Source organism: Trifolium pratense, linkage group LG4, assembly GCF_020283565.1.
Source record: "Trifolium pratense cultivar HEN17-A07 linkage group LG4, ARS_RC_1.1, whole genome shotgun sequence".
NCBI classification, from domain to species: domain Eukaryota; kingdom Viridiplantae; phylum Streptophyta; class Magnoliopsida; order Fabales; family Fabaceae; genus Trifolium; species Trifolium pratense.
In genome coordinates, this window is record NC_060062.1 from 44,954,497 (window position 1) to 45,067,464 (window position 112,968).

The 112,968-nt window shown below is 32.9% G+C and overlaps 9 protein-coding genes, 13 non-coding genes and 2 pseudogenes across 36 annotated transcripts; 9 read left to right on the forward strand and 15 right to left on the reverse strand.

The window, feature by feature from the left end:
- Window positions 1–2,387: 2,387 nt before the first annotated feature.
- LOC123923938 (inositol transporter 1-like) lies at window positions 2,388–3,887 on the forward strand. The gene has a single exon (XM_045976681.1). The coding sequence runs from the start codon at window positions 2,388–2,390 to the stop codon at window positions 3,885–3,887; it is 1,500 nt and encodes a 499-aa protein (XP_045832637.1).
- Window positions 3,888–5,152: 1,265 nt separating this feature from the next.
- LOC123923939 (pentatricopeptide repeat-containing protein At3g29230-like) lies at window positions 5,153–8,627 on the forward strand. Its single transcript, XM_045976682.1, has one exon. The coding sequence runs from the start codon at window positions 5,308–5,310 to the stop codon at window positions 7,012–7,014; it is 1,707 nt and encodes a 568-aa protein (XP_045832638.1). The 5' UTR covers window positions 5,153–5,307; the 3' UTR covers window positions 7,015–8,627.
- LOC123923940 (expansin-like B1) lies at window positions 8,117–10,279 on the reverse strand. The gene is made up of 5 exons (XM_045976683.1): window positions 10,009–10,279; window positions 9,803–9,909; window positions 9,461–9,642; window positions 9,033–9,165; window positions 8,117–8,673 (listed from the first exon to the last, which is right to left on the reverse strand). The coding sequence occupies exons 1-5, from the start codon at window positions 10,145–10,147 to the stop codon at window positions 8,470–8,472; spliced, it is 765 nt and encodes a 254-aa protein (XP_045832639.1). The 5' UTR covers window positions 10,148–10,279; the 3' UTR covers window positions 8,117–8,469.
- A 2,068-nt stretch (window positions 10,280–12,347) lies between these two features.
- On the reverse strand, window positions 12,348–18,694 carry LOC123923941 (phragmoplastin DRP1E-like). The gene is made up of 15 exons (XM_045976684.1): window positions 18,282–18,694; window positions 18,108–18,171; window positions 17,480–17,587; window positions 16,737–16,838; window positions 16,113–16,163; window positions 15,946–16,007; window positions 14,896–14,986; window positions 14,712–14,776; window positions 14,338–14,532; window positions 14,104–14,223; window positions 13,941–14,011; window positions 13,531–13,756; window positions 13,356–13,406; window positions 12,915–13,274; window positions 12,348–12,719 (listed from the first exon to the last, which is right to left on the reverse strand). The coding sequence occupies exons 1-15, from the start codon at window positions 18,417–18,419 to the stop codon at window positions 12,591–12,593; spliced, it is 1,833 nt and encodes a 610-aa protein (XP_045832640.1). The 5' UTR covers window positions 18,420–18,694; the 3' UTR covers window positions 12,348–12,590.
- A 3,993-nt stretch (window positions 18,695–22,687) lies between these two features.
- LOC123923942 (probable purine permease 11) lies at window positions 22,688–25,544 on the reverse strand. Of its 3 annotated transcripts, none has more exons than XM_045976685.1 (2): window positions 25,137–25,544; window positions 22,688–24,062 (listed from the first exon to the last, which is right to left on the reverse strand). In XM_045976685.1, the coding sequence occupies exons 1-2, from the start codon at window positions 25,195–25,197 to the stop codon at window positions 22,972–22,974; spliced, it is 1,152 nt and encodes a 383-aa protein (XP_045832641.1). In that variant the 5' UTR covers window positions 25,198–25,544; the 3' UTR covers window positions 22,688–22,971. The 3 variants fall into 3 exon arrangements, with proteins under 3 accessions (XP_045832641.1, XP_045832642.1, XP_045832643.1); XM_045976686.1 differs by having other exon boundaries at window positions 22,688–24,065; window positions 25,143–25,441; XM_045976687.1 differs by lacking the exon at window positions 25,137–25,544 and adding an exon at window positions 24,781–25,130.
- An 8,846-nt stretch (window positions 25,545–34,390) lies between these two features.
- On the forward strand, window positions 34,391–39,209 carry LOC123923944 (probable methyltransferase PMT14). Of its 2 annotated transcripts, none has more exons than XM_045976688.1 (7): window positions 34,391–34,813; window positions 35,741–36,417; window positions 36,648–36,858; window positions 37,026–37,308; window positions 37,479–37,865; window positions 38,027–38,104; window positions 38,583–39,209. In XM_045976688.1, the coding sequence occupies exons 2-7, from the start codon at window positions 35,773–35,775 to the stop codon at window positions 38,812–38,814; spliced, it is 1,836 nt and encodes a 611-aa protein (XP_045832644.1). In that variant the 5' UTR covers window positions 34,391–34,813; window positions 35,741–35,772; the 3' UTR covers window positions 38,815–39,209. The 2 variants fall into 2 exon arrangements, with proteins under 2 accessions (XP_045832644.1, XP_045832645.1); XM_045976689.1 differs by having other exon boundaries at window positions 34,796–34,879.
- A 4,980-nt stretch (window positions 39,210–44,189) lies between these two features.
- On the forward strand, window positions 44,190–44,262 carry TRNAK-CUU. Its single transcript has one exon. It is a non-coding gene; the product is annotated as a tRNA-Lys (tRNA).
- An 8,707-nt stretch (window positions 44,263–52,969) lies between these two features.
- Window positions 52,970–59,734, forward strand: LOC123923945 (two-component response regulator-like APRR2). 8 transcript variants are annotated; one of them, XM_045976695.1, is made up of 12 exons: window positions 52,970–53,356; window positions 54,093–54,275; window positions 55,062–55,141; window positions 55,329–55,395; window positions 55,856–55,902; window positions 56,119–56,196; window positions 56,286–56,816; window positions 57,102–57,242; window positions 57,391–57,663; window positions 57,791–57,859; window positions 58,005–58,082; window positions 58,798–59,734. In XM_045976695.1, exons 2-12 carry the CDS (start codon window positions 54,146–54,148, stop codon window positions 58,960–58,962), a joined length of 1,659 nt encoding a protein of 552 aa, XP_045832651.1. In that variant the 5' UTR covers window positions 52,970–53,356; window positions 54,093–54,145; the 3' UTR covers window positions 58,963–59,734. The 8 variants fall into 8 exon arrangements, with proteins under 8 accessions (XP_045832651.1, XP_045832653.1, XP_045832649.1 ...); XM_045976697.1 differs by having other exon boundaries at window positions 52,992–53,304; XM_045976693.1 differs by having other exon boundaries at window positions 52,998–53,304; window positions 57,999–58,082.
- A 2,448-nt stretch (window positions 59,735–62,182) lies between these two features.
- LOC123921944 (tobamovirus multiplication protein 2A) lies at window positions 62,183–67,748 on the forward strand. 4 transcript variants are annotated; one of them, XM_045974687.1, is made up of 7 exons: window positions 62,183–62,478; window positions 63,023–63,326; window positions 63,898–63,997; window positions 64,193–64,273; window positions 64,349–64,453; window positions 65,390–65,602; window positions 67,170–67,748. In XM_045974687.1, exons 2-7 carry the CDS (start codon window positions 63,088–63,090, stop codon window positions 67,275–67,277), a joined length of 846 nt encoding a protein of 281 aa, XP_045830643.1. In that variant the 5' UTR covers window positions 62,183–62,478; window positions 63,023–63,087; the 3' UTR covers window positions 67,278–67,748. The 4 variants fall into 4 exon arrangements, with proteins under 4 accessions (XP_045830643.1, XP_045830640.1, XP_045830641.1 ...); XM_045974684.1 differs by having other exon boundaries at window positions 62,325–62,478; window positions 63,006–63,326; XM_045974685.1 differs by having other exon boundaries at window positions 62,351–62,478; window positions 63,010–63,326.
- A 1,544-nt stretch (window positions 67,749–69,292) lies between these two features.
- LOC123922748 lies at window positions 69,293–83,246 on the forward strand (annotated as a pseudogene).
- Window positions 70,564–70,714, forward strand: LOC123882628. Its single transcript, XR_006799942.1, has one exon. It is a non-coding gene; the product is annotated as a U4 spliceosomal RNA (small nuclear RNA).
- LOC123882550 lies at window positions 73,590–73,684 on the reverse strand. Its single transcript, XR_006799876.1, has one exon. It is a non-coding gene; the product is annotated as a small nucleolar RNA Z101 (small nucleolar RNA).
- Window positions 73,780–73,875, reverse strand: LOC123882549. Its single transcript, XR_006799875.1, has one exon. It is a non-coding gene; the product is annotated as a small nucleolar RNA Z101 (small nucleolar RNA).
- Window positions 73,977–74,063, reverse strand: LOC123882571. The gene has a single exon (XR_006799895.1). It is a non-coding gene; the product is annotated as a small nucleolar RNA snoR14 (small nucleolar RNA).
- LOC123882630 lies at window positions 80,512–80,662 on the forward strand. The gene has a single exon (XR_006799943.1). It is a non-coding gene; the product is annotated as a U4 spliceosomal RNA (small nuclear RNA).
- A 358-nt stretch (window positions 83,247–83,604) lies between the features above and the next one.
- Window positions 83,605–83,698, reverse strand: LOC123882551. Its single transcript, XR_006799877.1, has one exon. It is a non-coding gene; the product is annotated as a small nucleolar RNA Z101 (small nucleolar RNA).
- Window positions 83,699–83,789: 91 nt separating this feature from the next.
- LOC123882572 lies at window positions 83,790–83,876 on the reverse strand. The gene has a single exon (XR_006799896.1). It is a non-coding gene; the product is annotated as a small nucleolar RNA snoR14 (small nucleolar RNA).
- An 84-nt stretch (window positions 83,877–83,960) lies between these two features.
- Window positions 83,961–84,030, reverse strand: LOC123882561. The gene has a single exon (XR_006799885.1). It is a non-coding gene; the product is annotated as a small nucleolar RNA U61 (small nucleolar RNA).
- Window positions 84,031–89,707: 5,677 nt separating this feature from the next.
- On the reverse strand, window positions 89,708–89,802 carry LOC123882554. The gene has a single exon (XR_006799879.1). It is a non-coding gene; the product is annotated as a small nucleolar RNA Z101 (small nucleolar RNA).
- A 61-nt stretch (window positions 89,803–89,863) lies between these two features.
- Window positions 89,864–89,957, reverse strand: LOC123882553. The gene has a single exon (XR_006799878.1). It is a non-coding gene; the product is annotated as a small nucleolar RNA Z101 (small nucleolar RNA).
- A 97-nt stretch (window positions 89,958–90,054) lies between these two features.
- LOC123882573 lies at window positions 90,055–90,141 on the reverse strand. The gene has a single exon (XR_006799897.1). It is a non-coding gene; the product is annotated as a small nucleolar RNA snoR14 (small nucleolar RNA).
- Window positions 90,142–90,222: 81 nt separating this feature from the next.
- Window positions 90,223–90,292, reverse strand: LOC123882562. The gene has a single exon (XR_006799886.1). It is a non-coding gene; the product is annotated as a small nucleolar RNA U61 (small nucleolar RNA).
- Window positions 90,293–94,481: 4,189 nt separating this feature from the next.
- Window positions 94,482–98,558, reverse strand: LOC123924521 (ribose-phosphate pyrophosphokinase 1). 2 transcript variants are annotated; one of them, XM_045977449.1, is made up of 8 exons: window positions 98,168–98,558; window positions 97,908–98,081; window positions 96,764–97,012; window positions 96,461–96,604; window positions 96,201–96,368; window positions 95,808–95,877; window positions 95,055–95,136; window positions 94,482–94,769 (listed from the first exon to the last, which is right to left on the reverse strand). In XM_045977449.1, exons 1-8 carry the CDS (start codon window positions 98,333–98,335, stop codon window positions 94,589–94,591), a joined length of 1,236 nt encoding a protein of 411 aa, XP_045833405.1. In that variant the 5' UTR covers window positions 98,336–98,558; the 3' UTR covers window positions 94,482–94,588. The 2 variants fall into 2 exon arrangements, with proteins under 2 accessions (XP_045833405.1, XP_045833406.1); XM_045977450.1 differs by having other exon boundaries at window positions 98,171–98,531.
- Window positions 98,559–100,431: 1,873 nt separating this feature from the next.
- On the reverse strand, window positions 100,432–106,761 carry LOC123921467 (annotated as a pseudogene).
- Between the last annotated feature and the right edge of the window lie 6,207 nt (window positions 106,762–112,968).

Genomic DNA, 112,968 nt, shown 5'->3' on the forward strand with positions numbered 1-112,968 from the left:
TTGACCTAAGATCAACAATTACCAAAGCTCCTAGAGATTTACACTTTCCTAGTCACCTTGACCAAAAACACTCAATCAATAGTCACGTATTGACTTAAGTTATTACAATGTGATTGATTTGGTTCTAAGCTATTTTCAGACTCAATACAAAATGAGAGGTTAGATGAAAGCACTCTAAAAGAGATCAATACTCAGAATATGAAACAAATAGAGTGATATAAAAAGAGTTTGAGCTTGAGAGATTGAATGTGATTATAAGACTTAGATTGCTTGAAAACTCTTGCTCTTTCTCTTGGATCTGATTGCCTTTTATATATGCTTGCTTGAGGTTGAAGCTTGGCCTTCAAGTATATCAGTTAGAGACCAAAATAGAGCCGTTACTCAGTGCCAAACAAGCGGCAGACAGCTTCTGCATAAATGCCAGATTCTCTGCTCATTCTTTAAGCAGTCTTGAACTGAATTTAGCTTTGATCCACAAGAGCCAAAGAAGTGTGAGTTGTTGGCAAATACAAATGAGTTGTTTCCTGCTTCCTTCCAATGTCAGAGGTCAGATATAGTCGTTTGGAACCTTAGAAAAAAGAATCATGACAGTTGGAGGTGGTTTTGCAAAACTGTGTGCAGGAACATTCTTGAACCATTCTTTGGATATATCAGCAACTGTGATGAAGCTTCATCCTTCTTTCCTTGTGATATGCAGCTGTTCAGTAGGCTCAAGGACACTTCAAAAATAGGTTTAGCTTGGGAATAAACCAGCTGGAAAAGTATCAAAGCATGTAGGACAAAATAGTACTTGTTATGACATTTGTATTAAAGAATGTTTCTTCTCAAGTACAATACAACTCATAGTTCAAAATGTGTTGTTGCAATTTAATTGGCCTATGTTATATGATGAGATATTTTCATTGGTTGATCAATACCATAAAGGATCATGAAGGATCAAACTTATAATCCATTGCATGACTTATGACTAGGAAAGACATATACTTAAATTCCATCAAATGTTGTTGATCCCAAGAGAGGTTATCTTCTGTAGAGATTTGATCCATTATTCCATTGTAAAGTGTTTATTTGTTTTGTCCTTAGTTGACTTGAAAAAGTGTTTATATTCAAAACTGTAGTCTGTGTCTGAAGAATGTTCTTAGATTGATCTTAAAACAACTTTGCAGGATTTTAACTTTGCAAGTAGATTGTTAGAATCTGTTTAAACTTATACCACTTAAAAGCACTTGTTAGATAACAAAATAATCAGAATCATTTAAAATATAATTAAAGATGTTTGTAATCTTTAAAACATCAAAAGTGGATTTTGCCTCAACAGTTATAAGTTCAAAATTTGACATTATAAAACAAAGATATATAAATATGTATTATAAAAAAAAGAAAAAGAAAAAAGAAAAAAAAAAGAGATATATGAAGATCTACCGAACCATGATCACAACTTAAAATCAACTTTAACAACTAGTAAAACTGGTCAATGTAGGAAATATTAGAACAATAATAGATATAAAAAAAAAATATTGGAATAATAAAATTGTCGTAGTATAAAAAATTAAAACAATCGTCTATAAGTTCTAGCTTATCCGATAAAAACAATGTTAAAATTATTAGGCTAAACATTATGACCGGGGTTTGAACTTCATCTCTGTCACTTATATGTGTGAGTTTATAATAATATTGTCATATCGTCTATATACTAAAAAAAATTAAAACATTCTTCACCTAGTTAAACTTAAAATATAAAGAAGAGAAACAGTGCAAAATAATATAATTGTAACAAGAAATAAACGAAAATATCAAACTAAAAAAAACGAAATAAACAAAAATAAAAAATAGAGCTTAGTTGGAACGAGAAAAATATGAGGATTGGAAAAAAAGTTATATAATGCACATGTTTTTCTTTTTCCTTATTTTTAGAGATTCGATTTTAATGACTACTTCATTAATTACCGGTAATTATTTAATAACTGAATTATTTATAATTATATGATTGGTTGTGTCTAATCATTAATGATCAGGTGTGGACTCACTCACAAATTTCTCATATAGGAATACAACAATGAATGAATGCAACAATTAGTTAGTTACTTGCTGGCTAATTAACAACTAACAACGCCATCTTTCCCTTTTAGTTTATTGAATTTGAAACCTCAAATGGTTGAGAATTACTTGAAAAATTCATTCGAACTCTCTAGACATGACTTGTCTCAACTCCATCCATCCATATTTAGCATTGTCCACACACTATATATATCATCTCTAAACACCTTTCTCTCCCATTCTCATTCCATCATCACTACCTATTCCTAATTTTCATCCCCTAATTGTATCTCTAGTACTTCATTTTGTCTAACTTCAATTTCAAACACGGTTCCGTTGCGACTGTCACAATGGTTGTCGGAATGCCAGTGAATATGGCCGGAAGCTCCGGCTACCTTGAGATGCATCCTGAACGCAAAATCTCCATGTTCCAAAACCCATACATTCTTGGAACCACATTTGCCGCGGGCATTGGTGGTCTCCTCTTTGGCTATGACACCGGTGTCATTTCCGGTGCGCTTCTATACATAAAAGAGGATTTTGATATGGTCAAGAAAAGCAACTTCATTCAGGAATTAATCGTAGGAATGGCGTTGTTGGGTGCAATCTTCGGCGCTGCCATTGGAGGTGTTATAAACGATGCTTTGGGGCGTAAAATAGCCACTATTACCGCAGACATTAACTTCATTGCTGGTTCTCTTATAATGGCTGCTGCCCCAAATCCATATGTTATAATAGCGGGTAGGTTGCTTGTTGGTTTTGGTGTGGGTATGGCATCTGTAACTGCTCCCGTTTATATCGCGGAAGCATCTCCCACGGAAATTAGAGGTGGATTGGTGAGTGCAAATAATCTTATGATTACTGGAGGACAGTTTCTTTCATTTGTTGTGAATTATGGTTTGACAAGAGTTCCCGGTACATGGCGATGGATGCTTGGTATTGCTAGCACACCTGCTGTTGTTCAACTTATTCTCATGACTATTCTCCCTGAATCACCAAGATGGCTTTACATGAAGAGTAGGAAAGAAGAAGCAACCCGTGTTCTTTCCAAGATATACGAGTCTCCTCGATTGGAAGATGAGATTCAACTTTTGGAAGATAGTTTGGAGAAAGAACGTAAAAGTATGACTAAAGTTCAGTACAGTGATGTTTTCAAGCAAAAGGAAATTAGAATGGCGTTTATTTGTGGTGCTGGACTTCAAGCTTTCCAACAATTTGCTGGAATTAGCATTGTTATGTATTACAGTCCTACCATTATTCAGATGGCTGGATTCAAATCAAACCAAGCGGCTCTTTTCCTTTCCCTTATTGTATCTGGCATGAATGCTGCAGGATCTGTTCTTGGAATTTACCTTATTGACCAATTGGGTAGGAAAAAGCTTGCTCTTGGTAGTTTAGCTGGTGTTATTGGAGCATTGATAGTTCTGTCGGTATCATGCTATATTATAGGACACGGAAATACAAATAAACTATATGGTGGACTTGCTGTTTTTGGTTTGGCTTTGTATATTGCTTTCTTTGCACCTGGAATGGGACCTGTACCTTGGACTGTCAACTCTGAGATTTATCCTGAAGAGTATAGAGGTATGTGTGGTGGTATGTCTGCAACTGTTAACTGGGTTTGCAGTGTCATTATGTCTACCAGCTTCCTTTCTGTTGTCGATGCTATTGGGCTTGGTCAGAGTTTCATGGTTCTATTGGGTGTGTCTATTGTTGCTCTTGGTTTTATAATATTCTACATGCCAGAGACCAAAGGATTGACGTTCGAAGAAGTCAATTTATTATGGAAGGAGAGAGCCCATGGGAAGAACTACAACAAAGAAAGTCATGCGGAGGAAGCAAGTGAATGAATGAATGTTTAAGTCTTCTATATCCTTCTTCATATATATGCAACATAAATGTATTTATGTATGAAATGGATCATTCACTAAGCTCACTAGAGACTGATCGATCCATGCTCCAAGTCTTTCATATTTTTCTATTAAGCTTGGATATTACCTGGATTGAATTTTGTTACGAATGAATAAATACATTTATATGTTTGCAGACTTCAACTTTTGTGTCATATTTACTTGGATTGACTCTAAATTATTACTAAATGCCAAGAAATGGTTAAATCAATAACTTCCAAATCTCCTTTAAACTTTGTTTTGTATCCGAAAAGTAAATGCATGACTACAACAACATTCAAATGATAATGTAATAAAAGTAATTAAACTGTTATCAAATAATTATCAAAATAACTGTTAGAACATCCATATGCACTTGCTCTGCCTAAAACTTGACTTAATGGTTTTAATTAACAATTAACCAATAGATATCAACCTATCCATCCACTAACTATTCAACCGTGAATCTTAAAAACCAATGAAATTGCCTTCAATATATTTTGTTTTTTTTTTATTAGAATAAAAGATGTAAAGACCTCGAGAAAGCTATCATATTCAAACTATAAAAGAAAAAAAGGAACCCAACTCATTGACACTTGTTGTATTGTATCCCTTAAAATTATATATAACAAGTCAAATCATGGAAACTTTGACATCCCCGCAGCTATTAGCTTTCTCTTATGTATGCATTCATGGTCTGACCACAATATGCATCGTGTCAAAGAAATATATGTGATAAAAAGAACGAAGAAAAAAATAAAAGATAGAAGAGAATAGTAAAGATTATATGTAATTATAGGTAAGAATAGTTTATCTTTGGTGTTTTTTTTTTATCTTTCTTATCCTTTAAAATTATGTACCATATAGCGTAATTATTGCTTACTCTTACTCTGTTATAGCGTACTGTTGGTTAAAAATATCCGCCAACATTTGAGCTACATTTATTGTTCAAATATCTTTGATGTCAAGCTCACATCCATTCATTCTTAGGGGTAAGAATTTACTGCTGTAATAAAGTCACACCGTTACACACAGTAGTAGATCTGAGCCGTCCATTTCAAATAGGACGCTCATATTGAATCTTTACAAAATCAGTACAAAACAATCTCAACCCTTAATTATAAATCGGACGGTCTTGATGAAAGACTGTGTTATCACTACGGGATTTTTGACAACATGAAATTCAATTCGCATTCTTAAGTTACACACTTCTTTCCACTACACCTAACTAATTTTATTTTCTCCACTTCTTTAAACTTGTGTCAAAGATTAATAATGATGGTAGTTTAGTATAAAATCATAATTTATCATTATCATCATTATTTCTTTAACTTGTGTAGTTGTGTTAAATAGTGAGTATAATGTTAGCGCCAAAAACAAGATGGCAGTTAGAATGAAACATGCATGGACATGCAGCAACACACGATGGATCAAATCCGAGGAACAACTATTGTCGGCGCTTGAATCATGCGACGGAATCAAACAATTCAACCAAGTACACACTCAAATCATCGTCCACGGTCTCTTTCAACACTCTCTTGTCGCAAGTAGAGCCATTAAGAAACTCTGTTCTCATCCACGCACCACCCCACGCGCCACTCTCCTCTTCGACCATCTTCACCACCCTGATGCTTTTCTCTGCAACACCATCATACGATCCTATCTACGCAGTTCTAATTTCTCCGCCGCTTTCAGTTTCTACTACTACAAAATGATTGCAAGGTGGGTCCCACCGAATCACTACACTTTCCCTCTCATTCTCAAGCTCTGTACCGATAATGGGTGCCGACGAGAAGGCGAAAAGGGTCATGCTCGGGTTATGAAATTCGGGTTTGAGTCTGATTTGTTTGTTCGAAACTCGTTGATCCGAATGTACTCTGTTTTTGGGAGAATTGATGATGCAAGGTTGCTGTTTGATGCGAGTTATGTATTGGATTTGGTGAGTTATAGTACGATGATTGATGGGTACGTGAAGAATGGTGAAATTGGTGTTGCGCGGAAACTGTTTGATGAAATGTCGGTGAGAGATGTTTTTAGTTGGAATTGCATGATTGCTGGATATGTGGCTGTTGGTGATTTGGAAGCTGCAAATGAACTGTTTGAAATAATGCCTGATAGAGATGTTGTGTCTTGGAACTGCATGATTGATGGGTGTGTGAGAGTTGGGAATGTTTCTCTTGCTCTTGAGTTTTTTAATCGAATGGGTGGGGTTATTAGGAATGTGGTTTCGTGGAATTCGTTGTTGGCATTGCACGTGCGGGTGAAGAATTTTGGGGAGTGTTTGAGGATGTTTGAGAGGATGATGGAAAGTGGTGAAGCTTTGCCTAATGAGGCTACTTTGGTGAGTGTTCTCACTGCTTGTGCAAATTTAGGGAAGCTTAGTTTGGGTTTGTGGGTTCATTCTTATATTAAAAGTAACAATATTAAACTGGATGTCTTGCTTGAAACTTGTCTTCTTACAATGTATGCAAAATGTGGGGCTATGGATTTGGCAGGAGATGTTTTTGTTGAGATGCCGGTGAAAAGCATTGTGTCGTGGAATTCTATGATCATGGGGTATGGTTTGCATGGAAATGGGGACAAAGCTCTTGAAATGTTCGCAGAGATGGAGAAGGCGGGTCAGAAACCAAATGTCACTACTTTTGTTTGTGTTTTGTCTGCTTGTACGCATGCCGGAATGGTCATGGAGGGTTGGTGGTACTTTGATCTCATGCGTCGTGTTTACAAGATAGAACCGAAGGTTGAACACTATGGCTGCATGGTTGACCTCCTTGCTCGAGCCGGTTTAGTTAAGAATTCAGAAGAGCTTATAGAAAAGGTTTCTGTGAAAGGTGGATCAGCTTTGTGGGGTGCTGTCCTTTCTGGTTGTAGGACTCACTTGGACTCGGAGCTTGGGGAGAATATAGCTAAGAGACTTGTTGAGTTGGAGCCACTGGATATTGGTCCTTATATATTGCTGTCAGATATATATGCTGCTCAAGGGAGATGGGATGATGTTGAACATGTGAGGTTGATGATGAAAGAAAAGGGGTTACAAAAAGAACCAGCATCCAGCTTGGTTCATCTTGAAGATTTCAAATCTAAATGAACTCTAAAGGAAAATATAGTAAACTCAATGTTGGATGAATCAGGAGCACTGATGAAAATGTCCATTGGAGATTCAATTGAGACAAAATGTCATACCTCGATAAATGCTAGATTCTCTATATTGCAGGTTGTTGGTAAAGAAGCAGAATGCATGTTAAGGAGTGAGATATTGAGGTGGTAATTATGGATACGGGGGAAAATATGCCAGGATAAAGACTGCCACTGATAAATGGTCGGTTGCAGATTAATGGAGATGCAATGCTGATGAATTTGTGAGGATGTGAAGAAACAAAAAGATCTAGTTGATTGTGGAGTCCAGATTTGTTCTCCCAAAGATTTTGGTTCCAGATTTACTTATGAATTGTTTGAAGAAGCACGACTTGCTCAATGTCTTGCATACATAAGCATCTAACATCAAATCAATCAGTGATAATTCCTTTTATCAACTTTGTTTCTCAGGTGACAATTCTTGGAACACAAGACTGTCGAATCTTACAGGGCATAAATCAATTTGAATTTCAGGGAAAGCGAGTAGCTGGTAATAAGTATTGAGAAATCCAGTTAATGCTATTTTTTTTTATATATATGATATCAGATTTCAGACCCTACGACACAACCATACCTTGGTAAAATAATATCAGATAACTACATATATATTCACATCTGTGCTGTATCTCTATATTCAAATGTTCATAATTTAAAAATTTCTTTTATCATATTAACAGCTTTGTAAAAGTTAATTTGTTGTACACTTACACATGTAACGACGAATAAAACTTTAGGCCTTTCATCAATATCTTCATAGTATTTATTTATATGCATATATATAGCTTCTCTTTGCTTGCAGTGGTATAATGGCGTCTTTCTTTAATACCAAGTGACAACTTTCAGCATTTGATATTGTTCCACTATTATGTCTGTTGTCTAAATTGTGATCAATGATATAATAAGTTCAGGCAGTGGCTTAATTATTTCCTAAAGCCACCTGGGAAACCTAGTTATATTTGTTTGTATATGATTGAAATTGAAAAGAGTATTTGTGATCAATGGTATGATAAATTCAGTGGACTTATTTATTGATAGAAAATGGTACCAACAATATATAATTGAATAAATGAACTTATATTGAATTGACATGATAACATAAATGTTACAAAAGACTACAGGTTGTCCAAGAGCCTGCCGTCTCCCATAACCACCAAACTAAAACAACTAACCCAATACCCAAATTTCTATTTCCCGACTTTATTTAAATAGACACACCATGTGAAGTTACGACAGACCGACGGAAACAGTTACAGTCTTACAGACATAAACATTCAGAAATCTAGGCAGTTACAGATCTATCAGATTAGGCCAGCATTAATCTTAATTAGAGGCCTGTTACTAACATTTATTTCTTTCATAACAGGGCAATAATATTAGCATATAAATAAACAATTTCTTTGGTGCTTCTCTACTGGTCTACTTGTACTCCTGAGTCATATGTTTCTCCAGCCTTCCAGTCTTCTGGTATGTTATTAACTGGAACGATCCATGTATCGTCTCCATCTTCAGTACTAAACAACATCCTTAAAGACAAAGGTCCACTTGGCGGAGATGTAGTAGTCCAGACAGCGCCATGATCCCGATCCAGTAATTTGCAGACAAAATTCTGAGTCTGCACTCAGCAAACGAGGTAAGTCATTACAATACTTTTTACCAAGCCAACAAATCCTTTCTTAGTTTTCTCTATTTATTTTGTGCACTTGTTTCTTTAAGAATGTTGTTTCAGTTGAATGAAGAGTTAAACATTTAAAGGTGTCTTTTCACATGTGGTGATGTGATGTCTCTTCTAAAGTTAAATATTTGGCCAAATATAATCATTTTCAATATGGGAAATTGATTATATGATCTTAAATACTCAAATTTTCACCACGTTCTTCTTCACCAAATTATCTGTTTGAAAATTTTAGTTTATTCTGCTTAAAGATTTGACAAAAATTATAACATATCACAGGATAAGGAAGTGGATAATACCTCACAGAGCTGCACAGCAGTTATGTCTCTCCTTCCTTGTTGAAACCATAAGACAAAAGCCAAGTAATGAGGGTTGCTGCTGCTTTCATCGATCTTAATTGTAATGTTTTTATTTGGGTAGTTACATGAAACACTGCAGATAACGAGGAGAGGCCTTGATTAAGTTTACATATAACAAAAACAGAGAAAATTGGTGCATGAAAAAACAATACAACATACTGCTATAATGCTCCACCATAGTAAGATCTAGGGAAGAGTTAAACTCATTGCAGATGTATTATCGGCAATCTTTTCTTACATTTACAAGTGCCCAATTCTACGACTCAAATTTGTGACTTTTTAATCATGCGATAATAGCTATTGCATCAAGTCTCTCCTTCACAGAAAAAGTTGATGCATGCATGAAATTGTAAGGAAGAATATCTTACCGTCTGTATTCAATATCAGCTACACCAAGAGCTAATAGAGAAGCAGCTGCATCCTTGTTCTGAGCCATCCTACTAAAGGCTCGTTGGCTAAGAATGAAATCAGTATTATCACCTGAGCCTTGATCAGTTAAAACTATAGTGACACCGTCGCCTGAGCAATAAACACTGTTGGTACACCTCACCTGGCAAAGGATAATAAGAAATATCACTTTCGAAGCTAGAATGCATAATGTTAAGTTGCAGACTGTTTTTTATGTTACATTTGTGAATGTCAAAGGACCAACCGACAGAACTAGTGAAAAATGTTGTTTCTGTGTGAAATATGTATAGGCGTCTTATCACCTGGTAACAAGCGCCACAGCCAACTCCATCTCGATAAAGACTAGATGCAGCCGATACATCTCCGCCATTAATGGTAGCACCAAAGGACCCAAATCCACATGCACCAGCTGCAATGAATTCAAAAGGAGCATATATATATGAGAGAACATTTTTACAAATATCACTTCATGTTTGCATTTTTGTTATCCTGTTATTAGTTTTCTTACCATCCGTGCCTTTTTCGTCAGAGTTTGGGTAAAATGATGCACGAGATTGAACAAAGCAATCGCTGCATGAAGTATCTGCCATAGTTTGCATGAAAAGAAAGGTGGTAAGGACAACAGTACACAAAAGAGAGAGTGCCATGTAGGACAGAATGGATAAAGCAGACAGAATTCAGGATGGTAAAGAGAGCTTGTGATGCATGAAGGGAAGTGGATTTCTCCTATTTATAGAGAATCTGGTCAATGTTACCAACTTTGACATTCCAAAGATGAAAATAAAAACTATTCACATTTGAATAATTGTAACTTTGATACCATTGTTTTTGGACTACTTGATTAGTCTACATTTGACATTGAATCCCACGTTCTGCCCTCAAAATTTGTACAACTCTCTCTTTTAGATATGTTTTATTCTGTTTATATGCAAATGATATTTCCACAACATTTCTTGTACATAGATTTAATTCTGAGTTAGACCCACACAAATGGATATATATATGGTCCCCATTCACCAAATTTAGTCAGCCTGGCCATTCCAATTATTTATGTTTTAGTCAGAAATATCATTCTCTTGTTCTATTTTTTTACAAGGTTGAAAGATAAACTCATTTTCATTTCTCAATATCATGCCTTTATCTCTATGACGCACAAGTGAGATAAGTCTTGTATCATGCACAAGTTAGTTTCCACCACCGGATAAATAAATCTCGCTATTTGATTGAACGAGATATGATGAGACTTATTTATCGATTCAATGGTGAAAAACACACATACACGGTACAAGACTATTTTACTTGTGCACATTAGATAAAACTTATTTTTATTATGTATTTCAAACATAAAGTGAATATGAAGTATATAGTAAATAGTCTAGTCTTTTAATATCATTAGCCAACATACACATGCAAAGACATTTAATTATCAGAGCCATTTGACCTTTGCTAACCTAACAGGTTGGTTAAATCAAATTTTGAGTTGTACTTAATTGAAAATATAAAGTAAGAACATGGCTTGGAACACAAGAAATTAGTAGAGTTAGGCCCTTAAGCACTTTGATGATCCTATCTATGTTGGGCATATTTTTAGAGTTCCCACTTGGTCAAATATCACATAAGGACCTTGTTCTCTATGTTTTTGTGGTGGTAGATAGGTGCTTATGAAATGTCTATCTAATATCTAATTTAGATAATGTGTTTTTCATAGTGCATTACACTAGGTCACAAATTTAAATCCCAAATATAACGAGAAAATGACCTTATTCCTTAGGATATTCCTCTCCATATAGCAAATTTGCTATGCCATTTCAAGGTAATGTCATACATCGTGGGATTTCTTATCATTATAGGGATTTTAGACGCTCAAAATGATATGAGTTGGGACACCGAAGAAGTATTAACCAAATCTTTCTCTCCCTAGCAAATTAATCAATGAGATGTGTTTATTAAAATATAAATTAGAAAAATACTGACAAGAATCTTTAGGACATTGATTAAGAACACAAACATATAAATATTTTTGACATTGGTAAGTAATGTATTCAATTTTATTTTTGACAAATGTATTCAATTTTTTAGAAATTTAAAAGTTGTTATTTTCAATACAAAACTTTTACTTTTTGGCTAGGAAAATGCTTTAGCATGACCCTATATAAGTTAGTGATTTTAGAAGCCAACATTTCTTTGAATTCATTGTAACAACCACCTAGTGGTGGCTGCCATACCAAGTTTATAGTAGTATTAACTGTACCAAAGAAGAGATATTCTTAACAAAGGTTGACAAAGACTGCCATGAAGGATGAATTGAACCACCTCAGCTATGACGTGGAAACCATTTAGGGACTCTGCTAGAGTCTGGACCCGGCGTGCCAATTTGTAATCAATTCTTATCGTTTGAGGCAACCCCAGCAATTTCATTTTCTACACCAAGTTGATGCGTAAGATATTTGTTCCCTGATTAAAGAATAAACAAAACTTAGTAGTAAATTAGCAATGTAAGACAATCCTAGTCCTAGCAATATAAATCGGCAAATTTTCCACTTTTCCATATTTATATGTAAATCGGCATATTGATTTTTTTGGATGGTATGAATGTGGATACTCTAAGGGTCTGTTTGGTTCAGGATATTTAGAAAAGAGGGTAGGAAATATTTTAAATTTTGTGTTTGTTTCAAACCTCCACAGCATGAACGATCTTTCTTATTGTGATCGACGGTTCATGCGGACTATTCTGTCATATATAAATTAATTTGAATATTATTTTTAATACGATGTAAATTTTATGTGTCGAATCGGGGCTCTGCCCCCCTTTATGTACCAAAAAAAAAAATTATGGGTCGAATCTACCTAAGGTAAAACAAATTTACTTGAAAACTCGACAACCGATAAGTTGATCAGTTTTCCTTTTGGGCATTTGATGAAACAGTAAAAAAACCAAGATTTTCCAATATGCATTTTTCACGTTGGCCGTTAATAAGCATGAAAAATCAATTAACATAACAGTCACGGCCAATAGTCTCAAGCTCAGCTACATAGCCTACATTATATCACAGTCATTTTTATCCTCCCAAAATTTTCTTCGTATTCATCTCATCCAGACCAACAAACTGCATCAATCTCATCTCTTGCAGACTTATACAACTCTAGTCTCTTGGCACATTGCTGTCTCCTTTCCAACAACACAGAATCTTCATCTAGCAACCGCGTGAGTTGCATTGCCTAAAAAATAAACAGCAAAAATTAGTCTGAGAATGCATTTTGATATGTATTATACCTCTTTTTTGCCGAGTAGTGCGTAAAAGTGATCTAGCAAAGATCGCTTTGTTTCCCTAACTTGACAATGAACAACAGCCTTTGGAATGGTATTCCTCAATGTTGCAGATGAATGAAAATGCATTTTGATATGTATTATACCTCTTTTTTGCCGAGTAGTGCGTAAAAGTGATCTAGCAAAGATCGCTTTGCTTCCCTAACTTGACAATGAACAACAGCCTTTGGAATGGTATTCCTCAATGTTTCAGATACCATCCCAACATAAGATAAAACGTTTGAACCAATCCTTTGGAAGTGTCCCTCAGCAGAGGCGGGAGCTTGATTCCCTCCCTTGTCGACGACTTCTAGTGGTAGTTTACGGAAGAAATCAACGGTGATATAAGAAGATTCCATTTCCACTAGTCTTAATGTTGTCTTCTTGCCATCTTCACGGAATCTCTCTAACGCCTCGTTAGCTGCTACTGCTATTTCAGATCGAAGAGTTGGAAAGCGCTTCAATTCCTGCAACCATTGTCAAAACTCACTAACAAGGCCAAAATCACATTTCATTTCATTTCTTATAGAGACTATTCCAATTCAAACCTCTGTTTCGGCAATTGACTTTCTCACAAGTTCCTTCAAGATAAAATGAACCTATGCCACAGATAGCATATATAGGAATTAATAAACATCTCAATAGCATAAAACAAGATCAATCATCATGAAGAAAATGAAGACAGAATCAGTGAACTATTTAAAGCATAAATGACTCCCTTACAGCATCTACAGAAGCTTGCGCGGGACCTTTGAAATAATTGAGTGAGCTCTCTAGGAGGCGTCGATAACCTTGCTCGGGAGCGATCAGATGAGGTTGGTATCCATCTGCCTCAGAAATAACATTTTTCACATTTTGCAACGATAAATGACGGTCTAGTGGAATCTTTCTCAATGCAGCAGGAAGCTGGTAATCGAAAACTATGTAAATTTTGTCACCACCTGGTCGCCTAGGAGAGTAACAAACAACACAATAAAACTAGAAATGTCAAGGCTTTGTCCCTCTCACAAGTATTTAAAAAAAAGTTGTATTTTCAAGAGTTTCTTAAAGAATCAAGTATCAACTTGTGCCCCAATTTAAACAAACTAAAACTAATAATCTCTACATTTAAGACCAAAAATAAAATTTCTTACCCTCCATCTAAATGCTCCTTAAACACCCGATCAAAAGCACGGCATAATTCTAGAATAGTGTACAGTTGGGCCTGACAAAAGCAGAAGTTTGATAAATAAATATCCTAATAAGAATTATTTTAACTTCTTATATAGATAGCAGATAGCACAAAATACTCCTCACCCCAGCATCTATAGAAACTGGTCTACCAAGGTGACACAACTCTGCTTCAAGGTCATTAATGCTTCTATTAATGAAAGATGCAATCCCTGGAATCCGAGCTCTTATCACAGACTCTAAATGCTGGAACCAAATGAGTTTTATAAGTAACCAAATAAATATGGAAAGTTACAAGAAAAGAATAGCCAAAAAACCTGTCCATCCAACACTATCAATAATACAGGGACAGGTAGAAACCTTTGAGAGAAGCCTTGCTAGATATTCCGAGCCCATTTTGCTGGCCAAGTGTGCGTAATCGGGATTGGTGGCAAAAAATTCACGCTCTCTTTTCCGAGCTGCAATCATATCTACATTCCTATTAATATCTTCCTGAGAACGGTTTACAATTCCCACCCAAGGAATACGAAGTCGATATGCTCTTCCCTCAAGGACCTACAGCACGACAGAATGGGAACATTAGCTACTCCAATATGCCAAAGTCATTGAGTACCCGTGTTGATTAACATTTGTGGAAAATCCACATTAAATTTCATCATGGAGCCAATCAGCCAAATATATAAATAATATTGGGAGTTTACTGCTCAGTGCACCAGAAATGCTAAGATTCTTACATCCAAAGCATTTGTGCCTTTGTCCATCAAATCAATCTTTGTCAACACACCAAATGTTCGTTCACCTAAGTGGAAAATATTTTGAATGAATAGTCAAGAAATAACACAATAGTATTATAAGAAAATAAATACAGACTGCTTGTATAGTTCAAACATATTTGTAAGCAAAAAGCAGCAAGCGTACCTGCGGGGTCAACTTGTCTGGAAACTTTGATGGCATCAGATGTCGCTACATCTTGATTTGCTGGAGTGATGGCCAAAATTAAGCAATTAGGCTGCATTTCAAAGAAAACGAATCATCAATGGATAAATAAACGGATTAAAAGTGCAGTCCTACGTGCAAACTTCAAAATTCAAATTATTATTATTTTGACACAGGTTCAATAGCATTATATCAGAAAGGAAAAGGTTGAAAATCTGCACATTTAGAATTCAGAATATGACCAACTGTTTCCTGTCATCACTCACTAGTACTAGGGAAGTGATTCAAATAAAGATAGTGAATTTATTATATCATCCTCCAATATTATTTCTTCAACGCAGGGCTAGCAACTACTTTCGAAGACCATCAGATAGAAAATAAATGCAATATAAGAAAAATGAAAGACATTTAAGTAGAAAGCTATATGATAAAAGGATAAACGTGTATTATTTATTTTTCTACTCTGTTTTGATTTTCATGAAAAGGAAACCAAAGTTGTATAGGCTATAGACTCTAGTATTTGTGTCAAATTGTCAACTACCATCATCATTTTTGTTTAAGCTTCAAAAACTTGCAAACAATCCTCTCCAACCTTGCTCTGATCTCACTTCTTGGATCGTATCTAGCTTCAAAATTAGCAGGTAAATCCCTAGGAGTGTAATTTTATTTCCCCAAGGTTTTTAGAGCCAAAGATAGTTTTTAAGGAGCTGCATCATTACAGATTTACGGGCTTCATAGATTGGGATATTATGCTCATGAATCCCAGGGTAAAGCTGAATAAATAAAGCCAACAAAACTGTCATGACAAAATGTTTATTGTGTAACTTACATTACATGTATTACTGTTTTTTTAAAAAATTGATGAAAGTAAAAAATAAGGGTTAGAGATCAACTCCAGCCATACAATAATAAACACAAATCAACAGATTTTCAATCATAACAAAACAAATCAACAGATTTTTCCAAAAATGAACACAGGAAATTCTGTTTTGTAGCATGTAGATAAAAGTACGTCTGTCAAGTTTTATTTACCTTATCAACATATGAGTGGATCAAGCTTTCAATGTCTTGAACAATACTTTCGGGCTGACCCTCTGACAATGTTAAAAAAAATTATTAACTTAAAAAAATAGGAAAAAAGAAATTGATAATGTGATATACAAGATTATTTGTGAAAAGATAATGAAAAGAAAGTGTACCTACAGCGACCTTTGTCAAACCAGGCAGATCTACCAGTGTTAAATTGACAACTAACAACAGAAAATAATAACAACAACAACATTAATCAGATGAGTATCACAAAACAAAATAGAAATTCCAGTTACACAATCCACATACAGACTGAAACCATTACCACAGGCAAAGGGCAGATCACACATATGCAATAATATTAGAGGATGTTCAACTCCCTTAAAACATCAGAATGGGTCAAATTTCTTATGACTTAGACAGATATGAGTGCTTGAATAACTTAACAAAGCATAATGCAATTTAAATAGAAACAGTGTACAAGTGGAAAAACAGAATCACCCATAAACCCACAATTGATAAGCAAGGCACTCAGCATGTAACTAAAAATAAAAAATACAACATCGAATACAGCAATAAAATAGCACAAATAGTTAAAGGCGGTTAATGTTATCAAGTTTTCGGGGTATGGAGAAATGGCAAGGACTGATTACATATTATTTCCAACCAACAAATATCTATGGAAATATCTCTGACAACAATAACAGGAGCCAGTTTGTAATCGTTACAAAAAAGAACATAAAAACCAAGGGATGCATGGAACTTGAATGAAATGTAAAATATAAGCTCTTTACCATTTGGTGAGTAGATGCTGAGATGAATAGGAACAGGAGATATCTGATTTGATTTCCCAGTCATTCTATTAGTTTCATCTTCAATTTCCTTTCGAACCATAGCTACAAAAGATAATTAGAAGTCAAACAAGTTGAAAATAGTTTTCCAAAATATATATATCCTCAATTCCTCATCAATTGCTGTGGAAAATTCCAAAGAAATAGTGGATGTAATAAGAAAATATTTTCACCAGTGCCGATTTGCACAACAATTACCAAAGAAAACAAAGAAATAACACTAGCTAGCAGCTAATACCAGTCAAGACAACCTAAGAAACGAGTCCACTTCAGTCAAAGTTGTACAAAATATCCTACACTGTCAAAAAAGGAAACATGATTTCCCATGTCATCACAATACTCCTAAAAAACATTTGGGGCAAGATTTAAATTTTTAAATTACCAGACAACACAATGGGAAATGTTGAATGCCCAATAGAGGCTAACTGGCTAAGACACTGAGTTTAAGTTAAGCATGCAGACACTAACAATACCATGCAATGCAGAAAAATAATTAATTCTTGTGAGAATGACATAATGGTAAATCAAATTACACACTTTGAAAGCTCTACTTTTCTTAAAAAATAAAAAAGAAATGCATGCAGGAGCAGGACATGTAATGTGGACTGCTGTCAAACTACACTAATTTCCACAATCTTCCAATGGATATCCGAAATCAAACATGCATTACATAAAAAAACACATACAGAAATTAGTAAACCGTTTCTTTGGCAAATGCAGAAACTCTGCATGCTCTTGTAAACCTTCCTCTATTCTGTGCAGTTGCAGTACCAAAGGCCTCCGCGTCACAATCCCTAAACATCACTTAAAATGTAAGACATAAAAAACATAACCAAACACAAGAAATTGCAATTTGCATAAATTTCACCACTTTTTTTTTTCTCGATCTGATTATTCAAAACATCATTCAAATTCAATATATATTTTTATTCTACCAATTTCACAGCACACAAAAAAAAAAATCAATAATTAAAAAAAAAAATTCCATAAATATTTTCATTTCCATAAATATTTCCATTTCCATTTTTTTATAAGCAATGTCACTTGTTAATATTATGTTAGTTTTTTCTCCTTTGCCAGAACTTGAACTCTGGACCTCCTGCTCCTTAACTCTTTCTCAATTCTCACCAACAAAACTCCTTTGATAGAAGGTGTGTCAGGACACCGACACATGTGATTATATTCAATTCATTCATTCTCCCAAATTATAACCGGTGTCGACGTATCAGTGTCAGGTGTCGTCTCTGTGTGTCAGGCTTCATGAATATTCAAAATTAAAAAATAAAAATAAATCAACCGATGACGGTAATGTACCTGATCCACGGGGAAGAAAATCACGTCCGACGATACTCTCTAACACCGATGATTTTCCAGAACTCTGCATTATTTATAAAAATGATAAACAAAAACAGCAAAATGTGAAAACAGCGCAGAACTAGTACTAGTAAAATTGGCGAATCTCGAATTTGAAAGAGAACCGAACCGAACCTGACCGCCGACGACGGCGACGGAGGGAAGAGACTCCCAAAGAGAGCGAGAAGTTTGGTCGGCGCCGTGGTCGCCGAGGAGCGTGCATGCTCGTTGAATTCGGTTAATGAGTGAGATCAATAAGTCCATTGTAGCCATTGGTTCACGTTGTGGTTCGGATTTTGGTTTGGATTCAGGTTCGGAAGAGGTTTTGAAAGTGTGGATGAAGAAGAGTAGTAAAGGAAGGAAGAGAATGAGAAGAGGAGAAGCTATTTTTTTTTTTTTTGTTACTTCTTTCTGCGTGTGTTGTGTTTTTTTCAGTTACGTTATTACGTTTTTTTTTTTTTGGTGAGGATTTTGAAATTGGTTTTGTTGTGTTTGAGAGAACGGAGAAAGAGGGGCACGTAAGTGAGTGAGAGTATGGTGGACTTCAGGAGCTGAACTGCTTTTCAGTTTCGAATGAGTCAAATCTTTATTTATTATTATTAAGTGAAAGTATTTACTTCCTTTTTTTACTCAAGGTTCCAATTTTTATTGTCCTCATAAACATTGATAATGAACTTGTCTAAATCTTTTAAATAGATAGTTAAATGTTTGATTTTTTATTTCTACTTATAAAAAATTTAGTTGAAAGATATCACAAATTGTCCGACAAAGATTAGTCATCGTTAACTATGGTATCGTATCCATAAAATTAACATCATCATTTTTTTTTGTTACGGATCATTCATTCGTTCTTTTGATTCAATGGCTATTAGTTCTTTAATTTTTTTTTATAAAGACCTTTAAATTATTATTATATTATTATTAAGGATTTAATGTATTTGTTATCTTCTTATTTTAATTAAGGAAAATGTTTGTTGTTGGTTTATATATCAAAGACACAAATAATAGTATTTACTTATGTGTTATTTGTCAATTGTCATGTTAAATAAAAATGATATATGTGTTGGATATGGATACTATTACATCTATGTTTATATATCCAATAACTAGTGATAGTTGAAATAACAATTTATTTCATCTTCGGAACCCTTTAAATCTACGTACCCTCTAAGTATCTGTTGTGAATTTTATCCACAAATATGTGCATAGGTAGAAATTTATTGTCATCTCTAGTTGTCGCAACAAATATTTTTACAAAATAAGATGGCGATATGTGATTGGTTGCTTATTATATTCACTCATTTATTTTATAATTTCTATCTTGTTTCAATGTTATTTTTTTTAGCCTTATAAAAAAAGCATCGATAGTTTAAAAATTTATATTTGATTAATCCATTTTTAAAAGATCCTAAACTTTTTAAGAGATTTTATAATGTCATAAATACCGATACAAAGAACTATTCTAAAGTTTAAAAGTTACACATGATTTGACTTAAAGTTTGAATAAAAAATGTTGACCCATTTTTTTTATATTTTTTACAATATTGAGTAAAAAAATTGAAGAAACTATTGTTTAAAGAAAATTTAAAAAAAAATAAAAAAGCAAGACAAGATATGTTGTTATATTTACCGTTATGCTGTTGATTTTTAACGCTTTGAAATCTTTTGAACCTGCTTCTGGCGGGATTCTATATCTCACTAAACTTAGTCATGTGTGGTCCATGCACCATGCTCTGTCACCTCAATTTGGCTCATCTCTGTCTTTTTTTTTTGGGTAAATGATCATTTACCCCTGTAAAATAAGTAAATTTTCGTTTACCCCTCTATGCAGATTTTTTTTCTGTTTACCCCCTGCAAAAAATAGATTCACTCATTTTGCCCCCCGTGTGTACAGCAGGACATGTGAATGTGCAAATCTGCTGACATGGCTTGTACACGTGGAAAAAATAATTAATATTTATTTTTTAAATTTCACGTCAGATAATATATTTTTTTTAAAAAAAAAATTCCTACAAAATAAAAAAATGGATTTTCTTTTTTTTTTCCCAAAAAAATCCTACAAATAAATTTTTTTTCCTACAAAGTTTTTTAAAACATTTTCTGCAAAAAAAGTAATTTTTTTCCTACAAAGAATTTTAAAAAATTTCCAACAAAAAAAAAATGAATTTTCTTATTTTGCTCCCAAAATAAATATTTACTCCAAAATAAAGTTTATTTTCAAAATAAAAATTTTAAAGATTTATTTTCAAATCTTTTTGAATTAAAAAAACATTAAACAAAACATTATTTTTTTGTTAATCTCTTTGAATTAAAAAAAATAGAAAAAGAAGTTTTATTCGTATTTACCTCTTATACCAAAATCATTTGTCCTAGAACTAGAAAAATAGAAGGAAGCAGAAGACAATAACGAAGTAGAAGACGATTCCGGTGATTGAAGAAGAAGACGATGAATTTGATCACGACGGTGGAAGCAAACCGGCGAAGATTCTGTTTTTTTTAAATCAAAAAGATTTGAAAATAATTTTTTAATATCTTTATTTTGAAAATAAACTTTATTTGGGAGAAAAATATGAAAATTCGTTTTTTTATTTTAGGAAAAAAATAATAATTTTGTACGAAAAAAACTATTTGTAGGAATTTTTTAAAATTTTGTAGGGAAAAAAAATTTATTTGTAGGATTTTCTTTTTATTTTGGAAAAAAATTCGTTTTATTAATTTTGTAGGAAAAAAAATTAAAAATTTTTTTTTGAAAAAAATATTATCTGACGTGGAAGTTAAAAATAAATATAAATGTTTTTTTCCACGTGTACAAGCCACGTCAGCAAATTTGCACAATCACATGTCCTGCTGTACACACAGGGGGCAAAATGAATGAATCTATTTTTTGCAGGGGGGTAAACAGAAAAAAAATCTGCATAGGGGGGTAAACGAAAATTTGCTTATTTTGCAGGGGGGTAAATGATCATTTACCCTTTTTTTTTTTTGTAGTAACTCAATCTTAGACTAGATACAATGGTTTTCAACACCAAAAAATATTCAACACCCACTTTTTCACTCCACATCATTTTCTCTTTCTTCCACCTAATCATTCAACACACATTCAACTTTTACCCTCTCCAATGGTTTTTATATTCAACACCATACCCCACCACTTTCTCTACCCCACCACTTTCTATTTCATATTCTTATTTAAATTTTAATTTTTGTTTTTATGATTAAATAACATTATAATTATCGATTAAAATTAAATTAAAATAATACACTTAACAAAATTTATTTAAATATTTTTTTTTATTTTCTTAATTTAAAATGCAATACATCACACAAATAACGTAATTAGTAATACAATTTTTGTGAATTGTTGGGATTTTGAGAATTGTTGGGATAATTAGAAGAATTGTTGGGATCCATTTCACTAAAAAAAAGATTAAAACTTCAAAAGAAAGACTAATTAGAAAGTTAATAATAGATTAAGATAGTGAAAAATTTGGTTTTTTTTTTCTGTGTCCAAATGAAATGAAAAAAAATCACGAATTTTGGTATAAAAATTAAAAATTAAAAAATTAATTTTCAATGAAATAATTGAGTTCAAAGTTTTGATAAGATAAAAATCGAAGCAACCAATCACAATCTGCCACTTGTCCCATTCATCCTTCTCTCTCCGCGTGATTCAATGGCAATTCTCACCTGTCGGCGTGTGTGATGCACGCGCTACGCTGGACCAACCGCAAGCCTGCACGTGTCCCTCCTGCGTCAGATTTTTTCAGGCTTCAACATGTTGAACTTGTTCAACATCTCTTTCTTCCACATAGGTTTCAACAAGGCACATGCAATGGTTTAAACACTTGTTTTGCTGTTGAATCTCATATTCAACACCCCATTGTATGTAGTCTTAGGAGTTGCGAGAATAATAAACTATACAAAATATTTATTATAATAATATATGAAATTAATCATTTTATTTTAGTTTTTTTCAAGTGATTTAATGGTTGAATTCATACATCTTAAATGTGGAAAAATGAAATTCAAACTCAAATTTCTGCAAATCAAGCTTCTGTACTTACAAAACAAAGATTTTATTTATATGCTAGTAAATGTTTTTGAAAGAAGAACAAAAATATATACAAAAATTGGGAGACATAAACTTAATCCAATGAATCCACCATAAAAGTGTAGGAAAGATATAAGAAGGTATTAGGTTAAAAAAATTGTGATCGAAATATAAATTGATGCTCTAACTAGAGTATGAACAAACAAAATTTGCTTGGTACTTAACAAAATTTATCTTAAAGTTTGAATAATTGGTAAAAAGTATATTATACAATCACTCAAGATATTGCCAAATTCAATTAGTGACTGAATTGGAAAAAAAATAAAAGAAAAAATTCAAGTGTTACAAATAAATATGACAAAACACTTTAAAATAAGTTTGCCGGTTTTTTGTGTGTTCACGTCACATGATTCAAAGTTTTACCATTCTTATTTTTGGTCTATGATATCATATGCAAAATCATTTGCCTATGAATGTAGTGAAAGCAAGCTAATACCAAATCCACAGCAATATATGATAAGTTGTTGTTCTTTGTGTCCTCTGTCTTTGACATCAGTATGATGCTCTTACCCTAGTAATTCTCTATTCAAAGGCAGCTTGTCATAATATACAAAGGTGTTTTCTAAAAGAAAAAATTCAAAGCTGTAATTGGACAAAAAAAATATATACAATTCTCAAATCTGAAGCAGCAACATAACCATTGTCCTAGCTTTTGTCTCAAACTCAATTCCAAACCAAATTACTATAGCTTCATAAAAATTTGGTCTATTTCCATCAGCAAATTTCTACCTCACCCCTTGAAACTTCAGGATGATGAGCTTTATTTGCTTTGCCTTTTTTGTCATCGATATAATGTTGATAAATATAGGAAAGAAATCCCCATATTGCTAACATCAATGCTATAAACTTTACTCCATTGATCTTGTCATGGAAGAAAATAACAGCAAGGATAGGAACTACAGGCAGTACCACTGTACCTATTACATTTGAGAACAATGAAGATACATTTAAAACTAACCCTATCATACCAATGGAAGATATTTGCCAAGTCACAGCAATCCAAAACAAAGTCATTATATATGACATTTTTCCCTTTTCATATTCCTTCATCTCCTTATTCAAACTTTTCCATTCTCCACTTACAAACAACCCAACAACACAAACACAAGTAGCGACAAAAGAAGGGTAAAATTGCATGTTCAAGATAGCAGAAAAGGTTTCGCTTTTTATAACTTTGTCAAAAGAAAGCTGCACAAGGGAAAGATATAAAGAAAATGTAGCAGATGCACCAAGAGTGCAGAGGAATCCAAGTATTTGTTTATGCCTAGGAAGATCCGTTGAGCCGTCAGAATCGGAATTGACTGCGAGCAGCGAAGCTGACATCGTAAGGAGGACTACAGAATTGAATATGAATGCTGTGAACTTTTGGGAATTTAGGAAGTAAGAAAATACTGCATTGAAGGCTAATTGTGTTGCACATAGTAAAGAATAAGTGGAAAGTGAAAGATATAGAAGTCCATAGGAATACATCAAATTGTCCCCTGCTAAAAGCAAGCCAAAAAATATGTAAAGGGGAACAAGGGTGGAAAATTTTGGTTTGGTTTTTTTGGAGGAATCATTGATGTTTATGTTAGTAGATTTGGCATGTGGTGTGAAGTTAAAAAAAAGTGGAAGTAGTATAGGGAATCCAGCAGATTGAACAAATGTTGCCATCCATTTACTATTACCACCTTTGTCGTAGTATAGTCTTCCCAAAAGAGTGGCTGCAGATTGACCTACCAAAAGAAATACTATGTAGAGAGATACACGAATCCACCATTTGTAATCTCTGAATCTTTGATGTTGAGGGTGCTCTTTTACTTCCTCTGAGAAATTCACAACAAGAAATTGGGATTATAATTATGATTTGTATGTTTATATGATTTGTTAGAACAACAATCCAGTTCAAAAGAGTAAAGAAACAATGAATACACAATATTTGGTAACGAAGTTCAGTCAAATTTTCTACATCTCGATTCTCGACTGCTATGCATTGCGGTCGCAGTTCTTTTGTATTATCATTAAAATATTAGTGTTTCCAGATCTTTACATACTACAGTCCACAGATTACACCATTACCACTAAACTATAAGTCATACTCAACATGATTTATGTCCTATATAGATAAACAACTTAATTTGCAATTTAGATAGCACAAGACTCCATCCTTACCAAAATATAAGTCGCTTTGAGAAAGAAAAAAATGTAACAAATTATAAGTCGCTTTACAATACAAATGAAGCATTTAATGATATTTTTCCTATTATATCCTTAACTATCTATTACTCTGTCTTCTTTCAATTCTTCAATTTATGTTTCTCATTAATGAAGAACAATTTTGTAAACTAACTCATAATTTCTCTTTTCCATACAACATTGATTACATTTCTTAATTTGTGTAATACGGTCAAAACGACTTATATTTTTCTACAGATGGAGTATAAGTTATTTTCATAAGCTATCTTGGAAAACTTATCAAAATAAGTTGAAAACAACTTATGAAACAGTGTATGGAGAAAATTCGGTTGGGAGGGGAGAACCCACCTTGTGTGCCCTACAGGTTCCCCGACGGAGATTAATCATCGCTAACGGCGGTGGAAACTTCATACCAATATCATGGTAACCAAAAAAAAAACAACTTACGAAACAGTCTCAGAAGTGCTTTTTGCCAATAGAACTAATTCAAACTTGGCATAGACTTAGAATTCAGCTGAATTAAATCCTAACTCCTTAGCTTTATGTGTATGACATTAAATTGAATCAGACACTACCTAACTTTCTATAATTAAAATGGTAACTTGTTTTAGACATTTCAGCAACCACCTTATGTGCATGATGAGCATAGTGATTGTTTTGCATGTAAATGAAATAAAGGAATCAAAGAGAATTATGTTCCTGACCTGTAGTAGTAGTAGTAGTAGTAGCAGTAGTTTGTGGATGCAGATCCTGAACTATCTCCATTAAAAAAAGTGTAAAACTAAAAGGTATGAAATGAAACTAGATGATAACATTATCAGTTTATACAAAGTATCATGTGCAGCCAAATTTGAAATATGTATTGTAGACTAGACAATAGAAGGCAAATGAAACACGACAAAGTAAAAAGTTTGACTATGTTGTGTTGTGATTGAATTCATCGTTGCAGATAATTTTGGAGTCGTAGTATGAGTGAAATTCATAAGCAAGCAAGTTTGATCAGCTAAAAAATAAGGACCGGACTGACTGGACAATAAGGTAAGGGGTGCAGTTGCACCCCATGAGATGGATGTGATAGGAAGAGATATATAGAAATAATAAAATGAGGTGTTGAATGAATGTAAGAGAAAAATATCATAGTTATAAATTTTAGACAAGTTACAACTTTAATCTCCGATAAGTGTCAAAAGTAGTAAAAGTTTATTAATTTATTTTGCAAGTAATTCATAATAAATTCTCCATTATGATGTAAATAGTTGTTTTATTAGTAAAATGATCAATTTTTGTCTATTATAGTCTATTATACACAATCCCAACCATTTTTGTAGGTTTGCACACCAAGAGATGAATTTTGAGACAAAGAAGACATTTTGGAATTTTAGGCGCTCGCTAAGCGACCAAGCGCGAGAGACAGCGAGACAAAACAGAAAGTTTTTGGGTTCCAAGCGACTGGTAGCGAGAGGAAGCGAGCATGAGCAAAAACTAGCGGTTAGTGGCCACGTGTTAGCAAACCCGCATGTGAAGCTAGGCATGCTCGCTAAGCGAAACCTTCCTCGCTCAGCGAGCGTGTAATTTCAGATACACTATAAATAGCCATCAAATGCAGAAAAACAGGGATTATTCACTTTTTACATAACAGATAGAAACTTCAAACTTAGGTTTTCTAAAGAGACTTTGAAGGTGGATTCATCCGGTCTTGAAACATCACGTGTGATGTTCATTCACTTGTTTTCTCTTCATCTTTGTAAGCTCACCATGACTATGGGTGGCTAATTTCTCTTGTTGTTGGGATTAGATGCAGCTCATTTATGAGTATGTATTGATCTTAATCACGTTATATATGTTTTAGATTATTTATCAATATTAGTGTTATTGATGATAGTCAATTATAAGCTATTTTTAGTACCATTTTAGGGTAGTTTTAGTAACAATTGAAGACCAAAAGCAAGCAAACACCTAGAAAAGTGAAGATACTTTGCCAAGAAGCAAGAAAAGTGGGAAAAAAACATCAAAAAAGGGCAAAAATGTCAAAAATAGTGTGAGTCATCGTACCCACGATGAAATCCAGCATGGCACGATGAAGGCGATTGAAGAAAAACAGAAAATCTTGAGTAAATCTTCATCGTACCACGATATGACCCATCGTGGCCACGATGAGACGAATTTGAACAGTATCGTGGTCACGATGGATACGATGGAACATAGAAAAAGCCCAAAACCAGCTGAAAAACTATAAATAGAGTCGTTCTCCTTCACAATTATTCATTCATAAATATTGAGAGCTATTCAATATTCAAGTAGAGTTACGAGAACTATAAGGAGGAGGCAAAGAGGGCTAAAGAACTCTAAGGCCAACAATGTTATTTTCTTTTATTGTCTTTGTAATTTATTTTTCTAGGTTAGGTCGAGTAGATGAACTCCGTTATGAATGCATGAGACATGTAATTACGGTTCGAAAAAATTTATGCTAGATTGTTATTCAGTTATTGCCATATTTATCTTGTTTTAATTCTTCGTTCTTAATCTTGATCACATTAGAATGAACCCATAAGTAATTAGCTGATCTCGTGACAACAGACTAATAAGCTCGAAAATAAAGACAAATCAACCGACCTATATGAAACCATTAAATTCAGTATCTACGGAAGGGGGTAGGATTAAGAATCACACTTAGCTAAATTATGCATGTTTAGGGTTAGGAATCACGTGACAACTTGTTAAACATTGAACTTGGTAAGTGTAAGAACGTCTTTTTAAAGGTTGAACCATTAGAGGTGAGGATATTATACAAACATGGGTGAAACCTACCAAGCGGTTGACTAAGCTCTATTCACATTGCAATAGAAATAAGAGATGGTAACTCTAAACTTATTTTAATAGAAATTAATCCGACAGACTATAACTAATAGTGAAGAAAAGTACAACGCCGATTACCGAGCAGGAGTAAGGGAGGGATTCGAAACACTTAACCACCTCGTGTGTCTACTCGCACACCCTTTTATTTTAATTGCCTTTTATTTACTTTTATTAGTCAAACTCTATCAAAACCAACAAAGTGAATGCAAAACACCTATATTTTCTAAATTCTTAAGCGGAACTAGTAATTTTGGCACAATTTCTGTGGAGAACGATAACTTATCACTCTATTACTTGGTAGGATTCTGTGCGCTTGCAGAACCAACCATCAGTTACCCTTGATTTTCATGTTTTATTTTAAGATTTGAATTGATATAGATATACTCCATATGTCCCAAATTACAAGGAAAAATCCCCATTTTTTTTGTCTTAAATTATAAGGGAAAAACCATTTTCAAAATATTTTTTTCCTTAATCTCATAAAATTAAATGCAATTTGCATTTAATTTTCTCTCTCTCCCCTTTTCTCAATAAACAACAAGCAATAAAAATTGTTTTTTCATCTTCTCATGCAACTTATTCCAAGAAAACTCCACACAAACATATTTCAAATTATCATACTTTACTTTTTTTTAATAAGTGTGATTTTTGTTTTTCCCTAATAATTCGGGACACTGGATATATTATTTGAATCAAAGAACTAGGGTAATCACTTATTAAATGCTAATAAGTCTTAATTGCACATATTTGTTCTCTTATCTTTATTTTAGGTTTCAAGTTGGTCCCTTATCTTTTAAAGGTTTAAAATTGGTCTTTTATCTTTTCTTCCGTTTAACAAGTTAGTCTCTCCCATCAATTTTTTAACTAACGCAGTTAAATATGGACAAATGGCAAACCGAAAACACACTACAAGAAATTCAACTTATGCTCCCTCGGCGATCTGGACTGGACATAAAACGCAGCTTTGCTGCTCACTAGCTCCGGTCATTTCCAACTTCTCTACTAGTAGCATCTACAAACATCACCTTAAGCTCCTAATTTTCGTGCATGCATCCAACACACCCTAAATCACTCGGATCTTTTTTTTTTTTTTAAAGATTAATTATAGATCTAAGCTTCATTTCTCTTCAAACCCATGTCCTTGTCTTGATTCTCCATTTTAATAACCTCAATCAAAGTTTGGGATCTTTAAATCAATGACATGTAAACTGTTTCATTGAGAAGATTTACAACAAGGTATCTGATCTAACCTGTTGATCAGAATAGAGATGGCCGGTCCGTTGAGCAATTCGTCCACCGGAGGGGGTTGTACATGCAGGTGCTCCGATGCTTAAGTCAGCAAAGAGTACAAGAGATACTTAGAAAGTAGAGAGAGAAAGTAGAGAGTAGAATGAATAGAATACCTGGCTCTCCAGTATAGGAGAGCTTATATAGTTGCCCCCGGCGCTGGGCTAAATGTTGGTCTAATGGGCCGGATTAACCGGCCCAATAGACTCAACTTCCAAGATAGTCCCAGTATCGTAGGGGAGGCGGTTATTCGCCCATATCTTGGTTGGAGCCGTTCCGCTATTTACGGGTAATGGATAAGCTCCTTGACGAAGGCGTGGCTGGATAGCGCAACACGTGTGTGGATAAATGAGCACGTGTTTAATGTGCTGCCTATCCGTTACGTCGTGGAGGACACGTCATTGGCTGACGTGTCGGGGAGGTCTCCCTGTGTTGGGCTGTGCCCCAAATGTCGGGCAGAAGGGTAATTGGGCCAACTTTTGGCCTAGCCCAGATCAGTATCTATGATGGGAGAAGGAGAGTTTTGCGTGAGAGGGAGAGAAAATAAAAAGATGAAGTTTCTGACTTGTGGTTGAACTAGCAGTAATGAAATGTATGGACTTGTGATAGCAATGGTCTTAATTTCATGGAGAAATCAACAACCAAAGTTTGAAACTTATTGGGAGAAGAAGGGTTGAATTGTTGTTGTCATGCTGGAGAAGATGAAACTTCTGTGTGACCTTTACCTACAGACATTGGTACATTGGTCGTTGCTATAAGTCAAATTAAGCTGTGGACTTTTACCTACGGACATATGCCGTTCCTATAAGTCAAATTTCTTGTATTCGGTTTGCCACATGTCCACATCTAACGGCGTTAGTCAAAAAATTGACGGAAGAGACTAACTTGTTAAACGGAAGAAAAGATAAGGGACCAATTTGAAACTTTTAAAAGATAATGGACCAACTTAAAACTTAAAATAAAGATAAGAGACCAAATGTGCAATTAAGACTTATTTTTTTACGACATTTTATCCCTTTTTCTATGTTTGGATATGAATTTTAAACTTCAAATTTATAGTTTTCTGTTTTTGTTCGCTCTCAATCATAAATATGTCTTATGCTTTAAAAAATTAATAATCTGCACTTCCTGAATAAGTGTCCTGGTTCTACCACCGGAGATCAGGTGAGTTTTCAACATTATAATAATGTTAAAGACCTTAAGAAGATTATATAGATCTTGAAAAATAGTATAGTTTTTACTTTTTAGAGCGTAGAGGATGATACTGGAGATGAATACCAAAATTAGTTAAAATGTATATTGACTATAATCCAAAATAATATTTTGATTTGAAATGATTAGAATTCGAAACATATAGATACATTATTGTATATGAAATAATATTTTGATATAGTGTACTAATTATTTATGTCATTCTTGCTTTTTTGTTACCGTTGAATTTATCTGCATTTTGGTATTCCTTCAGTTTGAGTTTTTAGAACTAAAAAATTCAAAAATAAATTTTGAATTCTGGAACAAGAAGAATAATTGACATTTGGTATGTGAATTAACTCATTTTTTTTAAGTTGTTTAATGACTAAAAATTTACCTATTAAAATAAATATGTAGAGAATCTCGAGTTCGAACACTTATCCTTACATATAATGTTATGGTTCTACCAGATTAGTTAAACTCGGAATGTGAATTAATTTTTGTGAAATTTCCAAAAGAGTGGCTTTTATGTTTGACAACAGGTTGAAGAGGATGACCGGAAATATCCGACACGTATCGGTTATATTTTTTTATAAAAAAATAATATTAATTTCCGATACTTTTTCGATACGTGTATCGAAGAATATCGAACAAATATCAAAATCGAGTACAAATCGAACACGATACTTTGTAATTTTTAGAGTATATTAGTTCGCATATGACCGGAAATAATGGGGAAAAAAATGTGGCATTCATTATGGTTATGGACTTATGGTCCCATGTTTTCTGTTTTGAAGGTATATCTAGAGAGCTTTTATTTGAGCTATGGCGGTGGGGTCTTGAGTATTCATTGAGACACGTTAATTCTGTATGCTGCCAACAAGGCAACAAATAAAGTAATGTTGATTACTTCAGCGTATTTATTTACTTTCAAAATTTTCATAAACTACAAAGTGAAAAATTATGTAACAAAATACTAAGGTGAAGAGTTATGTTCACACTTTCTGTTTAGAAGGGAAATCAGAGTAATTTGGTTTCTAAATTTTGAAATGAAAAGAAAATTTATCACAGTCAAACAAGTGCATGTAATCATTATTAAACAAATGATTTGGATAGATGAGGGTGCAACTATTAAGAAAAGAACTTACACAGTTACACTTAAAATGTGGCAAATTGGTGTATTCGAATTTAGTGATTTAATTTCTAGTATCAAGAGTTTCTTACTACTATATTAGGATTAATCGTTGTATTTTGGATTTCTATTTATATTTACAATATTATGATTAATGAAATCTATTGAGTTTGTTTTTGTCAAAAAAAATGTGACAAATTTAAATTTAAATTGTGAGAGAAGTTCACATTTGATGTTGTGTGTGACACACATCTTGGATATGATTAATTTTGACAAAGGCACCCATAAAAAATGATTTGTGAAAAAAATCAGTGCATTGAAAAAAAAACTTTAAAAGTGATTCAAATTAATTGGAAAAAATTTGAAAACAATCTTTAAAATAGAGCTAGTGTGGTCGGAACGACCTCATTTTCAATAATAATAGAGCTAGTGTGCACTCGAGTGTTGCTAAAATTCATACTATGTTGCGCTCCTGCTCGGTGGCTTTTGATAATCATTTACAGGACACCGTTCAAGTGTTGTCCCAGAACCTTGTGGCCTGGTCCCGTCCGTCTGAGGGTACTGTTTGTCTGAATGTGGATGGGAGTATGTTGGGTTCACCGCAATCTGCCGGCTTTGGGGGACTTATCCGCAACATCGATGAGACTTTCCTTGGCGGCTTTTATGGTGTTGTGATACATGCAAGTATTTTGTATGCAGAGATAATAGTCTTGCTACATGGCTTAGAATTATGTTGGGATATGGGGTTTATGAGTGTCATTTGTTTCTCCAACTTTTTTTATGGGTTTTTTCATTTTTGAAATCCATACCCACCCACTTGCCCGACCCAACCCACTTTTTTGGGTTGGATTGGGTGGGTTTGACCGGGTCAACCAGATTTGCCCGACCCATGTACACCCCTAACGTGCGCTGATATTTTGATCAAGATGGGGCTATCTCTGTTTGCCCGCTTGTGAAGTTTGAAGTTCCTCCTGCCGAGCTGTCTAGTCTCCTCCCTGCCAATGCAACGGGAGTTGTTTTTGTTAGAGGTAGTTTTTTCTTTTGGTTTTTGTTTTGTTAGCTTTTCTCTCTTGTAACCCAAAAAAAATTAATCACATGCAGTCCTCCAGTTAAAATGAAATAATTTTTTGTTATTTAAACTACTTTAAACCATCTTATTTTAATAGACCGTCAAATATATTCTAACAGTATCAATCGTTAGTTGGTTTAGTGGTGATTGACGTTGAACTTGATAAGGAGGACCACGTTTCAATCCCCCGCAACTGCAATCGGAAGAGGACTGAAACTATTTGATGTCAAAACCGATCCCCAAACTAGATTAAATTGGTGGTGAAAAAAAATAAAAAAAATCTAAAAGCAGGAAGACATGCAAATTTACTTGCATGCTAGCCAAGTCCCAGATCCTAAGAACGGAAACATCCAAATGGTAAGACTCAAAAACAAGTTACAAGACTCAAAAAAAAAAAAAAAAAAAGCATCCAAATGGTAAATACTAATGTCATGATCTAGCAATTGACTCCTTTATTAAATTGCCTTTGCAGATCTCTCCTTGAATCTATGCTTTAATTCCACTAAATAAAATAGGAAAATGCTAAACTAGTTAAACATATAATATTGAAAATTTTACCTCGTGCATTCAATATTTTAATGATGTAAACAGTTATTTTCTCTAATCATTAACTTTATCATTTGTTTCATTTTTTAGTATGTTTAACTAGTATCCCGGAGGCACTGTTTAGCATGACCCAATAAAATACTACATTCATCCCTAATTATAAAACATTGTTTGACGACTGCAGGTGCACGTATACTTTAATTTACTAGAATATCGACCTGTGCGGTACACATGTCTAATTAGTTGTAAGATATGTAATGATAAAATAAAATATGATAATTGCAATAAAAAAATTGAGTAACATTAAACGATAGTTCAACAATAATTTTGGATAAATATTCATACAAAAAAAATTATGATATATTACGGAAGACTTCCTTATAGACCACATTCGAAGTCTTAGTTGTATCTTCACTGTCGTCGTCGATGATCAATATTTTTAATCTTTCTCTAAAAGTAACTCTTGAAATCGCAACATACAACTAACTGTGTGAAAACACTGGCGACGGAAGATATATCCCAACATGCTTTAAAGATTGTCCCTGACTCTTATTAATAGGCATCACAAAAGAAATCATTAAAGGAACTCTCATTAAAAGGAATTCTTATGTCAGATGGTGTCAGAAAAAATCTAGGTATGAAAACCAATCACCAATATTACTTCGTGAAATTATTTTTCCTCCAAGAACACGTTTCTCAATCTCGTAATAATAAGTCTTGTTCCATTGCATAATCGTAATTTTTTATTCAAATTCCTTAATAGCATAATTGGAACTCCAACTTTAAGTCTCAACTTGTGATTTGGAAGTCCCGACACAGAAATCGTGTTCAAAAATTCGGGAGTATGAACACCATTCACTGTTTGACCATCTACATTCCGTGCGAGTGGAATATCTTAACTCAAATATATTTTTTCTTCACCAGAAATTAAATCAACATATAATCATTTATTGCGTCGACTATGGAATCTTTATAAGCTAATATAGCTCTATTTTGGAAATACGTTATATCGTTCATGTTTTGTAAAAGTTTGGGATACGTGCTTTTAACGATAGAAGCAAGAGGATCTCATGAATTTGGAATCAATAAATCTGATGGAATGTCAAGTTTTAAATCCTCGTCGTTGTCATCTCCAATTCCTCCATCGCCAACACTGAAAACCCATTCAGAAAATAATCTTCTTTGTTCAACGTCTGCACTCGAAGCACCACCGAGAAGCCTCATATTAAGAAGTAAATGCATACGATAAAAAAGGACAAAAAAATGCTTATCGAAATATCAATATTGAAATGTTTAATACGGTGTTTTTTTTTTAATAGTTTCCAATAATGTATGATTTGATTATGCTTAATTGTGGTATGAAATGTTTCCTTTGAAAATTGATGGTGCTTAACACTTTGTGTACATATTTTTAATCACAATTAGTCTATTTGTCATAGTGGTTGAAATGTTGTATTGTAATGAGGAGTTGTGGGTTCGAATCTTAGTCAAGACGAATTTACTTGTGTATACAAGCTTATATTATAAGAGATAAAAGATGATATCTCATCTCTCTTAATCATTCAACTAACTTTTTCTTAACCACATCTACTAACTATAACTACTATATTAATGAAAGTATTTTTGAGAATGAACCTAAATTTATTATAGAAATATCAAAGGGGACAACTTAGGAAAAAATTAAATGAGTTCAAGTATACTTTTAAAGGATGTATTATTTAAATTACATCGGTAGGAATATCGAAATTACTAGGCCGAACTCATAATCAGGATTCGAATCCCAACATCTTTATATGAAAAATTCAGTTTTTTATTTTCAGAAACAAAACAATAAAAATAATAAAGTGAAAAAACTAATTTAATCCTAATAATTTGATAAGGAATTGGTAATCTTAATAGAAAATTAAGATGAGAAAGGGATTGAGTACCAAATTATGAAAAAGTATCATCTGGTTAGTTAAACATTGAGTTGTATAGTACTAGTAGAATTTAACCATTTATAGAATTGAGTCAATTCTGTTCCTCCTTCACTTCAGGCAGTGAAGTTTTTCTACCTTTGATTCATGAATCTGTCTGTCGGCGGATAAAACACAACACAAAGGTCATCAAGTCGTAGAATCATGCCCTCCATCTGTCAACACTCATCTCATACTATATATCACTGCTAATACACTGTCACTTTCCACTTAATCACTCCATTTTCAATCTCTCTCTCTCTCTCTCTCTCTCTCTCTCTCTCTCTCGTGTGATCTATTTACTACAGTATACCAGTGCTGGGATCTATATTCTCTGTTTTCAAGGTTATTCATTTTAACTCATTCTAGATTTCCCAAATCATCATATTTATATATATGCTGCTACTACTAGTATGTTTTTCTTTTACCCATTTAGCTTACAATTCAACATATACATATCATTTCTCACATTTATCACATTTGCATCATAAAGTTTCAATCTTTATAAGCTAATTTTTGTGGGTTTCTCTTTTTGTCACCATCCTAGTAGATCTTTACCTGATCCAGCTAAACAATATAGATTTGGGGTTAATGGAGTGTTTTAACAATACAGTTATATATATATATATATATATATATATATATATATATATATATATATATATAGCTGCTATTTCTGGTTTCTATCAAAATTATTATTTTTCAGCATTTTCTTTGTCTGTGTATTATATATAAGTAGCAAACCCCTTGCATGTGTGATTTGTATGCTTATGAAAAAAAAAAAAAAAACTATACCGACTGAAAGGGAAATATAAGATCTACCCTTAATAGATTGTGCTACAAAACTACCTTGTAAATTCTACATCAAATTTTGAAGTCAAATTGTGTCAACTATAATCATAAATATATAGGGTCTGTTTGGCATAAGCTAAAAAACTTTTTGGTAATGGTCTTTTCATCATGAGCTTATAAGCATAGCTTATTTTCCTGACTTATAGCTTATTTTCCAGACGCTATAATAGTTTTGCAGCATATAATAAGGGATGAAAAATAGTTATAAACATAGATTCTGTAATTCTTTGCTAGTTTCTTTCTAAGTCAGACAAGGAGGATACACCTCTACATTTTTATTTTGGGTAACATTAAATACTTTGAGCTTAGATTACATGATCATAATTTTTCAATGTTTCAATGTTGGTGGTTTGGTTGATTTGTGATGATCTACATCTAGTGTAACTTGTCACTAACTAATTTCAGTGCGAATGTTCATAGGTTTGACCATTTGGTAGCAAACTGCCGAATTGATGGGTTCTAAAAATGCCGCACCGGGCAGCAGAGCACGGAGGCCTTTGTCAATTTTTGCTGTGCTTGCTCTGTGCTGTTTGTTTTATCTTTTGGGAGCATGGCAAAGAAGTGGTTATGGAAAGGGAGATAGCCTTGCACTAAAGGTAAATAAGATACAGGCAGACTGCAACATTGTACCGAGTTTGAGTTTTGAACCCCATCACAAATATGTAGAAAATGTTGAACCATCCGAACCAAAAGCTAAAATGTTCAAGGCGTGTGATGTAAAATATGCTGATTATACACCTTGCCATGAGCAAGACCGAGCAATGAAATTCCCGAGAGAAAACATGATCTATAGGGAAAGACATTGTCCACCTGAAAATGAAAAATTGCATTGCCTCATTCCTGCACCCGAGGGATACACATCTCCTTTTCCTTGGCCTAAAAGCCGTGATTATGCCTATTATGCTAATGTTCCTTACAAGCATTTGACAGTGGAGAAGGCTGTTCAACACTGGGTCGAATTCCAGGGAAATGTGTTCAAATTTCCAGGTGGAGGAACCATGTTCCCTCAAGGAGCAGATGCATATATTGATGAACTTGCATCGGTTATTCCAATAGCAGATGGTACGGTCAGAACAGCGTTGGACACTGGTTGCGGAGTAAGTTTTCATGTTAAATAATCATTTTTTTCTTTGTTTTATAGTGTATGCATAAACTTAATGATGAGTGTGTCATTTTAAAAATACTATTTGTCCTAGAATAAAGAAGTCGGAATGATTTGTCGTTTCTTTGTTTTTAATGCTTGGTGGGTCAGTTTACTTGCTTTCAGTAGGTACCTTTCAGTTGGTTCTTGATTTCTCTAGCAATATAAGTGTGAACAATTATGCAGGTTGCAAGCTGGGGAGCATACTTGCTAAAGAGAAATGTGATAGCTATGTCTTTTGCGCCAAAGGATAACCATGAAGCACAAGTTCAGTTTGCACTGGAACGAGGGGTACCTGCTATAATTGGGGTTCTTGGTTCAATCCGTCTTCCATTCCCATCAAGATCCTTTGATATGGCTCAGTGTTCTCGATGTCTAATACAATGGGCTTCAAATGGTTAGTGCTAAATTAAACAGTCAATAAGGCTGATCTAGAATATAGTATTTCTGCATTATCTTATGTAGATGATACACATGAACTTCTAAACGTAGTTATGTAAATGTTTATAAATCTGAATTAAACATTGTTTGTCTAGTTAACTTTTACCAAACAATTGAGTGCAGAGGGCATGTATCTAATGGAAGTTGACCGAGTTTTAAGGCCTGGTGGATATTGGATTTTGTCTGGCCCTCCAATTAATTGGAAAACATACTACCAAACATGGAAGCGGACCAAGGAGGATGTGAAGGCAGAGCAGAAAAGAATTGAGGATTTAGCTGAAAGTCTTTGCTGGGAAAAGAAGTATGAAAAGGGCGATATTGCCATCTGGAGGAAGAAAATAAATGCTAAATCCTGTCAAAGAAAGTCTCCCGATTTATGTGATTCAGATAATGCTGATGATGTATGGTAAGTCATGATCATTTTTACACACTTCATCCAAACATCTGGACCATTATACTTATATTGAATAATACTTTGCTCATATGCTTCCACAATTTCGGATTATAATGTGCTTTTGAATAACTTTTCTCCATGCTCCAAAATTTATAATATATGTGTCTGTATAAACATAATAGGTACAAAAAAATGGAGGCATGCAAAACCCCGATCCCTGAGGTAACAAGCCAAAATGAAGTTGCTGGAGGTGAACTGAAGAAGTTTCCTGCTAGGCTTTTTGCAATTCCTCCTCGAATAGCCAAGGGTTTTATTCCAGGTGTAACAGTTGAATCCTATCAAGAGGACAACAAATTATGGAAACAACGTGTTAATAATTACAAAAGAATTAATAGATTGATTGGTACCACTAGATATCGGAATGTGATGGACATGAATGCGGGCCTTGGAGGATTTGCAGCAGCACTTGAATCACAAAAATCTTGGGTGATGAATGTTGTGCCAACAATTGCTGATAACACTTTAGGTGTTGTCTATGAACGAGGTCTCATTGGTATTTATCATGACTGGTAAGTTTTTAAAGTTATCTTATTTCATGAAGTTTTAATTCTCTTTGACGATTTCCTTCCACGTTGGCTTCCTATACTCACAAACATGGTTAATTAAACCGATATTTACGTGTAATTTTTTGTGGTATGAGATTGCAATGACATTATTTTTCTTTCTTCAGGTGTGAAGGCTTTTCTACATACCCAAGGACATATGATCTTATTCATGCTAGTGGTTTATTTAGTTTGTACGAGGACAAGTAAGTTTCTTCCTTTTCCATGCACAAGTCATAAGGACGGCTGGTATTTCGATATCAATACACTATATCAACTATCAAGTATTTACTTGAACCAAACATATAAATTAGTACTATTTTTAATAATTTTCCAATTCTGACATAATTGAGATTAAAATTTGTTAAGAGTCTCGTATTGTACGAAAAAGATCCAACTCAAATTATCTAATGGCATCATAGCTATCCAAGATCTCCACTGGATCACTCACCATCAGGTCTCCCACTATCAGAGTCTATCCAGGATCCACCGAGTCTTCTGCTATTGGACCACTCAAGTCGCGCTCCAGTTGCTCAGTCCTGGGCGTGAGGGTGTGTTAAGAGTCCCACATTAGATGTGTTTATAGTGGACAGTCCTCACCTTAGAAGTCAGAATTAGTGAATTTCAAAATGTGATCATAATTATGACATAATTTAACAAAAGTATTGCTGGTTTGATTAACAGGTGCAACCTAGAAGACATCCTTTTAGAAATGGATCGCATACTAAGGCCCGAAGGATCGGTCATAATACGCGATGAAGTTGATGTCCTTAACAAGGTTAAGAAAATTGTTGGAGGAATGAGATGGGAAGCTAAAATGATGGATCACGAGGACGGCCCGTTTGTACCCAAGAAGATATTGGTTATTATGAAAGAGTATTGGGTTGGCAGAAGTAAAAACGACACATCCAGCTAGAGGACTAAAACAAACAGGACTCGTCGTCTTCTGAGCTTATTATAGTGTAACATTCAAGCTTTATAAACCCAAAGGAAAGAAGAATGGGAAAAGTTGATGAATAAAATGAAAAAAAAGAGAAGATTAATAGAGCCAGTTACAAGCAAAGATTGGTTATGTAAGGTTATTCTACTTCTGCCTTTTATCAAGTGTAGAAATGTAGATAAAATTAGTTTTTAACTAGTCTTATTTGATTGATTTTGGAGGATATAGATCAACAAGTTTTAGATCCTCACCCAAATAAATTATTAAGCTAAAGATATTGTGTTGGTGTTGAGATGGGAGTGAGTGATCTCTCAATGAATGATGTAAGAATATTAAAATGTTTCAATTATATTCCTTTCGTTGTTTATAAATTCCGTTTGTGTTCATTTTTCTACTTTCGATATTGTTTCGTAGAGGGTAAAAGGAGAATATTCGCGTAGTATTCTCGAATATTCTCATTCCTTTGAGACTTTTGAAAGAAGAGAATGAATTGGAAACTTTCCCTTTAAACTTCTAAACAAAATCTTGTTGAAAAATTGTTTTGATAAGGTGATAGACTGAAGGATGATGTGTTGCATTTAATTCTTCATTAGAAGCACAAATTTTATAAACATGTATCCTTGATAGGTTTTGGATTTATGTTATGCCAAATTCCTAAATAATAAAGGTGAACATTGGATTCATAACCATTGAACATTTATCTGATGTGAAAATTTGGTGACAAATGAAAATCAACTCAAATGAGAAAGTTGTTGTATGGTTCTGCTTGAACAAATCTATGCATTTGCTCTATTCTCAATGGGAAAGTAAAAATATATACCTCTAATGAGTTATCAGTTACTGCTAGCCCATTCAATTTATTTATTTTTTACTAAGTTCTGGAATTTTAAGCTAGGGTTCGGTCTAGTATGGTGAGAAATTTGAGTAGTATGCATGAGGTCTTAGGTTCGATCCTCATTGGCTTCATTGTAAACGAAAATAAAAACTCGAATTTTCTCTTAGACCTCTAAAAAATTCTTTTCACAAAATTTCAGAAAATAGAATCCGATTTTTTTTTTGTTGAATTTTTAATTCATTGTTTTTGAAATTGTAATTCATTGAAAATTACAAAAAGAAAAAATTCGGATTCTAGAATCCAATTTGTTTACTTTGGAAAATAGAATCTGAAGTATGTATTTTTAATTTTATGTGATTTGGCTTTTGCGTTCTGAAATAATTGAAATTTTGGGTTCTAGAATCCGAATTTCATATATTCCTCAACCCTCTTGTTTTCGAATTTGCTGTGTTTTGCTTCTCTTTTGGGAGAAGACGTTTTCTCTCCCAACCCCCCTCAATTCTTTTCTACCCCCTGAATTTCCGTTTTTGCCCCTGGGGGGTACTGCAGTTTATACGAACCGAAATAAGCTGACATGCTGATAAATTTCGGTAACCACTTACCGAAATCTGGGACATTTCGGTTCGCAGGTACCGAAACAATTATTTCGGTAAAATTCTACCGAAAATGGCCTAATTCCAGCGACCAACGTACCGAAATCTAGGACATTTCGGTTCGCAGATACCGAACAAGCTGACGTTCGTTTTTTGTGTACCGAAAACGCTAATGTTCGGTTTGCAGTTACCGAAATGGTCTAATATTTGGCTTCGGTGAATACGAACCGAAGTTTTTTGGCAAAAATGTTTCAAACCGCAAGGGGCAAACTTGGATTTTTGGGGGGTAGAAAAGAATTGAGGGGGGTTGGGAGAGAAACCATCTTGGGAGAAACATGGGAGATAAAGAGAAATTTTCAAAAGTTCTCATTATTTTTAATGGGCCAATAGTATCCAATCACAAAGCCCATATCAAATTTCTTGCTAGTCTAACTCTGAGTGCTCTCTTAATTTTGAAAAATTCTCTTCCCCCACCACTCTTTTATCCTTCGAAATTATATTTTTGCTCATGTGAATTTTTTAAAACTTTTCAAAATTCTAACGTTTGAATTAGTACAATAAAAATGATTGAATAGGTGCAATAAAATACATATAAAATGTAATATCTCTACTAACTGAACTATATTTATACTGAACTATGTTCATAGAAATATTTCTATAGTATTACTATGTTATATTATGATTGTCATTATAGTTTATTCGAAAATCCTAAATAGTTCCCTTGGAGTGCCAGTTAAATATTATTATGGAAATTTCATCTTAAAACTTGTGCATTCAATACTATAAATATGTAAAAAGTCATCTTTTCAACATTAATTCTATCCTTTATTTTCATTTTTAGTATACTTAACTAGTGGCCCGGAACAATTTTACATCAAATGCTCATTCATGCACCTCTCTATTACAAAGCACCTCCACTATTTTACTCTTGTATAGTTGTATATGTAGAACACATAAAATGCATCTTCTCCTTTTAATAAATTGTCACCTTCCATGAACCCATAGGCATAGTGCATCATTTTGCTCCAGTGTAGGAAACTACTGTCCTCCTTTTTTTTGGTGAGCATTTATTTTGTGATGTGCTATATTGTTGAATACTCCCTTTCACATGAAAATCGCATTTCCTGTTATGAATCTACATCATTGTTTTATTGATATTCCTATGAAATTGGACCAGGCCAGCATCATTGTTATTTGTTAGACATCATATTCATGATTTAAACTATTTTAAATTATGTTTTTATCGATAAGGAAAATGTTAACATGTGCATTTAAGGGTGCAAATATAAAAAAAAATCTTAGAAATTGTGCACTCAATATTTTATGTATTAAAATTTTTACATTATTAAATACAAAACTTCTATGTTTAATGTATATATTAACATGTCCTCTTATGACACAGGTTAACACGACGCTTAACGTATTTCTATTAGTTGGTTTTTGTTGTTGGTCCCTATTGGTTACTAGTCATGATGTTCAATGGAAAGGAAAAATTATTAGACGTACTATTTTGATAGGTTGTCCTAACCTTCAATCCAGGTGTGGGGGTGGGGGGGTTCACTCCCTGGATATTATGATGTTTTTGACTGAGTCTGAGCTTCTATAGGAAAAAGAGAACTTTGATTTAAGTTAGAAAATCTATGATTATCCGAAGAATATACATACTATGTGAAGGATGACCTTAGGGCTAATTTGGTGCTAGGATAATAATATGATTTGATAATTTTGGTGGTTTAGTTTTTTTTGCTTAAATGCAGTTTTACTCCCCCTATTTTGAAAAAATCGGAATTTTATCCTCCTATTTCACTAAAACGGTAATTAATATCTCTCTGTAACTCAAAATTTAGTGGAGTTTGATTCTGTGAAAAATTAACTCGATTACGGTCATTTTTGTATCAATTTAGTGAATTATTGATCAAAATTGAGTTACCAAAATTGAGGTATCAGTTTGTTTTTGAGCCTCAACTTCAAAGCTTAGTACAAAACTCAATTTGGATCAATAATTCACCAAACTGGTACTAAAATGATCGTAATCGATTTAGCTTTTGATTTTTTTTTTTTAAAAAATTATGGATGATCTATACGATATAAACTTTCAATCCAACGGTCGATTTTGTAAAATTCGTATTCGTTATAATAATTTCGACAACTTGTGCACCATGGAAGACTTGATGAAGTTTTCCATGTTAGATTGGCCTTATATTTATTGTAGATATAAGGACTATAGGCACCGTGGCTTAGAAAGTCCAGGATAATAATATGATTTGAGAATTGATCGATGAATATTGGTAGATGGAAATGCAAAATGGTTAAATGGTGAGATATTGAGTTTAGACTTTTTTTTTCGCGCTCTCAAGAAATCCTCATTCGCCGCTATTTTATAAGATTCACATCTTAAAATATGAATTTCTAAAATACGAACGGTTGTTTCCTTAATTTTTACCATCTAGACACTTACATCTTACATTGTGAGGGGATATGATTGGCAGATCTGGGCGCCTAAGGGGAATAAAGAAGAAATCTTGAATTTATTGTAGCTGGCAAGATAATATGGATTGGAATAGTGTTCTGGACCGAGCTTACAAGCCCGGACATCCAAATACCACGAGCAAATGGAACCGAGCAGGCCTTAATACGAGGACATATGACTGTTGCTCGACATTCCAACGGTCATATTCCTAGGCTTCTTGTAACGCATATTTCACCGGAATGATGAGCATTAACTGCTCATCAAGGCTTTCCAGCCGTTTTCCGGCAGCCACTTGATGACCATTAATGTCATCAAGGGTCTTGGCCCAGCGTTGGGGGCTATATATACGTGACTCCATGCCATTCACAAGGTACATATAATCTTAGCACAAAAAACTTTTGCTTCACTCTCACTGACTTGAGCGTCGGAGTACCTGCAGATACACAACCCCTCTCCGCTTCAACATGGGCTTTCTAGAGCTAAACGCCGGCGCGGTCATACATTCTAATCAGGCACGATCAAATAGTTATGAGTTAGAATGATGATCAGTTAATTATTGAGGATTGTTTAGCACTGCGATAGATAATTTTACATGTTGTAACCAAAAAAGAAGTAGATAGTTTTACATGTTTATGGTTGTTTAGAGATGCATATATATATATTGACCAAAAAAGAAATGCATATATAAAATAGTAGTTATATCAATTTTGATTATTTAGATGATTGGATTATTTTTTTTGACAAACAGATGATTGGATTATAAAAAATGGTTGATGCGTGTGTCAAAAAAAAAAAATTGGTTGATGCTTAATTAGTTAACTTTGTCTTGTATTTCGAGTGTTTTTAACGATTATTAAATAGCAGATGATATTTTTTTTTAAAAAAAAATAGTCTAGTGACTAAATTTTTTACCCTTAAGGTGGATAAGTGAAATAACCGGAGTTCGAACTCAGGCCCCTGCATATATAATGTAATGTTAGGCGTGCTAAGGAATGTGATTATGACTTCAGACATCTTTCTTAGACTAGAGATAAAGTTAATGTTTTTTTTAGAAAAATTAAAAGAAATGACCAATATAACAAACATAATTAAAGTTAAGAGATCAATTTGTAACGTTAATTAGTTAAAAGACTAATTTGTAACATCAATTAGTTAATTTAGAAAAAAACTCGAGAGTTATCATTTATGAACTAAATTGATGGTTTATTCGTCTACAAATCCCAACTGACAAAAAGATATCAAAGTTGCTAGGTAGGATGCCATTGTCCGGGTTCGAATCCCGACTCACTCACTTATGCATATGAATTTATGATGACGTTGTCATTTCGTCTATATACAAAGAAAAAAAAAAGATGGTTTATTGTTCTCCACTAACCAACTAGAAATTAGGCAATGGAAAATTACACCGTGTGTGATTGGGTTATATATACTTTATACAACAATAAAATAAATAGCCCGTCTAGCTCAGTTGGTAGAGCGCAAGGCTCTTAACCTTGTGGTCGTGGGTTCGAGCCCCACGGTGGGCGTTTTTATATTTATTTTACTATTTTATTGTATAATTCTTTTTTTAATTTCTTATACTTTGACATGTTTGACAGATGATGGCTAATTCGAATTAAAGCAAGCAATTTACTTTCATTAATCCTGGTGAGTATTATTTGTCTTTTTTTATTTTTATAGAGTATTATTTGTCTTTTATGGAATATTATTTTAAAAAGTTCAAAATAATTTGACAGAAATATTTAAAATGTAAATATGTTTAAATTGTGAGAGTTGTTCTTGAGATGCTAACTCAGTGTGGTAAAAATTTAACTTTATAAATTGAGTGAATTCAAATATTTTTGACCTGAAGTTGTTTATCATATTCTATACCTATATATAAAAAGACTACAAAAATATTTTTTGTGTGAGCTTTTCATAATACTAACAATATCCTTGATTTTTTTGTTGAGCAAAAAAATTCTTTGTTAACAATCTCACCATAACATAAGACATGTCTTTTATTTAGCATAAAAAATTTTTATTAACAAACTCATCATAACATAAGACATGTTTTTTTTCGCGCATGTGTGGCCGCTAGTGTTTATAAATGTGAAACAATTTTTATTTTTTATTTTAAAAAATATTTTTTGTAACCTACAAAAATATGTTATTATCTACTTTTTTTAACATACCCCATTAATCATGGAAATGCAAATCATCAACCAATTATTCTTTTATATAAATTTATGTACTTGCATTTTTGTCATTAATCAAGGATAGTAAAAGTGGTTAATGAAACCTTCATAAGTTATAGTTTAATTGACAAAAAATTATCAAAATTATTATACTAGATATTATGATCAGAATTCGAATTTCGACTTCCTCACTTATGTGTGAGTTTATAATGATTCTCTCTACTAGTTTACTAGCTTCATTCCTAACTAAATGACAAGCCAACATTGGAGGCTCTTAAAATTTCGATAGGCTACTAGTACTTACACAAACTTCAACCTCCTCTTACTTAGATAGAGGTGAGAGTCGTGTAGAAGTCTTTCTTATTCAATTGAGAGATGATCACTCCCCATAGACAAGTTCCTCTTTCTAGTTCTAGTAATAATTTTGGATCTACAAGGAACTAATTAATTGGACATACCATTATCGTGAAAACATATTCCTTATAAGTCTTAGTGTATCTATCACTTTATCCCATATTTATCTAACAAGAACATGCATTGATTCTATGTTACCGCCGCGCGGTCCTAGTTATTAAAGGATGCCTAACCCACATCATTCCTTTTACCCTATCTACATTATTCTTTATCTGAACCAACCATTTTGGTCTCAATCCGTGAGTCACTCTCATTTTGGTCTTAATTCTTTTACAAACTACACAGTTAGATTAAATTTGTTAAGTAGTCAGTGAATAGTGTAGTTCACTCTTTATTAAAAGGCCATAACATTAAACTTGAAATGTTACTTCAGTTGTACGAGCTTAATCTTATACGTAACTTTAAAATACAAAGTTTGAAGATGGTTTTAAAATGATTTATTTGTGTTATTTTATTAATTTAAACCTCCAATTAGAGGAAACAAAAAGCAACTACCATACTACCATATTATTATTATTATTATAATAAAATTCTAAAATAATAATATAAAATAATAATATAAAAGAATATAATAAAATAATATAAAAAATTATTATTATAATAAAATTGGATCTCGTTCTCCAATTTTTTAAAAGCTGATAACATTTATTGGCTTATATAAATACCATGCTATACATTTGTAAAAAAAAATAAAAAAATATCATACTACAACCTTACAAGGTACGTCTTAGTTTTATCTCTTTCACTCATCTCAAACTTATAATATTGATCTGAACGTCAAGGTACACATCTTCATCACCGTCATCGTCACCTTAAATTCTTACCTCCACCATCGGAGCATATCTTCCATCAATCAACCATCATATTGTGAGTCATTCTCATACTTTGAGGTCGGTTTGGGACAATAATAATTATAATTAATAATAATTATACAGCTTAATTAGTAAAATGATCCATTAAAAATATTTTTTGTTTCATATTGATCCCTTAAAGAAAAAAAGTCTGGACATGTCCCTTAAAAAATAAGGTCCGAATAGGTCCCTTAAAGACATATCCGTTAATCAGTTTGGTCCTATTCAGACGTTTTTTTTAGGGACCAAACTGATTAACAGAGATGTCTTTAAGGGATCTATTCAGACTTTTTTTTCTTTAAGGGACCTATTCAGATATTTTTTTCTTTAAGGGACCAATTTAAAACCAAAAATATCTTTAAGAAACTATTTTAAGAATATACATACTATTAAGGATGACCTTAGGGTTAATTTCGTGCTAGGATAATAATATGATTTGAGAATTTTGGTGGTTTAGTTTTTTTTGTTTTTTAAGTTCAAATGATATGAGGACCTTTTTAATAGTGATCTAGAACTAGAAGTCTATAAAAGTATGTGAGATAGATATTTATATTTATTGTAGATATAAGGACTATTGGCACCGAGAAGAGATCCTCTCCAGTCCAATTTTCCTCCGGTTGAATCTTAGCCTTCCATTTTTTTTTGTTCACTGTTTATTCAAATATATTTTTTTTGAAAGGTTTGGATTAAACCGGACCACATCCGGTGCAATTTAAACAGGAGATGATCCTCTCTCATTGGCACCGTGGCTTAAAAAGTCTAGGATAATAATATATTTGTGAATTGATTGATGAATGGTAGATGAAAATGCCAAATGGTTAAATGGTAAGTGATTGAGTTTAGACTTTTTCTTTTTGTGCTTTATATAATACGAATTTTTAGGACGCGAATTGTTTTTTCCTCCGTTTTTGCTATATTTACGCACTCACAATTTACGTTGCGAGGGAGGTAGGATTGGAAGGTCAAAAAGCGCGTGTGACACTCAGGAGCGTAAAAAGAAGGAATCTTGAATTTATTGTAGGTGGCAAGATTATTAATATGGCTTGAATTTATTGTATCTTAGTCACCGTCATCACCACCTTACATTCTTACCTCTACCACCGGAGCATATCTTCAATCAATCAACCATCATTGTGAGTCATTCTCATACTTTGAGGTCCGGTTGGGACAATAATATTATAATTAATAATATTAATAATTATTATTTTATTTGACTAAAAATAAACGATATTCATTTCTTCAAATTGATAAAGTACAACGATGGAATAAAATTTAAAATTGCTAAAATCAAAAAGATAAATCCGCGAACAAACTCACAATATCTACGCTAATAGTGTAAAACAACAAATTTCATAAGCCTACAAATATGACTATATTGAAGTGTCCGGCATATTCATGCCTCCAGATATGTAGCATTGGTGACACCAAAGTCGACATTGGTTGAATCTCCAGATAAATCCTTCAACCTGAAACAAAAGAACACCAAACAAAGATGGAAAAACAAAATAGCACAAAGACGGAACAACAAAATATACCGTACAAAGACGGAAAATCAAAACAAACAAATATGTGAAAATCACACTTAGTTATTATAAGGAGAAAGAAAAACAATTTGGAGGGATGATTCTTGACCAAAATTGACCTTAGATCACCATCTCCGATAGATTAAGAAGGAAAAAATGTGACGACTAGAGTTAGAGAGAAGATAGGAAAAATAATTAATACTAATAATTAATAATAATATATATAAAACTATTGACATTGTACTCTTGGGATGGAGATTTATCCACGTCCTCGATTCCAAGTGTGTGGCTATGAAAAGTAAACCAAAGTGACTTTTCCAACTTCAATTATCAAAATTCAAAAAGGACTTCCACACCATTATTGATTAGAATTTGAAGCTATAGCATACCAACAAAACAACACACTGAGTAAACATTGATCTCTGCACCAGTGTGATTATGGGTCCTTGTGCTTCCATTTCTCATATGTCTATTATTTTCCACTACCTTCACCACATGCAACATTGCTGCATGTTTGACAACTCCACTAAATTATAAACCAACATTTTCCCTACACTTTCTGGGTCCAAAGCAAAACAATGTACTAATTTTTTGAAAAATTTGCAAGTTACTATACTAGTACTAGCACTATATATTGTTGTTACTTGTTAGGTACCAGCTGAATATTCACGTGTACTATATTGTTTGTGATTTTAATTGGACCAATCATTCATTCAATTTCAAAACAAAACTTGTCATATAGTTACTGAAGTTTCAACTTTCTAGTTCTAGTAGTATATTGTAACAAACAAAGAATATGCGTGCATGCGGGGGATACTTAATTTACTTATCAATTCAGCTTGCAACTTCACATGACATGACAACATTTATTTTTTCTTGGTAGAGTGAGTGTGTACAATTAAAAAGTGACGAAAAATTAAAATTAAAAAAATGAGGAATATTGTGAAAAATTGAAATAAAATAACAAATGTAAAATAAAACAGTTATAGTGTCTTATGGTTATTTTTGAAGTATTGGAACGAATTGGGGCATATCAGTATCAAATGTAAGTCGGACACGATTCATCGTCATTTTTGAAGTATCGGAGCTTTACAGGTCTGACCTCTAGACTTGGCCCATCTACCAAATGGGTTATAGTTGAGAGGTTGACGAATGTGGGGAGGGGGTAAGTTGTCGGAGACATGTATAATTAGTCAAATTTTATGATCGATATAAGATGATGAATGTTTTTCTTTATAAAATCAGGACAAGTGATCTACCGAATATGAATTTTAAGAAATTCACTGTTGGATTGAAAGTTTATACCGTATAGATTATCCATAAATTTTTTAAATTTTTTTTGAAAATCATTTGATATATTATTGAGACCCATCAAGATTTACGTTATTTAATAAACCGTTAATCTTGATGTGTCTAGATAATATATCAAATGATTTTCAATTTTTCTAAATTTTTTTATGGATGATCTATATTATATAAATTTTCAATCCAACGGTAGATTTTATAAAATTCGTATTCGTTATAATGTTATTCATGACCGGTACCACTTGATGAAGTGGTCCATATTAGAATTTACCTATAAAATCATTATATGGAATTGAGTTTTTCTCCATAGTGATCATCTATAACACAATTATTTATGTATTATAAGATTGAGAACATAATTGTGCCAACAATGCCAATGTATGATTTGATTGGGAAAATAATTCCAAAAAGAAACAAACAAAACAAAAACTAGTGATGATAATATAAATGTCCTCTCCTCTATCTTGATATTTGTCTTTCAAATCAAAGTGGAATAAGATGTTGAAATAAAAAAGATAATCGATGGTGACAAAGTGTATGAACTCAAACAAACATATGTACATGATATTCCATTAATATTCAACCATGAAAGGACAAGGAAAAAGACATTGGGTGGTATTTTTGAATTTTGCAAAACTAGAAGGGTCTCATGACTCAACAACACATAGGAAAATATGTGTTGATTTGAAAAATAATCAAGGATGGTATGATTGGAGGGAGGAGACATAGATATCTATGGATTGATTATGTAGGACTTTCCACTAACTTGAAGATAAATTAAAAAGCAAAAATAGATGCATAAAAGAGAACAATTTAAGCTAGCTTCTTGTTTTTATATGCCAAACTGTGGGCGAGTGTACTGACTCAATTTCTGGAATTTGTGTGTAATAATACAACTACTACTAGTATTACTACTTCTCTCTCATAATGATAATATATAACATCTATGTGGCTAATTATTTGTTGGAATTTTTCTTGCTAACTTGTGCTTTGAAGGTATGTAAAAAATTTACGCTGAAAAAAAAAATGAAGTTTGATAGTAACTTAACACAGAGTGTTTTTATATTGAATTTTTTAACATATATATTAAGGATATAAGTTAGGGATTTGAATTATGTGCAGTTACTAACTGCATGCAGTCATGCCGTTACAACTTTTAAATCGTCTAATTTTGATCTAACAATTTAAAATTTTAACCAGAAGAGTGACAAGTTTTTACTTCAAAAGAGTATCTTCGTTAATATTTCTTGGTACAGTAATTTTTAAGTGTTGGTTTACTATTAACCAATTATATACATGAGAGAATATGATTTTTGTTCTTGTTAATATGGATAAGACTAGATTAATTGGGTTCATGGGGTCTATATATATAGGACATAGCTTGAAAGTCAAATATCTTATTTTCCATGTAGCAAGTAGAATGATGAGGTGACATATGAGAAGCGTATGTGGATTAAAACTATTTAATTATTATATGAGTTTTAGAAAATAAAATAAAATTATATAAGATTTATTTTTGGTTCGAACAATTTTTAAGTAAACTACAAAAAAAAGTGTTATTTAGCCACGGTCAAAACAGTAGCTAAAAATGTCATAGATCGTAGCTAATAAAATTTGCTGCAATAATTTTAAGGGTGGCTTACATGGGCGTCGCAAAATTTAGCCACAAATAAATTTTGTTTTTGCCACGACTATATAAAGCATGGTAACAATTACGTAGAATAATTTTTACTAATTAATTCTACTAAGAATTGGAGGCTTAACAAAAAAAAAAATCTATGTCTTAAGGAAAATTTAAGAACTACAATTCAAAAGTAATTTATATTTTAAATTTAATAAAAAAAATAATTTGGATAAGAAATTAAAACCCTAAAATAAGAGTGTTTGCACATATATTTTTCTCCCATTGTGAAACAGCAAAATGATGTTGATGATTGATGAACAAAGAAAGTGGTCCATTCGTGGTGTTAACTGTTGGTACAGTCGTTAATTAAGAACATGTCATCAAGTTCAGAGCTATTGTCGTTTCTTCAACTACAAAATGTTACACATGTTGGAAACTAGTATGATGCAAAGTTGCAAACTCAGTGTTATATAATTATATATAATGATGATATGATGATGATGATATATATATGATGATGAATTGATGATGATGATCAACTCTACATGCATCTCATAACTAGTCATCTAAATTAGTTTTGGATCATGTGTGTTCACTTCACCCATAAATCGTTTTGTATATGTTTACTTTACAAAAAACAAAATAATGTATAAAAAATACTCTCTTTTCACTAGATTACTACCATAAATGTTTCTACAAAATGGTGAGCCTAGATTTAATTTACTGGTGAAGTATTTAGTATGCATAATGTCTTATGTTTGATTTTTATGACTCCATTGTAAAAAAAATGATGAGGTGTCCATATCATGTTATATTATCTGCTCATACCATGTTCTTAATATATATATAATATTTGTCATTAAAAAAAATATATAATCTGCAAAGTGGCGAAGCCAGAACCATAGCTCAAGGGTACATTGTTGGGTCACAAATGGAGCTCAGTAGTAGATAATCTACATTGGACTTAAAGCAAATCATACGAGTGAGTTGAACACCACATCTTAACCCAAAATTTTAAAGATTAAGTTTATAAGTCACCTCACTTATAAAGTGTCAAATCTCTATTTTTTCAAATAATATGAGACTTAACTTATCTCACGCTTGCGACGACCGCAAAAGTCAGGGAAGACATAGATTTATCTATTGGCACATTCTATTCTTCTATACTCATTCAACACATTATTTATCTCTTTCTCTCTCAATATCTTTACACTCAATTTATTTTATTTTTTGTTGAATGCTAACAGATGTATACATCCATATGAGTATACATCAATCAAATGTGAGCACAAAAGATTTTTTTTTTTACATATATAAAGTTAGGGTGTAAAAGTTAGGGGGTTCATTATCCTATTTTTTTTCTTTTCTTTTTTTGAAGGAATTTGCTTTTATTAGATAGTAACTCTTTTTATATACTTTTTCTTTAGTATTTAACATATTTTATATACTTTAAATAATACTCTCTTTCTTGTCTTATAAAGTTGGGTTGAAAGAAGCCAAATTTAGTTAAGGATTGTTCCAATGAAAATCCGTGATTGTTTCTTCCTTAACTAAAATTTAAACACATAATAAGTTTAACTAGTTGGTTAACTTAAACATCAACTCATCTTATAACATTTTATTTTTTATTTTCTACTTTCATTTCATTTTTATTTTTTTTTTGTGGTTAATTAGTAGTTTAGTGGCTATTTCATTCTGTTTAATTGAGAAAAAAAACAAGTATTATTTAAAATGACATTTTTTTCTTTCTTAAAAGGCAAAACTGAAATATATATATTAACCAAATAATCTCCTCAACACAAGGTATGCCGAGGAGATTACAAAAGATTAAAATTTAAAAAATGAAGTAATAACATGAAATATTAATCGATGTCTAAACAAGTAAATGAACTCGACCACCAGCTATCAAAAGTGAGAGAAAAAATTGAAATATAATAAAATATCAAAATATTTTATGGTATTTTTTCACAGCCAACACATTTTTGTCATATTCATCGCTCTGAATCAATCAAATAAAAATGAAAACATATTTGTAAGTACCTAAATAGACTCGAGAACATTTTGACTAACTCTATTTAGTTATCTTTTTTCTTCTTCTTTTTTTTAGTTCAGTATTCAGTTATCTTTGTATTTGCCTAACCATTCTTCGGTTGAGAGAATTCGACCTACCCTAATTTCAATTGTCCAACAATTTTGGGCTAATAGATTATTTATTTAATGCTATATTTTTTTTATATTTAATTATTTATTATTATTGTTTTTTTTTTAAAAAAAAAAGTTAAATTCTGAATTAATTTTGCCTACCATTTCCTCTACTCAAAAGAACTTTAAAGTACAAAAAAATTTCCTTTATTTTGTTTTTTGCCAAAGAGGCTATATATATTAATTCCTCTCAACATTAAACTCTTAATTAGCTTCACTGTCATAGCCATTGAAGATCTCTGAGCTTTTCTGTAACACTATCTCTGTAGGAACGAGGGGTATTATTGGAATAAAAAATAATTTACAAAGTAGTGGCAGAAAGGTTCTTTGTTCAAGCTTTTAGAGTGTCTCGTGGTCCATAACTACTGCTGATGATAGCAACTCTTCAGTATTCACAAGAACTTCAACCCTCTTTCCTTCACCTTTCTTTTTCTCTTTATTAATAATGCAGTTAGAGGAAAATTAGCTTATGGTATTGGAGTTCAACTCATCAAGCTTTTTCTTTTCTTTTCTTTTATTCCAAGGTAGTTAGTTAAAAGGGTCTCTTAAAAGTACAAATTTTTTTCTATTTTTTGTTATGTGTATGATGAATCTGTTTCAGTGTGTCTTAGTTCAAGTGTTCTAGTTTGGAAAATGTGTGCATGCATGTATTTATATTTATACCCATTTTAATTTCTTGCTTATTTTTCTTAGTTTATTATTATGATTTGCTTGCCTGACATGTGTTTGTTGTAAAGCTCTCTTCTTTGATTTCACTTTGGTCTTCATGAGATCTTAATTATTATCTTGTTCTGCTGTTTTCTGATAGTGCCGGCAGCAAATGTGATCTTTATTCTTTAGTTACGGTTTTAAATTGCAATTGCGGTCGTGTATGCAGAGTGTGCACACAGCTGATGCGCTTGAAATTGTAGTTGTGATGCCATTGCAGACACCTCAAAATCCGTTGTACTACTATTGTATTGCGGTCGCAATTTCAGGTTGCAGACTGCAATTTAAAATCATTGGATTACAAAAGAAAAGCTTTTTTATAAGGAGAAATTATTATTTTTTGTGATCAGGGGGCATGTCATGTCAATTTTCATCTGAATTATCTTTTGGAGTTTATCTTTTGGTGGCATGCCACAGTGTACTATGTCATATGCTAGCTTACTATTTGGAATCTTTTTAACCATTTAAACAAATTGAAGTATGCAATGGAGTTTTCATTAATTAAAGTCTAGTAGCTTAGTAATTGAAGCTTGTGATCTTATGGTTTTGCAGAAGGAATTGGATGTCAATGAGATGAGAGACTGAGAAAGGATGCTAAGCCAGCTATGGTTTGTACTGCCAATGATTTACAAGAATGGAAAGATTTTCCCAAAGGACTCAAGGTTCTCCTCCTTCAGGAAGACATCACTTCTCCTTCTGAGATAAGAACAAAGCTTGAAGCCATGGACTATAATGGTAAGAGACTTTTTGGATTCTTTCTTTTTGTTTTGGTGTGTTTCACTTCTTCATCCACATGAAATTTTAATCTGCCATTCCATATAATGGTTACTTTGGGTGGTGAAGTTTATCTTAGTCTTTTCGTACTATGGCATCTTGCAAAGCGTCATTGCTTTAGAATCCTTGTATAGTAACCAAGTGGTTGAACTCAAGTGGTTAATGGACTCCCGTTAAGATTGAATTGTTTGGGAGAACACAAGTTTGAATCATTGTTGGAACAATCTTTGGCCAATTTTTACCTACCTCCTGACCGATCTTCGGATTAGGAGGACCCCTTTCCCTTAAGAACCGGAGGGTTAAGACCAAAAAAGCAACAGAATCCTTCTATAGTTCTTTGTAAAACTGCGATCTCATGATTAAGTTCCATGGAGGCTATACATTTTCACTTTGTTTTTATGTACTATAGTTCCATATATGGTAATTCTTTACATGACTTATGAACATGTATAAGTTTTCATCTCCTTAAATTATGTACTTTGTGTTTTCAAAACTGGATACGGTCCAAATTGTAGTTAGTTGGCGGCATAGAACATATATTTGTTATTGAAAACAAAAGTTTCCATCAAAGAAGATTCAATCGAAAGTAGTTCTTAAGGATCGGCCAAACTATATCTTGATTTTATTGAAATCCTCACGATTCTTTTACTTTACTCTCCATCTCTTGCATCTATGTGGTCCTTCTTTTTTTGTACATGCTAGTCCTTTCTGTTAATTTGTTTATTAATCATCAAAGTTTCTGTACAGTTTCTACATTCTGTGATGTGAATGAAGCCTTGTCAGCAATCTCAAGTAGACCTGAAGGATTCCATATAGCCATAGTGGAGGTAATGGACTTTCATTTTCGATAGATATATGATAAATCATTATGTAGTAAATTTGAAACTTAGAGATTTGAGTGGTTGTTGAAAATAAAACAAACATCTTTAGGGACAAATGATGATATTGACTTGTTAACTGCTGCCAAGTTATGTATCTTAATTGTAACCACGTATCCTTCCATCCTAATTGTAGGTGAGTTCAAGCAGTTGCGAGGGAGGTTTCAAATTTCTTGAGAATGCCAAGGACTTGCCAACCATTAGTAAGTACAAAAACCGACCCAAATTTATTGGTTTAACATTTTTGAGTTCCTTAAACCTCCAAGACTTGGTGCTGGTTTAGATAAACTTCTCAAGAGGCACATGTGGAAAAATAAATATTAAAGAATATTGCAATAACTGAGTTTATAAGGACTTTGTAAGTGAAGAACCATAACCATATTAATTGAAATACTCTAATAAGTTGGAAGCTAGGCATAGGCCCAGTTAATAGTAATGATCATAAGTGTTTTTTTTTTTTCTCTTGTGATTGCTGTTGTTTATATCATGCAACATCTTTTTTAGTAGCTTTTACCAGTTGAAACTTGAAATTGACAAATGGTAGAGAAGGGGAACATGACATGGTCATGGGCCTCATGGCAAATAGGAGGAACAAATTGACAATAATGCTTTTGTGTTTGCTGCAAGTTTTATAACCAACGACCTTTTCAATTTGTGATGCAGTGACTTCAAACAACGATTGTCTGAACACCACGATGAAGTGCATAGCGGTAAGATTTTGGTTGTATTCTTTGAACTAACTCCAAATTTTGTATATTGTTAGTTCATGCTTTGAATTATTTCTGATTGTTGGTCAAAATTTGACCATATCCTTTTATCCTCTTAAAGTTTGACCATAATGTTAGTTCATGCTAATGAAATTAGTTTTATTTGGTTTAATTGCTCCAGTACACCTTTTGACTCTTTGCCCCGTTTTCTTTTTTAAGCTTGGAGCAGTGGAGTTCCTCAGCAAACCACTCTCCGAGGACAAGCTGAGAAATATCTGGCAGCATGTGGTTCACAAGGTCTGTTAATAATATTGGCGACATTCCACGTGCATTTACTCTAAACATGTGATGAGAAAAATAATTCTTACTTGGTTTAACTCACGCAGGCATTCAATGCTGGGGCAAGTGCGGTCTCTGAATCACTGAAACCTGTCAAGGAATCTGTAGTCTCCATCTTGCAGCTCCAAACGGAAAACACACAACACGAAAGTAGAGCCGCAGTTGAGTTAGAAAAAGTATCCCAATTTTCTGACAATGACCATGAGCATTATCCAGCTCCTTCAACCCCACAATTGAAACAGGTGGAAAGATTACTAGATGATGGGGATTGTCAAGAGCAGACTAATTGCTCCACAGAAAAAGAAAGTGGGGAACATGATGGAGAATCTAAATTCGTCGAAACTACTTGTGAAAATTTGAATGCTGAAAGTACTCCTCAACAAAATAAATCTGAAGTTACTCTGGTTCAAAAGGAAGCCGAGGAATTTGCCGACGCTTCTAAGTGTGAGAGTGTTGTTTCACCACGTCCACAAAATGAGAAGGTTCTCAATAATAGTGAAAGTAATACAATGTCTGTGAATAAAGTAGGTGTTCGTAGTCATAAATGCGAGATAAAAGCTAATCGGAAGAAAATGAAAGTAAGTTGCTGTCTGTCCATTCATTTTTCTCACAATTTTCCTGTTCCTTTAACCATCTTTCCCTCACAGTTTTATTACAAATTACAATATACTGCATGGCACGCATTAAAAACAGGTTTCCTAATGTGAGATCAAGATGCTCTTAAATAGCTTTAGTCGATATTTTTGTATATTTGCATCGTTCATTGTTTGTCCATGTTGTTTTTGTATAAGGGTATTCATTTTATGTACTAGTAATCTGCTGAACCTGCTTATCTTAATACAGTTTTGGTACTTTGGTCTCAGGTAGACTGGACGGCTGAGCTACACAAAAAATTTGTGAAGGCAGTGGAACAACTAGGCATTGATCACGCAATTCCTTCTCGAATATTGGATCTAATGAAAGTGGAGGGCTTGACAAGGCATAATGTGGCAAGCCATCTTCAGGTTGTTATCTACTTTGCCACGGTTTCCAAAACTATTGCGAATTTGCGATACCTCATCTTGAACTGTCGATATTAATACAAGGATATTCATGTACTTTCTTAGGCAATACATACTAACATAACTTATTTTATTGTTTAACTTTAAACAGAAATATAGAATGCATAAGAGACATATCTTGCCGAAGCAAGAAGATCGGAAATGGCTAAATCAAAGAGATCCAACGCAAAGGAGCTATTGTATTCAAAGGCCAATTATGCCTGGTCCTCCATCATATTATTCTAACCATACCCTTCCTCCACCTCCTTTATATCCTATGTGGGGACAATCTGGAACTCAAATGGCTGGAATGCAGGCTTGGGGACCTTCTGGTTATCCCTTGTGGCAGCCTGCAGAAACTTGGCACTGGCAACCATTTCCAGCGGTAATATATTTGTACAAAATTCAAGGATATGAAATTTTTAGTCACATTAGCAACCCTTCTCTCTTGCTTGTTATGTAGAAGTTATGGTTATGGTTGCAGTTTGACAAGTGATCACTTGATGTTGCAGATGCATGCAGATACATGGGGCACCCCGGTATTACCACCACCTCAACCTCCTTGCTATTCCTATTCTCAGGTGAGTATTAAATTGAAGATCTTAACTTTATCTCTTTGTTATTCTGTGTGTTGATGGTTAATACTTTAATACTTGATAATGTAATTTGCTAGTTTTCTAAATTATTTACGAGTGATTCTAATCATATATTTTCATCAAACCGCAGAATATACCTGCAGTGAGTAACGCTAATGCAGTGGATTACATGTTTGGCATGCCCCACAGTTCCTTTGACGATTATCCGGTAATGCAATACTTTGACTTTCAGTTTCTTTCTAATTGGTCATAATAGCAATAAGCAAGTAACCGGTTTTTACATTCTGATTGGCACTCAATGGAAGTAAATGTTGTAATGTAATTGCAGTCCTACTTAAAAGCATTAAAAATCTGAAAACTTAGTAGTTCTAGTTCTAACTTGAGTTACAGAATTAGAATTGCAACAAATAACTGAGTACATTGACATTGAGAAAGTATATTTAACATGTTTTCTAATTTCTACCAAGCATGTATCTCACGAAAGCCATGGTTTTAAACTTATAATTGTAAATGCTGAGTATCTAAATGCTTTGTACACTATGAAAAGACCATGTATCCTGTGCCTAATCAATATGATTAATGGTTTTTTTTTTTATTTTTGACAAAAATATGATTAATGGTTTTAAGGGCTGAATATAATCACATAGTTTTCTAATTGATTAAACCTGCATGCACTGGAATCAGGCCTCAATCGAGTCTTCACTAACTTACTGAATGTTTGAATAATAGTTGCATGCAAATTACAGTGACCTTAAAACAGTTTAAATTCAAACTAGTAGCGGTGAACCTGTGTAAAAACACAAATCCTAAAATATTTTGGGCGATGAACGAAATTAAAAGGAGATGACATGTGTCTATGAAATCATTATTTTATATTATTAGTACTATTAGACTCTCCATGAACTCTTACCATATGTATGCAGGCGGAGGATGTTATTGACAATGTTGTGACGGAGGCAATAAGTAAGCCATGGCTACCTTTGCCGATAGGCCTCAATCCTCCTTCCACAGATAGTGTATTGGCTGAGCTTTCCAGGCAAGGCATTTCCAACATCCCTCCAAGCAACAATGGTTATATTCCCAATTGACATGTACAAGTCATTAGTGGGTTCTGATGGTGACAAACTTCTATACAAAGGGTCCACCAGATTAAGACCCTGTTGTGATTTTTAGTTTCTCAAATTTATCAAGTTAGTTTTTCAAATTTATCAAATTCCAACTAGTAGATTGACCGGGAATAGGAGATCGAATTAGGACCATTTTGTTTTGCCATATTAGGACCCCTGCTCCCACATCACCCCACCAACAACCACTTCACGCGATATCATAGTGCAACAACCAAGAAGTAACTATATAGTATCGATACTTCAAATTGAAGACATATCTGGTACCAGACACCACTGCATGTGTCTGATGTCGATATGTTAGTGTCACGTGTCTGGTGTCTATGTCTGTATCGGATCTTCATAGAGTAGTAGACATTGATCCTATCCATCTCCACATGTCAGAATAAAGCAAAAAATGAAAACAAAAATAATGTCAGGTGGGGGACACCAGGTAGGCGACTTGGACGGCTAAGAATTGGCCACACATTTATTGATGCACTATACAAAACTATGTGGTTGTAAATAGATGCTGATATGGTTGTAAATGAGGTACTTTTGGGAAGCATAAAACAGTGATAAGGTATGTTTTGTTGGGGTTGTACTTTTGGATGTGGGAATCTAATAATGGAAAGGATAGGAACAATGTTGTGAATAAAAAGATGAGTTCAAAGCCTTGACGGATGCTAATTTTCTCTTCTTTTTCAAGTTGAATTTTTTTTCAGCTGTTTGCTAAATTAAGAATTTAGTTGTTTCATCGTTCTCTATGTATCAATTTGTTTTTCAGACCTTTGCAACTAAAAATATGCATCTTTTCCCGTTTTAGAAAATATCAATTATATATTATATTGTATGTAGTTAGTTTTTTTTTTTAGGTCACAAGCCTATGAATACAAAAAAAAAAAAAGGAGCAAAAAGAAAAATAAACAAAAAGGACTAGGAACTATTTCCTAAGGAAGTAGGTCTCAGCTGTGTCGCGCCTTAGAAGATTAAGAATGCCTGAAGGAGGAGAAATATGGATTAAGAAATCAATATCTGATGATGAACTGAGCTTAGCTAAGAAGTCTGCATATTGGTTACTCTCCCCCGAGAGTGTGTTGAAGAGTAACGTTTTGAGAGAGCAGCTCCTTGGGAAAAGGATTTGGTGCTGTATAATAGCACACAGTAAACACACAGTTTTGATATAAACCATTGGATCAATTTATAATGATGTGACAGTTTCAATCTAAAGGTTATAATACCAAACAATACCAAACTGTGTTATTTTTCACCGCAGGATACCCAGGTCCTGATAAGAAAGTAAGCTTAGTTTGCATGGAATGATAAAATACTACTACTAGTTGTACAAAACTAAATAAGATTATCATTTATCATTTATCAATTATCATAATCTTTCGTTCATAAAACTATGACTTCATTTCAAAGTCTAAAATTTCTTATCTGGTTGATTATAGATAGATTTCATTGGTTATACACAGATTTCATTGTAAATCCAATTAGTGGTTTTACTTGACTTTGTATGAGGTGTGTCTCTCTTAATATAAAATTTTCATTCTAAAAGAGACAAAAATTCTTATGCGGTTAATTTAACACAGTTGCATTTCTCATATATATACACAGATTCTCCTGTCTTTTTAGTTTCTATTTCTCACTTCTATTTGAAAGCTTCTCTTCCCACTCCACGTTTCTTTTTCTACCCGCAAAACATGTAAAAACTCCAGTTTCTATTTCCCAAAGTTCTTTTAGTGTAAATTTTACACTAAAAAAAACTTCGATTTCAATTTACCGAAGTTTTCTACATGTTTTGGAGTAGAAAAGAAACGTGGGGTGAGAAGAGATGCTTTCCATCTATTTGCGGTTGTTTTGGGCTATTGTTCCATTTACATTTAGTAATGGCCCATGAATTTTATTTTCCCATATGTCCATATTTGCTGCCAAGGGCATTGTACATGTTAAATAATCTCATCAATTATTAGATTCTTCTTTTCGCGTACCCCCGGATTTTCTCGTGCGCCCCTAGAAATTTTAAAAATACCCCTCTCGTTACTTAAGTAGCGAGTGCTAAAAGGGGTGAAAATCTGAAGAAAAAAAAAACATAGTTTGCTGCTTAAGTAGCAAACTCAAGGGTGCAAAATCTGAAAAAATACAGTATACTATTTAAGTAGCGAACTGATGCAAACCTTAGAAAATCTAATATTTTTGTCCTCCCCACCCTTCCTTCACCCCTATAAAAATATTTTTATAAGATTCTCTAGTTAAAGTGCGAACTAAGTTCGTTACTTACGTAGTAAACTGTGTTTTTCCACATATTTTGCATCCTTCAACACTCGCTACCTGACCAACAATGGGGGTAAAATTGGCAACTCAAGGGGTGCAAAAAAAAAACTCCAATTCTTAATAAAATTACTTATAACATCCACCAATTATAACACCAAATATTGATTTATCTAGAATATCAACAGGAGCATTCGTAACTGAATCGGGATACATTAAAATTGCGGAAATAATTCTGATCTTATACATGAGTAGTCTGAAGGAAATACCAAATATACATGATTTACTAAACTGAATTAAACTGTCATAGTGTAAATGTTAATAACTTTACATCAGAGCCGTGATAACTGATAAATACATGTACATATGGCGTAATCCTATACAAGACTTTCTTAAACTTGAAATAGGTAACATCAAACAATCTTCCATAATCTCACTGATTCGTCCAATCCTCAACTTCCTCCACCAGATCGATATCCTGCCTGGTTCTCGGGCATTGAGGTTTATAAAATGCTAACAAATTCGTACAATATGAGTCCAAGAGGCCAAACATACATTGTTTTCCATCTTTATAAAGTTCTCTTTACGCCCCCCATGTTTCTTTTTCACCCCTTGAATTTCTAATTTTGTCCTTGAAAAAAATTTCGAAACGCATAAATCGAAATTTGTTTGAACAAAAAACCGAAATTTTTCTACTTCAAATTCAGGAAAAATTCGAGAAAAAAAAACCAAAAAAAATTTCAAGGCAAAAAAGTTCGATAAACAGAAACCGAATTTTTTTTTAAGGATAAAATTGGAAATTCAGAGGTGAAAAAAAGACAGGGTGGGAAAGAAATTTTCCTATTTTGGGATCTGGACTACTAGTGAGTTGTGACATGTGATACGACATTAATCCATCATTAGATTAGATTCATGGTGTTTTAAAATTGCCATGGCGTAAACACCAAAAATGGTCAAAGTTTTTAGTACTAGTATTTTTTTTTCTCAATAGAAAATGAATATTATCTGATGATGTGTCTAGAAACGATAACGTCGTTTAGCTGTACGAAACGCACGCACAACGGATAAGGGTATTAATGTAATTTAAAAAAAATGACAGACAGTCATTGTTTCTTTTTCGTTCTCTTTCCAGTTTTCTCATCATCGGTGCTTTTTTGACTAATCCCAAAGACAAAAACTTCAACTTCTCAAATTCGATCATCCTACAAATAATAATCGATTATTTCTGTAAGTCATTCTACCTTCTATCTATCAATCATGCATACATACATACATTTTCGATTCTCTTACCATTTCCCGTTTTGCTTTTTTCTTTCTACCTAATCTATATATTTATTTATTCCAATAATTCCTCACTCATTTTATGAGCTACTATATTTTCTTCAAAATTACGATCAATTGCATTAAAAACAACAACATCATCATCAATTATACAAAAAAAATAATTTAGGGGATTTATTCATTATTCACAAAAATTAATGCTTTAAGTCATCCACCATTTTTTTCCTACTGGGTTTCTCAATTTCACAAATATTCATCAAATTAAGGTTAGGGACTCTGAATCTGTTACCTCAATTCACATGGCTCAATTGTCTTGTAGAATCCCCTCATGTTTATATATATATATATATATATATATATATATATGAAAAAAACCAATCTTTTATTATTTTTCTGGCTTTTATTAATGTTGTAAATGAACCTCTATTGTTACAATTGAACCTCTAATTGCTGGTATTGATGATGTTTTATAGAAAGGTCTTTTGTGCAGAGAAAAAATTATTGTGCATTGGATATCTGGTTGAAGGATTCAAGTGGGATTGTGAGTAGAGGAGGATGGCTTGTAGGGGTTTCTGGGAATGTCTTTTGAAGCTTTTGAACTTTTTATTGACCGTTACTGGTCTCGCAATGGTGGGTTACGGGATTTATCTGCTCGTTCAATTCAGTAAAGCTCCGGACAATTCTATCACGCTTTCTTCTGTTAGTGATGATCAAACTCTTGTTCAACTTGGCCGACCCATGCTTATAGCTTTGCCTCTTTCCGACAATATTTTTGATGATTTGCCTAAGGCTTGGTATGAATGCTGATCCTCTCTTGCCTGTTTGGGGCATATTGATTGAGAAATATTTATTGATTGCTTGTAGAGTGTACATGAAACAATTAGAGTTTACTCAGCTTTATCTGATGAAGTAATTTGTGCTGAAATTAATATGTGTGCGCTTATGAGCTAGGGTTTTGGTTTCAATTTTCTTTAGAATTCTATCTCTATGATGAAAGTCGACACAATTAAAAGAAGAAACTATTCTAACTTGCTTTGGAAAAAATAACGGGTAAAATGCATTTGGGTCTTCCTGCCAGATTTACTTAGGTCATAGGAATCAGACCTCTACAGTTACCTTTAAGGTTTCTATTTTGAGCAACCATGTGAAGATCTGCCAATGCCAATTGATCGTAGTTATATGATAGTTGGAATCATGTTTCATTATTTGGTGTAATTGATGCATTACTTATTGCTGTTAGTGCTGAAGAAACAAACTTAATGGATTATATTAACTACAAAAGTACAAACTGTTACTTCTATATACGTCTCATGCTACTTTATCTTCTGGCTTGCTTACACTGATTGTGTATTTCATGTATGTCAGGTTTATTTACTTATTCATTGGAGTTGGGGCGATTCTCTTTGTCATTTCTTGTTTTGGTTGTATTGCATCGGTGACACGGAATGGGTGCTGCCTGAGCTGTGTATCCTTCTAGAATGTCTTATTAACATATTTCATGTGTTCATAATATTTCTACTAATATAAAAAAAACATGAGTTGAAGTATCTCTTCCGCCTTCTCTAATCTCTACCTCCCCTATGTGTTCGTTTGTGTTTAACTGTGCGCATGCATTAATCTTATTGGAATCGTTATTTTAGTTTTCCTTAAGCCAGCAAAGTATTCATTTTTGGTAATCTTGCTGATCTTAGTAGAGCTTGGATGTGCAGCCTTTATATTTTTTGACAAAAACTGGAAAGAGGTAAGTTTTTATTGGCAGTTTATAATATGAAATACTAGAAGTTATATTATCATCTTATAATTATCTTCTTTTCAGGAAATTCCAAGCGACAAGACAGGAAATTTTGATACGCTATATGGCTTTCTGAGAGAGAACTGGACTATTGTGAAATGGGTTGCTCTTGGGATTGTTGTCTTTGAGGTAAGCAAGAACTGTTATATAATTGAAAATATGCTAAGAACTAATAACTTATTCTGGATATTTTTGAATTCACGATCAGGAAAATATACTGGTTTTTTAATTGATAGTGTTAGAAATAATATAAAATCATTGATATGGCTCTATCCTAACACCTTAAGGTTTTGGGATAATCGGTTAATTTCACATGGTATCAGAGCCTCTATGACTAAGTGGTCTAGAGTTCGATCCCCGCTCCCCTCACTTTCTAATTAAAAAAAGTGGAATTTAAGCATATGGTAGGTGGGCCTATGCATTATCCACGCTTCAAGCCCAAGTAGGCTCTTGCTTGAGGGGGCGTGTTAGAAATAATATAAAACCATTGATATGGCTCTATCCTAACACCTTAAGGTTTTGGGATAATCGGTTAATTTCACAGATAGAAACACCTGCTAGACAACTGAGTTGCTTGACTGTAACCAACATCCTGGTGCTAGTTATTACACCGGAGTCAACTTTAAGTAAATGATTTTTTTGGCCATGCTTTTAATAGTATATTATATTGATTAAAAGTGATATTATAAGGATATATTGCAGCGAAGTGTTGAAGAAAGAGCATTTATTAATCAATTCTAAGAGAAAGCAGAAAGAAAGGGGGACAAAATGGTTAAGGGAGTACTGATAAGGTTATAATAGGCATATTTGAGTAATTCAGTTGTCTTCAACTTTGAAATTCAAATGTCTTGGATACAAAGTGCCTTACCCTTAACATATCTTTCGATTTAATTTAGTATTACTTTGATATTTTTAAACGTTTTTTATAATATAGTGAAAAAGTCTCCTCTTAATGTACCCTACCACCAGGATTTTGGAGAGGTACACAGTAAGATAAAAGGTTTTACTTTTATACATGTATTATGTGAATGTGACGTGTCAATTGTTATGCTTATGGAATTGTAGGCTCTTCTTTTCATCTTAGCCCTTATTGTTCGGGCTGCAAATAGACCAGCAGATTACGATAGTGATGAAGAGTTCATTAATCCAAGGCAGCAATCCCGCCAGCCTTTGCTCAATAATAGACCAGCAGGCCCTGCACCAGGTGTACCAGCTACTGGCACAGTTGATGCGCGTTCCAGCAGAAATGATGCATGGAGTACAAGGATGAGGGAGAAGGTGAAATCTTTTATCTCTGTAGTGCACTTTATTTATCATTCTTGTGTTTGGAATGTTTAATTTGCTTGTCGTAAGTCTTAACTTAGCGGTGCTATTATAATTAGTGGACAGTGGTGAACCCTTTTGGGACAAGGAGGTTTATGATCCACTTTTCTTTTTTCATAACAAATGTAAAATGTGTATTTCTTTCCTCTCGCAAAAGATTCCTAACTGTTGGGCTGTTGGCTCACCTTCTTGAGAATGCTTTTAAAATTTAGTGATATTTGTCCCTTGGGAACTTGCAATAGTTTGAAACTTTTATTAGGATTAGTTTTGCAGATTCGGTATATCTCGTGATTATTTCCTTGTTTAGTCGGTATTAAAAGTATAGTTCAAGTAGTTTAACAAAAAGTATAGCTCAAGTGGAAATAGGTACCAGCGTTTGTCTTTAGTAACAGAATTTCATACTTAGTAAATAGGGGATTATCCTCGTTCTTCATCATTGGAGTACATACTGTATTCATTCTAAAGAAATAAAAAATTAGTGACATGGTAGTGTGAGATGTTAGTGGAAATGTACGTGATCCATTTGAGGATGGTGGTGATCGACGTTTGGAATGGGCAGGGTTGTTTCTTGGTATATGAAGTAAGCACCTGAATAAAGTGTAACGCTTGTTTTAAATAGGACTGATATTTTTTACGACATTTTGATGCTGGTTAGGGAAAAATACTTTTGTGACATATTTACGAGGAAACAAATATACTTCTTAAATGGATATTAGAAGAGATGTGTTTATGCTTTTTTGTTATGACCGCATGTCTTGTTGTATGTTGTGATCATCCATCATCAAATATGTGTTATATATGTATGAAAATATCAATGTCTCTTGAGAAATATTATGCATATGTAAATATCGTTTTTTTTTTTTTATTTTTTATTTGTTTTTATTTATAAATTTAGTATAATATATCTGTTTTGATTCCTATTATTCCACTTGCATCTGTCCACGCAGCAAATGTGCAGTCTTGTTTGTGAGGGAATGTTTGAGATCTCACATCACCTAGAGATTTGACCAAAGTTTTCCCTACAAGATTTCGGCAGCCCTCACCTTTTGGGCTTGGTTTTGGGGTTGAGTTATGCCTAAAACTCAAATTCTAAGATAGTATCAGATCCATATGTAAAGTCCTAATTTGTGCTTACTCAGATACTCCTAAGTTTCAGTTTGAAGGTCCCATTCACGCACCCACATGCTTTTGTATCTGTGGCTGCAATTTTTATAGAGACTAGTTTAGCCTTAGACTCTGATACCATGTTATAAGTTTTATGCCTAACTCAACCCCAAAAGTAGCTCAAGAGGTGAGGATCGACCAAACCATATAAGTGCAACTTTTTCCATATGTTGGATATCAATAGTTAGTATAGGTCACATGGTACCCATGTTGTATTAAGTATCTGGCCTTCATAATGAGGCATTATGAAGTATCTTTATCATTCTGTAAACTTCATATCTTTATTGTTCTTGTTTTGTAAAATGATTATTGCATTGTGTATGTGACTTATCTGACACTAATGTTGCTCCTACTACAGTATGGACTGGATACATCAGAATTCACGTACAATCCATCCGAGTCACACAGGTTCCAGCAAGTAAACGCACAACCAACTGAAGAGAGAAGCCGTTGTACCATAATGTGATCACTCCAAAGTCACAGCTAGCTGAATTGCAAAGATTGTTATTGTGGGCAATGAAGTTGAGGCTAGAAGTTTATCAGTAAAACGTCTTTTGCTTAATTTGTCTATCATTCACTCTATACTGGATCTCCATCACTTTTTTCCATGACATGAAAACACATCATTTTGTTGGGTGTAACATTCTGTTGAGTGAGAAATCATTGTCATAGTTTAGGGGAGTAAATGAAGTTGTTAATCATAATGTTGTTACTAGTATTTGGGGTCGAAACAGGTGCTTTATATCACCCTATAATTGAGTCGAATGTATCTCTGTGAAGCTACTCCCACACCAATTAAAATGCATCACTTTCGGGTGTTTATTTTTGTGTGCAACATGTAATGCGGTTAGGTGTGTGTGAGATGCAACATGTAATGTGATAAAAAAAATTGATGAAACCTTTTTGTAATACTCGTTTAGATTTCTTTTTCCTGTAAGTTGTGTTGGTGAATGATTTTCAGCAAGTGTTCGAAATGTGTTAGAAATCTCAAATTGAATGAGATATAGCACGAACCTATGTTTTATCCAAATTTCAAACAGATGATTTGTTTATCGTTATATTTATTGGCTCGTCCGTAAATATTCACGTTTATGGTTAAAGCATATACCTACAGGATTGTTGTTAGCACGGTCGGAACTTCTCATGGTCCCGGATGGGATGGATATCATTGAGAATTAAGTATTCCATGTTGCCAAGATAAGATTTACTAGGAAGAAAGTTGCTTTCACTTATCCACTTCAACATCCCTTAATTCCAGTTTTACCAAAAGTTTTTAACATTGTTTATTGTATTGTTCAGTTGAAACACTGAGAGTTGTTATTCCCCCACCAACTTGTTTGTCCATTTGACATAAAACAGATTAGATTAAGATGAGTGGATGAATGACCTTTACATATATAGTGCCCTAGCCTAACCCTACTTCCGTGGCCTCACGTTCTCAAATCATCATTCAGTTTTGAGGGTCAATTTAATAAAACAAATATGATGATGAAGTTGTTAATTCTAGATCTGTTTTTTAGCATGGAAATAATAGGAAAAAATATAAAAACTTAGAAAAGAATAGTCTACATACGTACTCTAGTCTATAGCAGTGCACTCCAATCGTCTCTAAGGCGCAACGCAACTTAAGTTGTTGAACCGAGACATTTGATGAAGTTTGAGAATTGACATCCAGAGTTCAAACTTTGATTACTAACATAAAATACTAACAACTAACATTTCTCTTTTAGCTAATCATCCACACTTATTAAAGTCTCAAACATGGTTATTTATTATAATTTGTTGACCAATGGTTATTTATTTATATTATAAGAATGTTACTTGTTAGGGAAAATCTCCATTGTGGAGATCATGGCCAAATATTGCTCACTTGATTTGTACGTATCTTTTTTCTTTTTAGTTACTAGTCATCATCAGTTCCTGTTTTGGTTTTTGCTGATGTATTTACTTCTGCATTTTGTGGCTGCAGTGAATTCTGCTACTGTAGTAGATACTAGTTTCTGCATTATTGGTCTAAATAACAATAGTAAAAAATACCCATTTGGATTATTTTAGGATTTGCACTAATTTTTTTCATTTTGCTTTCTTATAATATGTTTGTTCTAATCTCAATGAATATATTGTTTAAGAGGTGTCAGTTCAACGGTAAAAGTATGACTTTATAATTTTAAGGGACAAAGTTCAAATTCCATGTGAAAGTGGAACAATTGTAATATGATCATTAATGTCACAGTTATTGATAATAATCGCTATAAATATATACGGAACAAAATACCTAATATTCATCAGTTCAGGTGACTGCTGATGTATTAACATCTACATTTTGTGGCTGTAGTGAATCTCCTAATGAAATAGATATTGTCATGTCACACATTTGTCTGTCCTTTTCCGTTCTGTTTTATTAGAATCTCCTTTCTATTGTGCATTTAAATAACTCCAACTTTTCATATACAAAAGACTAAAACATTGTTTTATTAATTGTTACCATCTGAGAGTGCATATTAGTTAGTCACTTATATATAATATTAAGAAACAGATAGTGGCTAAAAGTTGTAAGCTTCCATATTTAAGATTGTAACAATTGTAGTATTTTGACTTAATGCACAATGAAATCAAGGCAAGGAAAACGCTCAGAGGTAAGCTTTAACATGTCTTGTAAACTTCTATGAGCATATATATAATGGACAACTTATGTCATATCATGTTCATCATTGAAAATATACTAAAATGTATATTATCTGCATGTTTGAATTTGCGGTGAGTTTGACAGAATCACTATTCATGAAAAGTAACTGTTTTTTGTGAGAGGAGTCAATTGAATGGAGTCTATAGTACTCTATGTAAGTTTTATCCTTATATAAATATCAGGTACATTTTTTTAAAAACTTTAATTTGGTTTCATTGTAGGTATTTTGGCCCTCCACCGTGATGAAGAAATGGTTGAATATAAAGCAAAAGGTGTATGATTTTAGTGAAGATGAAGCAGATACTGAAACTGATAGTGAGACTGAGAGTGAAGAAGAAAATGATGGTATGTGCTTCATGATCAACTAGATAGATTCTTCTTCCTGTTTAGATTGATTGGCTTGTCCTTCTATCTCTTTTCATTTTTCATTTTTTTATTCTTTCAATTTGCATCCATATTTTTTTTCCAATTGTACCTCAAATTAATATTATGTGCTTTACTCTCAAGTCAATATTTATGGTAATAAGAAATACTCCCTGGCCTCCGGTTACTATTATAAGAAAAAAATCACTTTTTACGTTCATTAGAATCGCTATATATGTGGTTTGATATTTGTAATTCAGATATATCTTGTAAGAGCTATAAGATGAGACGGCACAGAAGAGGAAAATCAGAAACTTTGCGTGCTCAATACATAAATACGAAGGAAGTGAGGTCTGATGTTAATCTAATTATGTAACATATCATTAACATTAAAGATATTATTCAATGAAATTCATTATAAATGGTTAACTTTCAGGGTAACAATTGGCACTTGGAATGTTGCTGGAATAGTTCCATGTAATGATCTTGAAATTGAGGGTTGGCTTTGTACTGAAAAACCAGCAGATATTTACATTATTGGGTCAGTAGTTGGTTGCTTAACACTTCATTATTTCCATTTTGTTTTGAGTACATACATATTTTCAAGCTTTCAATGACTGCAAAGATGTCCCACATCGCCAAGGTCATAGACAACATATGTGTCAAGTTATTATAAATAGTTGAGCTTAATGCATTTACAAGCATCTTTGCGCTTGGGGCAATGACGCAGCTAATGAGGTTCTAACCGAGGCGCGTCTATTGCTGGTTGAAAACTATTTCCAAACCCCCTCTTAGGCCTTGGTTTATCTTTGGCCTTTGAGAATTTCTGGAAGGGCTCCCCTAGGGGTAAAGCCCTACAATTAAAGTTCAATGATTAGTTAATTCATAATTATCATTTGTGGTTAACAGTTTTCAAGAGGTAGTTCCATTGAATGCTGGAAATGTATTGGGAGCTGAGGATATTAAACCAATCTCAAAATGGGAAACAATCATTAGAAGAACTTTGAACAAATCTTCGGAACATGAAACTAAACAGAAAAGCTACAGTGCCCCTCATTCACCTGTTAGAACAAATTTTGCTTCTAGCATACTAATAAATCCAAATATGGTAGATGAAGACAGTGACGATGAGATAAAAAAGGAAGAAGATCTATATGATATTGATCTTCAAACTATACTTGATTGGCCTGAACGTCCATTAGACGCAATCAACTGTGTTGATCCGACTCCTAAATTACGTAGAATACTAAGCAGCTCGGATATACTTGGCTTTAACTTGATAGATAATGCTTCCTTGTATGGCTATGGAATGAAAAGTTCACACCAAAGTTCTGGAAATTTGAGTTTGTTATGGAAAGAGCAACAACAGGAAATGGTGCCTCAAGTATTTCATTCCCTTTATGGTGTATTATCTGATGAAGAAAATGATACTTTTTATGAATTGCAAAATAAGATAGATGTTAATGGAATAGTTAGTGTGAAATCACATCCTAAATATGTTAGGATTGTGAGTAAGCAAATGGTTGGAATATATGTGTCTGTTTGGGTGCAAAGGAAGCTGAGAAGGCACATTAATCATTTGAAAGTTTCTCAAGTTGGTGTTGGTCTTATGGGCTACATGGGAAACAAGGTAATGCTGTAAATTGTAATGCAACTTCTTTTTTATATTATTAGCGTATACTCGTGTTAACCTGAGTAGACAAGGTAACGAATTATATCTAATGCAGGGGTCTGTTACGGTTAGCATGTCTGTTTTTCAGTCGCGGATGTGCTTTGTTTGTTCCCATCTGGCTTCTGGTCAGAAAGATGGAGCAGAACAAAGACGAAACTCAGATGTTCATGAAATTCTACAGCGCACTCGTTTCTCATCAGCCTTTGATATAGATCAACCACAGACAATCTCATTGCACGAGTAAGCAAGTTTTGATTTACAACTAAAGCATTTTGGGTTTTGGACATTTTGATAAACAATCATAATGAATGAATGAATGAATGAATATGATGAAAGTTGCATGCATGTTCACTTTTAATTTCCATCAATCCTTTTGATTGAGAAATATTGCCTATTAGTATTGTGAATGAAGATTTTGGATTCATTGATGGATTGCTTTATGCTGACAGTCAGATTTTCTGGTTTGGCGATTTGAATTATCGTATCAATATGTTGGATGGCGAGGTTCGGAAGCTAGTAGATGTAAAGAAGTGGGATAAACTCATGAATTATGATCAGGTGGGAATTATAAAACTTAGACCAAACTATAGTCTGCAATATGATGTTCTAATTTTTATCAATATGTTTCAAGTGTTGTCATAAAACTTAGTTTCAGATTTTCATCTGGATTTGATTGTTATAAGTGATGGTTGAGAATTTCTAATTGTTTCACTTTATTTGCAGCTAAGCAATGAATTATGTAATGGACATGTATTTGAGGGATGGAAAGAGGGATTGATAAACTTTCCACCCACTTACAAGTATGAATTTAACTCGGATAAATATGCAGGCGAGAACACACAAGAAGGCGAAAAAAAGAGATCTCCAGCATGGTAAGTACAACTATACAAGCCTATGAATGTATTGTTAGTGCATGAATTAGACAGTTATTAATGTGTAAGATTATGCAGGTGTGATCGCATATTGTGGCTAGGAAAAGGAATAAAGCAACTTGAGTATCAATGTGCTGAAAATAAGCTCTCTGATCATCGACCAGTTAGTTCAATTTTTTTGGTTGATGTTGAAGTATTTGACCAGAGGAAGCTACAACGAGCTCTAAATTTCACAAGTGCAGTTGTACATCCAGAGGTTTTCTTTAAAGAGGATGAGGACTTGTCCTATTAGTAGACATACCAAACAAAGACTAAGGTATAGAAACATATGAGAAGGACAGTATTATTGTAAGCATTTACATGCAAACACTTAAAAGAGAATTTGCTCACAATAATTTGTTTATTCTTGTGCAGGGTGTTAACATTTTGATTTTAAGGTTGGTTTTGAAAAAGAGACAATTTGTGGTGACCTCAAGTTTGCTCCCATGAATCATGAATATAACTTTTTGAGAGTGATGATATGAATATGAATTGGTTACATGAAGTGTAGTTATAAGTTATATATAACAGGCAAATATTGACTAGATACACATATATCCTTTAACTTGTAAAAAGTAAGCTTTTCTGTTACATTAGATTCACTCATATATCTTTCAAATAAGAATAGTTCTGCTAGAAACCTCTTGCCCACTCAAATTGGCACCAGAGAGAATCGAACCTCAGACCTCAAGAGGAGCACACTCCCAGGTCCCAGGCCAATACCAATGCACCAACCCAAGTGGGTTAATTTTTCCAAGATTTTCTTTTAATTTTTCCATTTGGATTTGTTAATGGGAGCTCTAACATTTCTCAATCAATCTTTATCTGATTTTTCATGTCCATACTTATTACTTTGGCCAATATTTTTACTGTAGAGATTTAGTATACATAATAGTTGGCCCACAAACTACATCAATTTGAATCCATCCTCAATCACAGCCAACTTTGTCAATGTCTTTTGATCCACAAAGCAGGTCATGAGAGCCAGAGCAATGGGATTAGAATATGCTTCCAATTATAAAACACAAATATCTTGAGTCCTGACTTGCCAGTGTGTGATCAATGCAAATAATATACAGCATAAGATTCAATCACAACCAAGAAAACACACACTGAACCAAACTGAACAATAAGTTTCAATAGAGGTTTGGGCATCAGTTCTCCAAGGTGATATTAACATCAAATAAAATTCAGATGCAAATTACCCATTTACACTAATTTTAATTCATCATATGCCCAAACATATTTAAATATCATATTCACACAAAACAATTAGAAAGACAAAACACAAAATTCACATATAATAACACAAACATAAAATGTTTTCGACATAATTCATAGGCATCAGTTCTCCAAGGTGATATTAACATCAATGAATTATTCAGATGCAAATTACCCATTTACACAAATTTAGATTCATCACATGCCCATTCATAACGTTGATCACATAAATTCAAAAATCATAAATAATTGAAAAAAAAAGGAAGAATCTTGTTAAAATAATTGAAAAAAAAAGGGATTTTGATTAAGAAAGCGATCAGAACCTGTCGGGATTCATGAATAACATCAAATAGTAATATCAGAGGATTGACAGACAAATGAATTCTATCATCACTTCGCTTTTCTCTTTTCCTTCTTCAATCAAAACCAAATTTTTTATGCAAATAAATATTTAATAAAAAAAAAGTAAAATAATCGCTTTACTTTTTAATCATTCAAATTTTAAAAAATCAACAATTGAAAGAGAACCAAATCAAATATGCATGTTAATACAAATTCATAAAATTTAACCCAAAATTGAACGAAACGACAACACAAACATGAATATAGAAGAACTAAACATGAGACAAAGTGCAGAACAGTGAGATTTTCGGCAGCTGATTTATTGTTATCGAAAATGAAGAATTTGGGGATTATTTATAGTTATGAATTAGGGTTTTATCAATTTGGGGAAAGTATGTATGTTTGGTATATCATCAATCGGGCCCAATTTTACTACATCCAGCCCCAATAACGATGTTTTATTTTCCCACCCCCCAAAATAGTTTTAGATTCTAGAATTTGAAATTTAAAGTTTATGCCAAACCAGACATTCCAACTAAATTTATGGATCATTTCATTCATGTGAACTCATACATTAGTTAACTTGTCATTTTTTTTTTTTTTTAAGGAACTTGTCAATTAACTTATTTGTTTCATTCACGCTAAGTATGATTGATATGAAACTACTAGTTCATAACTTTTAGATCATATATATGCCAAATCAAGGTAGGAATGTTTTTGTTAATGATGTAGTTTCTTGTTACCGTATCAACTAAAACCTTCGAGTCGCTATGAACTTGAAGGTGCGAAATTCCTTGTCTCGTAGCCAAATCCATACTGCGATATATATCCCACATCTCCACATGAGTGTGTCAAAAGTTCCAAGTTTGCGGGCATAACTAACCAAGAAAACACTAATACTATTACTATCTCGAAGAAGACATCAACAACATAAAAGGTTGGCTAAGCTTTTACGTGTCCCGTCGCATTTGGGCTTGACCCAACTATCACAAGGTCGCTTCTAACCAATAAAAATAGTATCCCTTTGTTGAGGCATACGAGTCAAGTTTGCTTTCTCATAGCTATCAATCTCCTTTGCCAACTTAAAAATCACTTGAGTTGGATTGTTGGGGTCATAGAATCCCTCTTCAAAGATGGTTTTATTTCCCCACGCCAACAAATGCCAACAAGTTACCGTGAAAATAGCCGCACTTGTTATTTTGTTCTCTTACTCTCATGTTCAAATCGTCGAATATTCAATCTTTGCAAGTCAAAGAAATTAGTAAATAGTAATGTGATTAGAAGCCACTAGTCTTATCTAAATTTGGGTTGCTTATGCATAATCCCTCAAAACATGAAGGATTTTGTCATCTTCATTTTCGCAAACAAAACAAATGGGAGACACACCAAGACCCGTTTAATTATGCTGTAATTCGTAAGGAGGCGTTCATGGATAGCAATCCACATGAAAGTTTGTATTTTGTGTGGACATTTCCAATTCCAAAAGCTTTTCCAATTCCCATAAATGGAAAGGTAGTGTTTTCGTTGGAGATTATAAGCACTTTGCACCGTAAAATATCTAAGTATTGGTGTCACTCCATCCAATGGATCATTTGGTCCGTCTATTACCTTAGGATCTAGAATGGCCAACACTTGGTTAACCATAATTTGTGGCATACGAGTCATGAGAAAATTGATATCCCAGTTTCCTGATTCTGTCAAAGCGTCTTTTACTCTGATTGCAGTGTCAATGATTTAATATGTGGAGCTATTCATGAGAAAGTGCCCACAGACATCCATTTATCAAGCCAAAAATTAATATGTTGACCATTTCCCATCCGCCAAATTGTATGTCTCCGAAACCGGTTCCAAATACCAACTAAACCACAAAGGACAATCACAAGATTGAGCGCTTATAGCAACTTGAAGGTGTTAAGATATTATTAGGACTTTGCACAAGAGATAGTTAGGACTGTTAATCATGTTCTTCATCAATAGGTACTACTTGCATTTTCTCCACAATGAAGATACCTAATACCTACTCCGGTCATTTTTATAAGGAATACTCTGAAGAAAAAAATTTGGTCATTTTTATAAGAAACTTTGACCAATTTTTAAATGTTTTAAGGGTTTTGTTAACATGTGCACTTAGGGCACATGTTAAGATACACCAAAATAGAAATTTAACATTTAATGATATAAGAAATTTAATGCTTCAAAAGTCAAAATGCACAAATTAGCATTTAATAATTTCTATTTTTGCTTCCTTAACATGTGCCTTAAGGGCACAAGTTAACATTCTCCATGTTTTAAATGCTTAATTTCACTTATGCATTTATTTATTACGAGATATAATATTAAAATTAAGTAAGTTAGTTGAATAAAAAGTAATTAGATAAGGGTATATATGAAATAAGTTTAAATTTTTAGGAGTATTAAATGAAAATAACTACTACTTCCGGTCCTTTTTAGAACACTTTGAAAAAATTACACATACCAAGGAATCACATTGTACATAGTTATTTTCATTTAATATTGTTATAAATTTCAATTTATTCCATGTATACCCTTATTTAATTACTCTTAATTCAACTAACTTACTTATTTTTAATATTCTCTCTCATAATAAATAATGATATACGTGAAATTAAACATTTAAGACATTTGAAAATTGGTCAAAGTTTCTTATAAAAAAGACCAATTTCTTTTTCCAAAGTGTTCCTTATAAAAAGGACCGGAGTGAGTATTTACAATGTATTTTCTGGTCTGTGTGATTTTTTCAAAGTGTTTATTATAAAAATGACCGGAGAGGGTATTAAATACTAATACTTAGAGTTAAGCTCTTCCCATTATATATTATAGATGGTCTAAGGGGTAAGTAAGGTATACATCTCTACCTAAAATGCTTAGCAAGCGACATAGCACAGCACAGGAATGAAAGATGCCTCCTCGGTTTTTTTGTAGAATGCTACACAAAGGTTGTTTTTAGAAGTGAATCTTTCCATCTTTCTTTGGCGAAAGTGTTTGAAAGTCCTACCAAGTATTCTGCTCCAACAATCAACATATTGTATATTCAATTAGTATAAAAAATATTGTGCATAAATAAATATTCATATGTTTATGTTTAATAATATCTTAACACCAACAGGATTAATTGTTGTCGGCATTATAGAATTAAGAATTCCACATATAGCCAAAGATAAGATAGACTTACAAGGAAGGAAGTTGCTGTCATTTTATGGCTCAATTTCAGTTTTACCAAAACTTTTTTACATTCACATATAATAGTAGTAGTGCGCTAGCCCGACATCAGTGGCCTCACTTTCTCAAATCATCATTCAGTTTGAAGGAACTTTATTATGTAAAATATTATTGATTGATATGCTTGATTTGAGTGTGAAATTCATATTATGGTTTCCAAAGTATCTTGAAGAGGATTCGTCAGTTAACTATTTTGCATCAGATTTACATAAACTAGTGGGGTAAATCGAACTTAAAGCTTAGTGTAATACACACGCTTTAGAATTTATGTGCAACCCTTATCATGTTGTTCATCATTCTTCTTGTTTAAGTATTTGCAGCAGACCCCCAACACATGATCAAACAGGTAACATTCCAGATTAATTACAACAAGTAACAACTGATATTTGTTAGGCATGATAATAAAACTCATACCCGCGGGTACCCATCCAAACCATACCCGCTTTGACGGGGAAAACTCGAGTTGACTGAGTTTGGGTTTTCCCCGATTTCAAAATATGGGTTTGAGGCGGGTAATGGGTACATTGATACCCACCCCGAACCCGTCCCCGAACCCGCCCCGCTTATACTAAAAATTAGATTTCACCTATTTTAAATTAGAAACGCTTAAACAATCTCTTAAATTACGTTTATATATTTATTTTTTATTTTAATTTGAGTATTAAACAAACCATTTTCTCTATTTTTTTTTTTCTTTATTTAAAAAAATATTGTTGAGAGAAAATAATTTTGGACATTTAACTTTTTTTTAATAAAAAAATACTAAAATATAATCTAAAATTCATGTGGAAAGAGACGTAATGATGATACCCGAAACCCGATGGGGATGCCCAATCCCCGTTGGGTATGAATTTGAGTTATCATTTTTACCCCGTTTGAATTTGGGATGGGTTTGGGGAAACCCAAACTTTATGAGTTTGGGTTTGGGAGGGCAAAACCCGTCCCCGCCCAACCCGTCCCCGCCCCGCCCCATTGCCATGCCTAATATTTGTTAAAAAAATGGCACGCCGATTGGAACAAACCAACCATTTATTAAAGTCTCAAATCTGGTTATTATTTAATTATATTATAAGATCATTGTTACTTGTTATGGAAACTTCTCCTTTGTGGGGGATCATAGCCTAATATTGCACACTTGATTTTGTTGTCAGTCGACATGAATTTCTATTTTGGTTTCTGCTGATGTATTCACTTCTGCATTTTGTGGTAGCAGTTAATTCTGCTACTGTAGTACATATTGATTTTTTCACTAGTGTTTAAAAATGTAATAGAAAAAAATACCTATTTGGATTAATTTATAATTTACATTACTTTTTATTATTAGCTAGTTGCTTGCTCGAATGTGAAAAATAATATATATCAAGTATATATTTTTATAATTGGATTTGGTATGCTTATTTTGTGACTGCTGATGTATTAACATCTACATTTTGTGGTTGTAGTGAATTTGCTAATGAAATAGATATTAGTTTGTGCATTATTGTGCTAAATTAATAGAAAAAAAAATAGCCATTTGGATTATTTATAATTGTAACTATTTCTTTTATTAGCTAGTTGTTTGAAAGACTGAATATCAAAAACAATATAACTTTTTTTTTTATTGTTGTAATGAACAGTTCTGTTTTTTGGCACTGATTTATCTTTTACAAATCTATCAAGAAAGTGATATTTGTTAGATTTCCTTTTAAATTTTACTCAATGTGTTAAAAACCGAGCGAACCAAGAACCGGGTAGCTTGCTGATCGGTTTGATAATGGTTGAATTGAATTAAACTAGGATTGAAGTACCGTTGGTTCGTCTGATTTTCTACTTTTTTATTATTTATGAATCATCGGATTAAACCGCTGATAAAACAATTGAACTATAATTCAGAGGTCCCACCGGTTCGGTTTTAGGCCAAAATTTCAATTGTGGAGACTTGAGAGTATGTTTTCAATTGTGGTGTGTGAGGACCAGTAGTACTATATATATACCTTATGAAAGTTGTGGTTGTGGATATCTTGATGATATTGTCATGTCACACATTTGTCTGTCCTTTTCTATTATATTCCATTAGGATCTCCTTTCTATAGTGCCTAAAAGTTGTGATCAGGTTCCATATTTAAGAGCTTCATCTTTGAAACTAAGGCACAGTAGAGTAGTACACAAGTACTTTTCAGCTAATAGTATTTTGACTTAATGAACAATGAAAGAAAGGAAGGGAAAACGCTCAGAGGTTTAAGATTTAACAATATGTCTTGTAAACTTCTATTGTATGTGGATGTGTACATAAATATCATATGCATTTTCTTAAAACCTTGTAATTTGGTTTCATTGTAGGTATTTTGGCCCTCCACAGTGATGAAGAAATGGTTGAATATAAAGCAAAAGGTGTATGATTTTAGTGAAGATGAAGCAGATACTGAAACTGAGAGTGACGATGATGGTATATATGTGCTTCTTTTTGTACTATAGATTCTTCTTGTTTACATTTACTGTTTTCTTTTTATTTTCATTCTTTTTTGTTCTTGCCTGTTTTTTTGTTTTTTTTTTTTGTTTTCACCACCAGTTTAATCTGGTACGGGGGTTAGTTCTGACATCAGGTGGTTCCAGCCCCCTCCCGATTGCAGTTGCGAGAGATCGAACTGTGGTGCTCCCTACCAAGTTCAGTGTCAATCACCACTGTACCAACTAGCGATTGGTCTGTTCTTGCCTGTTTTGATTAAGAGCAGTGAACTAGAAAAATTATTAATACCGTCATGATCATGATTGTGGGAAAAGAATTAATACTCAAATGATTGACTATTTGATATTTGTAATTCAGATATATCTTGTAAGGGCTATAAAATGAGACGACACAGAAGAGGAAAATCAGAAACTTTGCGTGCTCAATACATAAATACAAAGGAAGTGAGGTCTGATGTTAATTTAATTATGTAATATGTCATAAAGTTTAAAGATATTTTTTAATGAAATTCATTAGAAATGGTTAACTTTCAGGGTAACAATTGGAACTTGGAATGTTGCTGGAATAGTTCCATGTAATGATCTTGAAATTGAGGGTTGGCTTTGTATCCAAGAACCATCAGACATTTACATTATTGGGTTAGTATATTTCACTATGATGTCTTAATTGCTTAGTTTTATACATTAGTAAAGATTTTCCCATTACATAAAACATGTTTTGAAGTTCAATATGACTGCAAAGATGTCCCACATCGCCAAGCTCATACACAACATATGTTTCAAGTTATTATAAATAAATGAGCTTACTATATTCTTAAGCATCTTTGCGCTTGGGGCAATGACGCAGCTAATGAGGTTCTAACCGAGGCGCGTCTATTGCTGGTTGAAAACTATTTCCAAACCCCCTCTTAGGCCTTGGTTTATCCTTGGCCTTTGAGAATTTCTGGAAGGGCTCCCCTAGGGGTAAAGTCCTACAATTAAAGTTCAATGATTAGTTAATCCATACTTATGATTTGCGCTTAACAGTTTTCAAGAGGTAGTTCCATTGAGTGCTGGAAATGTATTGGGAGCTGAGGATAATAAACCAATCTCAAAATGGGAAGAAATCATTCGAAGAACTTTAAACAAATCTTCTGAAATTGAAACTGAACAGAAAAGCTACAGTGCACCTCCTTCTCCTGTTAGAACAAATTCATCTTTTAATATGAAAATTAATCCGCTGGATATTGTCGATGAGGACTATTTTGGAACTTTAGACATTAATGATGATGAAATAAAAAAGAAGGAAGAGATAAAAAGTATGATTGGTATAGAAAATAATATTGCATTGAGGAAAATATATGACATTGATCTTCAAACTATACTAGATTGGCCTGAACTTCCATTAGATACAATCCATCATGTTGATCACAATCCGAAATTGCGCAGAGTACTAAGCGCTTCGGATTCTGCTTCCTTGTATGTTTATGGAATGAAACATTCGCACCTAAGTTCTGGAAATTTGAGTTTGTTAGGGAGAGAAAAGCAACAGGAAATTGTGCCACAAGTATTTGATTCCCTTGTTAATGTATCTGATGAAGAAAATGATACTTTCTTAGAATTACCTATTGACAAAGATGTTAATGGAATAGTTAGTGTGAAATCACATCCTAAGTATGTTAGGATTGTGAGTAAGCAAATGGTAGGAATATATGTGTCTGTTTGGGTGCAAAGGAAGCTGAGAAAGCACATTCATCATTTGAAAGTTTCTCAAGTTGGAGTTGGTCTTATGGGCTACATGGGAAACAAGGTAATGTTGTAATACAAAATTAGAATACAAACTATCTAATCTTAATTCAATGAGTAAAATCTATCGATGACAGCATATCAAATCGACAATTTCATATGTTGATCATAAGACTAACTATATGTGTGCATTTGTTTATAATATGATCATGCTCATTTTAACATTAGTAGATGTGGTAACAGATTATTACTGATGCAGGGGTCTGTTTCGGTTAGCATGTCCGTCTTTCAGTCACGTATGTGTTTTGTTTGTTCCCATCTAGCTTCGGGTCAGAAAGATGGAGCAGAACAAAGACGAAACTCAGATGTTCATGAAATTGTACAACGTACTCGTTTCTCATCAGTCTTGGATACAGATCAACCGCAAACAATTCCATCACACGAGTAAGCAAGTTTAGCCTTACTTAGAAAGTTGTCCTTTGCAATCATTTTTTGTTTATGGATAGATAACTGTTGGTCAGTTAGTGGTTTTGTTAGTTTTTAATGGTTTGAACCCTAAACCTCCTCCCTTAGCTCACCAACTGGGCTGTCTACTTGGGACTACAATCATCTTATTGACATGTCTTTTTGAGTGAGAAATATTGCCTATCAATGTTGTGAATGAAGATCTCGGATTCACTGACGGGTTGCTTTCTGCTAACAGTCAAATTTTCTGGTTCGGAGACTTGAATTATCGTATCAATATGTGGGATGGCAAGGTTCGGAAGCTAATAGCTCTAAAGAAGTGGGATGAACTCATGGATTATGATCAGGTAAAAATTATGAAACTTAGACTCAACTATTGGTCTCCAATATGGTGTTCTGATTTTCATCAAGACCTAAGCCTAGAGTTGCCAAAGAGGATTGCAAATGCTGTCACCAAACAAGGATCTACCTCATTAGTAATCTACATTTGATTACGATCATATTTTCGTATACTTCCAACACTATTAGACTTGATATATCAAGATGTCACTCTTTTATGTACTATTGTTGGACTTCTCTTTTCAACTCGTTATATAGATTTTTTCCTAATTCATACTAAGAATTTCTTATTGCTTCACTTTATTTGCAGCTAAGCAATGAATTGTGTAATGGACATGTATTTGAGGGATGGAAAGAGGGGTTGATAAACTTTCCACCCACTTACAAGTATGAATTAAACTCTGATAAATATGCGGGCGAGAACACACAAGAAGGCGAAAAAAGGAGATCTCCAGCATGGTAATTGCAATTCTATGAATGTTTTGTGGCTATTAATTTATGTTAGCGCATGAATTTGATGCTTATTAATGTATGAGATTATGCAGGTGTGATCGCATATTGTGGCTAGGAAAAGGAATAAAGCAACTTCAGTATCAATGTGCTGAAAATAAGCTCTCAGATCATCGACCAGTTAGTTCAATCTTCTTGGTTGATGTTGAAGTAATTGACCACCGAAAGCTACAACGAGCTCTAAATTTCGCAAGCGCAGTTGTACATCCGGAGATTTTCCTTCAAGACAACGGGGACTTGTCATGATATATACCATATTCTCCATACTCTATGTATACTTCATTTCATATTCTCTCCCTTTACTTTGGAATCCATCTTCTATCTCAGTCCAACTGTGTTCATTCAACCACTGAGTGCCAGCGTCGGGATATGAGTGAATGCATTGAATTATAAAAAATATAGATACATCATATATTGCATAACCTGTAGGATTAATGCAATGAATAGAAAATAATGCAGCATAATATTTTATCAGAAATCGAATTTAGAATTTATGAAATGCTTTCCTTTATAAAAGGTTAACATTAACCATAATTGAGGGTGGAGAATGGATCCTCTGCAATGACATTACTGCAGAGAGATAGTAGATATTGAAGTTTTTCACTTACTTTATTTTCAATTTAAACATCGAAGAAGCATCTTAATAAACAATTATAATAACAAAGGCTTAAAAACTGCATCCTCATTATACCTATGCCCTAGGTCCTTCACGGTTATGCCATTCATATTAAGTCGAAACCTCTCATTAGAAATAATATGATCCCAATTCGGGCCATGCATATATTGTGCTAACATATACGTCGAATACAGCATAAAATGAATATCAGATGCAAATTACCCATTAACACAAACATAAAATGTTTTCAACATAATTCATAGGCATCAGTTCTCCAAGGTGATATTAACATCAATGAATATCAGATGCAAATTACCCATTTACACATATTCAGATTCATCATATGCCCATTCATATCAATTCAAAAATCAAAAAAAGGGATTTTGATAAATAATTGTCAAAAATCATAAATAATTGAAAAAAAAGGGATTTTGATTAAGAAAGCGATCAGAACCTGTCGGGATTCATGAATAACATCAAATAGTAATATCAGAGGATTGACAGACAAATGAATTCTATCATCACTTCGCTTTACTCTTTTCCTTCTTCAAACAAAACCAAATTTTTTATGCAAATAAATATTTTTTTAAAAAAAGTATAAAGATTGAATTTTAGAGCTCAGAACTTCTTAGAGGATTGCGCCATCATCGATTCTCTCCAGCACAGTTTTTTTCATCAAAGCTCGGTGAATTACTAGTTTAGTAAAAAATAAAAATAAAAATTAATTGCTGAATAGTTCAACTACAAATTGAACACCATGAACTGAATATAAAAGAAATAAAAACAACAAAGCAAAAGATGAAATAAACAAAGGAATGAATGAGGAGAGTGAATAATTAATTAGCTAGCGGCTGAATTGTTCCCGATAGAGAAGACGTTGAATTTGGGGATTATTTATAGGTTTAAATTAGGGTTTTATCAATTTTAGGGTTCGGATTTTAGGGTTTTATCAATTTTAGGGTTCGGCTCTGAATTTTAGGGTTTTATGAATTGTTCCCGACAGAGAAGACGTTGAATTTGATAATGTAAAAAGTTTTATACCGGCAATTTATCAAAGATGTAAAATACTGTAAATCTCTTTTACCCTAAAAAAAAAATTCGTTAAATTTTTTATAGTTTTTTTTTTATAAGCAAAATAATATTATAAGGAAGTACAAAGGGTACTCAATCCCTTACAATGCAAAACAAATTATAGTATGCTTTGAAAATAACCATAAGGATCAAAACACCACTCAGAAAAAGACAACAAAGAATGGTGTCCGGATCGACCACTAAACCAAACCCAAGATATAGCTTTAATATCGTCCAATAAAGAGACCGCATTAGGCAAAGTCCCATTGAAAATCACATTATTCCTAAGCTTCCATATGCACCAAGTGGTAGCTAACCAAATTAAGTGTCTAATATGAGAACCTTTTTTAAATTTAATCATATTTCTAAAATGCATAAAGTGATTCAATCCTTCCAAATCTGGTGTCAAACTACATTTTACCCATCTAAAAACCTCATTCCACACATCTTTGATAAAAGAACAGCGAAAGAAAATATGGGAACAATCTTCAATGTCCATAAACCACAAACAAAATACAAGGGAGATCATGCAGATTGAGTAAAATACCTCTGTGGTTTAACGCTGCCCTGGTAGGTAATTTCTGTAATAATAATATCATTTTACCACAAGTTTCGAATGGCGTCCAACAAATTAGAATTCAAACTAGCAAAGTTTTGAAATTCAAGCAACAAGGTATAACAAGATTTTACTGAGAAAATACCAACCGAGTTCGGCACCCACCTCCACCTGTCAATACCATTCGGATGTAACGAAATACCTATAAGCAAATTCTGAAGTTCAAGTAGCTGTCGATTTTAAATATCAGACAGTGTATCACGCCGCTGCCACATCCACACTGGATCCACACCATTCCAATACAATTTATTTGGGAATACTTTTTTTAAGGTTGATGTCATGATAAATTGATAACTTGTTTTTATTTTAGGCCAATATATTGGAAATTTACTTTGTGTTTCTTTTATGAAGAAATTTATTTGGTTTTAACCATATTTTTTTTGGTACATGGCTTTAACCAGTTATAATTGATCTAATAATATGTTTTATTTAATAAATTTGCTTTTGGATCCTTAAAAATATTTTTTTATAATGTAGATATTCCATTCTTAAGAACATTACATACCGGTTTCTCATAAATGGAGAACATTTTATCCTTTAAAACACTTGTTACTACTAATTTTTTTGAAATAAAATATAACTCGATAATTCGATAAATTTAAGTAACATAATTTTCTGAATCTTGATGTTCTTAAATCTAAGTCTGGTTCAATTTTCATGCCTTAATTTTCTTCTTTTATGTATGGACATGTGCAACTGTTGATGCAGTAGCGTTTATAGCTTGTAACATTTTGTTTCAAAACACTACAGGACCTGAGAAGGACATATGGCAATAGCATTAATGTCTGATTCTGATCTCGCTATATTTTATCGGTGTGGGATATACGGTTATCAAGATAGCCTATATCCCCACTCTAACAGGTACAGTAGATTTCATATTTGGAGATGCAACGACTGTGTTTTAGAATTGTCAAATCTTAGTCACGCAAGGGAAGCCTACACAAAATACGAACACTATTACGGATCAAGGAAGAACGGACCCGGGACAACCAATAGGTTTTTCGTTCTAATTATGTAACATTCCAGCCGACTTTGATCTTAAACCAACCACTCAAACATATCTCGGGAGACCTTGGAGGAATTTTTCACAGAACAATTTTTATGGAATCCAACCTATGTAGTGTAATAAATCCTAAAGGGTGGTTAGAGATGGATGGAAATAAATCTTTGGATACATTGACTTATGGGAGTACAATAATTTTGGATTTTACTATCATAATCATAAGAGTCTAAGTCAATTTTAAAATTTAGTTATAATGATTATTTAATTTATTTTTTTAACACATGGGCGCACGCACGTGATGTGCATGCACATACACACAAATAGAGACAATTTTAACACATGGAGGCACGCACGCCTGCATAAAATCAATCACATCAAATTTATTTACAACAATATAGATGATAGGATAGTTGTGTAACCTCCATATATGTCAATGTAATATACATTGATTTGAAGTAAATCGAGGTAATCTTGAATGTCGTTTGGTAGTCTCAAGGTGTTGTTGAAGATTGATAAAATGGAATGTACTTGTTCTAAAATGGGAATGCTTTGGGTGGATGGTTGATTCGGATGATCCGTTGTTTGCATCAAACGATTCATATCGTTTCTCTTTCAATACCCCACCCTAACTAAAATTATCATTACATTTTTTAATACAATTAATTACCATTAATTTTCTTCTTTTCTCTCTCCCTAAATGTTCTCCATCACGGCCTAAGTTTGAAACCTCAACTTGTTCTATTTCATCCCTCAATTTGTCTTTTTTCAATTTCTATGGAAGCTAGATAACAGGTATGTGTGTTGGGTAACAACCGTTCAAACAATAAAACACTTTGAATTTTGGCACGGCCGCAACTTCAGTGATGATTGGACGATTCCACCGGTACCAAGGTTCGTTGCCGATTGTAGTGAATCGCCGGTGGCTATAAATTCAACTTTATCATACTGTGTATCTCTCTGAAACTACAAGAGTTTTAAAACTGCAAAACCGATTTTATTGCTCAATTTTCAACCGAAATTGAAGGTAATTTGGGACAGAACTTGAAGGTGATTTCAAAGTCGTTGCCATTCAAAAAAGAAAAAAAAAAAAAATTTCAAAGTTGAGTTAAAGTAGTGTGTGTGCTTAAGAATTAAGGAAGGGATGTTCTAGAAATTACTAAAATTTTGGAGTCGAAATGGGAAGCTAATTTGTCTTCGATGAAATATTTGTTAGAATGTGATATAATCCTCAAATGTTTTGATACTTAGTTAGTTAGAAGTTTACTTTGTTAGATTGAATAAAGTTGGTTACAACTAATTAAGTGAGTTAGTTACAATCAAGTTAATTAGTTTGTTAGGAAGTTTGTTACTTGCTTTCAAAGCAAGTGTGCTTTTAGATTGTATAAATAAAGATCATGTGTATCACCTGTAATATAACTTTTACATGCCCATTAGCGGAAGAATAATTTTATTTCTTCTCTTCATTAGCAATCTAGAGTATTCTTCTCCTTCCTCATTCGAAGTTCACTCATCTATTTAGAAGCACAATTGCTCGAAACAGAGTTCTTACTCATAGGCTTGCCTTGCCTATGCATATTGTGTAGTGTGTGTTTGATGCTTCTTGCCTTGAGCCTATGCTGCGCCAAGAATATTAACACCCAAAGGCATAAGAAGCATTTTACTAAAGCAGAACAAGCTTTGACAATAGTTGTTCGATGAAGGTTTGGAAAACTAGCACAAAATGGCAAACCCCGTTTTTGTTTGTAGGGATTAACAACTGCAGTTAATCTAGATCCCCGTAATAAATCTTAGCATTTGAATTAGATGATTTGAGCTGTAATTGTATTGCTTTGTAATTCACGTTGAAGGAGAAGATTGTAGTCTCTAGCTGTGGAGGAAAATTGTTGTATACAATCACGTTGCAAATATGGAATAGGGGAATTCAAGTTAAATATCACGGTTAGGCATCTCCTATTGCTTTGTAATTCATGTTGAAGGAGAAGACTGTACTCAAGGCGATTAAATAAAAAAAAGCTGTTATATATCATTAAGAATTTAGACTAAATACATCAACTAAATACATCAACTATGTGGCATGCATTCCATTTACTTTTTCAATATCAGTCACGGAAAGGGTTTTTGGACCACTTCCTACTTCAGTAGTTATGACTCCCAATTGTGGCAGTATCCACCATACCGGTAACCATTGATAACAGGTGTTATGTGATTATGCCGGTGTTAAAGAACTTAACATAAGGTGTGTTGGATATGTTTAAGGGAGCACTTAAGAATAAATTTCTACATTTCCATTTGGATTTATTAGGGACCTCTAATATTTCTTCATACTTCAATGCTACCAAAAAGTTTTCAATTTTCATGTCCATACTATAACTTAAATAGATTTCATATTTTCATTTATCTCCTATTACATTGGTCATTAAAGTAGAAATTTAGTCATATCCTTTCATACAAATCTGTCTGTCCCAGTGTTTTTAAAACCGGACCGGACCAGACGGTCCGACCGGTCGGACCGCGAACCGGAGGCTGACCGGTCTGGTCCAGACGTTAGATCGGCCATGCTGTTAAACCGGTAGGAACCGGAAAAAACCGGAAAAACCGAAAAAACCGATGAACCGGCGGTTTTCCTGAACCGCCGGTTTGATTACTTAAATTTTTTTTTTGCGCTGAGAAGCCCCAATTTTTTTTTTTGCGCTGAATTTTTTTTTTTTTTCCTTCAAGTTGTTCTGTTGTTATATTTTCATTTTTTTCCTTCTTTAATTTTGGGTCTTATTATTTTAAATGTTGAACAATGAAATAAACTCTCTTTTATATTTCAGATCTAAAATATCAATTTTTAAACAGAATTGATTTTGTAACTAAAATCAATCACCAGTCAAATGAAACAATGGATTTGTAATGGTTGGGTAAATTTATTTTAAATGAAAATCAAACACTCAAAAGATGATTGTAAAATTATGTTTAACTAAACTAAATCAAATTTTTCATCTTGGTGATTAATAACAACAATTAGAAGCATGCATTAGAGGAAAAACATCTTATTAAGCGCTATTAATTAAATAAAACAAAATATAAATGGGGACAACAATACCTAATTTAGAACAAAGAAAATGTTGTTCAAAATTGATGAATCAAACTCGAAGAATCTCGAAAATGATGAAACAGAGGAATCCCAAGAACATGAGGATGAAAAAATAATCAACAAAACAAAGAATTGAGTTGATTTTGAAAAAATAAAATCCAAACACTCAAAAGTATGAGAAGAGAGAGAGAATACAAAGAAGAAGAAGAAAAAAAAGAGATGAAGGGAGCTTGAAGAAGAGAATAACCATGTTTGAAGAAGATAATACAGAAGAGAAGCATGTGGCGGCTGTGCTGCTATGTTGTAGCTTTTATTCTTTGACTTTAGCATATCAATTAGTTCTATTTTATATTTAGGGTTATATAATGGGCTTGGGCCATATTTTTGAAATATGGGTTAGTATAATTTGTAACTTTTTTATTTTTTATTTTATTGAAATGTGATTTCTGTCCACCCTCGTCACTAACTTAATCCACCAGCCTAAGAAGTTCGTACAATGCAATAGCATCAATTATGCAGAACCGGATTCAATCATAAAATCAGAAAACATAACACTGAAACAAACACAATATATTTCAAACATTTAATAGAGTTTTGGCATCAGTTCTCCAAGGTGATATTAACATCAAATAAAATTCAGATGCAAATTACCCATTTACACATATTTAAATTCATCATATGCCCAGACATAATTAAACACAAAATTTAACATCTAATAACACAAACATAATATGTTTTCAACATAATTCATAGGCATCAGTTCTCCAAGGTGATATTAACATCAATGAATATCAGATGCAAATTACCCATTTACACATATTCAGATTCATCATGTGCCCATTCATATCGTTGATCAAATAAATTCAAAAATCATAAATAATTGATAAAAAACAACAATCTTGTTAAAATAAATGAAAAAGAGTGAATTTGATTAAGAAAGCGATCAGAACCTGTCGGGATTCATGAATAACATCAAATAGTAATATCAGAGGATTGACAGACAAATGAATTCTATCATCACTTCGCTTTTCTCTTTTTCTTCAATCAAAACCAAATTTTTTATGCAAATAAATATTTTAAAAAAAAAAGTAAAATAATTGATTTATAGAGCTCAGAACTTCTTAGAGGATTGCGCCATCATCGATTCTCTCCAGCACAGTTTTTTTCATCAAAGCTCAATGAAATAACTAGTTTTGTAAGAAAAAATTGTAAAAACATTCATAAATTGATGAATAGTTCCTCTACAAATTGAACAAACATGAACTGAATATAATAAATAAAGGAAATAAAAAGGAAAGAGCAAGAGATAAAATTAGGGGAGTGAATAATTAGCTAGCGGCTGAATTGTTCCCGATAGAGAAGATGTTGAATTTGGGGATTATTTATAGGTTTAAATTAGGGTTTTATCAATTTTAGGGTTCGGCTCTGAAGATATAGAACCAGTTGGATCGGGTAGATTTTCTATTTCACGGGCTTAATTCATCATTGCCCAATTTGGCCCATAATGTATTATCATACAGATTTTTTATTTTTTCAATAATAGAATCGTATTTTTTATTATTTCGTGAGCTTAGCTCAAATGACAGGACATTGCATTATATATATATGTAGGGGTCGAGGTTCTAACCTCGTTCATTTCATTTATCCACCTTAATAGTGGGATGGGTGGCTCTAACGAGGAGTTTGAACCAGTGGCGGAGCTAGGATTTTTTTTTAGGTGGGCCACTGAAAAATTATAACAAATAAATTAAATACTAAAATTATATTATATATAACAATTGAAGTTGTAATAAGGACAAAGTTGATCACAAGAGATGAAATGAAATACCATAAGTTTGCTCCCGTAAAAAAAAGTTGGTCATTCAAAAATTAAAATGCATACTTTTTTTTTTTTGCTCTAAGGGAGGCCGTTAGGCCAAATTACAAACGAACACGACGATTAAAGTAAATATTGGCAACATCCTGCCAAATAAGATTCACACATCCCGGAGGTGGGTGACTAAGAAGAATGGAACCCGTAGGTATAGAAAGAGCATAGTTTGCAATCCAGTCAGCAACTTGGTTTGCCTGCCTATAGATATGAGAAATTTGAACTTGCCAATCCCTCATTTTAAGGCGATTGATGAGGGAGACAATGGTAGCACAAGGATGAGATGGGGGACACCCTTTATTGATTAACGCCACAGCGACTGATGAGTCTGACTCTAGAGAAATGTTCTGGTAACCCTTATCCCAAACCCATTGAAGAGTAGTTAGGATACCCCAAAGTTCAGCCATAAGCACGGTGCACGACCCTAGATTCCGAGCCACTCCTCCGATCCAAGCACCAGTGTCATCTCTGATTACTCCACCACAGGCTGCCTTACACAACCTTCGATTAACTGCTCCGTCTGTGTTACATTTAACACTTCCTCCAGTGGGTTTCTGCCAAGCAATATCTATTGTTGAATACATACTCTGCATGTGCGGGTATTCTATATTCACTCTATTAGTATCCGCCATTAAGTTCTGAACTTGTGCTACAATAGCTTGCACATTAAAACCTCTACCGGCAAAAACCATTTGATTTCTATGGTACCACAACAACCACACAGTAATACCAAAGGAGATATGACCTCCCAGTTTACCTCTTTCATGGGAAGGCTTGAGATAGTGATTCAGCCATGTTGGCAACGTTTGAGAGTTTTGGTTCCCGAAAGAGAAATTGAGTCTCTGCCAAACTTCCTTGGAGCGGTCGCAGTCACGGAGGACATGCAAAGGTGTCTCGATGTGAGAAGAGCAGAGCGGGCAGACATCATTAGCATCCATACTCCACCTTGCTCTTTTATCGTTGGTCTTCAAGCCGTCATTATACAATAGCCACAGGAAACATCTAATTCGATGAGGACCCTCCCACTTCCAAACGTTTGTCCAAATAGCGGATCTGGTGGGAATGTGAGAGAGTAAAAAATCATACGCCGATTTGGTGGAGAATATACCATTGGATGTCAAAGGCCAGGATACAGAGTCGTCACCTAGAAGAGGGTTAGCAGGAGCACATCCATCTATTTGATTCACAAACTGAGGTGGGATAAAATTTTTGAATAAATCAAGACGCCAAGTGCCATATTCGTTGGATAAGTCTGAAACCGAAGCTAGCAATTGAGTCTGATTTAGAGGTGCAATTGCTAGATTTTGAAGAATAACACCTGATGGAAGCCAAGGGTCAGTCCAAAACCGGATCCTTTTCCCGTTTCCAATGTTCCACTGCATTCCAGACACGACATCCTTCCACACTGCGAGAATACCCCTCCAAGTGATGGAGCAATTTTGCTTCGGATTTACATTGGGGATGGAATCAGTCCCACATTTGTATTTAGATTTAAGAACCTGAACCCAGAAAGCTGAAGGAGATGCCAGCATGTTCCAGGCTACCTTCATAAGAAGAGACTTGTTGTAAAGATGAACATTACGAATTCCCAATCCGCCTTGATCCTTGGGTCTGCATATGTCTTCCCATGCTACAGTATGCCAGGTCCGTTTGATGTCTGTAGCTCCCCATATGAAGTTACGCATGAGTTTCTCAATCTGCTTGCACACTCCTTTTGGAAGTAAGGTAGTTTGCATAACATATGTTGGGAGGGCAGCTAACACGGATTGTGTTAATGTGACCCTACCTGCAAAAGATAAGCTAGCTGCTTTCCAAGAAGACAACCGTTTCCGGACTTTATCAATTAGGAAATCATAGTTTGCTTTCCGCTGCCTTGAATGTAGAATCGGAACCCCTAAGTATTTACCAAAATCTGAAGCTAAGCCAAAGCCAGATACAGAACTCAGTTCTTGCGCTCTTTGGAATTGCACATTTTTTGAGACTAAAAGTCTTGTTTTTTCGGTGCTAACTCTCTCCCCGGATGCTTCGCAGAAAAGTGAAAGACAGTCCGTCAAAATCTTCATCTGTGATACAGAAGCTTCGGCAAACAAGATGAGATCATCGGCGAAAAATAAATGAGAGATAGGTGGCCCGTCCCTTGATAGAAAAATAGGTTTCCAGGCCCTGTTCGTCACTTTTGATATAATGAGATGAGACAGACGTTCAACAGCCAGCACAAACAGATAAGGAGACAGAGGATCACCCTGTCGAATGCCCTGAGAAGGTGTGAATTTGGATGATTGGCCTCCATTAAAAAGAACCTGCATATCAACAGATGAAATACAATGGTATATGAGGTTAGTAAAAGCACCAGAGAAACCAACATCTTTGAGAGTATCAATGACAAATTCCCAACGAAGGCGGTCATAAGCCTTTTCAAGATCAACTTTCACGGCCATGTATCCCTTGGAGCCTTTTTTTATTCTCATAGTATTTACATGTACCAAGTGACTCGAAATAATTAATAATTAAGTTTGAACTAATACTTGCATTAAATTGATCATCAGAAAATTATATTGTATTTTACTTTGCACAATAAAGTTTATTGTTTTTAAAGAAACAAAACACAAAAATTAAAAAAATGTTTATAGTGTTTATTGGCAGGTTGTCGGATCCGCTCGACCCTCCAAACAATTATTTTATTTTATTTTTATTTTCTTCTAATATATTCACTATATGATTTACAATAATTTTAAAAAAAAAAAATGTTTTTCATTAACGCATTACAGAAAATAACTCTAAAGACCAACAAATCCAACTCATGTAGTAAGATTCTCTTTGAATTTTCAGCCAAATTTATTATATCTTTACCAATATACTCTTTAATTATTTTACCTCTTTACCTATATTTAAAGTAACTAAAAATAGACGAAAGTAATTCATAGAAAAGAGGAGGATTGAATGATAAAAACTGTAGCAAAGTTTCAATTTATAAACTTTTTAGCCAAAAAAATTGCACAGCCTCTCCGATGGCAACCGTCCAAAATTTTGACGACCAACCATGTTTTAATTTTTTAACTATGTTCAAACTCTAGGGTGTGAACCGTATTTTTCAAAATTTGTGTTTTTTCAATGCTCAAACCCTACAATGTGAACAGGGCATTATTGAAATAGACATGCGAGAAGGGAGCGAAAAGAAACACTCTAATTTTTATGTGATATTGAAAGTGGATAATGGATGAAGATATTAGAAATGTCAGAAAAGACTAAATCTTTGACTATATAACCAAAAACATCAAATTTTTGCAAGGGTTTAAATCATACATAAAATGGCGCCAAAAACATTTGTCATGTGGGAGCTACGTCAAATTCGTTGTCCATAAAGAGCCTCTTTAACATAACATGACCAAAACGAACACAAAAAACTAAAGAAAACCAAAAGTGAAAGTAGATAAATTTTAAGAGACCAAAAATACATTTAAAACTTTATTATATATAAAAATAAAGGTCCACTACATGACATTCAAAATTGAAACCAAAATGATATATATGAAAATTGGATATAGGCCTATAATAAACTACATTTATTCATTGACATTAACTGCAAAAGGCAATTTAAATTGTTCACTGAAAAATGCTACTGACAGAACTATCATCATGAATACGCCAAATAGTTTCACCCAACAGGTTCGCTACTGTAAGGATAGTTAACTGAGGGAAATAGTTTTTCTCTGCAACGGGAATGGTATTGGTAATTATCACCTCTTGAAATAAGCCACTGGACAGCCTCTCAATTGCAGGAGGACTGCAAAAATGCAAACATAATAAAACTATTATTAGCGATAAAAGTTAGTTACACATTAGTTACTCTAGTTAACTACAGCTTCATCCATAATGCAGAACATAAGTGCCTAGGTACATATTGTGATCACGGTTAACAATTGAAGTAGTATGTTAGCTAATGGAAATTGAAGAACATGGTAAGTAACAAGTATAACATGCTTCAGATTTAGGAAGCAGATGGTAGAATCCGATACATTGCGAACAAAAGATTGAGAATAAAATTGTATTGAAGAATGGACAGCAATACCTGAAAACACCATGTGTGCAACAAGCATAAACTTCCCTAGCTCCCTCTTCATGCAATAGTGCTGCACCCTTGGCAATGGTTCCTGAGATCCAAAATAACAAACATATTAGTCAAGAAAAAGGGGGGGGGGGGGGGGACACAAACAGCAGACTATCATGGTTTCTGCACAATAACGGGGAAACAACATGCAAGTTTGTTAAGGAAATGAAAGCTGAACCTTCTCAAGCAGCAGCCAAATATATTTTCAGGCAAATGTAAGGGATGGAATCATAGATTGATTGTAAATCTCAATTACTGTCTTAAGATAGTTTTAACTATTTAATAATTAACTTCAGTCTCTACAATTACATCAATCAAATTTTTTGTAAGAATAAATGCTTTTTATACTGATGTGAATACTATAAATAAAAAATAAGGAATACCAAAATAATGCTACAGAAACATTTGGGATCTATTGGAGATATGTTCATAAAAAAAAAATGACAATCTTAAGACATGGCCCGTCATGTAAAATGCTAAACAAAATATATAAGCAGAGCTGCAGCAGAGAACTACAGAGTCTGTAAGTGTGCATGTGTGTCAAGAAAAAGGTCTAGGATGTACATGAATAAAGCTTTAATCAATAAATGAAAGATAAATAATTATTTTTATAATTAGATTTCCCTGACCCGGCAAAAAAACACTAAATACAACAAAACAAAAACGAATGAAAAATCTTTTCAAATGGTAAATTGTGAATTGAAGAAGGCATACCAGCAGTGTCAATCATATCATCCACCATTACAGCAACTTTTCCTTTTACATCACCAATCAGATTCATCACCTGCAAGGGAAACATAAGACAAATATACTTGACGATCCATATAGTTAACTGTTACAGAAATTGTTTCTATAACATTAACTGTAATTAATCCCTGAGGAGAATCAGTACATTGTAATAGTATATCATGTTCAACCATGTGCACATACAAAAATAACAACAAATATAAGGACCCCAGACCCTCAGCAAATAACAATGTAACTTATCGTGATCCCTCTTGAGCTTGAATCCTTATAAGTTATAACCTTGTCAAAATCAAATGTTGTCCTTAAACATTTCGAAAAGATATAGATATGACAAGGATAATGCAGAAATGTTATCCTTACCTCAGCTACATTGTGTCCGTGACGCCTTTTGTCTATAATAGCTAATGGTGCATCAGATAATTTCTTTGCAAAAGCACGTGCTCTTGCAACGCCACCAACATCAGGGGAAACAACAACCAGGTCATTTGAACTTATTGTCTTACTGGCAAGATAATCAAGGATCACAGGCTAGTGGACAATCATACACAGTAGTATTAGAAAACACACTGCGAAGAAACAGATTACAACCATTCAGAGCTAATTCAGAGCTAATAACATACCTGACAATGTACATGATCCACAGGAATATCAAAGTAGCCCATGGACTGCCCTGAATGAAGGTCACAAGCAAGAACACGATCGGCCCCAGCTTTGGTAATAAGGTTTGCAACAAGTTTAGCTGCAATCGATTCACGCCCTTGTGTCTGTTAAGGAAGAACAAAAAAAGATGCTCCAGTAAGTAATTGCTTATAAACAAGACAAGTCACTTCGAAAACAAACAGAATTACACATAAAAAAGTGATAAACCATTAACTAAGAGAATGACGTATACCGTGTATTAGTGTTACATACAAAATACTTGCCTTTCTATCAGCTCTGGCATATCCAAAATATGGAATGACAGCAGTAATATTTTTGGCAGACGCTCTTCGACAAGCATCAATCATGATCTGAAGCTCCATGACATTCTCATTTGCAGGAGGACTAGTCGGCTGTATAAGGTATACATTGCAACCTCTAACACTCTCTTGTAACTGAACATAGATCTCACCATCAGCAAACCGCTTTATGTTAATTTTCCCAAGTTCCAGCCCCATGTACCGCGCAATTTCCTAAGTCAAAGCAACACAAAGTTAAAAAAATAAAAACCAAAAATTTCTCAGCAGAAACCAACCCAACAGAAAAAACGGGTCATGCAAATTTTGTTTCATTACAAGGGGACAAAAATGGTCCATTTTAACACTAAAATTCTGAATTTAAGAAACATGTCTGTTACCTACCTACCATGATGCTTTGTACTTTCAATACAATTCAAAAGACTAAATTATGTTTGTACCTACATCTAGCAAGTAAATATGCATGCATATGATAGACAAAAAAAAAGTCCATCAGGGTGCGTTTGATTCTGGGACGTCATTCGTGCTCTGGAAGAACAAAGGAGGGCTCTCATCCGAGAGCGTGAATTGCTGCTTATCAGGGCGGCCTCCATCGAGATATAGCAAGCAGTGGTTTGGCCAAGGGACAAATGGATAAACTAAAGAAGACCAAATATGGAATGAGATATGGACAGGCTTCTCTTGCCACATCGATGACATGTGTCAAGCATGCACTAAAAAATAAAGGGACTTGACACAACTTCAGTTGCATTGTGTTTGATATCAAAACTGTTCCTAGGACAGGACAAAATGGAGGCCAAGGGACCAGACAAAAACCTAAATTCTTGTCCCATACTAAACCACAGGACAACTTTTTGTCTTCCGCACAAGTTGTCTAAAATACCAAAATAACCTTTTGTCCGCCAAACATTGTACAAAGACAAAATTTGTTATATTTGTCGTGTAGTGTTCTGTCATGTACTTATATTTTGCAAATCAAACATACCTTTAAGTCTCGGCTCAACTAACAATGGTGATATTGCTACGTATGTTGGACTAATACAGTGGTACTTGTCACTTCGTGGAAGACAAACAAATAATAATTAAAATGAAAATGATAAAATGGAAGTACCTGGGAGAGAGTAGGATTAGCGGTACCGGAGAACAATTTGAGCTTGCTAGCGTTTCTACTAACGATTTTGTCAGTAGTTGCAGATTCCATGAACTTAGGCAGCGTTTTATCGTTGATAACGGGAACAATCGGTTTCCCGTTAACCAAATTTGACGGTCCGGTCATATCACATTTCTAACAAAAATACAATAAAAGAATATTATTAATAATAATAATAAAATAAACAATACTAGCCAACAAAAAATAAAGAATATTATTACCACAGAATTATACGCGACGATTCGAGTGCGGGGAAGGTCAACAAAACCTAATGTTCGAGCATTTAGAGCATGAGAGGCGCCGTTCCTGCTGCGAGAAGAAGGATGAAAAGGAATGATGGTTGATGACGACGACGACGTGTGTTGAACTTGAAAGATTGATGAAGCCATATTTGTTTTGTTCAGAGTTACAACAACACGTGTCGCGGTTTAGGGTTTGGTTTGTTCGGTTTGAAGAGAGAGCAGAACAGAGCGATTGTAGTGCTCACTCTGTTGTTGCTTGTGGCGGGTCTGTGAGAGAGAGAGAAATAGAGAATGAGAGATTCGGCTTTTTAATGTGTTGGGCTCACCACTCTGCGACGTCGTTGTAAATAAATAAATAAAAGAGTAACCGTACCTAGTTCTATTCTCTTTAGATTATTTCTAAATTATAGAAAGTAAAAATTCATTTTTGTCCTCCTAATTTTTGGACGGAGAATATTTCCAGATATCGAATAACATTTATTGAGTCAAAAAATAAATAAATTGCATTTATGTTTATGGAATTATTTTCATAAAGTTAAGGAAACTAACGATATTTTTGATAAAAAAATTGAATTAGGAAATATAGAAAAAAATTGTAATAAAATTAAAAAGATACATAAATATGTGAGAATGGATGTATTTGCGAGAATGGATGTGTGTGTATGTTCAGATATATTACCTATAAAATTAAAAAGATACATGAATATGTGAGAAACTGAGAATGGATGTATTTTAATATTTTAGTTTTATTTTATTTTGGAAACTTCCAAATATAAATCCAAAGCTTTATTTTATTATCTCACTACTTTTGTTTTGCTATATTTTTTTTTTGAACAACCTTGGTTTGATGTATGTTATCATGTCATTTTTTTAAGATTTTTTTTTCACCCTACCTATTTTCTAGTTAGATATGAATGTTAGAACAAAAACCCTTTTTTCATAGCATTTAACCACCACCAAGACGTCGTCTTTACCTGATCAAAAGGTCGATCATTAGAAATCTCGACGTTAGTGAACAATCGATTATTTCTTTCCTTTCAAAAACCCAACAACAACACACTACCTACACAATCTGAATTCCTTGCCGAATATCTTTCCAAAAACCAAAAGACCCGCCAAAGTGAGTAGCATGAACATGATACTTAATAGAGTTAGGAAAAACACTTGTAAACTTCTAACCAATTAATCACCCTAGACCAAATAACCGCAAACACACAATACAAAAAAGGAACAAATGAAAACAAGTTTCTTAAGCTCTACAAAGTAAAAAACAATCATCTGCAAATAAGAGAGAAGACACCTCGACAAATTCGCATACCATGAATGTCACCTCTACCAACAACTTAATGTATAGGAAATTTTCTTCTCAATCAAGAGAACAATAAACATAATTCAAACTCCTCTCTTTGTTTTCCCAAACAAGGTAACTCACAAGGTAAAATCAAATGAATTATAGCGACCAATAAAATAAAACAATTGTAGAATTTTAAATTTTGATGTAATTTTAACAAGTCAATCTTGACTAAACATAATTCAAACTCCTCTCTTTGCTTTCTTGTACCTTCAATCTCGAGACTAAATTGATTTGAAACAGAATTTAGTTGTCTTTATTGTTCGTCTATACATAAATTCTGACTAAATAAAAAAACGTGTCTGATGTTTGACCTGTTAGTGACAAATGTTTGAGCAGAACATATTCTCTCTTTTAAAGTCTATCTACAATTCAGATTTTTCTAGTTATGTTGAAGATGGTTGTGAGACCCAAAAATGTATCCTTATCCTTTTGATGTCTGTGCATATAACAATAGTACATAAGAAATTCCCCACCAAGTTAACCATCCAATTCTTTTTGAAATTATAGTGCTTTACTTGGTAATTGATAGCAGCAATGCTCAATTTTTTTATTGTTGTATAGAATTGGAGCCAGTCAAATGTCACCGGTACAATTTTAATTAAAATCACATTGCAGTGACAAAGACAACATGTTAAGAAGTTTCACATTAATTGCGAAATGACCTAAATTTGTGTTTATAAAGTACAGATAAGCGCCATCTTGTAAGTTGGTTTTATAGAATTGAGTTAGGACTAAAACTCACTTCTAAAATAGAAGTTGCGTGAGATTGCCTGAATATGTTCAATCGTAAATATGTACAATGAAATTTGACTGAAATATTAACAATAGAAACATTTTGTGAGTAAGATATCTAAACAATTAGAAATAGGAACATATGCAATTTCACACATAAATCAAAATAACAGATCCACTATTAGCAATGGAAATTACAAAAAATGAAAGAAGGAAGGCTCAGAGAGGCCTTGAAACTATCACTGTCTCTTCAAAAAGTTCAGTTTATACAACCATGGATTTAACTACATAAACTGAAAAATCTTATCTTAGTCAGAATTAAAACTATACTGAATACAGTTACAAGAGACTCATGTTAAAAAGCCCTTCTCTAAATCCAAACCATCACATTTTTCTTCTAGTAGCAGTCGATCATTTCCTTCTCTTATTCATATACTATATAATGTTAATACTTGTTCATATTGCAGATGATTAAACTTTGCAGCTACTAGGCTCATCTTTGTTTTCATATTTGCATTCCATTTGAATATTTTGAAACCACTTTGCACAAGCAATGTAAGCAATCAAATCAATAGAAGTCAAAGCAGCCAATAGGAAGAAAAACCTATCTAAGTGACCACTATTCAAGTTTCCAGGGATCCATCCTGGCATATGATCTTCAGTTGAAATCTTCATAACAATACTAACAATCAAACTACTCACATAGTTACCGAGTGAAATACTCGTCATGCAAAGCGCGCTTCCAAAGCTCTTTAATCCATCCGGTGTTTGAGCATTGAAGAATTCTAATTGTCCTACATACATGAAAACTTCTGAAGCTCCTATAAGTGCATACTGAGGAATTTGCCAGAAGATACTTAGAGAGCTTGTTCCACCTTGTTTTGCATATTTGAGTCTATAGCATTCGACTATTCCAGCTGAAACCATTGCTATTACAGCTATGACAAGACCGATTCCCATTCTTTGAAGTTCGGTGAGTCCCTTCGAGCTTGATTTTTTTAGCTTTCCGACAAGCGGATCGAGTACTCGACGGTAGAAGAAAATGAAGACGGCTACACTGAGGATGTCGAAACTAGACATGCTTGCTGGTGGGATTCTAAAACGGGAAATCGTGGTTTTCATTGCAGCGCCTTGTTCCACGAAAAGTGAAGCCATTTGAGTGAAAACAACTGAGTATATTATTGTGCAGAGCCAGATTGGAAGAAGTCTTAGTATGCATTTTACTTCTTCAACTTGAGTTATAGGGCAAAGATACCATGGATTATTTTGGCCTCCTTTTTGGACCTCTAAATCTCTTGAAGTTATAAAAGCTGCCCTGTCCAAAAACCTGCAATATAGATCATAAATGGAAAATTAATCAAAAGGCACTTTAATTAGATAAACTTCTCTAAATGCACAATTTAACTATTAAGAATTTCCACATCAGTTGCGAGATGACCTGAATGTATGTGCATAAAGTAGAGGTAATTTTCACTTTACAAACCGTTTTTGTAGGGTTGAGTTTGACCCAACTCTCAATTCTAGGGTAACCTTAAAAAGAAAAAATTATTATTATTAATTAAAGTGAGACTCTCTGAGATGATTTGAACTCTGTCTCTTAAGGTTATAAGCTAACACTCTTAACACTAAGTTTGAACACCTTAATTGGAAGTATTGAATTATGTGGTTTATATTGAAATTTAGCTTCTATGACTTACTTGAAACCATGTGTGTGAAGAATCTTTCTGTTGGGATTGTTAGAAGATTCTTTATCATCACTAACATACAAGTCTTCTCCATTTGATGTCATTTGAACTCCTAATTTCCTTGAAGCAGCAACAAGGACTTGACAGAATCTTGAAAGAGGATTGCCACAAGGCTTAAAGTGTCTATATCTTGGTGTGCCAACAAGAAATAGTACAAGGGCCAAAAAGGCAGAACCAGCAGAAGCCCAAAACCCAAGAGCCCATAATCCTTCATCTTCAAAATAGCCCAAAATCGTGTTTGAAAAAAGCGAACCAAGGTTCAAAGCCAGATAAAAGTAGCTAAAAAACGCCACTTTCGAGTAACTTTCCTTTGAATGATCTTCATCAAATTGGTCAGCACCAAATGTTGCAATGTTTGGTTGATACCCTCCATTCCCTAATGCAATTAGATAGATTGATAAATAGAACATTCCCATTTCAAAGCTTGAATGTTTCCCACATTCAAGTTTTCCATTTCCACAACCTTTTGGCCTTAACAAAGCAAGGTATGTTGAAAAGGACAAAGACACTAGACCCTGTTACACATAAAACCATAATATTTAATTTAAATTTAAATTTGTTGATTACTATAAAGTATAAAGAAATTAATGTACTATGTTACTTACAAGTACAAAAATGCCTTGAAAGATGGCACATGTTTTGTATCTTCCCCAATAGGAATCACTAAGGAAAGCACCAACAAGAGAGAAGATGTAAACTGTGCCAGTCCATTTACTGACATTGTTAGCAGCATCAGCATTATTTTGACCCATTACCCTTGTCAAGAAGAGAACTAGGTTCACTCCAACTCCAAAGAATGCTAAGGTTGCAAGACCTTGGTTCACTGGTTCAACATAAACATAAACATAAACATTGTTAGCATTGGTTTTGCATGTAGACATATTTTGTTTTTTGATGAAAAATCACTGAAGTCAACAGCCATACATTCATTTTTCAACCGACTTAAACTCAGGACCTTTTATACCTGAACTCCTTCAACCTTTAACTTAATTCAGTTGAGCTACCCAACCCACCCACTTCCATACATTCATTGATTTTAAAATAGAACTAATCTTCTAATTTATCCATGAACACCTATGAACATTTTTTTCTTCATAAAGTAAAATTAAATTATTTATTTAACTATTAAATTTTTTGAGCAAAAATTAAATTAATTATTAGAAATGGTCTTTTATTTTTATTTTTTTGTTGATAGACGAAATAACAAAGCCATTGAAAACACACACAAAAAGTGGAATGACCGCGGTTCGAATCCCGATCCTGACATCTGACGACATTTCTACCAGTTGAGTTAAAATTTGTAGACATAAATGATATTTTATTAATGAGGCGCACTTGAGCACATGTACATGCACACACGTTGTTATTGTGTACTTTTTCTTTGCACACGCGAAAAGCTAAAGAAATATCCTACTGATGACTAATTTGATATTTTTTTGATTGTGACCTGCCAAATTTCCTTCACCTTTGGTATCTTAGTTCTTGACCTAACTAATAGGACTTATGGGCTTATGTTTTTTTGTTTTAGCCTATAACATCATCTACAATTGGTCGACAGGAAAAAAAAAAGTAATATAGAAAATACTAATATTTTAATTTCATTTTTTGTCATAGGGACAGTTGCTAATATTTTAATTTCATTTTTAAAAAAAAATATTGTGCAGTCAACATCTTAAAAAAAATAATTAGATTTTAGTTTTTTTAATATATAATTTTTTTATTTTAGAACACTTGTTACCAAAAAATATTTCTTGATTTGAAAAGAATCTTTGAAACCATTAAGAATTAGTTCAACAACAATTTTCATGTCAAATTTCATAAGAATTCAACAAAAAATTGACATAGTGATTTTGAAAGACAAAGGCTTTATACCCTGAAGTTCAACTAAGAGATAAATCAAGTGTCTCTCAAAAACACTCAATCAAAATATGAATTTGAATTACAGTGAACTATTCTTCTTCATATTGTAACTCAATATCCACTTGAATTAATCGGTTGGTTGGTCTTTATTATTTGAACTTGGGATTATAATTTCAGAAAGCATGAAGTATTTTTAGAATTAAGTACAATAAGTCGACTTAGTTTTAATTAAAATTAAAAATAAAATAATAGCCTTATTTTTTTGGTCAAGAATAATAGCCTTATTTTAATTAAGAAAATGAGTGGCTTATAACATTATCGTAATCTTTTCTTCTTCTTCTTCTTCTTTTTTAAAAATAAAGATAAAGTAAATAGTGACAAAATTTGGAAATATTGTCGTATCTAAAAAGCTAGTATTACTAATGTGCTAATTATAGGCTGTCCTCAACTCAATTATAGTGCACTAAATTTAGAATTTCACTCTTCCTTCATGTAGTGTACAAAATCCATATGGTTATCATGCTTATGCATGTATGCATCATGACACGTGGCAACAACCCACGTCATAAAAAATCCTATTTTCACTTACGTGTCGGCCACGAATTATTCATCTCCAAAATTGCATGCTAATTTTCAATTTTTCACACATTCAATAAATAAACTCCCTTTTTTTCTTATTGTCCCCCCCTATCTTTTTATCAAGATTCAGAATCAGAATATGTATCACATTATTTTGTTCTCTCTATAAACAAAACGGTCGTATAAGAATCAGCCACCAAATTGCTCCTAAAATCATAAAAGTTATAATGAAAAATAAAATAAAAAGAAGTTTAGCTCATTGTGAAATGTGAAGTGAATGAAGCACATGATGATGATGCTTACAATGTTAAAGTTGTCGTTTTCTTAAAATTTTCAAGGATGTAAAAAGTGATGATAAGATGAACAAGAGATCATGTTGTTGTTATATGGACAAAAAGTTCTAAAGTTAGTAATACTAACTCTTTTCGTAGTGTGATAAGCTATCATAGTCTATATTAACCACCGATTCATTATTTTTCATATTATTCAATAATAGCTGGACAAGGTTCATGAAACTTCTACGGCTCTTTATTTTGCCACGACTCTTTTTTTATTCCTATCATCATCAACTATACGTAGACGTATCACTCGACTACTCTCACTCAAAATACATCTCCAAATATAACTACATTTTGTGTTACTTTTTTTGGATAAAAAGTTAACATTTTGTGTTAGTTTAAAATAACATATTATGATCACGGTTAAGTATCGTTATCCAAATATTTAACTAGTTGAAGTTGATGTATATCAACTAGCTAGATAACTTATCGGATGAGTTATGAGTTAAAAGACATAGAAATGAATTTAAGAAATAGGCCCTTTGAATTTAGAGTTAGTGTGCATAATTTATTTTTAATTTGTGTTAACTTTATTGTTAATAAATATTGATCGCTGTGAACATAGTTCAGTTAGTATTTGAACGTAAGATTCTTTACTTATTTGTTTCAAAGAGTACTAGTAAATTTTAGCTACTAAATTACTTAATAAAAAATACAAGACTTATTAAACATTTTTGTATGATATTTTATAAAAACAGCAACAAAAAAAATGCAAATAAATTTTGTTTTCTAAAAACTCTATAATAAAGATTAGTTTTAGGAATCTCATATTTTTTTATTAACAATTTAATTATTAACATATATAATCATTAAAATAGTGCATATGCCAAAGTTGACCTCTTACACTATAGTTGAGACCCAATTTAAAACCTTAATCCACATCATGCAAAATACAGTTTTATTGCTACACAGGGACACACATAAGATGATGCTGTCATAAATTAAGGGCCACATATATGATTTAATAATAGTGCAATAACATGTAACAAAAAAACCAAGAAAAAATTAGTGCAACGAAAAATTACGAGTTTAATATAGATACACTAACGGTATAAAATAGTTTTATATGATCCTTTAATAAAATATTATCAATTTGACATATGATACTAAGAAAGTGAAATGAAACAGAGTAATCTGACAGAAAACATGATTATCATTGGTTGACAGTATAAAATTATTTTAACTCGATACTTTTTTTACTCTATTTGTGTGTATATATATGTTTGGAACTTACATAGTATAATGGTTCCAGCGAACCATCTCCCAGATTTGGCTCTGATTGCATGACGACCATGCCAATCAACACTTCCATCAAGAGTTAACTCTTCTGTTTCTTCTTTGAATTTCCCCTGTAAATAAATAGTTTTCATTACACACAACAAAATGACACTATTTTAGTACTTACTATAATTTAATTATTGTAAGATATCCATAATTTAATAATAATTCTATTGAGTGGAGTACTTAATAATCCTAAAGGGCATGCTAAAAACTGAATATTTATTTGCCAGTGATCATGAACAGAGTAAAACAGAGTTTTGCTTTGATGAGGTCCAATAGGATAGGACATAAATTTAGTAATGTTGGAACATTATATTTTATCATAACAACAAAAGTTTAAGATAAAAATATACTCTGAACGGAAACAAGCAAATGTATGAGTTTATTGAAGGGACATGGCAAGAACCAATAAGGTTGTATATTTAAGGTTACCTCTTTGCAAACCTCTAAGCAAGCCATTGGTGATGATGTGAAAGACAAAAAGGATGAAGAAAAAGTGAGAGAGAAGTAGTGAAGCAGAGGAAGAAGGTTGTTGATTTGGATGAAAGCCGAAGACAAGGAGATTTAATGATGAAACAGAGTGTGTGGAAGTATTCAGTATAAATAGAGGAACAAAGAATGCTATGAACGGTCTAGATTTGTTAATGCCAATGTGGGGACATCCAACGTGTCATACTCCTCCATGGCTACCTGACAAATATATATGACTACAAATAACAAACTCTTAATCCTCTCAAAATAAAAAGGAAAATAATACACTCTTAAGTATAGAAAAATGTATTTAGGGGTCCCGTGAGCTTAACTCAGTTGGTAGGAACAACATTTTATATGCAGGAGTCGGGATTCGAATTCCGAACACTCCACTTATTCACCTTAAAAAAAGGTGAAATTTCTAACCACTAGGCTACCTGACAAAAAAAAATGCATTTACGGGAATGACACATTTTTATTAGTCAAAATTAAAAATGTTAGCCATTTTTTAGTTGATAGACAAGATGATAAAATCATTGAAAACTCGCATATTCAAAGTGAAATGACCAGGGTTCGAACTCTGATCATGACGTCTGATACTAGCCATTTCAGTAGGATTTATGGACAATGTTAACCTATTTTAGATAATGAGTATAAGACTTATCTATAATTTTCAAATTATGCAGTGTTGATCTTTCTCTCCAATTTCTGGGTTCAAATGATAATGTGAGTATTTTAAATGACATGAGACACAATATGATAATATGTAATTATTTATGTGGATTAATTATTTATATTTTATTAATTAAATAATAAAAATATTTTTAAGGAGTTTTCTTAAATCTATAGATGTTGATCATTTTATATCATCATATATCAAATCATAATTTTTAAATAAAAAATTTGATGGAAGAGACCAAAATTGAGAAATTTTAAAATAGAATTCAATTTTATAAATGCGTTAAAAATAAGGGAACAAAAACTGTAATTAAAATTTAGGGTAATTATTGTGTATAAAATTTTGATGATGAAATCCACTAAGTTTAAATATCTTTAGAGCCGGTCACAAAATAACTATTAATATCACTTTAATTAGCGTAATTATGTGTGTATAAAAGTGTTCAATATAAATACTTATGTATATAGTATTTTTATAACAAAAAATAAAATGAAACTGTTTTTATATATGCCGTAAATTATTTTCTTAAGTTATTCTAGGGAACTGAAATAAATAAGCTAAAACTTATATGAGTATCTCCAAACTCCAATGCTAAAAACTAAGTTCTATTTGGAATGACTTATGAAAACAACTTCTTATATTGAAAGTCTATAATGTTCATAAGTTATTTTTATCTTTACTATATTTTTTTTTACAATATTTTTACTATATTTTATAAGTTATTTAAGATAGCTTAGACATTATACAAAAACAATTTAACTTTAATTTATATTTTGCTAGTCATTGCGTTGAAGGCCATGATTCATTTTGTCATCAATGGCAAGGCCGAATCTCTCATCGTTTCATTGATGATCGTGGCTCCACGACGGAATCCTATATATATATATATATATATATTCCTTTATGCAAAGGGCTCATGTATCTTATCTTTTTCTACCTCTTACTTTACACTTATTCTTGGAAATTATAGTGTCTTGCATATACCATCTCAAATAATCAAACGAATGTGATATTTCACAACCTCTTGATTAAGTAAGATCCAATTTATTTGGCAATGAAAAGTTTAACAAAATCAAAATTAATTTTGTAGTTGGTCTATCTATTCAATTTGAACTTTTAGTTAGATTTATGTTCAAAGTCATTATTTTATTTTATTTTTGACTTAGACAAAGTGATAAATATAACTAAAATTTACAATTTTGGTTTGAATTCGAATAAAGTTGTTCAACTAATAATATTAATACTTGTCAGTTAAGCTGAGATATGTGGACTAAAAGACAAATATTATTTAACAATAATAACTTTTAATTAAAAAAAATAAGCACATAGTAGTAATATTATAGGATCACTTTGAAATAATACATATCCAATGAAAGCTATCGTTAACAGCAAAGAATTTTCTTTTGGACTTAAATATACGGCAGGTCAATGTCTTTTATAGTACCCACATAAAATTTTCGATCTATTAATTTTCCTAGCTACTAGTAGTATATTTCATTTTCGTTTTAAGCTTCAAATTAATATATACGTGTGTTTCTTTTCTTTTTTTTTTTGTACAATACGTGTATTTTTCTTTTATTCTAACAAATATTAATTTTTGTGGTTGTTCAACAGTGCATTCATTTAAAAAATTTGTAAATACATTTAGGGTCCGTTTGGTGCACAGGATAAGAGACAAGATATGATAACTGTATCATATCCTGCCGCAATCCAGTGTTTAGTGATACAGCAGGATATGATAAGTTAATTCTGAAGCTTATCTTATCCTGTCTCTCTAGTTATAATTCTTATCCTGCATTTGAGCTGGGTTACCAGCAGGATAGGATAAGAAAAAAAAAATTACTGATTTATTTTATAAAATATATTTTAAAATACATAAAATAAAATTAATAAAATATAAATAATAAAATAATTAATTTTTAAATATATATGTGATTTTCTCACAGGGGTAATTTTGTAATTTATATATTCTAAAAAATCAAAATTTTATTAAAATTACAATATTTTAAAGTAAAATAATTATTAAAAAATTGACAAATAGAGATATTAATTTAAATTTTATAAAAAATTAAATATAATTATTTTGCAATAGTAGTTTTATTATTTACGTATGAGATATATAATATATTTATTTGGTTTATCTAACATGTATATATTATTGACTTATTTATTTGATCATGATTCATATAAAAAATTAAACTTGATTATTTTCTCATGATTTTTATTTGAAATTATATAAAGTTATTTGATTACTTATTTATATTTTTTATTTATAAAATTCAAAGTATTACAAAATAATTTTTAAAAAATAACAATTGTTTTACAAGAGTAATTTTGTCATTTGAATATGTTATATATCTTATCGTATTATTATAAGCAAGTATGTATTAAAAACAAAATATAATAGTTATCATGTTGGTTATCTTGTGTGTACCAAACACAGGATATGATAACTGAGTATAACTGTTATCCTGCTGTTATCATATCCTATCCTTATCCTGTTTTATATCATATCCTGTCACTATGCTATCCTGCGCACCAAACGGACCCTTACTGATTAGTAGTATCAGTTTTCGTAAACAAATAATTAAATATTCAATAATTATGTTTTAATAATTTTTGAACGTGTCCTAATTCTTGATGTTGACGTCCTAGACACAACTGAGTTGGTAGAATTTCCAAATTCTACTTATTAGTTTTGGGCAAGTACTTGATGATGAAATTGAAGATGGTGTATAATTGATGTATTGAAGACTTTTCTCTCACATTTTCAAGTCATGGCTAATGACATTACATTAATTCTGATGTAAAAAGGGATTATGAATGCACGCCACTTAAATTTGAAGTTCAAAATTATCACTTGAGATTAAATAGAGAAAGTGTAATGTTAGATCCTAGAGTCTTGAGTCTTGACTAGTATTTACATGGATATTGATTCTTGTCTCATGATTTTGTATTTTTCTTCTTTTATTTTTATTAACAATATTATTTTTACTCACAAGGGTTGAGTTTCAATTATAAGTGCTTAAGTTTCAAATCGACTATAAATATATAAGAAGAATGTTTGATTAGAGTCGTATTTTGACTTGGTGCGGGAGTGGTTCTCGATATTGGATCTACTATGAGATATGTTGGAACTCACTTGAGGGGAGATTGCTGGTTTCAAGTGTAAATAGCCTCACATGGGAATGAATAATGTTGGATTTATAAGAGATTGAGGTGACTCATATCACTAGCCGTGATATTTCTCTCTTTTATGATCTAAAATTTGCTCGTTGTTTTTCCCGATGCTCTTCCGTACTCCAAAAACAACAAATAAGTTGGTATATATACAATATTACAATATTGCGTTAGGAAGGAAATGACATATGTGCGTATGTTTTTTTAATATGAATGTTTATTTTGAAATGACTATGATTCCGTAAGTTGAGATAAACTATAATTAAGAATTTAAGATAAGAAGACTCTTAGAAACACATGTTTTAACATTTATTTACTCTCTTAATAATAAAATTTATGAGAAATTGACACTAAAATATGAGACCCCTAAAAATTTTACCTAATAAAAAAGTGAACGTTGAAAATATGTTTCGCAACATTCCTCCAAATTTAGTACATTGTGTGCGCCCCTTGAATATTGCTTCTATTTTGGTGAATAAGATAAGAGTCCCATGGATGAGTTTAGTAATATAAAAGTGTGTGATACAATTGTAACACTTCTGGCATTTCCTTCCCTAGCTTGAGGAAAACCATGCGTATGAATTGTGAATATGATCATTGGATTTTTCTATACCTCCTCAAGTTGGGGAGACAAATATATAAGATAGGATAATCTTTGAAGGAAACTTTTCGATTACGTAATTAATTAATAATGATTTTAACTGTATATAAAACTCTATCTGAATATAGAATGAATATATTTAACAAAAGTACTGTTGAAATAATTACTTGCTTCAAAAACTATATATTCCGGTCAATCACCTAAATTACTAGTGTTTGAAAGGTAATGTGTACCAACAAAACATGTTCGAGAAATAAATACTTATGAAAGAGGGTAGTTTTGCATTTTATTTCACTCACGTGGCGAGTATCACAAAATATTGCAACGTGCATATTCGTTTTTTTTTTTATTTGTTAAATAGATTAGTAGATAGAAACTCAACTTTTTGTATACGTGAGATTAACTCAGTTGATATGTACTATCATATTTCATATATATCAGGGTTGGGATTCAAACCCTAGACCAATATTTTAAAACTCGGGCCAGTGATTGATCCGGTCAAGACATTGAGTCACTGGTTCACTGGTCAGACCAGTGGGTCACTAGTCAGACCGCACCCGACTTATATAAAAAATTTAAATATATTAACTTGAATTTCATAACAATAAAATTTAATCAAAAAAATTTCCTTCAAACTTTTTTAATAAAATTTCATATATTTAAAAGAAAAAACACAAAAGCTTTTCATTTCATCATTATTTATATTTTGATTCACATATCTAACCATATAATATTATAATTTAGTCAATAAAAGTATTATTATCCGTTTGTTACAGATTAAAAAAATAGTGATTTTGATGTAAAATAATTTAGAGATTAGTTTTCAGAGATTTTTAGAAAAGTTGAATTTACTTTGTGTTTGTTTATTATAATAAAAATCACTTTTTTTAAATAAAATAATATTTAGTTTGTCTGGATACAACTTATTAAAGTGATTTTTTTAATTACAAATAACTTTCTTATTTTAACATTTCTTTTCTCTCTCCTCTAAAAAAAATCTATTATTTTATAAGCTACTCTTAGTAGCTTATCATTTTTAGCTATTTTCTGATTATTTTTAGCTTCTGATTATTTTAAAAATCTATAACAAACAGATGCAAAACAATTAAAAGTGATTATTTTTATAAAAAAAATGATTTTTTTTCTAAAATAAGTTATAACAAACGTGGATATCATAATTTTTAATTAGAACAACATAATTTATAAGTCAAAAAATAATAATACATAATTTAATATATTATATTAAAATAAAACAATGAATATATATTAAATTAAAAATATTAAGGAAAAAAAATATCACTGTATTTATTAATACATGCCATAATGTTTTATAACTAATATAGTAGTATAGTTGTATTAAATATATTTCAGTTATTTAGAATATCACATAAATGCGAGTGACCTAGTTGTAGTAGTGATGCTGCTGTAACCAAGTGACCTGGGTTCAACTCCCACATGCAACATATTTAGATTTTTTTTTGAAATAATTGATTTCCTCTTCAAACCAGTCTGGTTCACGCGTGCGGGTTAGCCCGGTTCAACCACCGACCCGGCCAGGTCACAACGGTTTTCGGCGGTTTTAAAGCAGAACCGGTTCTGCATGCTAATCGAGTCGGCCCCCCACCGGTTCTCGGTCCGACCGGCCGGTCCAGTCCGATTTTTAAAACGATGTCACAGACACTCCATTTATTTACATTAAAGAGCATTTGTTAACATTTTAAATTTTATTTCTTTTACATTTATTAATATTAATACCACTTTATAATTGATTAAAAAAAAAGGCTAAATTGCAGTTTTAGTCCCCCACGTTTTCTAATTGTGCGATTTTGGTTCCCCTAGTTTCAAACGAGCAATTTTGGTCCCCCATGTTTCATAATTGTGCGATTTTGGTCCCCCTAGTTTCAAACGAGCGATTTTAGTCCCCCACATTTGCCCCCTTTTGCATTTTTTGGTCTCCGTT

Bases quoted from the DNA above. Each gene is read 5' to 3' on its own strand.
- LOC123923938 (XM_045976681.1), top strand. From the start codon at position 2,388: ATGGTTGTCGGAATGCCAGTGAATATGGCCGGAAGCTCCGGCTACCTT.
- LOC123923939 (XM_045976682.1), top strand. From the start codon at position 5,308: ATGGCAGTTAGAATGAAACATGCATGGACATGCAGCAACACACGATGG.
- LOC123923940 (XM_045976683.1), bottom strand. From the start codon at position 10,147: ATGGCACTCTCTCTTTTGTGTACTGTTGTCCTTACCACCTTTCTTTTC. The intron at 9,910-10,008 runs GTAAGAAAACTA...AATTCATTGCAG, and splicing joins TGACGAAAAAGGCACGGATG to CTGGTGCATGTGGATTTGGG. The intron at 9,166-9,460 runs GTAAGATATTCT...CGTTATCTGCAG, and splicing joins GCTGATATTGAATACAGACG to TGTTTCATGTAACTACCCAA.
- LOC123923941 (XM_045976684.1), bottom strand. From the start codon at position 18,419: ATGGCTACAATGGACTTATTGATCTCACTCATTAACCGAATTCAACGA. The intron at 14,533-14,711 runs GTAAGAATCTTA...GTCGTGCTGTAG, and splicing joins AAGGCACAAATGCTTTGGAT to GTCCTTGAGGGAAGAGCATA. The intron at 13,757-13,940 runs GTAAGAAATTTT...TTACTCTCCTAG, and splicing joins AAGGAGCATTTAGATGGAGG to GCGACCAGGTGGTGACAAAA.
- LOC123923942 (XM_045976685.1), bottom strand. From the start codon at position 25,197: ATGGAGATAGTTCAGGATCTGCATCCACAAACTACTGCTACTACTACT. The intron at 24,063-25,136 runs GTCAGGAACATA...TGAATTTCTCAG, and splicing joins TACTACTACTACTACTACAG to AGGAAGTAAAAGAGCACCCT.
- LOC123923944 (XM_045976688.1), top strand. From the start codon at position 35,773: ATGGGTTCTAAAAATGCCGCACCGGGCAGCAGAGCACGGAGGCCTTTG. The intron at 36,859-37,025 runs GTTAGTGCTAAA...AATTGAGTGCAG, and splicing joins AATACAATGGGCTTCAAATG to AGGGCATGTATCTAATGGAA. The intron at 37,866-38,026 runs GTAAGTTTTTAA...TTCTTTCTTCAG, and splicing joins ATTGGTATTTATCATGACTG to GTGTGAAGGCTTTTCTACAT.
- LOC123923945 (XM_045976693.1), top strand. From the start codon at position 54,146: ATGGTTTGTACTGCCAATGATTTACAAGAATGGAAAGATTTTCCCAAA. The intron at 55,142-55,328 runs GTAATGGACTTT...TCCTAATTGTAG, and splicing joins TCCATATAGCCATAGTGGAG to GTGAGTTCAAGCAGTTGCGA. The intron at 56,817-57,101 runs GTAAGTTGCTGT...CTTTGGTCTCAG, and splicing joins CTAATCGGAAGAAAATGAAA to GTAGACTGGACGGCTGAGCT.
- LOC123921944 (XM_045974687.1), top strand. From the start codon at position 63,088: ATGGCTTGTAGGGGTTTCTGGGAATGTCTTTTGAAGCTTTTGAACTTT. The intron at 63,998-64,192 runs GTATCCTTCTAG...AAGCCAGCAAAG, and splicing joins ATGGGTGCTGCCTGAGCTGT to TATTCATTTTTGGTAATCTT. The intron at 64,454-65,389 runs GTAAGCAAGAAC...ATGGAATTGTAG, and splicing joins TTGGGATTGTTGTCTTTGAG to GCTCTTCTTTTCATCTTAGC.
- LOC123924521 (XM_045977449.1), bottom strand. From the start codon at position 98,335: ATGGCTTCATCAATCTTTCAAGTTCAACACACGTCGTCGTCGTCATCA. The intron at 95,878-96,200 runs GTAAGGATAACA...TTTCCCTTGCAG, and splicing joins ACGGACACAATGTAGCTGAG to GTGATGAATCTGATTGGTGA. The intron at 95,137-95,807 runs GTATGCCTTCTT...TTTGGATCTCAG, and splicing joins TGATATGATTGACACTGCTG to GAACCATTGCCAAGGGTGCA.